This window comes from Mustela nigripes, chromosome 12 (genome assembly GCF_022355385.1).
Source record: "Mustela nigripes isolate SB6536 chromosome 12, MUSNIG.SB6536, whole genome shotgun sequence".
Taxonomy (NCBI): domain Eukaryota; kingdom Metazoa; phylum Chordata; class Mammalia; order Carnivora; family Mustelidae; genus Mustela; species Mustela nigripes.
The window spans coordinates 28,442,058-28,586,236 of record NC_081568.1 but is presented as its reverse complement, the minus strand read 5'-3'; the positions used below and the strand labels follow the sequence as shown (position 1 = coordinate 28,586,236).

At 42.3% G+C, this 144,179-nt stretch overlaps 2 protein-coding genes across 2 annotated transcripts; both read right to left on the bottom strand.

Moving 5' to 3' along the window:
- Positions 1-33,053: 33,053 nt before the first annotated feature.
- LOC132027752 (gametocyte-specific factor 1-like) lies at positions 33,054-33,745 on the bottom strand. Its single transcript, XM_059416492.1, is given in 2 exon segments — positions 33,054-33,310; positions 33,313-33,745. Coding segments are annotated over 2 exon segments (501 nt in total). The 5' UTR covers positions 33,674-33,745; the 3' UTR covers positions 33,054-33,170.
- A 19,445-nt stretch (positions 33,746-53,190) lies between these two features.
- Positions 53,191-130,086, bottom strand: SLC1A3 (solute carrier family 1 member 3). Its single transcript, XM_059417011.1, has 10 exons — positions 129,951-130,086; positions 128,078-128,349; positions 108,689-108,826; positions 71,689-71,893; positions 68,902-68,944; positions 65,097-65,389; positions 61,811-62,044; positions 61,039-61,233; positions 57,672-57,806; positions 53,191-55,404 (listed from the first exon to the last, which is right to left on the bottom strand). Exons 2-10 carry the CDS (start codon positions 128,256-128,258, stop codon positions 55,200-55,202), a joined length of 1,629 nt encoding a protein of 542 aa, XP_059272994.1. The 5' UTR covers positions 128,259-128,349; positions 129,951-130,086; the 3' UTR covers positions 53,191-55,199.
- Positions 130,087-144,179: the final 14,093 nt, after the last annotated feature.

Here is a 144,179-nt window from a genome sequence, read left to right as displayed (position 1 = left end):
GGGACTCAATTTTATCACCTGTAAGATTGGAAAAGTTATATCTGTCTTATAAAGATGAGATACTGTGCATAAAGGACATGATGCACAGTAGAATCCTGATAAATGAATTAGCTATTTTATTATTTCCACAAATTAGCCTTCATGCTGGAGAGCCTTCACTGACCAAAGGCCTTCCGTGACCAACTTCCTGCCTTTCCTTTGCTGCTGAGGTTGAGCGACATTCCCTACAGAACTGACATCTTCCTGGAGCAGATTCTGTTCTGAGTGTCACCAGGCAAGTCAATCCTTGTCCAGGTGGGCCTACGTAATTGCTGTGCCCACAGATGTGGCCCTAAGCGCCCCGAGGGTGGCCTGGCCTGTGAGGCTGCTGTATTTGATTTCTGTAGGTCAACAAATACTCATTTGAAATCAAAGAAGCACGTTAGTCATGGCATGTTCAAGTTGCTGTAATTAGCTTCTGTCTGGCTTGCTGTAGCAGCAGCAGCAGGCCCGTGCTTCTCGCTGCAAGAAAAGTCTGGTCCCAGAGCTCTGAGGGTGCTGTGGCTAAAAGCACTTGACGCTGATGCTTCAGGACGGATGCTGGCAAAAGGTTCTTCCTGTGGTGGTGGTGAGTGTGGGGCCTTTAATTTTTCAGGCTGTAGAGAGTTTCTGAGCGAGCTATTAGGCTTAGCATTGGGAATATAAGATGGGCTAGACATGGTCTTTGTTTGCAAGGAATGGGGCGGGGGCAGGGTGGGGCACACACAGACCAGGAGCAAAACATGAAGCCACTCTGGGTTCACCCTGTTCTTTAGGTCTTGCTGGGGGAGGTGAGCCAGGTGTGGCTACCTGCTGGGCCCGGGACCGGCTCACCTGTGAGTCTCTGAACTACCTGTTCCCAGCCTGGCCTCCCTTTCCTTCTCTTTCCTGGAAATGTAGCATCTTTTAGACTGAATTACAGTCTAACTGAATTACATTTAATCATAAGGATAATGATGGTAATAGTAATGGTCACCATACATTGCTTTGGTAAAGTTCTTTTGATTTTTTTCAGAGCAAATCGTATATTTATCTCATTTTTATTTTTTAAAGATTTTATTTATTTATTTGACAGACAGAGATCACAAGTAGGCAGAGAGGCAGGCAGAGAGAGAGGAGGAAGCAGGCTCCCTGCCGAGCAGAGAACCGGATGCGGGACTCGATTCCAGGACCCTGGATCATGACCTGAGCCGAAGGCAGAGGCTTTAACCCACTGAGCCACCCAGGCGCCCTATCTCATTTTTAAAAGAAGCTGCTACATATGCATATTCATCATCTCCACTAGGCATGTGATACCAACTAGATTTGTCAGCCTTGGAGGTACAAAGAAACCGAATATGCAATACCCACCCACCCATCCTCTACCCTCCAAGGGGAAACAGTGTAGAAAGTAACGGTAAGATGAGCTTTGTCCGTCTGTTTGCTACTTACAAGCTCTGTGACCTTTGTCATGTTATTCAGCCTTAGTTTTCATGCCTATAATATAGGAATAAGAGTAGTATTTATTCGTGTGCGTGAATCTCATATATAATCCTAGTAAAAGAATTAGGCCTCCAGAATGTGCTAGGGACTGAAGTATAGGTATGATGTCCACCTTACCACAGCTCTGCAAGCTAAGTATTACTATTCCTATTTTACAGGGGAGAAAACTGAGGCCTAGAGACATTCTTAATGTCACAAAAGCTATTATGTGGTAAAGCTGGGAGTCAAACACAGATCTTGGATAGATGCTACAATGGAGCTCATTAGGCACTAAGTCCAAGGGAGTGGTATATAAGGTGAGAACTCGAGGAATGCAGAAATGAGCCCAAGAGATGAGTGCCTGGTTATTCTGAACATGTGCTTGCTTCCACCCTATTTTTTTTTTTTTTTTTATTTTAGGCACTTCTACTTTTAACAAGACAATAACGACACTTAAGAATTCCATTCTGGAATCATTTGTGTTTATACCAGTGTTTGCATGTTCTTAGATACTCTGCTCTCAGTATATGCTAGCACGAGATATTTGTATTCAAAGTTTTGCTCAAATAAAAGGGGCATTTTGTTCAAAGGGCAACATTTTGGTGATAAAAGACCAAATACACTGTATGGTACTTTGTGACTCACTTTTGCATCAATGCCCTCTGGTGGTAAATCTTGGAAATCATTTACTTGCAGAACCAGAACTAATGGGGAAAAAAAATTCCTGGCTTTAACTCAATCTTTCTGACTCTCTGGCTAATATATTAGCCAGTTAACCCTAGAATCTTTATTTTTGTATAAAATATCTTTATAGAGGTCCAAAAATGTAAGAGAAGAGGTGACTTTTACACAAACGTTGGTTGTGTTTGCCTTTAGTTATTTTATTTTTATTTTATTTTTTTTAAATATTTTATTTATTTATTTGACAGAGAGAGATCACAAGCAGGCAGAGAGGCAGGCAGAGAGAGAGGAGGAAGCAGGCTCCCTGCTGAGCAGAGAGCCCAGTGCGGGGCTCGATCCCAGGACCCTGAGATCATGACCTGAGCCGAAGGCAGCAGCTTAACCCACTGAGCCACCCAGGCGCCCCTGCCTTTAATTATTTTAGGTAAATAATTGGGAAAATATTTTGAAATCGGCTATTTCATGTTAGGTGAATTAATGTCAAGGAAAGTAAATATTGCCTAAAGATTTTTACTTGCTGCCTTTTCCACAGAGTCATTTTAGAGAATGTTGTACTGGCATAAGCTCTTCATTTATTTATATCTTTTTCTCCATAAAATCCACTAGAACAAACAAGCAAACAAGACACCCGAGTCGGATTTTGCTTGGGTTTGTTTGGAGTTATGGTTCCAAAGCCCTTGGTTAGAGGTTGAATATTCTACTTTTCCTCAGATGGTCAGGATTCGAAGGTTGGAGTTGAAAGTAAGTCATGGAGAGTATCACTGAAATGTCCGTATTTTCTCTGAGGTTCTCAGATGTGGCATCTGATTCTGTGGTCTAAAGGATATCCTGAACAGTGTTCCTCCAAAACAGGTGATGTGAGCAGGTGCTACTGGCCAGCCATGGTGTCAGGTGCTTTACATCCTGTTTAAGCTTTGCGCTCCTTTGAGGTCTGACTATAGCCTCATCTTCTAGAAGAAAGGGACTCAGAGAACTTAGGTAACTTGCCACCCAGCTGTTAAGTGACAGATCTGGGATTCAACCTCAGATCTCCGACCTCTGCCTTGCCCCTACCAATAAGTTAAGATAAAAAAGGTCGAGGACCTGCACTCAGTATGGTGAGACTTGCACAGAGCTCCATCTGTCCAGCCTGGCAAGACTCTGTTAAACACAGCAGCTACTTCTATGGTGCAAGCTGGAATTTCCCATTGCCAAGAAACTAGACCCAGCCCAAACTCGCACCTAACCTGGTATCTCTCTTGGCCTCTGACTTTGCTACTCATTTGCTCATCATGGGCTAATCCTGTCCCTGAGATTTGCTACACTTTGGTGCTTTCCTGCTTAATGACGTTAGCTCCCAACAGCAATTCTGCCTCCCTTTCTTGGAAAAAGTACTTTGTAAAAAATATTTACAATCCTAATCTTCTCACTCACTGATACGCTGTTGGCAGGAGGGTAAATAGACTCTTTGGAAGGCAGTTTGGCAGTAGCTATCCCGTAATTTCACTTCTAGGAATTCATTCTATATAGCGACTCATGCATATGTTCAAAGATACATTTATAAGAATGTGCATGGCAGTATTGTTTGTAAAAGCAAAAAAAAAAAATTAACTAAATAAATGGAAAAACCCTCTAATATCCATCAACAGGATACTAATTAAACAAATAAAGGCCACTCAATTCCATAGTATGTTTATACTATAATCAAGCAGCTGTTAAAAAAATGACATGGATATATGTGTTAATGTTCCCCAGAGATATGGCTAGAAGTGGTTCTACAATGTACTGTTTAATTTAAAAAACAAAGACAAGTTGTTTATATTTCTCTACTAAATACACTAAATACACTGTGGAACAGTGTATTTAGTAGAGAAATTATATGACTTTGCATCTTCATAGGAAAAATATATGGAATGATATACACCAAATACTTCTAATATATTAATTGTAGTAAAAATTGAAGGAAAATTCTACCACAAATGGAGACCACCTGTAACATCTGAGGCCCATTTGATCTAGTACTCCCAGGACCAGGACTCCCTATTCCACTCACACATCTCAGATTTACCTTGGCCAAGGCCCCCGACTTTACCATAGGTGGACCCCAGCACCCAAGTGTGTGACAGCTGGACAGTGGGCAGGGTTGGCAAGCAGCCGCTCTCTGCTGTACTTTGCACCCCTCCTCCTTTGCTGTAGGCCTGTCAGGTTTGTCATCACAAATAGGCATTCACAGTGAGGAAGGGAACTGATGTGGCCTGGATAAATGCAGTAATCAATAAGAAAGTATGATGGACGACCAGTTTGGCCAACTAGAAGAAGCTTCTGAAGGTTCCCCAGACCTCATGTGGGAGCCCCAGTCCCTAGAGAAAGCCTGGTCCTCATAGGTTGACAGATCACTGTGACTTCCTAGCAGGCTGGTTGGACATATTAGGGACATCTTGAAGATGTGCCAGGGTGGGGGCTGTCAATACGAAGGCATGATCTGAGTCCTGGAAGGTGTGGGCTATCAGGTCAATAGCTGAAAATCAGGTACAAGGAAAGAAGTTACCCCAAATGGGCCACAGGGTGGGGAAGTTCTCTAAGAGTCTTCTTGTAGAAGGTCAATGTCAGTAAGACCTTGGTTTGGGGCTGGCCCTGAGTATGAGGGAAAGGAGGGGCTCAGGCTCTGTAGGGAGAGAAGGCATGCAGGAGTGGCAGCTGCAGATGGCCTGAGAGGTGGGGAATTTTGCCTCTTCTGGTTTCCAATTACCCCAGCTTCTTGATAAAGTTCTCTTGAAAAAAAAAAAAAAAAAAACTGAGCTGAGTGTGGGTGTTGGATGGGTAGGTAAGACAGGAATGGCTTAATGAGCAACTGAAAACACCATACATTACCATCAGGCCCAATTTTTCTTTTTATTTGGAATCCTGAAAATGATGAGTATATAAAGACCTTGAGGGCTTAGTGAGTGTTGGAAAAACCATCACATAACTGATACTTCAAGAGTCCAGCACATGAAATAGTGCCCAGAACTTCTGGTCTTTCTGGTGCCTGTTCTTCTCTGTCATCATCTCCAATCACCCTCACTTCCAGCCATTCTGGCCTTGTCATTGTTCCTTGGACATGTCTCAGAGACTTTGCACTGATGCTTCTCTATGCCTAGACCACTCTTCCCCAAGATAGCTACATGCCTCACTTCTGTACCTCCTTCAAGGCTGCTCAAAAGTCACTTTCTCAGGGAGGCCTAACCTGACCATCCTATTTTATTTTATTTTTTATTTTTTTAAAGATTTTATTTATTCATTTGACAGAGAGAAACCACAAGTAGACGGAGAGGCAGGCAGAGAGAGAGAGAGGGAAGCAGGCTCCCTGCTGAGCAGAGAGCCCCATGCGGGACTCGATCCCAGGACCCTGAGATCATGACCTGAGCCGAAGGCAGCGGCTTCACCCACTGAGCCACGCAGGCGCCCCTGACCATCCTATTTTAGATTGCACTCCAAATTTCCTTTAATTTGCTCCCTCCCCTCATAGTGATCATTGCAAAATTTGCAAATATTTATTGTCTACACCCTTTTTAGCCTCCTTCTTACATCCCAGAAGGTAAACTCTGTGAGCAAGTATAGTGTTTTTTTTTTCTTGGTCTGTTTTGTTTATTGACAAACATCTGGTGCCTATAACAGTGCCTAACACAAGGAGTGTTCTGTAAGTATTTGTTGAATGAATGAATACATTGTAGTACAAGTGCTAAAGGACTTGGGATCCTTTGGTCGTGGAATGCTGCCCAGATATGTAGAAACCATTTCTGAAGCATTTCCAAAGACCAACTTTCTTTCTCCTCCTTCCACTTTCAAATCCCTGTGGATTTAGGTCTTGGCATTCAGCTCAGGAGATAGGATTGCTGGCAAAAGTTGACTGAAACAGTTAAAAGCATGGGTTTGGAATCGAAGAGACCCAAATTGGAACCCAAGACTTTCCACATACCAGCTGTGTGACTCCAAGCCTGAGAATGAAATTTGTGTGTGAATGCATAAAGCCTGGACTTAAATGTGCCATTAAATGTGGTAGCTTATGTTATCAGTGATGGAGATGGACAAAAGCAATGGGGCAATGAATTTTAAAAGGGCGGTTTCCCCCATCATAGTCAGTCAAGCTGTCTTAGATGAAAATATTGGGGAAAACCCATCACGTTTCTAGTTAATTTAAAAATACCAAGAGATTTTTATAGTAGGTTCCAGTTTTTTCCTTCAATAAGGTAAATTATTATTATTTTTTAAAAAGTCCAAATAAGCACAGGGTCTGGGAGTTGAGTAATGTCTTTGGGCCTCGGATCTCCCTCCCAGGAGGTACACAGAAAACAGGACACACCTCAGTCATGGCTGGGATGCAGCACGTGGAGCCAAGCAGAGAATTTGCGTGGTTTCAACATCTGGAGCCAGGTTACGAGTGCAGATGGAAAACAGCAAAATGCAAAACCTGTGGGCTCAGCTGAGGGAAGCAAGACACAAAGAGTTGGATAAAGTGGATGAAAGGGGAGCCAGAACCAAACCCTAGGCAGGTGGCTGTGGCAGCTTTTCATCTAGCTTTTCATCAACCCCTGGCTCCAGGTAGAGACAAGGAGATGGGAGCGGAAAACTTAGGGCTACCTGGACCAACCTTCCTGTCACTTCTAACCTCACCTCAACAGCCCAGAAGAGGGCTCCAGGGTAGGCTCATACTCTTTTTCCTGACGCCTGCCCCAATGCTTGGCCTCTTTCCTAACCCGCTTCCCCTTCTCTCTTACTAGTTTCTTCTCCAAGCCTTCTTGGGAGCCTTGCCTCAAAAATACACTAGTAGCTGGGGCGCCTGGGTGGCTCAGTGGGTTAAGCCGCTGCCTTTGGCTCAGATCATGATCTCAGGGTCCTGGGATTGAGTCCCACATTGGGCTCTCTGCTCAGCAGGGAGCCTGCTTCCTCCCTCTCTCTGCCTGCCTCTCTGCCTACTTGTGATCTCTCTCTGTCAAATAAATAAATAAAATCTTAAAAAAAAAAATACACTAGTAGCTGAATCACTAAGTCCAGGCAAGCTTCTGGGAAAACCCAACCCAGCCCAGAATGCCTCTCACAGCTTCTGTTTTTTTTTTTTTCTTAATTCAGGAAAAAACTCTTATTGGCCCGCGAAGGTCACATGCTCAAAGGGCCTTTGATTGGCAGCTTCTCCTCCATTCCCTTTCTCCCCCACACCCACGTGACCTGACCTAGCCCGCCCACCAGCACAGCTCTGGCTGGTGGGGCATTGTGGCAGGCCCTGAGGAGGCGATGGTGGGCGCGTGCCTGCCCTCCCGGGCTTACAATCAAGTGGGAGAGAGTCGTTGGTCAAATAATTTCACCTCCACACCTTTACAAACGGGGGCATTGCCACGATGGGCCAGCACAGGGTGCAGGAAGTGGAGGGGACGCGGTAGACGCAGTGCTCGGCTCGCCGGCCGCCACGTGCAGAGCGGGTAAGCGGAAGGCGCTGCAGGAGAGCCGGTGAGAGCTGGTCCTGGCTTGCTTAGAAGGCGACCCTGGAGTTGGAGAAAGGCGGAAAAGACTCAGAAACCTTCCAAGGACCTCTTGCCTTGGAACAGGACTTCACCTTCCCAAGAACCCGTCACGGCCCTGGAGCAAACGGAAAAGCAAAACGGAGCAAAACAAAGGAAAACAAAAACCACATTGCCATTGGCGAACGTCAGGAAACTCCGGGAGAAGCGAAAGAAAACCAAGTAGTGCCTCTAGTCTAAAGATTCATCAGATTAATGCCCCCACCCCCCTTCCTTCGTTTCAACGCGTCCATCTGCTGTCTGGAACTTGTAATAGAGAAGGGTTTCTCGGCTTCTGAAAAATATTGCCTAAATAAATGTCACACCTTGGCATTTCCCCCATATTCCGTTATTTTATTCCCTTGGGGTATGCTGAAGGATAGACTCGTGTGTGAATCGGATCTCCATAACCTGGTCTGTGAATCTGATTCTGTAAGTGGTGGCCGTGGTTTTTACGTGTATTTTTCATGAACTTATTTACATACGAGACAAAGATAGCTCAGAAGTATTGGCTCTTTCACCATCTCTCCACGATGTGGTGTGAAAAGATAATGACCATGCTGTGGAGACCCCGTAATTTGCGGCGGCTAAGTCATTACCCCAAAGGGTATTTGATGCTGCCCAGGCCTCCTTTCTCTGCAGTTAACTGGGACAGAGGCGGAGGCCCCACCCTGGTGCCGCTAACCCTGGGGCAAACCCCACACTGCTCCCACTTCCTCTCAGCAGCAGTCATGGGGTTGCCTGGGGGTGCGAAGCATAGGGAACCGGACTTGTTTCTAAGCCGTAGAAGGAACTAGAGCAGTGGGGAAACTCCCCAGTCACTCGCCCACGCCACCTGCTAGGGCTGAAGAAGAGAGGTCTGAGGCTTTCAGAATCCAACCGGCTGGTTCGAATTTGCCAGATCCTTCTTCCGTCTAGCACTTCACTAAGCTTACTAAAAAATAATACAGATGACATTGCTTAGGCTGCAAAGGTGTGTCCATGTTTTGTTTTTGCTTGGATTCCTTGTCTTGTGTATTTTAGGTCTTCAGAATCCATCAGGCACTCAAGCCCCCTGGCAGTTTTAGTTCTTTTTCCAGATATGCCCCTGTCTCCCAGCACTCAGTTCCTTTAATCTCTATTTTTGTTTTTTATTTTCTTCTTTTTTTAAAAAAATCACTCCCCCCACCCCTTAACTGCTATTGCTCTTGTATTATTCTTTTTCCCTGTTAGCTGTATCATTGCCTTTCTTCACTCTCCCTTCTCTTTCTTTCTTTTCTTGCCATCCTGTGCTCCCTTGTTACATCTCATGAGCTCAGAAATTACCCTCCCAATTCCATGGTTATCAACATCTAGTCAGTGGTAAGGGCTGCTCCCACTCTGCCTTGGAAGATGACATTTCCCAGAGTGTTCCCCATAGAGGCTGACCGGTCTGACCCAGATAATGCTACCAGTTAAAATAACCCTGGCTCAGGGCCCACGGGACTCACCAGTCATTATGCTGTATTGGAAAGTAAAACTGATTTGGCAGCCTCATTAGATTATAATCAGCTCAAATCTTCCTTCTGGCTTCTCAGAGCGTTCCATGTGTCCCCAGGAGCAGCAGAGGGGAGAAAACCACTTCTCCTTCCCAGCTTTCTGTACTTCTAGGCTCTTGGCTCAAATTAAATATTTGTTCATTGGGCACCATGCCTATCACCTTTAGTGGGTTTCTAATGTGTTTTTGGAAGCTATAGGGAGCTGCAGGAGAGAATCCACTTTCTTAAGAGTGCGGTTCCAGAGTACAGGTTGTATAGAGAAGTATCAGCTATATTAACTACCATAATAATAGTAATAAGAGCTGCTGCTTATTGGATGCTTATTAAATACCACACCCTTTTCTATATTAATTCATTTAATCTTCAGATTAATCCTATGAACTATGTATCATATTATTCCTATTTTAGGTGGAGGATATTGTGGCAGAGAGTGGTTAAGTAACTTGCCCAAAGTGACAATTAGTAAGTGGCAGATTCAGGATTGGAGCCCAGAAAGACTGTCATCAGTATCCATACCTCTCTATATTTTCCTATACCCCAATCTGTAGGTAATAGGGAGCTACAGAAGATTAGTAAGTAGACATGGCATAAAAAAAGTGATGCCCATGGGACGCCTGGGTGGCTCAGTTGGTTAAGCAGCTGCCTTCGGCTCAGGTCATGATCCCAGCGTCCTGGGATCGAGTCCCACGTCGGGCTCCTTGATCAGCAGGGAGCCTGCTTCTCCCTCTGCCTCTGCCTGCCATTCTGTCTGCCTGTGCTCTCTCTCTCCCCCCCCCTCTCTCTGATAAATAAATAAAATCTTAAAAAAAAAAAAAGTGATGCCCAGAAGAGACTTTTGGAACAAGAGAAACAGTGATGGATAGATAAGTCAAGGAATCTGATAAGAGCCTCTTCTAATATATCCTGGTGTGCAAATATTAAAGTCTGAATTAGGTTCAAAGTAGTGAATATGGAAACCCATAGATGTAAGAGATAGTATGAAGGATTTATTTGAACTAATTTGGGACACAAATGGAAGAGCATGGCCTGGAATGTTCTGCCTGGAGAGAATGATGGTGTCATGGTCAGATATAGAGGTGGCAGAAAGGGTCTCTGACTTGTATGGCCCTGAGGTATTAATAAGGTATCCAAGCTGCAGGGATGATGCATCTTCCCACCTCCCCATATTCTGTCACTGAAAGGAGAATGCTGATGTGGATTAGTTAGACTCAAGGGGGCCAGCATGCTAGAAGGTGGGGCTCTTGCTGGGAGGAGAGAAAAGATTATAGACAGAGCCACTCTGAAGCCCTTGTCTTTCTCAGGATGATGAAGATCAGGTTCCAGGCATCTCCAGGCTTGAGATCCTCTAACTCCCTGGTGGGTGAGGCCAAGGGAAAGATGCCTGGAGAGTAGCTCAGAGAAGAGGTGTGCTCCCATTTTCACACACTCCCATACTTCCTTCTCTGGAGGGAAAATGGTGAGACGGGAGACTCAGGAACATGGTGGGGTCTAGGGAGAAAAGAATGATAGCCTATTCAGCCTTACGTCTAGGTCTGGTCCTAAAGGGGGTGGGGAAGGTCCTCAAAACTCAGCTCCCCAAGGTAGGGCTAAGAGTTTGATACTGAAACTCCAGGTTGCATTGAAGACTGTGTATTTGTCCTTGATTAGTGTCCTCCATAATCTAGAGGAGAGGCCATCAGTGGGGTGGGATTGAAGGGTGTGCATCCATCTTTGTCAACAATGTGAATCATACTTCCTTTGTCTAAACAAAAGTCTCTTCTGGGCATTTTGTCTAACCAAATTCCCTCTCTAGTTCTTTAGTGACCTAACCTGCTTATGTTTTCCCATATCAATAAGATACCAGTGGTGATAAATATCCTTGAAATATTTGGTTCAAAGAGCTAAAAAAGAGCTACAAAAATTGGGGCACCTGGGTGGTGGCTCAGTGGGTTAAGTCTCTGCCTTCGGCTCAGGTCATGATCTCAGGGTCCTGGAATCAAGTCCTGCATTGGGCTCTCTGCTCAGCAGGGAGCCTGCTTCCTCCTCTCTCTCTGCCTGCCTCTTTGCCTACTTGTGATCTCTCTGTCAAATAAATAAATAAAATCTTAAAAAAAAAAGGCATCTCCCTCGACCCTCTGAAGTATTACAGGAGCGTGATAAAATGCTATATCTGAAGCCCTGATTTTAAAAAGGCTTTCATTGCCAATAAGCAAATAAAAACCAAGGGCTATATGATTGTTAATAATTTGGAGATGTAGGTGAAGGTATCAATATTCTTGAATAACACATGTCCACACTTCATCTTTTTAATTAACAAAGTCCTTTTTCTTGTAATTTCAGTGGGAGGGATCTCAGGGTAAGAGAACAAAACTCGGATTTATGTGAATAAGATTTTTTTTTATGTCATCACTGAATCCAAATAGTGTTTTCCTAGTGTGAAAACAGATGGCAAAGACTTTATTTGTGGTCAAAGGCATTATGTATGAGAGTGAACCTTTCTTGAACAGGCAGATTTGAATAAATTCAGGAAGTGATTTAAGACATGGTATGTCTCCTGGAATGTGATCTACAGCAGGTACTTTTATTAACAAAATTCATACACTCAAACCCAGTGAATCAGAGAAGCTAATTTTCATTCTGGCAAATCATGATTTTTTTTTTTCTTTGCCATTGAGTACATGCCTGGAGATCAGGACGTCTGGGAAAACTCAGTCTGTGAGTCAGAGTTTGCATGTTTCTCCATCCTTGCTGAAGAGTGTCTTCTGATCTTATTTTCAAGACCCCATTGAGTTTAAAAGAAACTATTTGAGGAGATAACTAAATCCTGGCTTGCTGTTAACCTTATTAGTCTATACATTATATTTTGGTATCTCCAACGATGCAAAGTTTAAATGGGGTATTATCCTTAAAGGATATTGGAAACTGTAAATCACTCTGCAAATTTAAGATGGTGTTATTATAACAAACAGCTTTGATATAAAGCTAAATGTCTCTTACATTCCTAGTAGGAATTAGACAGTTGGAGTTAACTCTTCCCTACTTCATAGTATAAATTGGATAACTATAGTTTTGGAACCAAAATGGGATACCTGCAGGAGGTTATTAAATGCTGTACACAGATGTGGGAAATAGCTGGAAATATGTGTTTGCAGTGACTTAACTGTCATGGGTTATTCTTGGGGCATTTTCCTCCTGGGTTCAGCAGTGAATTTCTTGGATTGTAATTCCTTGATTTTTCTTCTTTTCTCAGTTTCTTTTCACCCCTACCCATACATTGACTCAAGTTCATGTACTGAAGGAAGATAAGGTGCCACAGTGCCAGAACTGGCCTGGGGGGTCTGAACTGGACAAGGCAGAGGTGATGTCCACTAATGAAATCTTTGCTTGGCAACGTAGGACCATAGATCTTGGGGGTCTTAAACTTTAGAGGGATAAGAATCTCCTGTTTAACAATAACCTTGTAAAAAACCAAAACCCAAATTCTATTACAGTAAGTCTGGGATGGAGTCCAGGAATCTATATAGTCATTCCCGGGAATTCTGTTGCAGTTGGTGGAAGGACTGGAGTTTGAGAAACACTGCACAGAGTTCTAACTCCATGGCACCCTAGTGCTCTAGAAAATTGATTAGAATTGTTAAAGTCACTATTTTTCTTTTGTTCTAAACTTTAAAGAAATTAAAAAAAAATGTTTATTTTAAGTAGACTCCATACCCAGTATGGGGCTTGAACTCATGACCATGAGATTAAGAGTCTCACGCTTTACCAACTGTGCCATCCAGGTGTCCCCAACTTTTCTTTGTGTAGAAATGATGTCATTCTGTCTCAATAAGTGAATGAATGAATGTGGCATTGCCTACTCTAGGAGGTTTAATGATTCTGATCTCTTCCTTATCAAGGTTGGGCGATGCAAGGTGAGTGGGTATTCCCAGAGAAGACTTGGTCTCAGTGACCAAAGTAGCAGTGTGAGAATATAGATCCAAGCCTTCAATACCCTACGCTTGAATCACTTTTTCTGAGCTGACTTGTGAATCAATAAGAAACAACCAGAGTTGGCCAATTAGTAAATAAACACAAAAGCAGGAAGAGCACAGAGGATGACATAAAGCAGTGGGGCTCTAGTTCATTCTGTAGGAGCGATATTAAGAGTGACAGCTCAAAGAGCTGTGAATTGTGTTTCAGAAGCAATGTGATCACAAAGGAGGGGGGTGTTCTCAGTCTCAGAATGCTACTGTGTGGCTTCCATAAACATATTTAGATCCCTGTTATTCTGGGGTACAAGTGGGGCTCAGGGCAGAGAGCATAGAAATGTGGTAGGTGGCCCCCACAGTTTACTTTTAGTGGGCACTTGGAGGGAAATGGAGCCTTGGTGCTCTGAGCTTACGGGTAGTTTGGCAAATGTTTCATGGGTACCTACTGTGTGCTCAGCACTGAGCCCAGAGCCATGATAGGCCTGATTCACGTTCTGTGTTCATTACCAGTCAGACAGCTGCTTTGTATTTCTCAGAGCCAGACTGAAGCTGGCTTGAAATCGTTGACTGCTGCATGCAGACAGCAGCAGCTTTCTACGTTCTGAGCTTTCACTCTTGCTTAAAGGACCAACTTCATCCCACAACCTGGAGAGATTAAAATGCTGTCTCATTGCTGCAGATCACTAATTTCTAGTTCCCAAATTAAAAACAACAACAACAACAAAAAAAAAAATATGAAGATCACTGAAACACTTGAGAAAGAGGTGTTAAATAGTATGTGGGAGAAAATACGAGGTAAATGGACGAAAAATGGACTTTGGAGTCTTTAGACTTGAATTTGTATCCTGATTCTGTCACTGCTTGTTCTCTCCAAGAAGTTTCTTCTTCTTAAAAAAGAAAAAATTCTACCTACCTTGTTAGTTTTATGTATCAATAATATTCAAACACATATAGTACAGGAGGGGTTCATAACAGGGATCTGGGAAGTATAAAATACTTCCTTCTGCAACTTGTCCTCATATCCTGAACCTTTGGCAAAACCTCAAATAGAGTACACAGTACATTTTGATTTAGACCTTCCAGATTTTAGTGTGCTTGGGGGAGAAGGCCTGGGTCAGAGTTCTCTGTAAATTGAACATAAAATACCAGAAATCAGAAACCATTATCTCTCTAGGAGATTGTTTAAACCAGGGTTCCTTCCAGAAAGAGGAACTAGGACAAGAGATTATATGCAGGTCCTTTGGGAAGTGAGCTCAGAGAACTGCAGTGGGGAATGGGGAAAAGGGAAAACAGGGCAAGAGGGAAGCCATTTCATACAAAATGTGTTACCAAGTTTGGTCACAGCTGTGGGAAACTGGGGCTTGCTCCTTCTGGGACTGAGAGCCATTAAAAAATGCCTCATCAATCCTCCACTCAAGGGACACAAGTGGGGCAGAACTTTCACCTCCAGCTGGTCAAGGATTGCCCTCACATGTTATCTCCCTTACCTTGCCAGAATCTTGCAAGTCCTAGGTGGTTCCCATAGGTGTCCCAGATGCCTGAGAATCTGAGGCAAACACGTAGCAGAAATGAGGTGTGCTCTGGAAAATCAGAGTAAAATATTATGTTCAGAGGGGGCGCCTGGGTCACTCAGTGGGTTAAGCCTCTGCCTTCAGTTCAGGGCATGATTTCAGGGTCCTGGGATTGAGTCCCCGTTGGGCTCTCTGCTCAGCGAGGAGCCTGCTTCCCTCTCTCTCTCTGCCTGCCTCTCTGCCTACTTGTGACCTCTCTCACTGCCAAAAAAATAAGTAAAATCTTAAAAAAAAAATACCAGGTTCAGAGGATGGGAAATGGACATGACCAAGTCCAGTGCTGGGATCAAAGGAAATGCTGGTCAATAGGAAAATGAGCAAATGTGTTTCTCCTTTCAAAACTCAGATACCTCTATGATTTATAAAAGTAGTCACTAGAATATTCTTCAATTGCCTCCATGTGGTTTTATGTAGCCTCATTGGTCTCTTGGTTTCCTGAACTCTAACTCACGTATAGTCTTGGTACTTTGTACTTGATGACATATTCTCTTGGTTGTCCTCCAGTTTCTTTACATGTTTTAATAATGTCCCTCTTCTTCACAAGAGACACTTCTCTGTTTGAATATCTTGGGTTGAAGTCTTCTAATTTTTTTTTTTTCATTCCATCAGTATGTAACTGTGTTCAACAAAACCTATTGACTTGAGCTCACTTGATAGATGATAAGTCCTTTCTTTAGTGAACAAGGCAGTAACTTCTTTGACATCAGTCATAGCAATTTCTTTCTAGGTATTTCTCCTGAGGCAAGGGAAACAAAATAAAAAAATAAACTTTACATTAAAATAAAAAACTTCTACACAGCAAAGGAAACAATCAATAAAGCTGAAGGACAACCTATGGAATGGGAGAAGTTATTGGCAATTGACATATCTGATAAAGGGTTAATATCCAAAATATATAAAGAATTTATAAAACTCAAGACCCAAAAACCAAGTAATCCAATTAAAAAATGAGCAGAGACATGAACAGATATTTCTCCAAAGAAACCATCCAGATGGCCAACAGACACGTGAAACATCATTTATCATCAGAAAAATGCAAATCAAAACCACAATGAGATATTACATCACACCTGTCAGAATGGCTAAAATCAACAACACAAGAAACAACAAGTGTTGGGGAGGATGTGGAGAAAAAGGATCCCTCACGCACTATTGGTGGAAATGTAAACTGGTTCAGCCACTGTGGAAAACAGTATGGCGGTTCTTCAAAAAGTCACAAACAGAATTACCCTACAGTCCAGTAATCATACTTTTGGGTATTTACCCAAAGAATACAAAAATACTAATTCAAAGGGATACATGCACCCTGATGTTTATTGTAGCATTATTTACAATAGCCAAATTATGGGAAAGCCCGAGTGTCCATAGACCCCAGAATGGATAAAGAAGAGGCAAGCTATATATATAATGGAATATTACTCAGCCATAAAAAGAATGAAATCTTACCATTTACAATGACATGGATGGAGCTAGAGAGTATTGTGCTAGGTGAAATAAGTCAGAGAAAGACAAATACCACATGATTTCACTCATATGTGGAATTTAAGAAACAAAACCAATGAGCAAAGGGGGAAACAGAGAGGCAAACCAAGATAGAGACTCTTAATTATAGAGAACAAAGTGATGGTTACCAGAGGGGTGGTGGGTGGGAGATGGGTTAAATAGGTGAGGGGGATTAAGGAATGTACTTTATGTGATGAGTGCTGGTGATGTCTGGAGGTGCTGAATGACTGTATTGTACACTCAAAACTGATATTACACTATATATTAACTAACTGGAGTTTAAATAAAAACATAAAAAAAATCCTTTCTCCCGAAGCACAATCTTTTTTTTTTTTTTTTTTTTTTTGGGCTTATGGCATCTTCCTACTTTCTAACTACACTGAAACCCTCACCAATGAATGAGGTTTGGAAAACAAGTCTACAAGGGGCAAGGAGCTGGGAACACAATGTCGGTGCCCTCAGGGTGTTGTAAGGTTTTCATCAGCAATTCATTCCGCACTCTTTGTATTTTATTTCATTCCAATTGCTTCACAGCCAGGAGCACTCAGAAGGGACATATATTTAGACTAGATTTCAAGCCTCTTGTTGAAGCTTTCTGTGTATAATGAGACACAAATGTAGTGGTCCTTTCTCTGCCTATCCTTTTCCCTCTCTGCTTCAGTCCTGCCCAGCTGCAGCTACCTTGTAAGTATGAATAGCAACTAGGACCCGGGTAGATCAGCAGGAAACTAGTATTTGTTAGGATTCTTTTAGAAGGCAAAAAAGGAACAGATCCAAGTTACCTTCAGTATATTTTAATGTGAACTTGGAGCGACTTACATGAGGACTAGTGATGGCTGCCACATTTAGCCAGGCAGGTTGTGCACTGCACAACTCTCAGGAGGCATTCACATCATTGTCACGCTGAATGTGTACCTGGAGTAAAGTGGATAACCTGCGTAGCCACAAACAGTGGCTCTCTCTGTCTGAGGCTTCACTCCAGTTCTACTGAATCATAATCTCTAGGGAAGCAGCTCAGGAATCCACATTTTAACAAATTTCACAAGCTTCTATTAACACTGAAGTTTGAAAAGCACAGGTTAGGAATAGGTTTTAAAACAGACAGAGGTACTGGAAGGAAAGTAATGTGGGCAATTATCCCAGCACCTGTGCCATCACTGGATCCTCTGCCTCCCAGTTTTAAGTGTTCAGCTGTCTTCATGAATACTCAGTAAATAATCGTCATTCATAATATGGTTGCCCAGCTAGTGATGTGGTCATCTTTTCAATGTCTTTCCAAGAGGGCTCTATTGCTTCCTTTTGCTGTGTGCTTTTGCATTCCAACTCTCCAAGAGGGAAGTTCTGATTGAGCTGGGTTGTCACCACTCAATATGAATGAAGTACTCCCATTAGATAGTATCTATGATGACCTATCAAGTCGTCTCCTTGGTGATGAGTCTTGCTTATGTTATCTTACATGCATGCAATCGCATCCATCCTGGACACTCATTTTTGGATCCATGATTGCCAACTATAGTATCTTAATAAAGAAAGAACTACCCATGACCACTCTCCTCTGAAGGGAGATGTGGGCATAGCCAATATGTAGTACTTAACTATTTGTTAGGACAGGAAAGGAATGTAAATACTCAATATACTATCTATGTCCCATAATAATAATAAGAGGTAATATATTTTGGGTACCACCTTATGCCAGATATTTTTCTGAGCACTTGAATAGCATTCATAATTTAACCTTTAAAAGCAACTCTTTGTGGTAGATGCTATTATTATCTTCATTTTACAGACTAAGAAGTTGAGGTATTGGACTTTTCCAACACTTTGCTTATGGTGGAGCCATAATTGGAGCCCACACAATTTAACTCTGAAGCCATTGCTTTTTTTTTTTTTTTTTTTTTTTTAAGAGAGTGGTTTAGGGGCTTGGAGAGAGAGAGAGGACAGAGGGAGAGGGAGAGAAAGTCTTAAACAGACTCCGTGCTCAGCGCAGCATCCATGCAGTGCTCAATCTCCTGACCCTGAGCTGAAACCAACAGTTGGATGCTTAACCAACTGGACCAGCTAGGTGCCCCTGAAGTCATTGCTGTTACTTTTTAAGACTATGTTGGGGTCATGATAAAGGATCGTGTGTGTGTGTGTGTGTGTGTGTGTATTGGGAGTAGGACAGTTAAAAGAGGGAGAATGCAATGGACACATTAGGTCAGAAAGGAAGGCATATGCAGAAGCCTCCATTGGTGCATGTTGGGGAGGGAGTTGCTAGCGATGACAGGCTGGTGCCACAAAGGGACAAGACAGAGTTGGGCCTTCCTTGAGGGCCACATAAGGTTCTAGCAAGAGATCCTGAGAGGTTATTCTTACTCCTTCTCTGACTCCTTAAAAAGGAGTATAAATGACATCAAATTAATTAACTAAACCATATCTATCGTTGCTCTTAAAAATAAAGCCATACTAAACACCTCCCTTTGGAACCATTATTCTCCATCCTGTTCTAGTTCTTTCAGGGGACAGGGGAAGGGTGTCTAGCATTCCTTGGTAGAAAAGCCTTGAGAGTCTTTAGAGTTTTAGGGTTAAACAGGAAAAGTTTGGATCTGACTGTGTTTAATGAAAGAAAGTATAGGGGCTTACACCTGCATTGTTGAGGAGTGTGAAGTTTGTAGCAGGGATGTGGAATGGAAGACTCTTCTACTCTGAAAATGCTCTAAAGGTCCATGCCAGAACAGCTACTAAGCTGTAATAAGTCTCCACTATAGGTTGAGGCAATTATTCTAGTACTTCAGGAGGAATTATTACAATAATGAGCTCCATTTCCTATCTTTCCATTTTTGTTTGCAGAGAAATCTGGTCAGCTCATGGCAACATATTGTTCTCTTGCTTGCAACGGACTGCCTCCTAGATCCCTAACTTTGTGACTAAAACACAATAGTCATTGAAAAAATCATTTAGGGGACTTTGTGGGTCTTGTCAAGGTCTCCTTGGTGCTTCCGAAATGAAACCTTTCCACTTTTCATTAGCTGATTTTTTTCTTTCAAATTTTTCTTCCATTCCCAGGTTATGATCAGTTTCTTGTAGGTTGGGATTAATTTTGCATAATCCTGACTGAAGACCGGGGGAAAGGACAGGATGACTTTTGCCCTCCCAAATTCTGAGCAGGGGCGGTACAGGGTTTGGGTTCTGGCCAACACTTGGCACACTGTGTGAATTGGGTATTTATATACCACTAACCAGTAGGTCTTGGTGCTGAGAGCAGAATTTGAAGGAGGGGGCTCTAGTTCTCTGGGTCCGTTGTTCCTTTGAGAAACACAAAGACGTTCTCTGTTTCAGGCAAAACAATTACTCCGGAGACTTTGGGAGTTTCAAGACAACTGAATGCATGATAAGAAAGGGGATATCTTGGAGAAGATAGACTGTTCATCTCTACTGGGATTCTTCTGTAAGGCATATTATTGACTTCAAGGCAAGAGGCCACAAAAGTGTGACTTTCCTTAAGACAGTAAACTCCCTGTTTTCTCAAGTGAATGGGAAAAAAGGGGTGTATTGGTTCCCCATATCAGTTTCCAGAAATGAGTTTATTGTACAATGTACTTCATCTACAATGCTACCAAATATAATTTATTATTATTCAGATGATTCAGAAAACCTTCTGACATCTCATCAAGATAAACAGCAAATATTTTGTGCTTCGCTGTGTGGAGGAGAGGTTATCCAGTGACTTCTAGTAATGACTCAGAAAAATAAAAATAAGCACCTTTCTCTGTTATAATAGATCCTAAACCAATCGTTCAATCAATTGGAAATTTTAGTTTATCTATAACTAAAGGGATTATAACTTGAGGGATTATAGAGGCATGTAGAGAATATAAAGAAATGGAAGCAGAAGACTCACTGGTTGTAAACAGCTACATCTACAAAAGTTCTTTGTTAGAACTTAAGACTAGAGGTTAGTATTTGGGGTTTGTGATGGGTTTGCTACTAGCTCTGCTCTTGCTGTCTACTCCACCTGCCTTCTAATAGGCCTTCTTGCACTGGTAGTGGCTGGAGAGCCAAACACCACACTTCCCAGACTACCCTGCCCTTAGGGCTCCAGCTGTGATTTAAGTCCTGCCATTATGTTGTCCTGGTGCAATGTTTAGAAGGTAGAAATTAGGCAAAGGCCATACTCTTCCTGATTTTATTTTTTTCTTTTAAAATTTGGTCATAGAGGTATTTGAATTTTCTGCAGCAGCATTAGCAGAAGTTTGTGGGTGTCAAGAAACAGTTACAGAAAGCTCATTTTGCAAATAAGGATTAAAGCATGTCTGGTTTTGTGTGGCACCAGCTTCCTGTCCATGAGGGCCAACGAACTGTGGTGACTTCAGGACTTTGGCAGCCATTATCTTTAGGAGATGAGAGTTTCCTAATCTTGGGAGAACCAAGAGCTACAGTCCTACTATGTAGTTTGGGGAGCCATTTCTGAGATGTCAACTTAAATCCTTGACTCTCCTGATGATTCAGTGAGCTTTTTAATGCCCTATAATTTTTTTTTTTTCATTCTTCAACTTGCCTGAATGTTTTATGGAACTGAACCCTGTCCATGACTGTGATTGGTACCAGAGGGTTGTAGGCAACAGACTCTTTAAAAAAATGGAAATTTGGATTTGTTTTTTCTGACTTGATGGGATTTGAAAGTAGTCATTATTTTGATACTGTCAGAATGTGGAATATTGGCAGTATAAGACATGGAGTGGTGAGATAGTGACTTGAAATATTAATCACTTGGAATGAAGTGCCCAGTGAAGGCAACAATTTTTGTAGAGTGCCTGCTGACCATCATGGTGAGATTAGAATGTAAGGTCTGTGGATTTTGGTGGCTGTTTAACCTATATTGGAGAACTTCGAGAAAGAAAATGATATGCTCAGGATCTTAAAGTTATTGGCATGAGGCATGATCAGAGGACTGAGAAGCTTCCCTGACTTTCTAGAAGAATCATTTATTTCATGTAGTTGCAGGGCTGATGCATTCTAACAACAAATACCATTTGATCCTGTGGGTCAATGATTAAAAGATAAACTAAACTCATAGAACCACTAGGTCTTTTATGTAAAACTTTGGGTATTGATTGGGAAAGAGTGGGACCCTGAGAATTGGGACTATTTAGTGGGTTCAGTTGAACCTACCGAGATCCCCTGAATTCCACTGAACCTCCATTTCCAGTAAAAACATCTTGTCCTTCCCTGTCTGATGAGGCTGGTCCAGCCTTGCTTAGAGACTCTGTAATGACCTTACTGAGATAGTTTCCTTGCAAGGGGGTGTCCACTTCCTTCCTGCCCCTATTTCCCACCACTCATTTTTCTAGGTCTATAAGTAGTCAAATACCATGTCCCCAGAAGGACAAGTACAATGTCTAGCTTATGAGGCAATTGTTTACATACCCAAGCAACTGCAAGACTTTGCTCATTTATATCAGCAAAAACCTAGGGAGCAGGTGTGGGAATGGATTATGAGAATCTAGACCGGAGAGGAAGAAACTTAACTTTGAATCTGGTTTAATTTTTTGGTGTGGGTGCATTTCGTAGAGATTCTGGCTTCATTGTTCTAGTTGGTACAACTGATAATGGTTGTAATTCTTGGCCTGGCTGAATGACTGGAAGTGGGACTCAATGGTGACCTATGTGGAAGGAAATTCAGGTGTCAGAAATCCATGGTGTAATGTAGGGGGAGGAATCTAAACACTTAAGAGAAAGGACTATTGAAGTAGGTATTTCATATACAACCCAGTAACTCACTCAGGAATCTCAGAGGATGCTCTTCACCAAGGCACTGATAAACGAAATTGTGAGAAATATATCCTTGAAAAGTATTGCAGTGGAATCTTTTCTAGATCAGGGGTAAAGAGGATGATGCTGAGAGATGCTCGATTGAAATGGGCATTTTGATCGCAGTGGATCTGTTGAGATCCTGGAGTGGTCAAGGACAAGTTGCAAAACTTAAATGGGAGATGCGAGGTCAAAGCAGCTTCTGGTGATAGAGCTGGGCTAACTAATTAGGTAGTTGATTGATCATAAGTAGTTAACTGATCATGAGGCTTCCAGGAATGAATAGATGGCTGATCTATCAGGATCCCACTTGATACATGCAATTAAAAAATGCTCCCTTTGAGAAGACCTGGCTGCTCATGGAATACCAAGTGATCATGTGACCTGAGCTGTCCATGGGCTTGGTGTTAATCAAGCTATAAAAATGGGTCTTCTCATTCTTCCTTCTTCAACACTTCATTATTAAGCGGTCTTGAAGATGCAAGTACATTGCCTCAACAAAGAGCTCATACTCCCAGTGTATCACCTACTGTTGCATTATCCTCTCCCTTAATCAATACCTATAGATTCTTGGGGTGGTCCCAATGAACACATTAATTGAGGGGGGGGATCAAGCCTGGCTTATGGATGTGTTCCACATGATATATTTGTGTTGATTGAAAGTCAACTTCTATACCATGATAGCCCCACTCAGTGGTGAATTTGAAGGACAGTAGGGAAAAAAAAATCTCTCAGTGGGAAGGACCTGTCAATGTGACCTGAAAATAAAGAAGTTCAGAGGTCCAGGCTGACACAGATACATTGGTTACAGTTAATGGCCACTGGAATAGCTGGGATGGTTAGAAATTTGGAAGGAAAAAGATAGGAGGACTGGTGTCAAGGACTGTGAAAGAAGTATGTGAGTTGAGTTACGGGGACGGTCACACCTATCTTCACGTTTGTTTTCGATAGGGCATGTTCTGAGGATTAGTTGTGAAAAAAAGAAGTTGGACTCACTGAGCTGTTTTGTGGATGTCTGTAAGCTCCTCTTTCCACAGCCTGACAGTGCTTCCTCATCATTAGATTCAGGTGATGCATTTTTGGCAGGAATATCACATAACTAACATTGGAACTGCAGTGAAAACACTAGGAGGCCCAGGATATAAATTTGTTTCATTAAACTGAAATTTGAGACTGCCCCTCACCATTTGGGCACCATTGGCAAGTGAACCGACAGGCAAACAAAGGGTCATTATCAGGTCAGCTGGGTGACGGAACCCGGTTATCAAGAGGAAATAGGATTGCCATTATACGATGGGAGCAGAGAGAAGTATTTCTGGAATTGAGAGGATTCTCTGGGACATTTCATAGGAGTTCCATACCTAGTGGTAAAAGTTAAATTATATATTTAATGTGTGTTTTCAATATATACCTTTAATGAAAGACTACAGAAATCAAGTATATTCAGGATCCTCTAGAGTTCAGATTCACCAGGAAGGAAGATTGGGTGATTCCACCAGCTAAATAATTTGACCCAAATATGATGCTGACTGAGGGCAAAAGTAACCTACAACAGGCTCTGGGGAACAAGAGTTATAAGGCTTGCCCCTGAAACTGGGACTGTCCTTAGTACCAACGATCTCTTCCTTTCTCTGACATATATATATATATATATATATATATATATATATATATATATATATTACATAATTAGTCATTTCCCTTCTTCTCCCTCCTACCAATTTTATGTATGGGCTACCGATGGTGGGTAACTTTCCAAGTTAATTTATATACAATGAAGATGGAGTTGAAACTGAACTGGAGAAGGAAGGAATATCTCTCAAAGACAGAAGCAGAGACTCATGGAAGTTTGGGTGTCCTCTTTTGAGGGCAGGGGAGTACATTTTTTTAGTACAGGGACAGAGAGTTACGTTATTTTCATTTGGAGGTTTAACAATGCAGAGAATAGCAGTATGGAAGGGGAGGAGCTGGAGAAAGAGCCTGTGGCATTTCTGCTGGACTGGTGCTCTGTATGCACTCGGGCTTTCTTCTGTGAACTTTCATGATCTGTACAAGTTAGAAAGTAAAACATCCATTTCCCCCAGACTTTCTTGGAACTAAGATTTTGGGGGCCATGTAGGCCGAGCCAATGAAGCACACTTGTCTGAGATCTGGAAGACAGAAGTGCAGTGGAGGCTATGCTCTGAGGGGTTTGTTCTTTTTTTTTTTTTTTCCTATAAAGCACAGTCATGGGGGTGGGGAACAGATTTTTGCTCTTTTCCGGTGGCAGCTTTGCCATAGGCACCAGTGTTAAGTAATTCAGTTGGTTTGAGTACTAAGAGACAGAGCACTTGGGGACCCCTTCTTGCCGGTGTGTGCGCAGGCCCGCTGCAACTTTCTGATGAGGCAGCCTCCTCATGGCCGCTGCTTCTTGATCATGGCAGAGGCAGAAACTCCTTTGGAGGCTCACTCCTGCCTTGTGGCTTTTTGTTCCCTTAAGCTCGACTTGGATGCTATTTATTTGGCTTTCCCAATGATACAGGCCTTCACAGTAGCCTATAATACGTATTTTTCCTGCTTAAACTAGCTACAGTGGATTCTGTTCTTTTCAAGTAAAACCTGATCTCTGTGCATAAGGGTTTAGGAGGCCACTGTCCTGGGCCAACGCTTTACACGAGGAGCAAGCAAAGGTCAGGTGTGGCTTCTTTACTACTGCTGGTTAGGCACCCTATCTATTCTGGAGAGAGTCACATGTCAGTTTATGTCTTCCTCTTTCATCTGCTTTTGATTTTGATAAGAGACAGTACAGTCTGTAAACTAGGAGACCAAAACCTGCAGAGACAGAGGGGTTAATGGAAACGTATGTCCCAGCCTTTGGGACAGCGGTTCCCAATCTCACCTGCACAGAAGGGGAATTCGGGGAATTCTCAAAGTTCCCGATTCCTGGGCGGTACCCAGATCAATGAAATCAGAACTTCTGGGTGTGAGACTCAGGACTCAGGATTTTGGAAGTTTCAAGAGAGAGAGAGAGATGAATTTTCAGGTTATGTAGGAGTTGCAGCTGGGGAGAAATAAAATACTAGCAAAGTAGCAAATTTGCCATCTCACTGTCAGAAATCCAAAATAGGTCTCAAAGGGCTAAAATCAAGGCATCTGCAGGGCCAGTTTCCTTCCCGAAGGTGCCAAGGGAGAATCTGGTTTCTTGCCTTTTCCAGCTTCTAGATACTGTCTGCGTTGGTTGGTTCTGGGCCCCCTTTCATCTTCAAAACCAGCAAAGGCTCCCATGCTGTCCTCTCCCTGGCTTTGACTATCTTCCTCTTCCACTTCGACGGACCCGGACCCGGTGATTCCATCACGCCTGCTGAGATAATCCACATGAGTCTTCCCCTCTCAAGGTCGATTAGCCTCCTAATTCCACCTCCACCCTTAATTCCTCCTTTCTACTTAACCCAACATATTCACAGGTTCCTCATGTTAGGATGTGGATATCTTTGCTTATTCTGCTTATCATAACAAAAGACAAGAACCCTGGAGAAGAGACATCCTAGGGATTCCTTTCTTGCACTTTCTGAATCAGAAGGGGCAAGTGGAGGGTCCAAGTCACTCAAAAACTATCATAACTATTAATTCAGATGTGATGGGACGCCTGGTACCCTGTACATTCATCCTTCTGTAAGAAGCGGGGTTAGCCAGAATGGATTGCTAAGAAATTAGATAGTAATTAGGGATTGTTTGGTTTTGTTACTTTTCACCCAGATGCAAAATCATATTTCAATGATTTGAAACTTCTGTGCAATCACCTGGATGCCTGGCTGTAGATAACAAGAGAATGCAAACATGCAAACCTCCCGTTTACTGATCTGTGGCTCTTGTTAGGAACCAGGAGGGGCCTACCACACACAGGTGGTCCTGCGAACTCATTGTTTTTTTCTTTCTAAGAGCCATTTGACATTAACCATTCTAAAATGAAAATTATTCTTTTGGCAGATGTCCTCCAAAATTTATCGCTCTGTATCTGGTAACTGCTGCTGCGGGCTAATTCACGTAGTTTCCCTAGGGACACCTTGTGCAGCTACTTTATCCGGCCAGGTTCACTGCGAAGCTTTTGCTCATGAGAGTATTTGAGAATTTTTTTTTTCTTTTTGACCTTGCTAAATGATCGGTAACTCCTGCTTTAGGCAGGGTCCATGCCAAGAGCATCAGAGCCATGAGCCTCTGCATAGAATGTTACAACCTTAGCATTTCTTTGTTGCCGTGCTAGAGTAGACCCAGTCTCTTGAGTAAATTCTGGCTTTGCCACAGTTATCCAGAAGATGCTTATGTTTACCACTTACTCATCTGATCTTAAAAGCAGGGAAGCACCCTTAACCAGCGTCTTGGACGGTCTCTACACATAGGGTCTTTGGAAACTAGTCATCTGGCCATACTGAAAGGGGACAGGGTGGGGTTAGGTTGCAGGAATGGAAATCAAGTTGGATATTTCTGGCTCACTGGCTACCCCCAGTCCAGACTTGCAGGATCTTTGGCTTCACGTTTCTGTATGCTCTTAGTCTACCTTGTGATTCCAGGGGCTCCTTCCATTCCCTTCTTTCCAGCCTGCGGTTGGCCTCATGGACTGTGCCTCCTAGGTTGCTGCTCTGGCTGCCTGAGAACTTCTCTCTAGTTAAAATGGAAGCACAATCCTAGGCTTTCTGTGAGTTGTCTCGGGCTTTCCTCGGTCTCAATTTTCTATTTTTGTTTATTTTTGTCTTTGCTGCTGATTTCTTAGTCTAATTTATATTATGTCATAATATTATTGTACTTGTCTTTGTAATTGTACTTGTCTATTGTAATTGAACTTGTCTTGCTGACAAGCTCTTCAAAACCTCCAAGCACTAATACAGGGCACAAATAAGTGTGCAAATATATGGAGCAGTGACACTCGTGTCCCTCTCCCCCTTGAGAGACTGGTGAGGACCCTCAGCTGCGGATTTTACTCCTCCACATCGAAGGGGCGGTGTGGGGATGAGGCCAACATCACTTGCTTCGCTATGTTGATCAGGGGAGGTCTCGGTTGCCTGGGTCAGCAGATGGGAGCTTCATCCAACCAGGCAATTTTCCAGGTATTCCAGAAATAAGCAAATGGTCTGTGAAACTACCACACACCAGGAGTTAATCTCGGGACTGAGTAGGTGGAAAGCATGATCACCTGAGTCTTTTGTTTTTGTTAAAAAAAAAAAAAAAAAGAAGAAAGAATGGAAAAAATAAAAAAAGAAACTAAATATAGCTAACTGAATTTCCAATCTTGAAAAAATGTTTTCTGGCAAAAATTTAAAACATACCATTTTAGCTCAATTGGCAGCGTTTAATAATCAGATTAAAAAAAAAAAAAGTGATTTTGGACCGTGCCTCTAGGGTAGAAGTTATGCTGAGGAAAAAACTTGTAAAAACTTGTAAAACTTGTCTGTCCGATTCTTGGTCTCTCTCTCCTGGTTTTCCCCGCCCCTCCACCTCTGACTGTGCCTTTCTCCTTATGTTTCCTCCTCCCTTTGCCTAATACTGGATGGAGTTTCCCTGCGGGCCCCACGGTTGTGCTAATAATAGTGGTAGCTGCTATTTATCTCGCCTTCGCCACTTGCCAGGCACTTTGCGAAGTACCCTGGATACATGACCTCTGGGAGGGTGGGCAAGCTGTGTCGGGAGCCCGGTCAGACGTGGTGGTTAATTCCTTTGTCAGCACTGCAAATAACAAAGTTATTGGCATTCTTGACTCTTTCATGCTTGGCTCAAAATACATAGGTGAAAAAAAATACATGGGTGACGATGATGCTGGTTACAGAAAGGAGTTAGCAGGTGGGCTGCGAGGAATTGGAATTATGCTTTACATGTACTTTTAATCCTTACCCTGAGCAGTAGTCACTGGTGGTAAATGAAAGTCTTGGGGTCTGCTGTTCCGTATTGAAATGTGACTGCTTCCTTGCCTGCGCTTGTTTTAATTAATACTGGTAGGGATGCCTTAGAGCCGATAATGTAGGAAAGTGTTAAGTTTGAATTAAACTTTCCTAGTAGGCTCAAAATTAACCATCATTTTCAATACTTAGCCATACGAGAAAAACAAAAGTACTAAGTCTCTCTACTGGGTGTTTCATAGGTGAGACATTCCACGCTGTCTGTGGAACATCTGACCTTTTGGGTTGGAGCCAGTGAATCAGGAAAGCAGGGCCGGTCTACTGAGGCTGGGGTTTTTGTTTTCTTTCCTGTTCCTGGTGTGTACATCACCTTCCTACCTTCCTCACAGTCCTAGTGAACCCACCTGTGTGCAGAGTTCTCCAGAGTTCTTCTGCTTCCCATGTAAAGACCTAAGCTTGCTTTCAAAGCCAGAATCTGGAGCTCTGGGGACTGGCACACGTTCCCCAGTCAGGCAGCAGAGTTCTCACAGGGGGACAGAGCTGGCTAGTCGGCGAGAGGACACCGAGGGAGCCGAGACTTGCATCAGATGCTGCAGATCTTTCATCAGGTTGCTGTAACAACGAGGCTGCAACAACCACAGCTGGAAACTGATGCAACAGGCCGGAAGGGGCCGGTAGCCCTGGGAGTTAAGTTACCCTTGCAAGAGGGGAGGTGGGAAAGGAAGTTGAAAACAGTGTCTCCAGGCACTGAATTTAAATTACCTGCTGCATATTACCAGAGATCATCCTACATCTTTTAAGACAAGCTTCAGGGGAATATAGTTAAATCCTTCAGAGGGTAAGTGATAGGGATGTTAGAGATTCATCAGAAGATTAGCCTTTCTTAGTTCTGTTAACCTGAATAAGAGCTGGAAGATAGTTGGATTCTTGTTGTCATTAATTTGTGAATGAAGGCTTTAATATTAAAAAATCCATAACTTACTGTAATGGGCTGAATAAAAGACCCCAAAGATAATTGGTCCTAATTCCTGGAACCTGTGACAGTTTCTTATTCTGAAAGATTTTCTTCCCAGGTGTGGTTGAGTTAGGGATCTTGAAGAAGGAGAGAGAATCCCGGATTATCCAGTGAACCCTACATAATTAGAGCACACTCCTTTTTGGAAGGAAACAGAGGGAGTTGTAACATATACAAAGGAAGAAGAGAAAGCAATGTAACCATGAAGACAGGGATTGGAGGGATGTAGCTACAATCCAAATAATGCTGGCAGCTACCAGAAGCTGGAAGAGGCAAAAAACAGCATCTGCTCTTGAGCCTAAGAAGGAGCATGGCCCTGATGACACATTGATTTTCACCCAGCAATACTGATTTCAGATCTCTTGCCTCTGGAACTGTGGGAGAATACATTTTGTTGTTTAAAGCCACCAAGTTTGTGGCAATTTGTTCCAGCAATCATAGAAACCTAATACCTTACCTAACTTGAACCTAGTGAGTTAGATTCTTAAGTCGTAAATATAGATCTTTCTATCAAAAATATATCAAAACCAATATGTGCTTGTAGAGAGGGAGACACAAGAAGTTGGCAGCCATGCTTGCTTCTGGGAAGGGGAATGAACCAAGAGAATAGAGTCTAAAATAAGAGGCAGATTTACTGTTGCATTTTATATATTCTGGTTCTGTTTGACATTTTTTTTTCAAATGCATGTATTCCTTTTTTTAAAAAAATAAACTTTTTATAGACACATAGATCGATGGAACAGAATAGAAAGCCCAGAAATAAACCCACAATTATATGGTCAATTAATCTTTGACAAAGGAGGCAAGAATATGCAATGCAAAAAAGACAGTCTCTTCAACAAATGGTGTTGGGAAAAATGGACCGCTTTCTTATACCATATGCAAAAACAAACTCAAAATGGATTAAGGACCTAAAAGTGAGACCTGAAACCATAAAAATCCTAGAAGAGAGCACAGGCAGTAATTATTCTGACATTGGTTGTAGCAACATTTTTCTAGATGTGTTTCCTTAGGTAAGGGAAATAAGAGCAAAACTAAACTGTTGGGACTACATTGAAATAAAAAGCTTCTGCACAGCAAAGGAAACAATCAACAAAACTAAAGAGAACCTGCTGAATGGGAGAAGATATTTGCAAATGACATATCCAATAAAGGGTTAGTATCCAAGTTCTGTGAGGACTTAACTCAACACCAAAAAACCAAATAGTCCAACTAAAAATGGGCAGAGGCAGGAACAGACATTTCTCCAGAGAAGCCATCCAGATTGCCAACAGACACATGGAAAGATGCTCAACATCACCCATCATCAGGGAAATGCAAATCAAAACCACAGTGAGGTGTCACCTCACAGCTGTCAGAATGACTAAAATCAAAAACACAAGAAACAACAAGTGTTGGGGAGGACGTGGAGAAAAATCACTCTCATGCATTGTTGGTGAGAATGCAAACTGGTTCAGCCACTGTGGAAAACAATATGGAGGGTCCTCAAAAAGTTAAAAATAGAATTACCGTATGATCTAGCAATGGCACTACTGGGTGTTTACCCAGAGAAAATGAGAACACTAGTTTATAAGGATACATGCATCCCCGTGTTTATTGCAGCATTATTTACAATAGTCAGATTATGGAAGCAGCCCAAGTGTCCATCAATAGACGAGTGGATAAAGAAGATGTGGTACATGTATATACAATGGAATATTACTCAGCCATAAAAAATGAGAAATCTTGCCATTTGCAGCAACCCGGATGGACTTAGAGGGTATTATGGTAAGTGAAATAGGTCACAGAAAGACAACTACCATATGATTTTACTCATAGGTGAAACTTAAGAAACAAAACAACCAACCAAATGGGAGAAAAGAAACAAACAAAAACCAGACTCTATATAGAAACAAACAGATGGTTACCAGAGGGGAGGTGGTGGGAGGTGGGGGGCTGGGTGAAAGAGGTGAAGGGGATGAAGATTACACTTATCATGATGGGCACTGAGCAATGTCCAGAAGTGTTGAATCCCTATATGGTACACCTGAAACTAGTCTAATACTCTGTTAACCATACTGGAATTGTAACTAAATAAGTAAATCAATAAATACGTACATACAGAAAGTATATAGAAAAACTTTTAAATTTAGGAGATTTTAGATTTACAGAAAAATTACAAATACAGTACAGACTGTTTCCATCTATCTCCATCCAGTTTCCCTTATTTTTAGCATTTTATATTATTAGTATGGTACATTTTTCACAATTTATCCCAATGAACAAATACTGATACACTGTTTACATACTTTATTTGAATTTGCTTAGTTTTTACCTAATGTCATTTTTCTGTTCCAAGATCCCATCCAATATCTTACAATACATTTAGTTGTCCTGTCCCCTTGGGTTCCTCTTGGCTGTGGTAGTTTCTCAGACTTTCTGTGTTGCTGATGACCTTGACAGTTTTATAAGTACTAGTCAGGACTGGCTCCTAGTCAGTATAATATCTCCTAATTGGGATTTATCTGATGTTTTTCTCATGATTAGAGTGGGGCATGTTTTCCTTTTGCAGTTACGAACCAGCTAATAAAAAAGGAAATAAATTATTAGTATAATAAAAATACTTCTGGAGGTTATTGTGAGGATTAAAAGAGTATATATGTGTGTGTATATAAATATACGAATATTATTCAGGACATTATTTAAAACTTACTATGTACTGCATGGGTATTATCTACTACTAGCACTGCGATTATGAGGTTAAAAGGTTAAAAGCATGCATGTATATAAATAAAGTGCTTAGAAAAAGATGTTATGTAGGACAATATGCTAAAGCCAGAAAGATCTATGTTACAGTCTCAACCCCATCCCTTGCTTGTTGTGTGATCTGGGGCAAATAACCTCTTTGAGCCTCAGTTTTAAATCTGTAAATGGGGATAGTAACACATGCTTAATAGGGTGGTTGTAAATATTTAAAAGAAAAATGTGTAAAAATTAAAATGCAGCTACAATAAATTTTGTGTTCTTCTTAAGTTTAATATTGGAAGATACCCTAAATACAAAGGATTGTGACTAATTTTTTTTCTTGTGTTTTTTTTTTTAAAAAGATTTGTTTATTTGAGAAAGAAAGTAAGTTGGGGGAAGGGCAGAGGGAGAGCAAGAGGAGTGTGAGAGAGAGACCTCAAGCAGACTCCTTACTGAGCACAGAGCCCTATGCGGGGCTCCATACTCTATACCAGAACCCTGAGGTCATGACCTGGACTGAAATCAAGAGTCAAAGGCTTAACAGACTGAGCCACCCAGGCATCCCCAGCCAACCTGTGACTAATTTGCTTGTAACATAGGTAATGTAAAAATAAAGCAGCCAAATTATTGCCTTTTTTTTTTTTCTTGGAGATACAGTGAGAGACTGAGCACGAGAGCAGAGGGGAAGGGCAGAGGGAGAGAGAAAATCTTAAGGAGGCTCCAAGGTCAGTGCAGAGCCCCACAAGGGGCTCCATCTCACGACCCTGAGATCATGACCTGAGGAGAAATCAAGTCAGGTGCTTAACTGACCGAGCCACCCAGGCGTCCCAACCAAGATATTGCTTTAAGTCAGTTTTATTTATAAACATCTCAGCCTTTCTAATTGTGATTTATCCATCAAATTCTTGTCTGCTGGAGGTGAAATTCTATGCAACACAAAGTTACATAAGACATGGTGCTTGCTGACGATATCACTGGGACAGGAATGAAATGGCCCACGAGCACGGAAGAGAAAGGGGTATTTCTTTTTTGTTTGTTTGTTTTTGTTTTTTTTAAAGAATTTATTTATTTGACACAGAGAGAGAAATCACAAGTAGGCAGAGAGGCAGGCAGAGAAAGAGGGGAAAGCAGGCTCTCTGCTGAGCAGAGAGCCCGATGTGGGACTTGATCCCAGGACCCCGAGATTATGACCTGAGCCGAAGGCAGAGGCTTAACCCACTGAGCCACCCAGGCACCCCGAGAAAGAAGTATTTCTGGTAGTTGGGGCAGCTTTGTCAGAAATACAGGGGGCTAGAATCTTTATCTTTTCTTGATTACCAACATTTGGATGTATGCCGCAGAAAATTTGGAAAAGTATAGACAAGTAGAAGGAAAATATTCAAGCTTAATTCTCTTTTGGCATAGTTTGTTCCAGTGTTTTTAACCCTGAATTTTTTTTTTTTTTGAAAGTCACAGACAGTTTATCTTTCTATAATTAGATTAGGAGGAAAAACCATGAAGAACCCATTGGTGGCAGGAAGAAGCAAGAGTCTTCTAGGGTCTGGCATTTGATGAGATATTCATTTACTGTGCATTTCCATTGTTTTTCCATGGCAGAACATATGGCAGAGACTTAGGAACACGCATGCCTGAAGCCAGGTTACTCTTATGTTCCACAACTATGTTGCTTGCAGGGCTGTTGTTGCCACAGTAGTTGGCTGTGCCCAGACAAATGGGGTGCTGGTCTGTTCCCACAGATCTTTATCCCAATCTTCATCGCAAAGAGGGCACTGCCATGTGCTCTCAGCCAGAGTCTCTTGTCCAAGGTTCCTGGTTTGGTTGACAACATCCTGCTCAATACAACTTTTATCATCACAGCTTGAGATATGATGACTGATTTCGGCCCGAGGAACCTGGTGACGAGCATTGAAGGGACAAGTAGCCAATTTGTTTGCGACATCAGGATGATTCTTTCTGCACTTGATAAGATGATAAGGAAACCTGCAGGCCCTGATCTGGTGGTTTTTATCATAGGGGCATTGTAATAGCTTTTCAGGGTCCAGGGAATCGATGTAAGTTTCTTCCATGTTGGAAATGAAGAAGCTGAATCCAAGCACTCGGTCGAGACACGTTCTCTCCACAGCTGCTTTCTCCCCGCATCCGCCAACCTTGAATTTTTTTAAAGAATGGCTGAGATCGTATTATATATACAATTTAGTATCCAGTTTTTTCTACCTACTGTATCATAAAAATACTTTTGTGACATTCAAACTGCTTCTTAATGCATCATTTAAAATGTTGCATAATATTTCTGTGTGCAAATAGGAAACAGGTTTGACTGTTGTGAAAGAGACACAAAATAAGAATGGTTTAAATAAGATGGGAATTCCTGTCTCTGTGCCCAGAAGCTCAGGTTCCTTTATTGGAGTGTTTTGCCATCCCCAGAGGTGGCCCCCATCTGTAGGATCCAAGATGTCTCACCACCACCTTTATGTGAAAATGAGAAAGAAAGGAAAGAATATAGGCAAGATGTAGCCCTAAGCTTTAATGATGCAATCCAGAAAGTATGCCTCTCACTTGTGCTCACATCCCATTGGCCAGACCGGTCATGTGGCTCTCACATGACTCCTTCCTTCAAAGAAGGAAGGGAAATGTGTTTATTCCAGGTGACCGTCTGTCCACTTAAAACCAGTGTTTCCATTTCTTTCATTTCTCCTTCCTTAGAAAGAGAAGGCAGGTATTGAGGGCCAGCAGGCAGTTTCTGCCACTCTTTGTATGGCTACATACTGCTTTTAGAAGCCACATGCTGTTGTTAGGGACTTTTGATATTTCCATTTTCATTTGCTTTAATAAGTCTTTAACATTTTTTGTGCTTACCGAGTGTCAAGTGTTTTACATATTAATTCATTTAAGCCTCATAATAATCTTATAGACAAACATTATTTTCCTATTTTTTTAATTTAAAAAAATTTTATTTTTTTATTAACATATAATGTATTATTAGCCACAGGGGTACAGGTCTGTGAATTACCAGGTTTATATACTTCACAGCACTCACCATAGCACATACCCTCCTTTTCCTATTTTATTTTATTTAAAAAATTTTATTCTTTTCCTATTTTAAAGTGTGGAACATGAAGTTAAGGAATTTGCTCAAGGTTATTTTATTGGTAAAGTGGAGTGGCCAGCATTTGAACTTAAAGTCCGTATTCTAGAATCACCACTATAGGCTTCTCATCTTTTTCTTTTTTTCTTTTTTTTTTTTAAAGATTTTATTTACTTATTTGTCAGAGAGAGCGAGCGAGAGCAAGCACAGGCAGACAGAGTGGCAGGCAGAGTCAGAGGGAGAAGCAGGCTCCCTGCGGAGCAAGGAGCCCGATGTGGGACTCGATCCCAGGACGCGGGGCTCATGACCTGAGCCGAAGGCAGCTGCTTAACCAACTGAGCCACCCAGGCGTCCCGGCTTCTCATCTTTGAACCTCTACTGATGATTTTCTCTAGAAGATTTCTTGAAGTAGAATTACTGAGTCAATGGTTATGGACATTTTTAAGTCTTTTAAAAAAAAAAAATTATTTATTTATTTGACAGAGAGAGATCACAAGTAGACAGAGAGGCAGGCAGAGAGAGAGGAGGAAGCAGGCCCCTGCTGAGCAGAGATCCTGATACCGGACTCGATCCCCGGACCCTGAGACCACAACCTGAGCCGAAGGCAGCGGCTTAACCCACTGAGCCACCCAGGCGCCCCGATTTTTAAGGCTTTTGATATATTTTCCCCAATTACTTTATAAAAAATTTGTACCAACTGGGCATAACCTCCTAGGAAAAGAAGAGCTGTCTCCCCTCACTGGTCCCAAACAAATCTTCCCAACGGGGCACATAAGCCATTGTACCAGTACCTCCCTGGAACTGGTCCTTTTGATCAACTCTTCTCACTTGATTTCCCCCTCGCTTTTGCCTTTGAACACAGTAGTTGTGCTCATATATGGGCCAAGGTTATTTTACAGACAATTGTACCCTCCATGGTGTCCGACCAAGTGTAAAGGATCTCATTGCACCTTTGTTGAGTGAACATAAGGGACACATGCTCTTGTGGAATGTAAGCCCTGTGCCGGGCCATGATAGGTGTTTGAAATACTTCTTAATTGAGTTTACAGGCTCTTCTCATGTTGAAATGAATCTTTTCTTGCTCTTGCTACTTCCATGAATGATCTTATCACAAGCCTTTTCATAGCCGAATTTCACAACACTACAACAGTATGGTTTTCTGTCTCTCTTCCCATCCTCTCCCCATCTTCCTTCCATCTAGCTCCATCCCAATATTCCCTCCCAAATGCCCTTTCAAAGGAGAGTTTTTGGAATCTCTATGTCAGTAACAAGAGAAGGTAGCACCGTATGATTAATCCACCACTGTATTCCCCTAGTTCAGAAAAGATCCCCAGTAAATATTTATTGGATGAATGACTATGTCTAATGGCTCCTTCTTAATGATAATATTATGAAACTTTTGATCCAGAAGGAGTTCAGCAACCCAAAACATAGTACAAGGATAAAGTAGGAATTGCTTCAAGAAAAAAACACAGGTAATAATGATAAACATCTTTTGAAACATAGTGATGGGTAATACAAAATGGCGTCTGGTGATGTTAGGAATCTACACACCTTCTACTAGCCTGGCTCCATACCAGGCTTGTATTTGTCAGCGATTCCACTTTGACATTTCTCTCCAATTCCTGTTATCTCCTTTTGAGGGTCCTCTCTATGCTGTAGCCTCCTTTTTCTTTCACTCTTCAGTCACTTAAATACTCTCATCTTTAATTTCCATTGATAACACTCTGAGTGCCCCCATAGCTCTTTCATGATATGTTCCTTTTGGGCACCATAACTTGTGTTAAAGTGGTTTCGTAATGCATATTTGTTTCTTTGGTCTGACTTTTAATTTCCTGAGGATAGGAACTACATCTCATTATTAATCTTTGTTTCTCTCATGTTTGGTGCTCATGGAGCAGGCACTCAGCGATAATTTCTTGACTTGAATTCCCCTCTGGTTGCTTATAGGAGTCCATGACAATCCTTCCTCTCCAACTTTTTTCATTTCACACCACCTCTCCCACTCCCCCCCCTTCACTATCAACCTATGGTGTCCCGAGCTCAGAGATAACTTAATGAATAAGACTTTCTGCCCTGATGGCCATGTCCTGTATCTGTGCTGTCCAACATGGTAGCCACTAGCCACATGGGACTACTGAATACTCAAAATGTGGCTAATGTAACAGAAGAATTGAATTTTTGATTTCATTTAATTTTAAGTAAAATCAGCTAATTAATTTAAATAGTTGACTTAAATAACTTACTTAAATCAATTTAAATTAAATTAAGTAACCACTACCATACTGGATAGCCCAGTTTTCTAAACATAGAACAAACTCCTCAATCTGAAGTCTGAGAACAGACTTTTGCAAGAATTCTGAAGAAGTGCATTCTCGAGTCCAGAAATGAGGGCTGATGGAAAGCTGTACAATTCATTTCCAGACAGGTCATTGCTCACAGTTGTTCTTAGGTTGTCTTGAGCAAGTCGTCATGGAACCAATCCATGGGCTACACGTACAGACACCACCTGTTGTATATGGAGGGGGCAGCTTCATTGAAATAGCATTCATGTCTATAGGAGAAAATGGGGGAGACATCTAAGTGGCCTGTTATTGAATTGCCCTAAAATCTCTTCAAAGGCATTGAGACACTAAATGGAAAAAAAATTCTTTTTTCCTCCTCTTCATTTCTGTCAAATTTAATTTTTTTGTTTTCTTTTCCTGGAACTCAAGTGGCTGTCAAGCATGTATTGCTGGGAGCCAAATTTGCCATTTTATCTCCGTCAGTTGAAGAACTTTGATTTTTCTTTCTAGGGGTAATGCATTTCCACTTAGAGGACAGCTAAGTGAAAATGCACTCCTGAAACAAGATTTGTTCTGCCGGCTTCTTTCAATTTGTCAAAAGGACAAAAAACTCACCAGCCTCACTCTGTAATAATGCCCTGAAATTACGTAGCATCATCTTCTACCTACTTTTCTTATCTCCATTATCTCAGATGTGTGGCAGGGAAGAAGAAAACTACCACTTTTCAAATTTAATGTTCTGCATATCCATGTTTTGCCAAAGCTAATGGTTTTAAACAAGGTATCTTATCACTGATTAAAATGATCGGTGCCTAAGAATGTAAAAGAAACAAGAGTAGAGTTTCACAAGTCTTTTTCGTAACAGAATCCCATACTTAACTCTTTCATGTGCTGACACCAATTTCTTAGACGCAAGTCCCGAGTTAAAGACATGATTATCCCTCAAAATATAAAGATGAAAGGCATATTCATTAATGAAATTTTTTGAGGTTCCTCTGTGTTCTATCCAGTTAAAGAGGCATTTTTTCCCCAAATCCTCAATTACAGAGAAGACAACTGAGACCACGAATCAGTTAAGGATTTTTGCTTTTTCAGTCCAATTGGGTATGAGCAATGTTGAATATTCAACCTAACTTCTAAGTTTCCTAAATCCCAGCACCATCTTCAAAGCATGGAAGGCATTCCCCTTGAGGCTAGCAATTTGCTCCCAACACAGACCTGATGGCTAGTGCTTATATATTTGATGTTAACAAGGGTAATGTAAAAGCAGAAAGAGATTTTTATTGTCATTACAAGGTGGATCAAGTAGAAAAAGAAGGATAGGTTGACCTCATTCTTGTCCTGTGACCAACATTTTCTTTTCTCTGGGTTCTTCTTCCTTGCCTCACCCTTTATCCCTACCATGGGCAGACTCATGACAGTGCTATTGCTGGGTAGCTCTGGTGCACTTCCCCCAAGAGGGTCTCCTGGAGGTCCTACCCTGTTCCAGGCCCTTTTCAGAGCTGATCTCCAATCCTCATGTCAAATCTGAGAGCAGGTGGTGTTTCCATTTCACACAAAAGGAAACTGAAGCTTAGTGAGGTGCAATAAGTTGTCTATGATCCAGTGGATAAAAGGTGACAAAGGCCAGCTCAGAAGTCCTGTCCTTTGATCCTAAAACATTATGCCATCCTGCTTGACTATAGAGAATAAAGGTTTGTTTCATAGATATGGAGCCTGGGCTTTATGGAGCTTCCAAGTAACATTCTGTTAGAGAAGAAGAGCCTTAAGCTGGAAAACCTCTCATGGGAGGAAACCTGGTCTTGGCGTCTACGGCAGGCTGAGTCATGGTCACCCAAGGAAGTCCACATCCAATCCCAGGACCCTATGAACGTGTCACCTGATGTGGTAAAAGGAACTTTGTTAATGATCTCGAGATGACGAAATCATGCCGGATTGTCTGGGTAGACCCAGTATAATCACAGGTGTCCTTCCAAGAGGAAGGCAAGATTAGAGTGAGCAGCAGGTGATATGTCAATGGAAGTAAGAGATTGGAGAGATGCCAGGAAGGAGCACCAGCCAGGGAATGCAGATGGCATCTAGAAACTGAAAAAGGCAAAAACATAAATTGCAGAAGGAATGCAGTCCAGTTAACACCTTGATTTTAGACTTCTCATCTCTAGAACTGTAAGAGAATAAATTTGAACTGTTTTAAGCCATTAAGTTTATAGTAAATTTTTGCAGCAGCAAAAAGAAAGTAATACAGTTTATTAACAAAGAGAAAACAACTACCCAAGGACTGGGTTGTCCGATGGCTGTCCCCATGCATTGGGGCCAATGATTCCTCCCAACCCGTCCTTTTTTTCTACATAACACCCTGGTGAGGGGGGCCTCTTATATCAAAAGTATCATGAAGTTCTCAATTTTTAAAAAAGTCATTGAATTGTTTTTGTGTTGTACATGTTTATATAAACATATATATATATATATATATATATATATATAAATAAAATTTGCATACAAATATAGACACACCGAATCAACTGCACTGCTGAAAGACCCAGAAGGCAGTACAAAATTAATGGTCTGGTTTCTGTGATTTCATGAAGGAAAATAGGATCTTCTACAAGATCATGTATCTTACAAGACGGAACACAGTGCCAGGCTGGGAGGAGATTATGATGACAGGTAACTGACAAGCAAGGGTGTTAGAGATGGGATATCAAAATTCCAAAAACATTGGGAATGCCTGATTCAGGGAAATTATATTCCATCTAGAGTAAAACCACCTTTCAGCTACACTGGTTCTTGACCAAGGAAAGGTTCTTCTCAAGGGACATTTAGAAATGTGGGAGGGCATTTTTGATTGCCACAGCAATGGGGATGGGAGGGGGGTGGATGGGGAGGGGTGGTGGAGAAGGTCGAGGGTGGGGGGGAAACCAATAGTTAGTGTCAGGAATCCAGGATGCCCGAAGTCCATAGGTCTCAGGGCAGTCTCTGTGGAATTATCTCACTGAGAATGACTGTAACCCATCGAGGGAGATGCACTGAAAGAGCAAGAGGATAGTTCTCAGACAGGGGCTAACACGGGCCATTTGGAATCCGTCAAGGGGAAGATGATGCCAATGAATTGAGGACTTGTTTAGTCTCAGTTCTGCTGTCACTCTGCCTTCAGACACTGGACTGGACACACACTGACAGTCACCTGGGCTTTCTGTATTTCTCTCTCCTGTGGCTGTGCTACTCTGCAGTCATGAAGGCTGGACCAGACTCCCGTTACCCACTTGGCCATGATCACTAACCCCATCATGACCACCTGGTGAGGGAGTATCTTCCGCAGGCGGAGACTGCTCTGCCTGGGAGCTCACAAGCAGTTTGGGAGGCTGGAAAACATGAAGCCCTAAAGGAGAAGTGTGGTTGAGACCGAAGCCTCTAGAATCACATCATCTTATTGGAATAACCAACTTCACCTTTGGTTAGTTTTGCGACCTCACGCGAGTTATTTGACCTAGTTTTCTCATCTGTAGAATGGGGGGTAATGATAATAATTATCTTACAGAGTTTTAATAAGGATTTGATGAGACCATCTATATGAAGAGCTCAGCGCGTAGTAAGCGCTCACTAATGAGCTATTATTGTAAGGGTGGCGAAGAGCCAAATTTGACTGAAAGGTTAAGAGTATGTTGCTGGACCCACACTGTTGAATTAAAAATTTTAATTCCAGGGGGTGCCTGGGTGGCTGCTGGTTAAGTGTCTGACTTTTGGTTTCTGCTCAGATCATGACCTCAGGGTCTTGAGATAGGGCCCTGTTGGACTCAGCAGGGAGTCTGCTTAGGGCTTCTTTCTTCCTCTCCCTCTACTCCTCCCCCCTTTCAAACAAGCAAGCGAGCAAACAAACAAACAGACAAACATGTTAGTCCCACAGCTTCTGACCTTGGGAAACCTACTTAAATTCACCACACTTCATTTTCCTCATCAGTAAAATGGGGGGATAATAGTTTCCCTTTCAGAGGGCTGACAGGACTCGATTTAACCACCTAAATCTTAGAACAATGCCTGGCACAAGGCAAGCTCTCCATAAAGCTTTGCTATTCTTTTAATGGAGTACGGAGGAAGCAGCAAGCAATGATAGAAAGGAAATAGGAATCTAGATTTTATAGGACAATTGGTGAGTGCCTTATATAAAATGATGAAAGGGGCAAGGGAACCCATTTTTTTTTGAATGTTTAATAAGTACTGGGACTTACCACCAAAAGAGTTGTTTTGAGCATTGAATAAAATAAGACACCCCCATGTCCACTGTGGGGGGTTGTGTTCTTATCCCAGTTTTGCAGATGAGGTTGAGACTTTTACCCAGGATCTTGTGATGGGCGAGAGACCGTTGCTTATGTTTGGCTCTAAGTTCCTGTTGTTTCCTCCTGCCTGCTGTGTCCAGCTACAAGAAGGGAAGTGATGCAGGGGTGTGTGTGGGGGGGAGGTGGGGGAGATGTGGAATATGAGGAATTAATTCTGCTACAGTTATTAATTCTGCTACAGGATTGTTACCTGGTTCCCAGGTTAACACTTTTCAGTTCAAGGTACTGCGGTGCTGGCCCCTGGATGACCACCAGATGTCAGTGCTAACAACGACTTTCGTCCCTTCGTTGTGTGTCCGGAGCTAAGTGCCAGATTGGACTTCATTTATCATTTGGGCAAGAAGCACCATCAAATATGACTCTCCAGGAGAAATTTAACCTGATTGTGGAATCCATCCTCAAATACATCCACATGTTGAGAAACTTTAGAGGGCTAGGTCAGAGGAACGTGTTTTAACAGAGCCCAGAACTGAATTTGGAAACTGGGTAATGGTAGAGCGCTTGGATCTTTAACATAGAAGTCCACATCGTCACTTCCTAAGGAAACATTTCCATATGGAAAATAAAAGTTCCTGAAGGGTGGTCAGTTGTAGAAACCAAAAGGCACTTAAAGCCTTGAGTTCATGAAGTAAAAAGGTATTGATTGGTTATTGATCAGCAAAGTCTTAGAAATGTACCTTTAAACTTTTAAATCATGAACTGTAATTTATGCAGGATGCAAGCCTGTATCTGCACATGAGTCAAATAAAACCTTCCTGAAACAACTCTCTTCTATCCTTCCATTATAAAAAAATGCTTGGAACACTGGAAAAATTAAAAATAAATAAATAAATAAATAAATAAATAAATAAATAAATAAGCTAGCTGGTATCCACCAAACTGATGGCCCACAGTTTGAAAAACAGTGACCTAGGAGATTATCCCCCAGTATGTTTCAGATGAAGCCCCGGGTTTGCAATGCTTGACCAGAGTTAATTTCTAGGGTTAGAGTACTCTAAGGGAGAAAGTCACTGCTTTGGATATGGACCTGGACTCCAGCTGCAACTTTGCTTTAAGTTACATATTTGCTGGGGCACCTGGGTGGCTCAGTCGGTTAAGCACCTGTCTCTTGATTTTAGCTCAGGTCATGATCTCAGGGTTGTGAGCTGAAGTCCCGTGATGGGCTCTGCACTGGGCGTGGAGCCTGCTTAAGATTCTTTCTCTCCCTCTCCTTCTGCCCTTCCCCTCCACCCTTCTCTTTAAAAAAAAAAGTTGTTTATTTTCTGAAAGCTCACCTTTCTCCTATATATAATGGTTGTAATAATTCTGTCTCACAGGACTGTTTGTGAGGTGCCTGGTACATAAGAGATTTTCAAGATGTGCCTTCCCCTTCTATACTTGAAGGGTTTTATATTCCACGTGGGTAGAGAACTTTATGGTTAAACGAAATGAGGGCATTCTGCTGTGGAACGGGGATTCAAGCTAAGAACAGTGATTTACGGATAGAGTAACCCTGAGCTCAGGCATCATTGCATTCAGAGTCAGAGTGAGGGAAACCTCTTGGAGGTTCCAGGAGAGGAAGACGTGTCCACTTTACAGGGATACGTTCCTTGGAATTCCTCTGTCTGAGCCTCTCCTCGTACCGATTACATGGATATTATGACTCGTTTAATGATTTTCCTTGCTAGGAACTGTGCTTGACTGGTAAACAGTAGTTGCCCCAAATATTCCTGAATTACTGCACAATTACGGTGCTAAGGGTCAGACATCCCATCGGGAGAACTCTAGCCATGATCCCCTGGACATACTGAGGGAGGAGCTGGCAAGACGGGATTTTTTTTTTTTTTTTAAGATTTTATTTATTTATTTGACAGAGAGAAATCACAAGTAGATGGAGAGGCAGGCAGAGAGAGAGGGAAGCAGGCTCCCTGCTGAGCAGAGAGCCCAATGTGGGACCTGAGCCGAAGGCAGTGGCTTAACCCACTGAGCCACCCAGGCGCCCAAGACGGGATTTTTGATATTCAAAGGAACAGATACTCATCACTGGGGTATTGTGATTTTTTTTTTAATGGAGTTGCTTAAATAGATTTTTTTTTTTTAAGTCTGTGAGAGCCTCATAGCTATGTTACCTGAGGAAGGGACCCAGAACCCCTGGCTTAAGAATCCATACTACCACTGGCATTGTTTTCTCGTGATGTATTTCTAGCTCTCCTCCCCCATGAGATCATAAATTCCTTGACTCTGTTTTATGATAATGCCTATTGTTTGGCGAGTAGCTGTTGTATGTCTGCATGATCCCCTAGCTTGCAGCCTGCATGGCAAGGTAGATGCTGGTATTTCTCCATTTTACAGATGACAGGAATGACGCCCAGAGAGGGGGCCAAACTTTCCCAAGGTCACACAGTGAGGAAATAACAGAGCCAGGATTTGAACTCTGTACGAGGGAGGTGTGGTCCATCTCCACGGCGCTCATGGCACCTCCCTTCTTCACCACCTGGATATGCTTGTACTCAATACATACGTATGTGCGGTCGGTTAGTCGACAGACCCAGGACTTTGTGGTCTGATTCTCCGCAGACAAGTGGGAGCCTGAATTGCCAAGTCCAGGTTGGAAGAGAACATTCCAGGATCCCGAGCCTGGCCTGTGGGGGGCATTGCTTCCACGCATAGAGAAAGACCGCGATTGCATGCAATCAAGGGGGAGCAGAAGATTAAAGAGAAGGAAAGCAGGGATGTGGACAAATCATCTGAGCCTCAGGAACAGAGACCCAGACTCCTGCGGATTCCTGCCTGGATGGGAATGAGCAGAGAACAATGCTTCTGGCTCCAATAATGGACTTCTGTGACAACCCAATCCTGTTCGGTCCAACTGGATTCCAGCTAGAGAGCGTTTTCTCAGACGAGATATTTTGGAGCTGGAAACAACTTCGGAGGTTATTTGCTGCCATCCTGTGGCAGGATCTTTCTCTCTCTCTCTCTCTCTCTCTCTCCAAATAAAGCCAGCCTACACACATTGTGTGAAACAAATGTAGTAGTAACATCAGTATAACAGTAGCCAAAGGTGATGGTGAAGCTCCTTTACCATCGCTAAAGCACGGATGCCAACTAATCAGAAGGGACACAGCAGTGAAGAGCAGTCGGTTCAGTGGTTGGTCTGTCCTGCTGTGCTGATTTTCAGCCCCAGAAATTGCTACAGTGTATCGAGCACATGTATGTGCTGGGCGTCAGCTAAGTATTATTACCTAATTAAATCTCCATAAAACACCCCGATGTGGCGGGTACTTCACCAGAGGAGGAGACCTTAGGTTTAGAGAAGTGAAATTACTATCCCAAGGATACACAGTACATAAGTGGAGGAGCGTGGTTTGAACTGGCGGTTGCTGGAAGCGCTCCCGGGTGGCTCACTGTCTCCTAAGTGCGTAGCTGTGACAAGGCGACAAGGTTGGAGCAAGGCCATGTCTGCTTGGAATCTTGAGAGTTTGAGACAGGTGCGTAGGGGAGTCTTTTCTGTTCTGCTAGGAGTGACTCCTTGATGTCATCCAGCAAAGGCCTCTGAGGGGTTGTATGGTCTTCCCAGTCTCGGATTTCCCTGAGGCAGGAGACACCTAATAAATGGTGACCTTGTTCCTATGTCAGGGTTTTCCTTGATTTGGGGGGGGGGGTGAGAGGAGTTAATTTGAAAAACATTTCCCTCATTTTTACTTCAAGTCTTCTTTCCACTTCAAGAGGGCTCTTGCCTGGGGGAAATGTCTGACTCCACAGGGGCTAGAAGCCATGAGGTGGGCTCCTGGATGGTGTCCGAGTTCTAGAACTCCTCAGCGTTTTTTCCAAGCACCGTACCTTAGTCTTTCCCCCGTGGGGCTTCATGGGGCCTCTAAAATGCAGTGAAGAGGTCCAGGATGACCCTGAAGTGTGACCTGGGGCAAGTCACAACCTCACGAGAGAGACAAATGGTGGAAAGAGAGGGGAAAATGGGAAAAAACCCTAGGCCAGGCATAAAGGCCTAAAGTAGTTGTAACTTCATGAATGAATAAATCTGAGAGAGAGAAATAAAGATTTCTTAAGTACAAGTTAAAAAAAAAATTAGTCTTTCAAGAGACACAGGAAAAATCCATCAAATGATAAAGAACCCCAGTGAGGATTTCCCTGCCCCTTAATTTTTGTAATAATAATAATAATAATAATTACTATCGAATATTTTGATGGGAAAAATTGATGTGATTTTTCTCACTTGATTTTCTAAATAGATTTCTATATAGATGAGGACTCAGCCAAGGGTCCTCATCTGTCTCAAGCAATTAGGGAAATTACTACAGGAAGAAATAGATAGTATTTGGGTTGTGATTTTCAAAATAGAGTCTTATTTCAAAGCAATAGAGTTGACAACAGGCACTGTGAAGAGAGCTTTTCTAAGTTCCCTCATCTCGTTCCTTAGCTTATTGAGATCCAGACCCGTGAAAAAGACCATAGGGTTTTCCTTTGTGAGGCTCATGCAGGAAGAGAAAAACCCTTCTTCCCTCCATAGGGGGCCTGGAAAAGAAGGGAGACCCAAGAGCAGGTGTTCTATAAGCTGAGGAGCACATGGTGGGAGAAAGCTCTGACCCCTCTCCTTCCCTGCTTTGGGTGGCTCTGCCCCCAAAGAGGGTAGAGTTTGCATGGCTGAGAACCCTCCCGTTTTCTGTGTGGTGTGGATATCAGGTTGGGAGCCAGCAGGTCTGACAGGGACCCTGCCTTCATGGGAATGAGTTCTGGAGTTGGGTGCAGAGTGTGGAGAGGAGGGAAGGGAATGGGAAATCCAGAGGACTGTCCTGAAAGAAGCCAAGCATTTAACTAGAAGGTAGCCGAGTTACCTAAAGGAGACTATTTAGATGGGCAAGCGCCAGGATTGTTAATCCCGAAGGGCAAAGAGATACATTCCAAATAAAATAAAGGATCTCTGGCCTCTCAAACCCCCAGTGGCATCCCATCACACCTAGAATAAAACCCACAGTCCTCATAGGGGGTGAGGGGGCTCTCCGTCAAGCCCTCTCTCACCCTCCCTTTTGTCCTGTCCTCCTGGCCTCCAGGTCGTTCCTTCCACACAGTTTGCTCTACACACTGAGGTCATCGGAGGACCCTGGGCTTGATCTTCCACTCCATTCAGGTCTTTCCTAAAAGAAAGCCTCCTCGGGAAGCCTGCCCTGAGCACCCCATTTAAATAGTGCTCTGAGAGCTCTCTGGGCTCTTTCCAGCTTTTTTGTTCTTTATAACAGTGATTGCAACTTCACCCATTGTCTTAGTCGGCCTGGGCTGCCAGAACAAGATGCCACGGACGGAGTGACTTAAACGACAGACATCTTTTTTTATCACGGTTCTGGAGGTCGGACGTGCGATCTCAGGGTGCCCACGTGCTCGGGTCCTGGTGAGGGTTCTCTTCCTGGCTTACAGATGGCAGCCTTACCCTGGGGCTCCATGGGGCCTTTCCTCGGTGTGTGTGCACGGAGAGAGGACCACTGATCCTGTTGAATTAAGGACCTACTCTCATCACCTCATTTAACCTTAATTACCTCCTAAAAGCCCCCTCTTCAAATACAGTCACATTGGAAGTTAGGGTTTCCACATATGACTTTTGGAGAGTACACGGTCTAATCCGTTACAGTGCGTGTTTATTGGAATTTATTTGTACATCCTTGGGTCTGTATTACCCCTCACTATGTTGGCTCCCTATAAATGTTAAATAAAGGAGAGAACTTCATTTTCTCTGGATAATCTAGTGTAGTGCAAACAAATTTATGACCCCATTATAATAATATCCCAAACCATTTATTGAGCATGTGTATATGTCAGTGACTTTATTTATTTATTAAAGATTTTATTTATTTATTTGAGAGAGAGAGAGAGAGAGAGAGCGCACAAGCAGGGGGAGGGGCAGGTAGGGGGAGAGAGAGAAGCAGGCTCCCTGCTGAGCAGGGAGCCCCAGACATGGCTCAATCCCAGGACTCTGGGATCATGACCTGAGCCTAAGATAGTCCCTTAACGGGCTGAGCCACACAGGCTCCCCAATATCAGTGACTTAACCTTTGTTTCTTACCTAATCTTCAATAATCCTTGAAAATAGGAATGATTATTGAACAAAACGAAGCACGGAGAGGTTAAATGAGTTGGCCAAGGTCACATAGCTCATAAGCAAAGCCAGGATTAAGACAGTCTGTCAATGACAAAGTCCATTTCTTTTTTGGACTCTAGACGAGTGGTTCTCAACCTCTGGTGTACATCAGAGCCACCCCGATGGCTTGTTAAGACAGGCGGCAGGACTCCAGCCTCCGAGTTTCTGATTAGATAGATCTAGGGTGGGAATCTGAGAATTTGCATTTCTAGTAAGCTCTAGTCACTTCTGGTCTGGGGACCACACTTGGAGGATGACTCTGGAGACACAGAATGCTTCAAGTTTTTGCTTCAGACTTCTGAACTATTTACTCTCTCTATGGCCTTTGCTTGAATCAGTCAGGGATGAGTTTCAGGTCCATGCCGTTTCCACACAGTCTGGTCAGGAGCAGCCACGAGGAGCTCAGAGAAAGACCTTTGCCACAGGGTGGCAGCAGCATCCCAGGTACCATGTTTGTCCCGGCCCGGCCGGGGACGGCTCATTCGCAAGCCATCCCCTGGGTTCCCACAGAGTGAGGGCCTGACCGCCTCTCCATTTCCCCTTGGCAGGGAGGCAGTGGATGGAAGGAGGCCTGGCAGAAGGGGAGGTCACTGGCACACAGAGGGGCACTTTTGTTCTCTGGGAGACTCAGGAGGAAGCTGGGTGGTCTCCTCAGAGTGTTGAATTGTGCCCTTCACAAAACCACCATGCAGTGTGGTGCTGCTGGGAGAGCGGGGCCGGACAAAAGCCCATGGAGGAGGCTGGCAGGCCTGCGGGTCCGCCCCGGCGCAGAGGCCCAGACCCTTCTGTGAGGAGGCCTGTGGGTTCCTCCCGGTGCCAGTTTCCAGGGGTGACGGGCCTCCCCACAGCTCCCCTCCCGGACGATGTAGGTCTAGGGCCTCCTGGCCTCTTGGCCTCCCCGGGGGAGTTCCATCCTGCTCCCAGTGGGCCCAGATGGAGCTGGGAAACACTCTCCCCTTCTCCTGCGCCACCCTCCTCCCCCAACCCTCTTCCTCCTTCACTGAGCCAGTTTTGTCCTAACATCTTAAGAATCTAAGTGCCCGAAACCACGCTGGCGGTGTTCTATTATTATCTGTTTAATTCTCATTACATCGTCATGAAGAAGGTATCATTATATTCATTGACAACGAGGAAGCTGAAGTTTAATCTATAATTTGTCAAGCTTAACTGACCACAGAACCCCATTATGACACTTATATTATGCCAATATACAGAAACTTGAGAGCGACATTACTTTGAAGATTGTGGGTTTCATCCAACTCCCCACATGTACAGCCAAGGGCACAAGATTCACAAACACATCCAACTCCCCACATGTACATCCAAGGTCCCACAGTTGGTTGAAAGCAAGTGAGAGACTAAAATTCCTTTCTCTTGTCTAACTCTGCTCTTCTCTCCACCTGCCCGGTGAACCTGTTCTAAAACCACCATTACCACCAAGTTAATAGATGATGTTCCTGGGTTAACGGAGATGACCCAGGCTCCCTGGTGAAAATGCTGGAAGGTTCAGCTGTAGCAAGTGTGGATTCAGCCCAGCACTGTGTACAAGTCTGCAGGGAACCGCCGCTCTGAAGTGGAAGGCCTTCAGGTTTTAGGGCGCATGAAGCTATTTTTAGTCTAGTTGTGTTAGTTTGCTGACTCGCATGTGGACTTTCTCGAGTTTGTTTTCCACTTCTTTGGCTAATAGCTCACCATCAACTTAAATGACACAATGCTTCCCAGAGGTCCCACAGTGCCAAGGCAGTGGAATTTGGTGACACTTTTCAGACTGGCGTTGTTGACAGAGCCTGTGAGTGCTAAGTTCTCCCCAGGGCAGACCCATCATCAGTTCCTTTCATGGCTAAGCTGATCCCTGGATGGTCTTTATTTTCTCCTGCCATGTCTGCAGCTCCTGGCTGGCTGCTTTCAGGCCTTTTACGATCCCCTGAACCTACAGAGTTGAAAAAGAAATTCACAAATTGTCATCTGACCCCATCTTCCTGGAGACTCAGTGCTATCTTTAACATGTGCCTATGCGATGACTGGGAAAGAGTTTATGGTTTTTAGGGGCATGTTTTGTCCTTCTGCGGTATCCATGGGGCCCTGCTTTTTATAAGCCTCAGCCTGTGGTTTAAAGAAGGGGCTTTCGTGGGAATGATGCCTATCCTTGGAAGCTGGAGTGCCCTGAAGAAGCTTTGAAAAATGCCTCATTCCCAAATTTACAATGATTAGAAAGTGATGGTCTTTGAATAGCTGATTGTAAAAAAAAATATGGGCACTTTCCTAAAAGGAGCACTCCAAATGAAAAAAATGTGTCCACCATTGGCAAAAAATTTTCAGCCCTGTAATGGATTACAGAAAATATTCTATGTTGGGGCAGGGCGTGGTGGTCAAGAGGAAGGAGTAAGAAAAAGGAAAAAAAAAAAAAAAAGGAATGAGGAGAAAAAAAAAACAGATGTGAATCTTAAAATATTTTAAGCATAGATATCTGAAATGGTATTTAATATATTTTAATATATTTAAGATGGTTCTGTGAAGTCTTTTTTTTTTTTTTTTTTTTTTTTAAGAAAGATTGTGGAGTGGGAGATGCAGGGACAGAGGAAGAGAATCCCAGGCAGATTCCGTGCTGATCGAGGAGCCCAATAAGGGGCTCCATCTATGACCCTGAGTTCATGACCTGAGCTGAAATCAAGCGTAGGACATTCAACTGACTGAGCCACCCAGGCGTCCCAAGACTGGTCTGTGAATTCTTAAAGGTGATTGATCAGGTTTTTGAAAGGGAGCCACAAGATTCACAAAGTGATAATGTCCTCAGAGCAAATAAACAATGGGAAATGAATGTCCCATTTTAAATTTAAAATACCTTTAAAGCAGTATTTTTGTTTGTAGAGAGAACTTCAAAGTTAGGACGATCGGTTTTACTAAAATCACACAAACTTTCTCTACAGCATCACTTCATGGAGGCAAACATCAATTGTCTTGAATTCTTCATTTCGCTTATATGTAGGGTTGTTAGATTAACAAAAATACTGGTTGCCCCAGGCAATATTTCAGGATGAACTTACACTAAAACATCATTATTTAATACTGACACTGAAACACTGTTACTTATCCGAAATTCAAATCTAACTGGATGTCTTGAATTTTATCTGACCACCCTACTTGTATGTGCAGATTCGGTAAAATGTGACTTTCCAGGCTGAAGGTTGAGATAAGAGTTTTGCGGTTGTGTTGAGGGAAATCCGGTGGGAAAATGTTACCATCCCGCTTCCGAGGCTCTTGTATGTGCCTGGGAAAAATAAGTGTTGAAGAGGCGAATTTAGAACAGGGTAGCAAAAAAAGCGCAGGGAGGGGAGCGCGGCAGGTCACAAGGAGACAAAGGGAGAGCGAGTAACACCCAGCAAGGAAGGGGTTCCTGGGAGAGACTACCGGAGAAGCAGGATGACTAGAGAGAAAAGGGAAATGGGTGCACTGAAAAAATTTTAACAGCTTGATGGCTTTGTCCTATTTATCCTCCTTCTGCTCTGCAGACCTTGGAATTCCTTCTGTCTTATCAAGCGAATTCTTTTCAAGAGGACGTTTAGGCCTTGCCCCCAACCCCCGCCGCCCCTCAAGGAGCTCCGGGCTCCCCCTGCTGGCTGTCCTGGGTATCGCCCCAACCAGCCCCAGCTTCCTTACTCCCAGAGATTCCGCATCTCCCACTTTCCCTCTTAGAAGCTGCCCCTCAGCTTCCTTCGCTCTGGCTGCCTTGCTCTTTTTCCATCGGCTTATTCATTCGGAGCCTGCTTTCGGCGTGACACCTCCCAACTGTTCTGTCCCCCGGGAACAGGCCACACAGAGCAGGTCATTGTTGCCCCAGTTCGGGGACCACCCGGGTGGGAGCGGAGGCTGCGCGCCGCCGCGGAGGCCGGATGATTGACAGCAGCCTCGGTCAAGTGCCCAGCGGCAGCCCGGAAAGAGGGCCCCCTGCCCCCGCCCCGGCCCCTCCCCCGCAGGATGCTCTTCCCTGGGCTCGCATGCAGAGGGAACGGAGCCCTTCCTCTAAGCTCCCTTCAGACCCGCGCAATTAACAGCACTAAAAATCTCTGTTTTCCACATGGTGTGTCTGAATAAAGACGACGAGAAAGGGTTTTATTTGGAGAGTGAAACCATTTAACTTGGGAAAGGGAATCCTGCTGCGGGTGAGACAGTGGTGCTGAAGGGATAAATACGAGAAAGGGAACAACACACAGACTCCCAACTTCTCCAAGTGTAGGATTTAAAAAATTAAAGTTAGCCTGAAAAATGTTCAGTTGTTCCTTCCCCATCATCTTCTGCACCCCACCTACGCGCACCTCAAAACAGGTCCTACATTCACACCTTGACAGAGCTGCTCTCTCCCTGAACTCTAAGGGCATCTCCACAGACCTCCCACAGGCAGATGACCGGCTTCCCAGGCTTGCACTGTGGAGGGGTTAGGCGTGGGGGGCAAAATCCAGCTTTGGCCACAGAAGTGAGAAAAAGGCTGTTGCCTGCTGGAAGAAGCACTTTCCGGCAGCGGGCTGATCTTTTGTGGCACTTTCCTGAATGCTTTTATGTCCAGAATGTCCTACAGGTTACAGATATGAGTCCCCTCAAGGTGGCCAGAGCTGGTTCGGTTCCCTCAGGCTGTGAGCAGTCTCCTTCCACTTCTGCAATCAACTATTTGAAGCTCACAGATGCCTTGAAAAAAGTTAGGATGTGCTGGTCAGACCGTGATTTGTAAATTTTTTGGTCGAATGATCCTTCAGACTACCCTGACATTTGTGTTAACTTGCCTCTTCCTGGTTGTTTTCCCTTTGCGTGTTTCTCTGGACAGTATTTTTGGAGTCTGAAAAGTAAATGAGTCTAAAGATCATTTTGGTGAGCATTAACTTCATTATGATATGAAATCTTTCTATCCAAGACTATTGCATATCTCTCCATTCACTGAGGTTTCTCACAGTCTTGGCAATAAATTTTTATATTATTTTCAGTTAAAAATAAAATCATTCAGAGAAATAGATGGAAATCAAAATGTCTACCCCGGAAAAAAGCAAATACACAAAACCTTCCCTACAATTTCAAGGGCTACGCAAACTCAACTAAGTCTTCGCATGGATGACCCAAGGGTTTACAGACCCTACTTAAGAGCCTCTCCTCTGTTACCTACAGGAAGAGAGGGTCACAACTTCAGACACAACTTCAACGTGGGCATTCCATATTATCGTCTGCCAATTCTTTATTAAAAAGCTTGAGGGGAAAAAGTGGTAGTCCAAAAGTTGTTCTTTATGAACAGAAGGGTTTCACTAGGACAGGGACTGCTTCTAAAACATCCCTTGAGATCTCACTCCGCTCTTTTCACAAATGGCAGCATTAATCACATAGATACATCTACCTAATTTGAAGGCCAGACAGGAAATTACTTTTTTGGAAGAGCCAATGGTGGCATTACACTTTTCCAATCCCCACATGGAAATGATTTAATTTATCTGAGAAATTGATGTGGACAAGTAAGTGCAGGCCTATACAGCAAAGTGCTTCCTTTACCAACTCTCCTTTCTGGCTCTGGTTATAGGAGTTGGGCAGGGAGGGCCCTTGTCCTCTCTTATTTTCTTACGACTGGCTCCCTCAGCTGGTCCTTCCATGATGTTACCTAGTATCATCTAGAAAAACTGCATGGTAGCCTTTCCCAGCACTGCCCTGAGCTCACTACAATACGTCTGTGGAAGGAACATGGATTTTTCTTCAGGCAGAAGAATAACAACAACATACAAAATTATAATGTAAAACTAATTTTTTTCTTTATTGAAAATACATCTACAAAGTAATGCTTCTCAGTCCCCACTGGGAACACCCAGATGCGGAGCCTGTGATGGGCTGGCGAGAGGAACATACTAGAGGGCTTGCTTTCCGTAAGAAATGGTTAGTATGAAAAAAGATCACACTGTGTAACAGAATTAATTTGACATGATTAATGTTTTCCTCTACCGGTGTCACGAGATGACAACCACGGATATTAACTTTTGTAGTGTAGTTCCCAAAAAGAGCCTCGGCATTAAACGTTTTTCTCGACCACCGCCTAATGTTAACTTTTGTACACAGAGAACGCTCACGAGCTATACAAAAAAATCTCTCTAATTGTATGTCGGAGGGTGTCTAGGTTTTCAGTCTGTTAGCATGATTAAGTCCACTCTCTACCATTTTCGGTCAGAAACTCAAACACAGCTGGTATTGTCTGATAGCTCCCACTCCATGTCTTTGAACTCCTTAGGGGCTAAAAAATCAATCTCCTCTAAACCTGGGAGCTGCCTCACCTGCAGCTGATGCCCGTTCTGTTTTTTTCTTAGAACGCTTCGGCAGTGTCTTCATGCTGATTCATCTTCTACCATTTCTCTCAGGGACACAAACAAAATAAAACCAAACCTCACTCCAGCTGAAGGTTTTGAATGATTTGATAAGTGGAATTGCAGCACAAAGACATATCTTGTTTCTCTCATTCTAAGAACTTTTGATTACAGTCAAAAACCTTTTCAAATCAGAGACCACCCAGCCAGCTCACAGACCCTCTATTAGAGAGAGAGCTCATTCATTTGACTTCTTTAAAAAATATATGAGAAGTGACCTTCTCTCTTGATAGGCAGACTTCCTTTGGGGATGATTTTGAACTGAAGAGAAAAAGTATTTCAGGTTAAAAAAAAAATGAACCTTTCTGTTTTAAATTATTCCTTAAAGATGATCTAATATCTCGGTGCTTTAAAATCCTCCCTTTAATGTCAACCATGCTCCATTCTTTCCTACCTGGCTCTTTAGTGTTCTGTAGTAAGACCATGGGCAGCCTTGCTAGTTGCTAGTCTTACATTTTACTTTCTAAAAGTCTACAGTCATTTGAGGAGTGGTAGGAGACGTCCTTCCCAGAGCAGTCCCTTCCGTTTGGGAAGAGTAGGAAAGAAGGGACTACTTCCCCTGTTGGGAAGAACTGTGCAGGGTTTCACGGATTAGTCCACTCTTGGAATGGCCTCCAGCCTGGTGCCTTGCATAGCTGACCTTTTGGACACAGGACCTGGTAAACCGTACAGCCAACCCTCCCCTACTTAGAAAGGTTCGTTTCCAGTAAGTGTCCTTCCTGAAAGTCCCATGTTCCATGGAATGATACTTGCTATAGGATGTTCCAAGGGGGAATAGAGAGTAGGCTCTTCCATGACGTCACAGGATGTTTGGGCTAAAAGAGACCATTAAGGCATCCAGGGAACTCACTCATTTTACAGATGAGAACACTGAGGCCTGGAGAAGAGATGTAACTTGTCCATGGCCACATGGAAATTTCACTTTATGTGACTCCTTACAGCTGTGCTAGCTGTGTATTCATACTGCCCTGATAGTAATAAAATCAGGACACAAATCAGAAGAGAAAGGGGGAAAAAAAACCCCTTTCTATTCTCCTATTGATAACTGATTGTAGTTTATCAAGTTGTTTTGATACTAAAACTGAATTGTATTCTGAATGGTTTTTAACGTTTGAAAGTTGATTTAAAAGCATGTTTTAGTCCACTATTTGTTTTACTCTTTAGCTTATAAAAAAATCACATTTACAGTTTTGTGTGCCACATAAACTTGTAAGACCTGATCTGACTCGCAAGATCCTCCCTTGTTTTCCAATCCTATCAGAGTATGCAGGAAAAGGGAGGTAAGGGGCTTCCTGGAGAGAATGAGTTGTAACAGATGGAAACATTTTACAATGGTTTGCAAACACCTGCTGCTCAAGAAAACATTTTTTTGTGTGTTAGTCTACATCTTGGTTTCACTGTCAGTGGGTTTCTCAGTCTCGCTTTCCTGGGCAATCAGCTGATATGGTTTCTTCATTTCATTCTCCTCGATCACGGAATTACCCATTTCCATGTCTCGGTTCTTCAGTTCGTGTCGCGACAAGTGCTCCACAATGCCGGCTCCAAGGGAGTCTCCCAGCACGTTGGTGGTGGTGCGGAGGCGGTCCCTGGGGTAGAAAAAACAGGGCTCCTGTGAACATCACATGATTTCAGCTCATATTTTGAACTGGCTGCTAAATCTTTAGAGGCATCTTTTAAAATTCTGCTTGGTGTAATCCACCAACCGCGACCTTACATAACAGACACAGAATGTTTAAACAGTAGTTACTGAGTTAAAAGGGCACATAGTTAAACACACAGTAGTTACTGAGTTAAAATGACCAATGTTCATTTTACTTTTTTTAAAATTTATTTTTTCAGTGTTCCAAGATTGATTGTTTATGCACCACACCCAGTGTTCCATGCAATACATGCCCCCTCCATAATCCCCACCACCATGTCCTCCCAACCACCTACCCCCTTCCCCTCCAAAACCCTCAATTTGTTTCTCAGAGTCCACAGTCTCTCATGCTTTGTCTCCCCCTCCACTTTACCCCAATTCATTTTTCCTTTCCTTCTCCTGATGTCCTCCATGTTATTCCTTACGCTCCACCAGTAAGTGAAACCATAGGATAATTGACTCTCTCTGCTTGACTTATTTCACTCAGCATCATCTCCTCCAGTCCCGTCCATGTTGATACAAAAGTTGGGTATTCATCCTTTCTGATGGAGGCGTAATACTCCATTGTATATATGGACCACATCTTCCTTATCCATTCGCTGACCAATGTTCAGTTACTATGTATAAATGTAATGTTAGAGTACCAACAGTACTCTAGGGCAAGAACCCTCCCTTACTCCTTCTATTTAAAATTTCTCTTTGCCTCTCTTTCCTACAATTTGCCTTCCTTTTTACCAGTCATTCTCAGAGTGTGATCCAGAGATCCCCAGGACCCCGGAGGTCAAAACTATTTTCATAATAATGCCAAGATGGTTTTGGCCCTTTTCATTCTGATGAATACCTAGGTGGGGTTTTGCAAAGACCACAACACAGCACAAGAGATACCCCAACAAATTCAATGCAGAAGTAGTCTGCCAACTGTCTTGTATTAAGCCAGACACTAAGAAGATTTCCAAAAATGTAAAATGGTATCACTCTTTTCCCTCAATTTCTGGTTTGTAATGCTATTTTTTTCTCCCTCAAAAATGTTATTCATGTCACGATGTAATGAATTGGTTATTGTAAACTTTAAATGAATTTAACATTTAAAACATTTCTGTTTTCCTAATATGATAAATATTGATAGCTATAACCCACATAGATAAAAGCTTTTTGGGTCCTCGGTAATTTTTAAGTGTAAAGGGGTCCTGAGGATAAAAGCTTTGAGAACCACAGCTTTATCCTCTAACAGTCCTCATGGCAGTTAAGTGCCAACCGTGGGCTCAACCGTGGGCTGAAAGCCAGGCCTCGCGACATGTAATCCTCAGGCATCATGGGGAGGTGGATGGCATTATCCTCTCCATGTTACAGAAGAGGAAACTAGGACGGCTGAGAACCAGCCCAGTGTCGCACAGGGGTGGGACGCAAACACAGATCCAAGTGACTGTGGCACTCATGCTCTCAACTGATTACCCTCCTCCTGCTTATCGTGCCTTGAACACACCCATTAGCTCTTCATAATCCTTCCAGGGAAGGCAACTTACAGTTGACCCCAGCACCTACTGTATCCTTCCAGGCGTTCATTTTGGGCAGACTGTGATAAAATTTTTTTTTGCAAGTGAAAGGGAATTTGCGAGAGAAAAGATGTCAGCTAGAAGGGCACGGGGAACATGGAAGAGGGATAGGCCCCCTGAGATTAGGGTCTGAGGGGATGGAGGGTACCTTCCTTGGGACCTTCCACAGAGCCAAAGGTCTATTCTACTTAATGACTCTAGTGCTTTTCCCACTGCATGACCGCCCCCTGCCTGCTGGGTTCCCACGGGAACATCTGCACTGCATCACGCCATTGCAATGGGAAGCACAAGGAGGAGGGACCGAGCCTGCGTGTGAGGCCTGTCCTTGGGCTCTGGCCACCTCCGGGATGTGTTGTGCAATTCAGAAAATGCCTTTGCAGACAGCCAGTTTCCCAATCGCTGACTGGCTTTATGGAGTGAGAACTGTAGTTGCCACATGGGGTCCGGGGTGGGAGGCTGATAAGGGTGTGAGTGCGCTTGGCGGCTGGGACTGGTCTCTAGATAAGGGCAGGGCCCAGGGGGTGGGGACAAGTTACTCACAGGCCCTGCTGCCCCTCTTGGTGGAGCTCTCTTGGCAGGTGGGCCAAGCTGCCTGGTACCCCAGAATAACGGAGGGGGGGCCCTGTGACAGCCAGCCAGAAGGCAGGCCGAGCATACTCACAGGAACCAGTCCACGGCGATGATGAGCGTGATGTCATCGGTGGGCAGACCCACAGACGTCAGCACAATGACCATGGTGACCAGACCTGCCTGAGGAATCCCAGCTGCCCCGATGCTGGCAGCTGTGGCTGTGATGCTGTTAAAAGAAGTTCCCAAACATAAGACATTTATACGTGTCCCCCCGAAAAGAGAGAATGCCCCGCAAACCACACGCGGTGGCGGTGGCAGCGTCCGAGCTGCTGGGTTAGCAGAAAATATACTTTAGAAAAATTTAAAGGAGATGGTAAAAAAAGATCCACTGAGCTAACAGTAATATTAACTAATATTTATCAAGGGCTTATTAGTGCTATCTGATATGCTAAGTATGGCTTACCTCATCTGATCCTCCCCACAACACTTAGGAAGTTGGTCTTAGTATTATACCCATTTTTAAAGGAAGACATTGGTGCTGAGAGACTTTTTCACATATAAAATATGAAAATATTTTATAAGGTCTAAAATACTGTATAGTTACAATCACAATTTGTTTTCTATAATTCCTCTATGCAACTAGAGGACTGTAAAGATACTGAACATGTATGACTAATGTGGTCATGAAAAAAATCCAATTTATTGGGGTGCCTGGGTAGCTCAGTTGTTAAGTGGCTATCTATGGTTCAGGTCATGGTCTCAGGGTCTTGGCATCAAGCCCCGCATTGGACTCCTTGCTCGTGGGGAAGCCTGCATTTCCCTCTCCCACACCCCCTGCTTGTGTTACCTCTCTCACTGTCTCTTTCTCTCTCTGTCAAATAGATAAATAAAAAAATCATAAAAAATCAAATTTATTAATTCCAAAGCAAAATGATTTATGAATAAAGTTCTGTGCCACTATAAATATTTTTTATGGAGGTAGTATAGACCTGATTTGTAAGGCATACAACCTTGTCTAGAACTCCATTAAATAACTATTTGAGATGGCTGATGTGAGAATGTTTTATAAAGAGTAAAATATTACTTAGATATAAGGTGGAATTAATAAAAGTGAGTCTGTAGAAGAGACTGTTCTGGTTCTCTTATATCTTATATGGTTCCTCTTCTATGGTACTAGAATGTTTGGCTGGTCTATGACTGCCCAGAATAAAGACTACATTTCCCAGCCTCCCTTGGAGCTCAGACTAAGTTTTAAGCCACTGAGATATGGATGAAAGTGATCAAGTTCTTGTGGGCTGTGCCCTCCTCTGTTGCCCACTGGCTAAGATTTGAAGGTGGTGATGAGCCATTTGGACCTTTTGGATGAGGGTAATACCGCAGGGATGATGGAATCAAAGCCTTACACTGCGTCCCTTACACTGTGTAAGACACCTACTAGTCTTGAGGGTTTTGCGGAGTACAGCTCCTCCACAAGAGAAAGTCACTCTTATTGTTACTATAATATTTTACTCTGTCACATGCAACTGAGCCTTTTTTAGGAACTCAGGGCTTTTCAACCAGTATGCCAAGGTATGCCCAAGAACGGGTTATGGGGAGCTGAGATATTGCTCTCCCAGCCCCAGTGTAGCTAGACTGTGCTCAGGGGTCCCAGAACCCTCGGGCCAGTCACATCTGGCTGTGACCAGTCTCTTTCTTTCTTTCTTTCTTTCTTTTTTTAAATATCCTAACATATCCTACAGCTATTATTTTTCAATAGCTCAAATATATATACAGAGTCTAACATAATTAACTTCTAGATGGACATATTATGTACACAAACAAGTTGGGGGAATTGGCAGATTAAAACTAGACTAAAGTGACATGAACACCAAACGCAAGCCATAAATCTGAATTTTACCTTGGTCTAGGGAATAAGTTATAAAAGACATTTTTGGGGCAACTAGGAAAATCTGGATATAGGTTGGATATTCTGGAAGTATTTTAAAGAATCTTACTATTGTGGTTTTGTAAAAAATGATTCTTATTCTCAGGAGATGCATGTTGGACTATGTATATGTAAAATGTAATGAAAGCAGAGAAAGAAAGAAGCAAAATGGTAAAATGCTAACAATTGTTGGATCTAGGTAGATGTTTGTTGTAATATTAATTCAACTTTCCTGTTTGTAAGATAATTTTTATAATACATAAACACACAGACATACATATATGATATGAAAAAAAATCTGACTTACTTTGATATCCAAAATAAATTGCTAATAATTAAAAACACACACACACACACACACACAGAAGAAAAGAGTCTGATCTGGCTTGTGAGGCTTAAAGTCTCCCTTACACTTACTTACTGGTCTGTTGTGTATAACTGACTTTCAGTAAGCAAAAAATGGGATTATGATCACATATACACATGTATATTCATGGGCTATCCTCAGAAGACTATAAAAGAAATTAGCAAGCAACAGTGGCTGCCTCATGAGAAGGAAACTAAAAAATTAGGGGAGGGTATAGAAAGTAAAATTACCTTTCACTAGATACCTCAAATATAGTAGTTAAAAAAATAGTCTATAGAAACAAAATTCTCAACCTGTTGTCAATGGGGTCTCTCATCTATTTTATACTGTCTAAAAATTAACCCAAGAGAAAATGTTAAACTAGTTTTTCAGTGTAATTTTTCAGTACTGGCAATAAAAGCTAACATATTTTAATGCCTTTTAAAACTGAAGTATTGGGACGCCTGGGTGGCTCAGTTGGTTAAGCGGCTGCCTTCGGCTCAGGTCATGATCCCAGCGTCCTGGGATCGAGTCCCACATCGGGTTCCCTGCTTGGCGGGGAGCCTGCTTCTCCCTCTGCCTCTGCCTGCCACTCTGTCTGCCTGTGCTTGCTCTCGCTTCTCTATGACAAATAAATAAATAAAATCTTTAAAAAATAAAACTGAAGTATAATCTGACATTTTTTAGAAGGAATTACCCTTACTATGTATTCTGTAGATTTTAAAGGAAAGTGCTAGCTGTTTTATTGATACATTGATATTGAAATTGATATTGATATATTGATAAATAAATTAATCCAGCGACATGCAGTATGTATGGCATGGTTCCATTAATTACTAAAAAGTGTTTGTGTCTAGGTGTAAGAAAAGGTCTTTATACCCCAAACATTAACAGAAGTGACTTGTAGAAAGATGGGGGTGGTGATGGTGGCAGGGAAGTTACATTTTTTTAACTTCTACATTTCTATATTATTAGAATTTCATTATTAATAAATGTGTACATCTGTAATTTTTTTAAAAAAATGAATAAAATATCTAAATATAAAAAAATAAATCTATTGCCACAAACCCCCAAGCTTTTGTTTAGGTTTGATCCCCTTTCCAACCAGGTTCTTCATCCAATCCTTGATCACCGCCTCAGCATTTAAAGTCATTCTTAAGAAAATGTTGTATAGAATCTTCCTCATACCTGATTGTAATGATCTGTCCAAAGTTCAGCTCAAAGTTGTTAACTTGAGCAATGAAAATGGCAGCCAAAGCCTCATAGAGTGCGGTCCCATCCATGTTAATGGTGGCCCCCACTGGGAGCACGAATCTGGTGACACGTTTGTCCACGCCATTGTTCTCTTCTAAGCACTTAAAGGTGATGGGTAGGGTAGCAGAACTGAGCATGGGGAAAAAATAAAAAAAAGGGTGTGTCAGCTGACCGTCCAGATCTGTTAGATCATGACTATGTGTTTGATATTTTGGACCTAGTTCCTTCCTCTCCTAAGTCCTAATTTAAAGGGTACTTAAGTCAGCACTTGTATAAATAGGGGAACAGGGCCAGGAGAGCATGGGTTGCCTCCCTGGGTTATTTGGCAGCTCTCGCTCCTGGGTTCATCTGGGAAGACGTGTGATTACTCCCCTCTCCCCACCCCTGTGCTGAGTGACTCTGCCATCTTTTCCTCGGGCACAGGCCAACTGGAAGAGAGAGATGACAGTGAGCAGGAAAGGAAGAGCTGATTTCCATCTGTCTCCCCAAAGGGTATACCGACCATCATTCCCTGCATCCCAACTAGGTCTGATTAGCACCTGCATGAAAATGCCAAATCGAATGTCTGGAAGTTTAAAACCCAGAACCACCGCTCAGCTCTCCCTGCCCCCACCAGCCCCTCACGACCACTCCCAGGATTCTGGATCAAAGTTAAGTCTGAGACGCTTTTTCTGACGGAAGTGAGCCACACAATGGACATCCATACCTGGAGGAGGTTCCGAGAGCTGTGATGAGGGCTTGCAGCAACCCTCCGATAAAAACCCAAGGGTTTTTCCGCGTTACCAAGAAGTAGAGGAGGGGCAAGACGATGACGGCGTGAATGAGCAGGCCGACGATGACGGTCACCGTGTACATGGCAAGCTGCCCCCCAATCACTCCCATGTCTTCCATCTCAACAATTTTCCCTGCAATCAGGAAGAGGATGCCCAGAGGGGCGTACCTATGTAGAAGCAACACACGCACGGTTGGAAGTCTGATTTCCAACGAGCTATTCCACAGAAACTACCAAGTGGCAAGAAAATATGACAGAGTTGATGGCCCAAACTTTTGTGCCCAGGATACTATTAGAACTTGCAGAAACTGTGAAGTTCTTTTTTTTTTTTTCTTTTAAAAATGTAAATGGTGCGGCGCCTGGGTGGCTCAGTGGGTTAAAGTCTCTGCCTTCCGCTCAGGTCATGATCCCAGGGTCCTGGGATCAAATCCCACATCAGGCTCTCTGCTCGGCAGGGAGCCTGCTTCCTCCTCTCTCTCTGCCTGCCTCTCTGCCTACTTGTGATCTCTGTCTGTCAAATAAGTAAATAAAATCATATATATATATATATATACACACACACACAAATGGTACATAAAAAGGCTTTCCTCTCACTCAGAATTTCTCTAGGTCACATTTTTTTTCCTCCTGAGGCTGTGAAAAAGGGCCAGTACAGAGGTTTTTAAACTCACCTCTTTTTCTAGATCACTCCCCTTTCACTCCACCTGGATCACTTCTGTGGTCCTCAGATGCCACCCAACTGCCCCTGCCTTTTGTTCTCTTTCTAAGTACTCTGAAGAGCCAGAATCCACTGAACCAATATCCAGACTTTTGGGAGCATTTCCCACAGCAGAGCATGATTTCCAAGTTAAAGCAAGATGCGCACAGTGCCATTTCAGTGTTTTAGATTTGCAGTCATCTCTCTTCATCAAAGTCTGTTATTATTTTCCTCCCACATTATACACCACTTACAATATTACTTAGTATTGGTCTTCAAATTAACTTTTTTTTAAAGATTTTTTTAAAAAAATTATTTATTTGCCAGAGAGAGAGAGCACAAGCAGGCAGAGTGCCAGGCAAAGGCAGAGGGAGAAGCAGGCTTCCCACTGAGCAAGGAGCCCGACGCGGGACCCCATCCCAGGACTCTGGGATCATGACCTGAGCCAAAGGCAGCCGCTTAACCGACTGAGTCACCCAAGTGTCCCTTCAAATCAACTCTTAAATAAATTTATTCTAAGAATAAATTTTATGGTGCCTGGGTGGCTCAGTGGGTTAAGCATCTGCCTTTGGCTCAGGTCACCATCCCTGAGTCCTGGGATCAGATGGAGCCCGCATCTCAGCAGGGAGTCTGCCTCTCCCCCTGCTCCTTCTCTGTCACTCTCCCTTACTCACTTAAGAAATTAAAAAAAAAAAAAAAAAGAATACATCTTACGTTTTAGTGCAAACGGAAGACTAGTACCATTTGCCACAGATCAAAGGCAATTGTATAATAAATTCAAAGCTACTAAAATTAATAATGCGCATGTACGCACTACCATGATCAGGTTATAGGTGTTCTAATTAAGTAATTATCACCCATAGGCTGCCACTGGCTTTTGAGATCTTCCCCCCACACATTTCAAGAAAGAACAAGTGAGACACAAAATAACTTGTACGTCTAACAACCTTTGCTGCATAAATGTCCCTCTGCCCCTCTTTCGCTCCTTTGTCTGATGTGCGTGGTAAGACGCAACCAAACTCACGGTTACCAAACACAGAGGGGCCAATCACCCCTAAGGAGAAGAGTCTGCTGAGAACTGTGGAGGTCTTATTTCAAGTTGAAAATACAATGCTTCTTTTTAAAACTCCTTTCAAAACCCAGGCCAGGAAATTATAAGAGTACCTGTTTTCAGAAAAGTAATAACTCAATGTTGAATGTGCGGGCGAATGTACAGCTTGAAAAGCTACATGTGAGGTTCATTCAGCAGCCTTGAATGGGTTTCTTTCATAAAAGAGGTGAAAGGTGGAGGCATTTTAATAATATGAAGATAAATGTCCACTTTCAGCTCTGCCAGGATTTCAAAGGAGGGGCTCCACGATTTCAACCAAGGGCTCCTGTGGAGATCACATTCTGATCAGCCTTTGTGCCCAAGTTCATATCCACCTCATACAAGCTCCTGAGAAATGGATTTCTCTGGGCTTTCATGGCCATAAAGACAAAGGGTATTTTTAATCATGTTGGTGAGTGTTTTTCTTAGAAATGGATGCCTTCCTCCTTCCAGTGCCAAGAAGGAGTCTGGATTAGAAGTAAAGGATAAAGGCAAAGCAACCCCCACATGAGGCCTAAACCAAAGTGCTCTCTCCCAGCTGGCGAGAATTTACTTTCCAAGGTCAATGTTCCTCCGCGGATTTAGTCGTTTCCTTTGTGTTCTACTCTCAACTTTTTTTGAAGAAGTTTTGTTATGAACAGTGGACTGGCATTCTATAACCCTCCCCATGAGTCCCTTGGGCAGGCAGCTGGACTGCCATGACTTTACATTTCTTTCTTAGGGATAAAAACGGAGGAGAGGAGATCTCACTTTTTCTGATGGTCAAGGGTGTTCTATGTTTGCTTTGCCCTCTACTGTGAATGCTCTTCTCTTGGCACTTTGTGTGGCTACTTTCTCCTAGTTATTCAGATCTCAGCGAAAAAAGTCACCTCCTCAGAGGCTAAAATCCAGGATAAATTTTGTGATTCCTCCCCAGACACTTTTTTTCACATCGCATAAAATAAAATCTGGCGTTTTATTTATTTATTTTTTTTCACAGCATTTGTTACTAAAGCATTTGGTTGATTTGTTTATTTTTCTATATCCCTTAAAAGAATAGAAGTTCTGGGACATCCTTGTCTGTTTTCTTCATTTCTATGGCCAGAGTGTGTGGCATTGTATGCTTGGTATATAGTAGACACTCAATAAATATATATTGAAATATATAACTGAATACCAAATAGATAAAAAATGAAGGAATGAGGAATGGGATCCCACCAGCCAGAAAAGCAGTAGACACCTTTCAAAAACAAGGAAGCAAACTTATTAAGAGGAGTTTGCAGATGGGCTCCAAGGCCACTATAGGCCCCCAAAATTGTTGATTTTCATGTGCTTACCCAAGTGAGATTGTTGCCATCGGCCATCCCGCCTGGTGGCAACTTCCTTGGTACGGAACCCATGCTGATGGCAATAAACATCTGTATATGACATATACAGTAAGTGGAAATACGTACCACATTATCACCGCTACCAATCTCATGATGGCTTCATTAAGAGAATCAAAGAACTCTTTCAGGGCTTGACCCTGCTCTTTCATGTTGCCAATCACAAATCCAAAGCACATGGAGAAGACAACTAGTCCCAGAGCATTGACCCCATTCACAGACCCTGGGACTGGGACCAACTCCTCTCTGATCCTTGTAAGAGTCTCCATGGCCTCTGACACATTGTTTATCACAGCGCCAACGAGCGTTTCATTGGACTGAACAGGCACTTTAAAGCTTCTCTTCTCATAGCTGGTTTTAAACTTAAAAAAGAAAAGGCACAACAGGGATTAGAGGTGGTTTTTGTTTTCTTCTTTTTACTTGTCTATTGTCCCAATTTTCTCTAATGATATACATTAACCTCGCATTCAGAGAATACTGTTATAGAAGGTATCTAGCTAGCATTTGTCTAATCTGTGACAAACCTCTACTACTTCTCCAGCACAGATACACACACACTCAAACACAAGACAAATCATAGCAGGAAAGATGTATCTGGCTGAAGAGTCTGAAATATACATGTGCTTTTGCTTTCTTCTGAAACCCTAGTAAAATCGCTAAAAATGGGAACAAGATGGGATTGGGAGGGAGACAAACCATAAGTGACTCTTAATCTCACAAAACAAACTGAGGGTTGCCGGGGGGAGGGGGTTTGGGAGAAGGGGGTGGGATTATGGACATTGGGGAGGGTATGTGCTTTGGTGAGTGCTGTGAAGTGTGTAAACCTGGTGATTCACAGACCTGTACCCCTGGGGAAAAAAAAATATGTTTATAAAAAAAAAAAAAAAAAAAAAAAAAAAAAAAAAGCGGTAAATCTAAATATTCATATAGTCCCTTTATTATCTGTCATGCTATGGGATCATAGACAAATCAACCAGACATCATTTTGGTCTTTTTGACATCTGTGAAACAGAAATAACCACAGTGGTTCTACCTCACGGTGTTGTTGTGATCAAATTAAGCAGAATATATGAGAATGCATTGTAAATTTTAAAGCCAGCTAATGTTGGCTAATGGTGCTCAGTAACAAAGCCCTTTGGGGATTAGACTTAGTGAGGTAGATTTCAGCTAATATTAAAAATCTAAAAATCCCCTATGCACCCCTATGTTTATAGCAGCATTATCTACAAGAGCCAAATTATGGAAGCAACCCAAGTGTCCATCAATAGATGAATGGTTAAAGAAGATGTGAGATACACACACACAGACACAGACACACAGACACACACATATATGAAGATATACATATACATATCAACAAAGAAGATAAATATATACATAATGGAATAGTATTCAGCCATAAAAAGAATGAAATCTTGCCATTTGCAATGACATGGAAGGATCTAGAGAGTATAACGCTAAGCAAAATGAGTTGGTCAGAGGCAGACAGATACCCTGTGATTTCACTCATATGTGGAATTTAAGAAACAAAACAAAGAAAAAAAAAAGAGAGACAGAGAGACAAACCAAGAAACAGATTCTTAGCTACAGATAACAAATAGATGGTTATCAGAGGAGGGGGTTGGGGGGATAGGAGATGGGGACAATAGGTGATGGGAATTAGAGTACACTTATCATGATGAGCGCTGAATAATGTATAGAACTGTCAAATCAATATATGACATACCCCAAACTAATATAATACTGTATGTTAACTATACTAGAATAAAAGAAGCCTTAGTGAAATTTAAAAAAATTTAAAAATCCCCAAACAATGATCTTCAAGGCATTTCTGATAATATCAATTCTTAAGAATAGATACTTGATTAATAGTTGAGGATGACAACCCAGTTCTCAAGTTTATAAAGGAATTTCTCTTCTTATTCAAATTAGCCTTTTCTCAACAGCTTCTACATAGATGTCCCAGACAGAAGACTCAGTATTTGACTATGACCACATAAAAAAATTAAGCCCACCCATCTATGATTTTAATGAGAGTAGAATGCCTGGTCTTTATGTTGATGGTAGTAAAGAATCAGAGAGTAATTATGAATGGGTGTTGCCTGGATCTACAGTCTAGGGGAAGAACGCTTAGTTGTACATGAAGTGTTGGGCCATTTTGCTACCAAGAGTGAAGGGGAGACTTTTGTGTCCAGTGGGAAACCACTACTCTCAAACAAGGGCATAACCAGCCATTAATACTATGGACACATCTCTGACCAATCATTGATACTGCTGGTAATCCTAAGTGACAAGGAAATTGGCCCACTTAAGTCTCCTCTTCCAATCAATGTTCAAATCTCTACTTCGCTGGGATGCTTCTGCATTTTATGGATTGTCTAGGGTAGATTTCCAATCCTGATTAGCCTTTCATATGGCTCCGACTCTTTCCCCTTAGACACAGTTTGTAGCCTACAGAAATTGCAACCTCATTTGCATTTTGGTCTAAGACAAATAGATCTGGGAAGATACATTTGCTTCCCTTTGAAAATCCTGGAAATGCAATCCAAAACCAAATATAATAAATCTGCTCAAGTCAGCACTTTTCCAGTGCTGCTAGAAATCAGCATTTTTGATGTTGCCCAGTGCCAGCTGACTAACTAGAATAGTCAGCCCCATGGTGCTGGGGTGGGCTGGTTAGATTGAAAGGGGGTTATTATTTATGATTATTGCAGGTTTTGAATAAAGTTTGATTTTGACTTCTTAGACTTTCTTTTAAAAGAAAGGATTGTTTGAATTTTGCAGTGTGTGCATGCATTACCTATTAAAAATAGTCAGTAAGAATTTTTAAAAAAAGGGAGGAGAACCAAAGAATGACTTGAATGTGTACAAGTTAGTCCTCCATTGGGCTGGAGTTTTATTTTGTTTGCTTTAGAGATCCTAAGCAGAAGGGTTAGGGAATTACAACTAGGGTGAAGTGACACCATCTGGAGAAATGTTCAGGAACTATTATTCAACCCAGAATGTCTAATTGTATTCCTTTTAGTATTTTGGGTAACAAATTTTTTTATTCAGGTGAAGTTAGAATAAACTTCACCCCCAAACAGTAAAATGTATTTGTATCCATAACACAGAGAGCCAAGCATTTTGTGTATCCGGGCTAAAAGGAGCTGGACTTCACAGAATGTAGGAGCAGAAAGAGGATAGAATTTGGAGTCAATGCGATGGATCTGAATTCTGGATCTACCATTTATAACTTGTGAGATCTTGTGACTATTAAATAATCCTTCTGCATTATCATAGATGAGTTGTCTCATCACTGAAAATGAAGACAATGATAGCCATCCCATTCATGTGAGGACCAAATACAACACAGCAGGCATTTACGAAATGATGATGCCATTTCTGATATGATTCCTCCTTCAGAATCCATAAGGCCCTTAGTAGACTTTCAAAGGCCAACCCACTGATTTTTTTAATTAAACCAGAAACTTGAATAATCTCCCTAATCTTTAAAGCTGAGTTGTAAATATGTCTTATACTGTTTGTTTGCTTGGTGGGCTTTTGTGTGTGGAATGTTGGGGGGTGGTGGGCAGAGAGAAGAAGGGAGTGTCCTGATTGGCCTTCTTAATAATTAACAGAGACTCAATGAGGTACTTGTATGCAAGACTTAGAGTATCTGGCAACTACTAAGCCTTTAAAACAAAGTAAGACCTCCCCATCCCCTGCAAATTCCTCAGAAAACCCTAGTGCTTTCCAGCTGGTTGGCAAAAAAGTGTTTCTTATTGTAGAGAAGTGGAAAAAGTGAAATAAAATAAACAAGAGGATCCCGCTCTGTGTGGTATGCCAAGAGGAATTTCAAAAGTGAATTAGTGGCTATAGAGTGTTTGTTTACCTGTTTAAAGCAGGCTTCCACCAGATTTGGAGGGAACATATTCCTGCAGAGAAAATAATGGTCATTTGAAAAATTTCTCAAATAATAAGTTTGCTTCTTAAATATTTTTTCATTGTGTCTAAGTTAAAGACTGTATTAAACCAAGCAGCAAATGGATAAGAAGAAAGGTTTTAGTGGATTTTATGACTTGATGTGGGACATATGGTCATCCCTGTGTGGGGCCCACGTAGTTCATATTTTTCAGGGAAGTCTCAAATTCAACTCATCTGTCCTTTTGTCAGACAATGGGATTTTTAAAATTTGGTCATTATATCATCAAATATTTCTCCCGGGAAGAACCAAAGTGAGCATGGAAACACCTTTGGTTACAAACACTCTGGTTAACTGAGTTCTTATTTAATAATACCCATTTTGATACTATGCCATGTGTTCATGGACCAACTGTTCTGAATCAAATGTCATGGTCAGACTGGAATTTTATCTTCCACAAAGTCCACCCAAAGGCCAGCTGGAGGATGGGCTCTTGATTCTGAATTGCTGGAGCTTTTGAGGCTCTTTGGTGACCAATGGGGAGATGGCTCACAAAATTTAAACTTGTGGTCCATGTGGCAAGGTTTGGCACTTTCTCAGAGCAGGTCTGGGTTCATGGTGGAGTTCAAGGGGCCACCATCTAGCTGGGGAGTCCCTAACCAGCTGGATGAACTTGGCCAAGGCACTACACCCATGTAGTTCTCTGCTGATTCATCTGTTGAAGAGGATATTGGAATAAACTATCATTAGGGCCCCAAGGTTTAAGACTGTGGGACAAGGAGGTAGAGGAGGTATTTGGTGTGGGGATAGGGGCATCTGCAACCTTGGAGGCCGGAGAAGTCAGAGCGGGAAAAGTCGGTATCTAAACAGAAACCATTTCTTCCTGTAGTTTCCAGAGGAGGGGGAGTGGGGTAGGCTGGTACTTTTATTTAAAGAATTTTAATTGGAGAACTTGGGACTCTTAAAAGAGGAAGACCGTTCTGCATTACCCCTAGGTGATATTCGCACTCGAAAATTGTTCAAGTCCCTTTCTGCCTCTTTTTCTGCCCGCATTTGGCCATGAGAGCCGTTCATTATTTCCCGTGTATGTAAGGAGTACAATGCTGGGTGTGTGGGGGAGGGTCTGGGCCCGGTGAAGCCTTTACTGGGCCAAAAAAATGTAGACTGGAAAAGAGGAATATGGCAATGAACATAGTGCTGGGTTTCTTGTGGAAATCTGCAAGTGTTTATTGATTGTGTACTCCACTCGAAAGCTTCATTTGCACCAGTTACTTGTGACATTTTTTAACAGGTATTCCATGGAAAAAATGAAAAATGCTTATTTTTAAAGTCAATGAAATTCTGTTTAGCATGGAAATATAAACTGGAATCTTTAACGATCTGGTACTCCTAGTAGTAGAAGATGTATTGTGTGATAGAGAAGATATGATTTACATTGACACATTTTCAGTAATTAAAATTGATAGAGTTCGTTAAAAAAAAAAAGAAAGAGAGAGACTATGGGAGAAGGAGACATGGCCCAGGAAGTTGCAGAGCCTGACATTCCAGCAGTTGTAGGTTATCAAAGTCATGTTTTAAGGTCATCAACTCTTGTCCCTTTCTTCTTACCGCCTAGACCATCCTGTTTCCATCTCCTTCCTATCTATGCTCAGTGGGTCTATCTATATAAATCTTGATAGAAATGTGAGTTCAGGAGATTTCAGGAAAAATGCTGGAGCCAAGTGACTGGTGGGGATGGGCTACTCATACACCTACCGCTGGGGCAAGGAGAGGCAGAAACACACAGTACTCTGATGAATCAACCAGACTTGTAACGACAAGCTCCCAATTCTTCAAACAAGGAGTAGAAATCCTATAGAAAGAGAATATAATACAATACTCCTAACCTAACCTACCCAATGGTAAATGTCATGGAAAAAATGGTGAAAAGCCTTAAAGCTTCCTATTGCTGGTGGTGCCTCACCATGCCTTGTAGGTTCCCTTAACCCTGCCTGTACTTTTCCAAAGCCCTTTCACTGATCCTTTTGAATATGCAATATGCTTCCTGCCAGGATCTGACCGACACAAAGGCTGGTGTGTAGAGACAGCAATGAGGAAGGTGCCAGGATCAAACTCGGGTTTATTTCATAGTTCTGTGTGAGATGACGCTACCATCAAATCTGTTTCAAGTACTAGATAAGACTCATTGCAATCAGTGTGTAGTTTGTACACAAAACAATGCTAAAGAAGCCATCTTTTACTCTTTCGTTGCTGGTCTGCCAAATCCTTTCTTTGGCAATAGTGTAAAAGGAAGATGTTAGAACAGGTATAACCAGATGATCCTGAAAGGCCTTTCTGGACAGAAATTGTTGTGCCTAATGGATGATAACACCGGTGACAAGTTCTACATTAGAAGAGTCCAATCAACAGGCTACCATTGAATAAAAACTAGCCTTAAACAGCAAGACAATAAGGTAAGACTTACTCATATTCCAAGGTAAGCTGCACAGCTAAGAAGAGAAGTGAGTGATCAGATCCTGAATCCTAAAAGCAAGGGACTCAAAATCTTTATCCCCTCTTTGCTCTTCTCATCTCTTTCCCATTAGATCAGAAAACAAAAGCTGTAACTTCTGTTAGAAAGAAATGGAGATGTGACCTTCACTTCAAGCCAGCAAGGCTGGTGCAGTTAGACACCTGACCTGCAGTTTGACTCGCTCCCCCAAAAGAGGGGTTGGGCAGTCAGAATATACCCCAAGGGGTGAGCTTGCAAAGACGTACCTGATCAAGTCCAGGAAGGCGTCTGCAGCTGTCACTTGAACAATTTTGCCTTCTCTGTGCATGTTTTCCTTTGTGCCCTTCCCAGGATGGATGATGATGACAATGACTATGCCAATTACCACGGCAATGATGGTTGTAGTCATGTAATAGACTACCGCTCGCATTCCCATCTTCCCTGATGCCTTACTATCTAGGGCCGCCATTCCTGGTGAAGGCAAACAGAAGGAGATTTTCAGGAAGTAAGTCCAAAGAATTTTCCAGAGGAAGGTAGGGGACAGTCATTCCTTCAACACCCCCCCTTACCCTCATTCCAACCCGGCAATGGGATTTTATACAAGTTATGAGAACTTGGCATCAAATTCCATCAGGGCATCATAAAAGGTGAAAGAAAAAAGCCAAAGAATGGCCCGTCATCAGCTGTGGCAGCAAACACCTGATCACCCATTTCCTGCCTCAAGAGTTGATTTCATGTGGCTCTCTAATGATTTAAAGGGGCAATCAAATTCTTTCCTAGGTTATTACTGGTTGGGGAAGCTATGAGTGTAAATAGTGAGTAGTGTGTATGAAGAGCTACTCAAAAAAAATTTCTGGCAGGATAACCTGAGCCTATCTCAAGTCACTGTGGTGACTCACACCAGTAAACTAGCATTAACAATTTTGAAAAGACTTATTATTTTATATACGCACTTGGGAGTCTTTTTTCCATGTTTTTATGCAAAATAGAAGCCGTTATTCTGATCACCTAACAACTTATCATCAATTTGCATTCAAATTAGACATTGGGTTATAAAGCCAAAGTTCTCAAATAGTTTCTCTGGGGTTTCATTTCATCTCATCTCATCAAAGTTAAAAAAAAAAATTCTCTGTTTGGTGGGGTTCTTCTCCTGTTTCTACCTTCTCCCCTGGGCATGGAGTACCTTATCTCATGTTAAACATCTTCGCCCCATTGTTTTCAGGACATCATCAAAGTCTACCTCAGGCGAGGTGTTATCCTAGGTAAAAAAGGAGGTGTGACTTTCAAGATTTCCCTTCCTGCTCTAGCAAACGGAACATATCTTAATGTCTCTTGGGATAGTAAAAAACTGGACATGACACAAACCCCTCAAAAGATCAGATGATAATAATATGGGCTGTTCTGTTTCATTAGCTATTTCTTCACTTTTCTTCTTTCTTTCCCCTCCTAATCTCATAAAACACTAAAATCCAATTATAGTATAATCTAATCATAACATGGTTTTCTTTACTAATTAAAATTTTATTTTCTTTACTACTTAAGAATTGCCTTTTTATAAATGTATTAAAAGGTTATACTGTACTCCAATGACCAGTATCAGATTCTACCAGTGATTTAATTTTTAGGTAGTAACTTTGTTCATACCAACATATTTAGAGTAAGGTAAAGTATTGAAAAAAAGAGTATCCATGATTGGGCTGGGTTTGCCCCCAAAATGTGATATAATGGTAAGTCCCATGAGAATTGACACCAGGGCTTTCAATTTATAATTTCATTTGTATTTGAATAACATCATTCATAATTTTCAAAATAAGCACTTACTTAGTACCTGATATGTTATTTTTAACAACAACCCATAATGCAGATTAAAAAACACTTAAATGACTAAGGTCTTAGTCAATACCAAGTAAAATGGAGTGGGAACTTGCACTTTGTTCTTATAACACTAATTATCATATACTTTCTGCCACTGAGGAGACCAACTGGAGCTCTCACAAACAAGGCGGCCAACTTTGGCTTTAATGCATGAACTTAGCTTCTCCTACCCTTTCCCTGGGTTTCAAGAAACCCAGGGCTAACTATCCAATACTGGGATGGTGCCATTTATTTGCCAACCTTAAAAATGGGCTGATCTGTTTTCAGTCAAATGTCCCATCCTCAATGTTTCATCCTCAAGTCTGAATCACATCTCAAATATCTTGGCTTTCTGTGCTTGCAGTAATTTCTCTCAGAAGGGGCTCACTCTCTTTCCCATTATTGCCTGAGCTTGTCACCACTGAAGCCTGAAATTCTTCAGCAGCAAGTGGTGTGGGCACAATAGGCCGGATATCTCTGCTAGGGGGTACCAGGCAGCAGTATTTTCTTCCTCCAAGATGCTTTCTTTCCCTCTTGCCTTCTATTCTGTGGTGCAGTTCCATTCTCACGCCAACTCTTCTCTGACGTTCCTACCCACTACTCCCGACCTATAGCTATTCAGAGAGAACGCTAAGTGGTCAAGGCAGAGTACTGGAAACCAAAGTGGCAAACAAAAGAGGAGGCTTAAATCTCCATCCTTCCCACCATAGGGCTAGGGATGGGGGGAGCTCTCCCAGGGTCCACAGCTACAAGGCTATAAACTTGAAGAAAAAAAGAATTCTTATTTATAGGATTTTTAAAATTTAACAAATGAAAACCAGTACGAAAGTATTTTCTCCATACTTTTAAAATTCTGAAATAGCTGAAGACAACCACCAAGGCATGTTTTTAGCAGTGAGTCTAGAAGGAGAACTGATCGTCAAAGGAGAGGCTCACCAAACTCTATATGTTGACCCTTTTCCTTTGCAAGAGAATAAAGCAACAGCTGCTATTATTTCAGCCAAGGAAGGAGGAGTGTGTGGGGGTAGAGCAGAGGATCTTCATGAACCAGTTCCCCATGTAGGTCCTTTTCTGAGAGGGGGCCCGGAGTTCCCCACAGGTTGCTTGCCTACCTCCGCTCCTGGTTCTCCATCCCCCCCCCCCCCAACTCTGAAACTCTGACCACTCCCCTTTTCTCTGACACAGGCTCTTAAAACCAAAGGGACCACCATGAACAAGGTCACACACTATTGTGAGGGCAAGGGCAGGATGGATGAAGACAATCTGCCAGACACAGGGCCTGAAAGAGAATGGTCCTGATACTGGTAATACCAGGAAAAGATTAGGATGAGCTCTAGAAGACAAAATGTTACGTGAGCAGTGTCTCTCTTCCTCTCCCTTACTCAAACTCAGTGATCATCTCTGTTCCTTAGTCTCATGAAATTTGAGACAAAGCTCTATACCAGAGACTACACACAAACATCAGAGTGTCTGGGGGCAAGGGTAAAGTACTGAATCACTTTGTGGAAAAGGGAACTTAGGGCAGGAAGTGCCCTAAATGTTTGGGAAGGGAAAATTTTAATTGAGCCTTGTCACTTCAAAATACGTGGAAGAAAAGGACACTGGGGCAAGGGAGACAGGAGGTCACTTGGGTGTGTAGGTACTAATGGGAGTGTGTTACAACAACTATGTGTTTGTCTAAACATACATTTGAGAAACACATTCCAGAACAAGTAGTAAAGATAATAATCTCGGCTGGTCTCTTTTTCATCATTTGAAATGGGTTTAGCTAAACCAGATTCATTCAAGACATCTTGACATCTTTATTATGAAAACAATCTGCCATCAGAATTAAGACTCTCTTGAAACCCAAGGAATACTATATTGCACAGTTGCCACAAGTACCATGACTGGTTTTCCAATTATAACGATGTGCTTGTTGTGCTTACATATTTTACATATTTGGAGTTAACTTTTGTGCCAGTTCCCTAATTCACTCACAAAATCCCACCCCCAACCAATGTCATATATTCATCTAATTTCATCACAACTGTAGGCTGTAGGTGTCACTGATATCATTTCAAAGGTGAACATACAGAAGATCACAGAAGTTAAGTAATTTGTCCAGTGTTGCACAGCTAGCAAAAGGCAGTGGCAGAGTTTGAACCTGCCCTCTCAAGGAATCACTCTTTCCCCTATACCTCGCTTTTAATGGACAAGCTGGAGGAGAATTCCATTGGCGGTAGCTAACTGAAAAAACTCTAGCACATTATTCAACATTCCCTACCTTCAGAGGCAGTGTATTACGCTGGTCACCAGAAGGACTAGCTAGAGAACTCATCGATTAGTACAAATTTCTCATCATTTCTAGGAAAACAGCCAAGAGCATGTTCTAATGGAGCATGGAGGATCATTGATACTTGCTGGCTGTGAGTACATGAATCATATTCTCCTTTCTAAAAACCAACCCTTCAAGAAGAACCAGTCATCAAGAAAGCAATCCATTTGTCATTTCTGCAAACCTATGAGTTAAGCATCTAAGAGGGATTAAATAGACATTTTTTGAATGTAAAAGATTTAAGACTTAGCTTCAGAAAGCTGGGTATTTTAGGCAGCAGTCACTTTGAAGAGAGAGGAAGGAAGACAAGAGAGTTTCTTAATGCAAATAGGTAAATACACATTTACTTCTTTATTTATAGAAACAGTCTTTTGGTCATCAGTTTGGCATTAACAAATATGGACCACATTCATGTTTATTGCAGGGGTGGAGTAGGGAGGGAGGGTCTCGTCATTATGTATGTGGAACTCTGTAAGTCTGTATTGTCAACTAGATTTCTTTTGGTATAATATTTGATATAAGGATTTGGTAAATCGTTGGATATATGAAATATGCATTCAGCCAAGTATAAAAGGATAACATATAAATAATGTCAAGTTCTCAAGTTTCTACTATTTGCATGGATTTTACTCTCCCCTCTGCTAAAAATCTATGTCTTATCCATTCATGTGGCTTACTCTACTTCCCCCAACAATTCCTGTCTCTGATTTTGAAAATCAAAATTTAAGGAAGAAGCCTTCTGGGATGAATTGTCTTTCTACTCATTCTTGTGGCGTTTCATTGTTCTTCCAGGGACTAGATCAGGCCCAGAAAGAAGAGAAAAGGGGGGATGGTAACTCCTGATTCAAGAATACTGTCTGTTTCAGGTTTTGTTTTATTTTAGAGGCCCTCCTTCTCCTCAACAGGCTACTCAGATACTCATGTAATGAAAGCCACCTGTTCTCCATCCTAGAATTTCAAGATGGCCCAACTGACAACAAGGAAGTCAAGGATGGGCTCCAGCATGCGCCATATTCATTTGACTACAAGGTGATTTTTTTTTTTTTTTAAGGAAAGTTAACTTCTAAAAATACAACATACTTCCTATTTACAGATTGAGAAATGAGCTCTTGTATCCTAAAACAACTGCCCACTGCCGGAGCTCGGGCACACGGGACCCCTCAGAGAGGAGAGTGAGCAAGAGGGTCCAAAAGCTCAGAGGAGAGGGAAGGAGGGGAGAGGCAGAGGGAAAGAGCATAAAATATCATTTTAAATCTGTCTTAACTATATTATGCTCTTCTTCACTAAAACAGTTTCTTTTGGCCCCTTTATAGACTCCATTGCAAAAAAGTCAAAATTCCAAGATTCTCTGGGTTCTGGACCAGAAGAATCTTTAAGAGGTCAGAAATGATAGCTATGGATTGTATCACAGTTCTGAGGCACAATTAATACGCAGGATATAGCCTCAGAACTTAATCTAAAAGACAATATTTCAAACTAAGGCCAACCTCAGGCATTTTTTCTTGCTTTCAGTCTTTTTTTTTTTTTTTTTTTTAAGTTAGAGTTCATTAATAAAGAGCTTAGGCTCTGAGATAAGAATACCTGGATTCCGCTTCTGGCTCTGGGACCTTCTGACCTCTGTCAGCTCTGTCAGCCTCTGTCTCCTCATCTGCAGTATGGGAACACTGACTGCTCTCTCACTGGCTTTTCACGGGCATTAAAGGGACTACTTTCAGTGAGAAAGCACTTAGCATAGTGCTTGGCACATAGTAAGGATTCAACAAATGTTAGCTGTTATTATTAAGTAAGCAGAAAAATAACAAACAAGGTATTTACTAAGTAGTATTTGCCTTCTCTAAGCCTCCTTTCGTCTACACAAGAAGCTAATAATATTTATACTGCAAGCTTAGGGGAAACTTACATAAAGCCTTTAGACAAAGCAGATTCTTTTTTTTTTTTTTTTTTAAGATTTTATTTATTTATTTGACACACAGACAGAGAAATCACAAGCAGTCAGAGAGGCAGGCAGAGAGAGAGGGGGAAGCAGGCTCTCTGATGAGCAGAGAGCCCGATGCGGGGCTTGATCCCAGGACGCCGGGATCATGACCTGAGCTAAAGGCAGAGGCTTTAACCCACTGAGCCACCCAGGCGCCCCGACAAAGTAGATTCTTGATAAATGCTAGTTATGATCATTCTGTCTCTCTCTATGAGAATTTTAGTGCCCAAAGAGCCGAACCATTAGTTTTACTCACTGATGCAGCCTCAGTGGTTAGAACTGCGCTGGCGCAGGAAGGTCCCCCATCAACGTGTGTTGAATAGTCATTCTTATCACCGTTGTTGTTATGCCGGGGAGAGGACACACACACACACTTTTTTTTTTCTTTTTTCTTTTTTTAACATTTAGGTTAGGTTACTGTGAATTACAAGTACTCAAGTTGCTTTTATTCTTTCAAATACTCTGAAACTCAGATTCGTCAGTTTTAGTTGCTCTTCCCCCAGTTTATCCAAAATAGGTTCATTCTATCTTGGAGAATGAGAGACAGCTCTGGTGGGTCAGAGTGACTGGGCATCACCTGGAGCTTCATTTCCAGAGCTGGGGGTTGGGGGAGGGGAGATGAGTACACACTGGGGAGGGGTTAGGGGGAGGAGGTGTCACTCACAGCAAGGTTTCCCCGGGATGGTCAGGAAGGCAGAAGGCTGGCACACCTTTACCCCTCACCACCAGGAGCACCCTCCGTCTTTCCCTTCCTTCTCTCTCTCCCACTTCTGTATCATTTTCCCTCGTTTTCTACCATGACGCACTCTCGAAGAGGAGCCCATAGAAGTAACTGCTGAAGTCCTCTCTGTCCCTACGTTAACAGAACACTGAGTGAAGAAGTGAAAAAATAAACACACAGAAGGCAATGGAAGAGACGGATGGGGTCTAACACGTGCTTACCATGCAAGTCATGAAATCTGTTCAGTGAGTTACGACTAGTATTGTTTTCCATTAATGGAAGAGTGCAGAATAGAAAATACCAATGGGTATCTATCGCCTATGGTAAAGGTAAGTATTAGTTCGTGAAACTTTTTTCAGTTGTATGTATGTATTGTGTGTGGCTGGGTCACAGTGTAAAATATATTTGTGTCCCCTGCCTTTTTTTTTTTTTCTTTTTTTTGGAGGGGACACCCAGCTATGAATACATTTATATTTTATTTGTAGGTTCTGGTAAAAAAAGAAAGTAGTTTGCAAACACCAGTAGATACCCACATTCAGTTAACAGTAGAGGCTTTAAAAAGAAACCATGAGCTGTGGTCTCTTCTTCCCGTGATTCTTGCTTCCTACAACTTGGGCTGCCCACAGCACCCAAGAATTTATTTCACCTGGCTAGTGGAGACCAAGGAAATAAGCATGCTGATGTCTAATATCTGGTCAGTTGAGCTGAACAGAAATTCTGTAGACATTGTAACAAGGGGGAAAGTTTGAGAATAGATTAACCTTATGCAGTTTTGAGCAAAGAGGCATTTACTTTAATCGGTAATTCTTAGTGAAGAAGAGTTAAACCATCTCCATAAGCAGCTGAGAACAATTTTGTGGAATTCACGGTCAATTAAATCACAAGTACCTTCACAGGGGTTTTCCCCCTGGCCAAAATTTCCTAACCATATAGCTGTGTATAATGTCACAAAACTTGATATTTCATTCGCCTATAATATTACCTAGTTTTATGAGGTTATACTGCATGAGAATGACAGGGAAGCTTCTCTGCAAATTTATTGCTTGTGATAGCATATAATTTGTCGGGCAAATTGATTTTTTAATTTGACCCTTAAAACTGTCAACAAAAGTCTTTCTTTGAGTTCCCACTGTTCACTAGTAAAATGAAGTGTGGAAAGGCAAAAGGGAAACACTCTGTTTTGAAAGATTGTTAAATAGAAGAAAATCCCAGGGGAGATGACAATATTATTAGTGGCATAAAAATTCACATAAATCACCCTTTATCCTCAGCAGACAATCCTTTTTCTCTCGCTATTATTGTCCTCTGAAAAATGAACTTTCATACCAGGAAGCAGTGATGGGAAACTGAGGTCCAACTTTAACTGCTGCTACCTTCAATATCAAAGAGCACCAGTGGCTTCCTTGACATTTGGCAAGGAGAATGATTCTCCTGGGTTACCAGCTTGATGAGGTCCTCTGAGTGGTCAAGTTTGCTTTTCTCTACACTAGTCTTAACCATCGAACAGACTCTCATTACTGCCTAGTAGAGCCCTGCCAGGGAACCCACCATGGGGACTCCCTCTCTCTCTCAGCAAGGTCTCAAGAAAACCTCGGAAGAGCCAGCTCTGAGATCTACTTCTCACAGGCACACAGCTGCCGGCACAAGACCCACTGAGAGGTGATTTAGATACCCATTCACCCTTCACATTAGCCCATCCTTCGCTCACGGTATTGGAATGTGCTGCACAATATGCTTTTCTGAAGAGCAACCAGGGAGTAATTCATCTTCTTTATGTGTGCTAAGCAGAGCAAGAGGGAGAGGCGAGCTGGACCCATGATGAGCTGGGGAGTAGTGATTAGTAACAGCTGACAGCCTCAGACCAAGACCCTTTCTTTGGTTACCTCATTGTAACAGTCGAGCACAAAGGAATGACTGTCCTCTGGCCAAGATTTAGAAACCCAGGACTGCAGAAAATAGCGGCTAAAAGAAAAAGCATGGGTTGGGCCATAGAGACAAGGGGCTGATCAGACCAACTCTTGATTAACCTGTGAAGCCTGGCTTTGAGAAGAGACCTCCGTCATGTGCAAAGATGTGGCAACAACCGGCCATCAACCGGCCATCAACCAGCCCCCACCAGGACCACTGATGTGACTGGGGAAAGTAGGTGACTTCACTTACAGCAGAAAGAGTGTGTGGAGAGCAGCAAATTGCTTTCGTTTAATGAGAGGAAGTTCTTTGAGGGCCAGAGCTCCAGCCCCCACCCCCTTTCCCCAAAGAATCATGATTTACAACCAACCACTGTTTGAATGGTTTGCGGTTTCCAAAGCAGCCCTCTTCACTTTGGGTTGAATTACTTGCTGTGGAAAAGGCCTGTACGTTCTGGGTCCCACACGACTTTCTTAGGAAGATGATGGTCAAGACAGCACGTTTCCTGGCTGGCAGAATGCTGAGCAGGACTGAATTCTACAACAGGGCCAGACTTGTCCAAAGTTAATCAAAAGGCACCTCAAGCTGACTGCAGAACATGTCAGACTCAAGGGGTTCCCTTTCTTCCCAAGGAAGGCCTGTCCCTCACAGGAGAAAAGGAACTGAAAGCCTCAGAGAAACTGAAAGCAACACATGGACATTAAAAGCCAATTCGACTTGGCCCTGATTCCCAGAAGAGCGGCTGAGACAGGAGTGTGTCTGCATGCCCTAAAATGAGGCTGGGAAGCAGCAGAGATTCCTGGGGCCAAAGGAGCCATGCCCACCGTTCCAACCCAACATCCACCCCATTCTTTGCCATCAAAAGATTCTGGAACCATAAGTCAATATGAGAACCTGGAAAGGGACTGAGGTTAAGTCTGTGGCTTGAAACTGAAATTAACATATTTTCAAAAGATATATTTCATTAAAAAAAAAAAGAAAGAAAGAAAGAAATGATTGAGAAAAAATGCATTCCCTTCGGCTATTCTCTAAATTAAATCCAGGACATAGGATCTCAGATACAATACACAAGAAGAATTTTTTAAAAAATTTGACTCCATGTTCTGGCCAGTTAAGAGAGCGTGCCAATGAAGTCTCTGGGGACAGAGCTGGGGTTGAGAGAATGACAGAAGGAGGGAGACGAGGGAAAGACAAGGGAGGCAGACTACCCAGCACAGAAGCATGGAACGGAGAAAAAGTTCAGTGGGTGCTTTTATCTCAGTCAGCATATTTCTTGGGCTGTGGCCAACACACCCCTTTTCAGTTCTGATTAATTTTCTCAGCATTTAAAACTTCATCAGTTGTTCTTATCTAATCTATAAAGGAATAGTCGCACCCAGGGAGTGGGAGATTATGGTCCCAGTTACCTGACCCAAACAATAAAGCAGTATCACTCCGCCGAGTGAAAAAGACTGTGGCAAATTCTAGACTTGGTTGGCTTTCCTTACCCCTGCCTGAAGTGTAGTAAGAGAACATTCTCTCCTTGAAACAGGAAAAGCTGCATTTTTGCCCCCTGCGCCAAGGGCGACAATGGAACCAAGTTATTCCCAACACAGTCCATCAGGAGTGATGCAAGACGGTTCCAGTTTTCCCCTCCCCCCGCCCAGCCTAGGGAGCTGCCTCTGCCTATTCTACCTCAGTTTTGTTAACACCTATATATGGAGTTTCTATGCACTTCTCGGTTTCATATTTTGATGCTTTTTTCAAAGCGTATTTAGAAATTCCTGTAAATTCTCCAAAGAAAACAATGGGAAGGCCCTTCTATCCAACTCCACTTCTCCTGAATAGACTTCAGAGATCCAGGAAGGTGGCAGAGACAGGAAGTGGAAATGGTGTTCGGCTGAATGGAGACTGATGTTGCTTGGATTGAATTGTGAAAAAAAAATTCTTAATAAAAATTCTTTCACTTGAAAAATGGGGATAGGGTGGATAACAATGCAATCACCGGGACATGGAAAAAACACTACTGGATGCGTCTTGAGTAAAATCTGGTAACATTAGATGGCAAAAACACAAGACAAAAAATCCCCCAAAGACAAAAGAGAGAGAAAAAGAGAGAGAGGGGAGTGAACTGTGGACATTGTTGTTAAAAAGATATGAGATAAAAGATTTATAAATGAGGAAATGAAAGTGGGGTGCAAAATTGAATTTAAATGCATGATCTTAAAAAAAAAAAAAAAGATTTGTTTGATAGAGAGAGAGCACAAGCAGGGGGACCGAGAAAGGGAGAAGCAGGCTCCTCACTGAGCCGGGAGCACAACGCAGGGCTTGATTCCAGGACTTCGGATCATGACCTGAGCCAAAGGTAGATGTTCAACCGACTGAGTCACCCGGGCGCCCCTCCAATGAATGATTTCAAATGAATGGTTCGAACAGCCACCACAGCCCCTTTGCAAATCACGGGAAGAGGGAGTAAGGTAGCAAAGGTATATTAAGGGTAACTAGCTTCTTTTAAAAGTGGCTATAGTCCAGCTTCTACAATTAAAACGGTTTCACTGATTCATGCATTCACTCAGCTTTTATGAAGGAACTTCTCAACGGTCCCGCCAAAGACATGATTGATGGGGCCGCCCTCATGTATTTAGTATAATAAGTAAGATTTCAAAATATGCTTTTTTGAAACAGCCCTGAACAAATACAATGCATGAAATTATCCAGCAGAGTGATTTGAAATGGAATTGGAGAAAAACAGGGAAATCTGTGGGTCTGTACTGGAAGGAAATAGTTGTAATACTCTAGGGTTTGCTTGGTTTGAGTCCTGGCTCTCTCACTTACTAGCTTGTGACAAGTCAAGATACGTCGCTGCTCAGTGTCTCAGTAAATGGAGGATAATAACAGTTTACTTCGTGGGGTTGTTCTGAGGATTAAATGTGAGGCCTTAGTATAATATTTGGTACAGATAAGTTAGCCCCTCTATGATGATATGTTTGTTTTTGTTTTATAAAAATACTTTTAACTCTGAAGGGGTCCTTGGAACACATTTATAAAATGTGAGAACTCAGTTCCTAAATTCAGACTCCACCCTGCTAGGCACAGGCCAAGGGCTTTATCTCATTAAATCCTCCCAGACAACCTGCGAGGTTGGGATAACAATGGTCAATCCCCATTGACAGATTAGGAAACAGGGAGGTTAAATCACTTGCTCAGGATCACACGGAGCATTGATGATGAGTGGCTGTCAAAGCACTGGGCAGCCTGTGCTAGAATTAGTCTGACATCTTACTGAACTGGGGGGAGGGGTTCTAACATTCAGGCTTTACTCAGAAGTTGATATACTACTGGAGATCTTAAACCAAAGAAAGAAAGAAAGAACACTCAACCATGGATAATTACACACTTCAAAAGCCTTGGGTAATTCCTAGAGCTCCCATGTCTCTTGGTGAAGCTGCAGCATTTCTCTCCACCCCCACCCCCCTTCCTTTAGAGTATCTGTTATTAAACTTTTTCTGAGCCTAACCACAGTGGCGCCCACCATCTCCTTGGCCAGCTCTTCATTGTTGGGTAGCTTTGAATTTTAAAACAGAAAGAAGCTCAGAAAGAAGCAAAATCTGGTTCCTTATAACCTTTTTCTCCCGAGATAAAATTTTCCTTCTGGAAGAACACAAAGTGAGTCTGGTTCACATTGACCAGAGGGACCTTGGACTTCTTTTCTCCAGACTGAAGACTCAACATTTCTCCAATGGATCCTCATGTATCATGACTTCCAGATGTTCACCAGCCTGTAATCCCTCCCACTGCCCACCAGTCAGTGCCCTCATGCTCCGCTACAAACCTTGTTTGCCCAGCTTTCTTGCCTGCTAAGACTTATCCCATTCTTCTAGGCAATGTAGTATACCCAGGATTCCCTAGCCGAGCCTTGAGTTTTCCTGTCTCTACATCTTGGCTTTTAAGGCTTCCTCTGCCCTCATCCTTCTTTCCTGTGGAAATCCTACCCTTGGTCCAGCCCCTGAATTCCCACAGCCCTTTTTTTTGTGCTTCCTGACTTCTTACTCTGCTTTGTTTTATAGTCATGTGTGTACCTGTCTCGCTTTCCTTTACTTTTGCAACTCCTTGAGGCTATAGATTGGCAACGTCTCTTCATATCTTATTTTCCACATCAGTTAGCATGTTGCCTGCCCCAAACAGGAGCCCAATAAATGTGTCTTGGATTGGTTTTGACACCCTCTTAGCAGCTACTTTGTTTTGTCAAAGTCACTCTTGAATGTGCTCAGAATGAACAAATCACTCCCAATGTAGTGTGACCAGTGCAGAGTACGGTGAACTATTAATAATTATAACTGACTAGATTCATTCTTTTTTAGCCACCACATCCCACTGCTGGTTCATATTAAGCTTTCAGTCACATGAACTGGTGCCAAGCTCAGTCTTTCCCCATCCTGTAATTGCACAAATGCCTTCTGAATCTAAAAGCAGAAATATACATTTATTCCCCGCTCAACTTCATTTGGTTGGTTTCCATCCAGCACTGCAGCCAATTGAAGTGATTTTGAATCGCAATCTTAGGCAGAAGCTATTCTTTTGGGGCTTATGTCATCTGAAAACCCAGTGTAGGTGCCTCGCAGGTCTTCAAATTTTTGATAAAAATATGAACAGGACAGAGCTTTTAAAAAAGTGTAACACAAGAGCCTCACTAGGTGTTTTTCCGGCTTGATATGGGGCCTTAAACACTCTAGGTATAATCATTCAGCTAATTTAAAATCAACCCTGCTATTTTATTAGGTCTTATTTTATTGTCAAACCTATCACAGAAGACTCAAAACTTTTGAGAATGACCAAAACCAATAGTAACAGGAATGTGACAGCTAAATGTTATTATAGGAAGGGAGTATTTTCACAATATAAAGATTCCTTGTAGTACCTGAGACAAGCTGTTTTGTGGGAATACAGTAAGCCTCGCTTTGTAACTTTAGCAAACAACTCTCTTTTCCTAAAAGAATCAGTGGTATCAATCTAGAAAGGTATAAACCGATAAGTATCTTTTTCTACTAAGTGGGAATGTAGTATCATTTGAGTAAAGATAGAAACACATCAAGAATTAATATAAATGTAGGTCATTCATATGAGAAAGTAATAACAACAATTATCTTAAGCTTCAGGAAAGTTTATTGGATAGTCACTGGAAAGAAATTCTGAATATGCTCTACTGGTCATCAAAAAGTTCCTTACTGGATGTATGCCTTTAATTCCTCTTTGTTTTTACTCCTTCCATGATAACACATCAACTTGTGATTTTCCAGGTTATAGTCCTTCAGTTATAAATATACACGAAGACCCATATAGATGATTATATGCCCAGTGGCTATCAGAGTACGGATTGAACAGATATTGGTTGAATGAATGATGACTGACATAGCCTGCAAATTCAGCAGGTCAGACTAAGCAAATGTTGTCAGCCCACAGATCAATGAGTTATTTACATAACATCTACTCCAACACAAGCTCATCGCTGCAACCAGTGATGGGATGCAGATGGCCAAACAGTGGTTCCTACTCCCACGGAGATCTCTTGTGGAGCAGACAAGTCATAGCTTCACCAAATAAATGTTCAATCACACATGATGGAAGAAGTTAAGTGCACAGGAATGGGAAAATTGTGGAAAATATTTGGTTCACATGGAGAGAAGACATTACCACAAGCAGTAACATTAAGGCAACAACAGACGCACTTCAGCATTATAAATTGACCCAGTATGATCTAGAAGCCACACTACATTCGGGGCTGCGTGGCACTACAGGGAGGGAGACTGGATAACAAACGGATGTGAGTTTGAACACATCCATGAGTTTCAGCTCCTTGCCAGCAAGGTAACCTTGGGGACGTTTCCTTATGTGTATAATGGAGATGGTAATACCACGATTTTGCAGAAGGGATAACAAGTATGTGTGTTCAATGGCTGGCATGTCTTTTATACTCAATAACTGCTAGCCATTATTATGATGGGCAAAATTAAAAAAAAGTCACTGACCAATCAAAGAATAAACAAATCTGCAATCCAGATGATCATTTTATCACTTCAAGATGAGAGTAAACATGATTTGAATGACAATGCCAATGGCCTCAGAGATTTGCTGCTTCAGATGTAAACCACAAATTATTTAGCTAATTACTGACTAGTTACCACGTGCCAGGCTCTGTCCTAGGCTAAGTAAACCATGTAGCATTGCCTCTAATTTGCACACATCTTAGTGCTCTGGAAACTTGATTGTAGAGAACACAACCTCACAGGGAGTCTGCGAACCACCTTGGAAACCAAGTCTATTATCAAAAAGCCAAAATTAAATGGCCGAAACCGGGGCCAAGTCATGGCTGAGAACCTCCAGGTTTGGAGAGTGAGGCCAAGAAACCAAGATTTGTCCATGTGATGTACAAAATGACACCACGGACTAGTGGTGAGGCTAAAGCGGAACGAAAGCTTCACCAGATCTCCTCTTAATGCAACACAGCTTAAAAGCTTCGCTATAGCACCCCGACATGAAACTAAGTTTCTAACAAGTCACATTTTCCCAATCTTGGAAGGTTGGGAACTTCTTGCCAAGTGGGTTTTTCATTCTAACGTAGAAAATGCACTGACTTCAGTTGCTTACTCAGGTTCATGCACAAGCAGTCTCCTCGTTCAGAAACGCGCAAAAGCCTCAGTGGGCATGATGTAGGAAGCAGCAAGCCCGCGGAAGGGAGGTGAGGTTACATGCGACGGGAGCGCTAAGTGGCTACCACTCGGTGACAAAGGCGAGGCGGGGTCGATGAGGATGCCTCGGATGGCCCGGGCCAACCCCGAGGAAACGATCCTTTCTGGACAGCCGCTACATGCACAAGCAAGGAAGGGCCTTGACCTAGACCCTCACCGGCAAGGAAGCCGGAGGGGCCTCCGGAGCCGACGTTCATGGCGCTGAAGCGGAATCCGAGCGGCGGTATTCGCCAACGTCGGCCGCGCGCCTTCCGTCCCCGCGAAGCACGCTCACAGCCACCGCCTCGGCTGAGCTCTGCTCGCGGTCCCCCGAGGGGCACGGACAGCCAGTACTTCGATTACCGTCGCCACTACTATTTCCGCTCCTTAAATGAGCCCCGAAGGCCAGAGCAGAGCCCCCCGCAGCAGCTCGTCCGTCCCAGCACCGCGCGTAGAAACTAGTCCGGTCGCCCCGAAGCTTGTGCCTCTAAGAACCAAACGGGGATCGGCACAAATAGAGCCCGACGGAGCCTCCTCTTCTTCAGAGGCTCTGCACTCCTCAGTGGGCTCCTCTTCAAGAGGTAAACATTACAACCTCGCGGAGGGGATCCAGGCTCTCGTGGCCGCGTGGGACGGCTCGGTGGCTTCCTTCCTCGGCACCTACCAATCCCTCCATGCCCACGGAGGGAGCTCGGTCCTGAACGAATGATCAGCCTCAACCGCGCAAGAGCTGCTGTGCACGACGCAGACCCCAGACGCCATCAGGACCCGCGAGGGAATGAAGCGTGAGAACAGACGGCAGATGCCGTCAGGACTACTTTGTGTTTGCGCGCCAGGAGGCTTGACCTTGACTGCGGGAATGAAGGACACGGGACAGGGGCAGTCTGTGCCTGTTCCCACCCACCCCGCCCAAGGTATATGGGAGCCCGCCGCACAGGTGCATGCTTCCTGGATACTCCAATGAGTAGAAACGTAAAGTATTTCAAGAAGGGAGATAAACTCTGCAAAGACGTGAGGCACACAGGATAAACCGCCCCCGGGGGAATCAGTCCCCAAGATACAGACACGTGTCCTCTTCCACCCCTGGGGTTTTGAAGCCTGAGGACATTTCCGCGGGCTCCTCCGACCCACTGTGGTTTTCCTGTATGCACAGTTTTCTGCATGCTCCCTAGCGGTCCCTGCAGGGGCATCCGAACCCCCTCAGAAGTGGAGGCTGACCTTGAAGCAGGCTGGTAAGAAAATAACATTTTCCTTTCCTTTGGCTTGTCTGAGATAAATTTATTGAACGCTTATTGTATGCCCGGCCCGGAACTACAAATGGAAATACAACCTCGTGCTTGTTCTCAGGGCTCACAGGGCAGGCGGGGGTTGGGGGGGCGAGGGTCTGGGTGGGGGGAGAAGGTGGAGCCTTCGACAGGGGAGGAGGGTGCTGAAAGAAGGGATGGGTGTGTGGCAGAAGAAGAGAGGGGCCCTGGGGAAGGGGATTTGAGGAGTGGTAAGAACCCATCAGCCAGACTTCTGGCAACACTTAACTTTGCTGTCAGGGAGAACTTGAAAAGCACATTTAGAGAGATGGAGCAACTTAGTGCCAAATCAGATCTGCCCGTGCACGTTTCCCAGATTGGACTCTGAGAGCCAAGGATTGAGTGGTGATGCTGTCAGAACCAATAAACGGGTTAGGAGAACTGGTGAGGGGTAAACGTGGAGTCAGAGGTTAGGTATTTATGTGAACACTGGAACACATCGAAGGCCTCCAGGCTGTTGAAATTCTAATTATGAGACATGAAATAACCCGAATTTTGGACAACTAGTACCCCTCGCAATGCTGCCAAACACCTAGCATCTGTTCAAATCTATTAGGAACCATTTCCTCAGGGAGGGAACGTGAAAGAATTGTAAGCAGCTGCCAAGACGTGTTGCCTGCTGGGGTTGCCACGTTCATGCCTTAAATTTATGTGTGACCTTATTCATTAATACCACTGACCACGGACATGGCGCAAAACGGACAACGCATTTGCCCCAAAGCACATGTGAGGTCAATGCTTCCAAGAGGTCATAAAACAATTTAAGAAGCACCTCTTAGAAAATGCACTAAAAAGCAAACTAGCACACCAGTCTGACTCATCATTTGACTTAGGAAGCTGACCCTATGCTCTGCGGCGGACCCGTTGCAATTTTCAGGACCCTCACCCTGTCCATTTTGAAGCCTGCAATTTACAGTAGCTGCGTCAGTTTCTCTAATTCAACTTTTAGCAGGTTTAAATATTTTGTTGGCAGGTTCCTAAGAATTGTTTTTGGTGACATTTTCTTCTATCGTGCATTTCCTCATGGAGCCACTATGGGAGGTGAATAATCAAGCCATGTGACACAGCAGTGTTAGTAACACTCAGCTATATTGGGTTACTTTCCTTTTACTGATCATTTTAGGCGCAGTTCTGCTCCCTGGGTAACTCTGGGAATTCTCCAGAGGCGTGCAGCAGCCGTGAATCTAGCTCTTTGTGTTTGTAACTGTACACCTGTTATTGAGGCCGAGGACGAAAAGAAAACACCAAACACACATTGTTCTATTTTTAAGCCGTTGTACTCAGTTCCAGGGGCGGGAAAGGTGCCCTTTCTCCCCCTGAAAGTTACCAAGAGCCAGTATTCTGTTGTAGTGAAACTTAATTTCCCAACTTTGAAGACAGATGATCTTAAGTACTGAGGGAGAGAATGTGTGTGTGTGTGTGTGTGTGTGTGTGTATGTGTGTGTGTAAGCATGTGGGTGCATACCAGTAGGAGCTGGTGGTGCCAAAATACATCTTTCCTCACCTCCGGAAATGCCTATCAGGGAAGCGAACGAGCTGGCAACCAGAAAGCTCTCATGTTATGCTCACTGTTTTAACCTGGACACACGCTCATGTCCTGGGGCAGAAATGCTTGCATGTCATGCCTTTAGCAGGATTCCGCTAAATGAGAACTGAAAGACTGAATCAGTGAATCTTTCCAGGAATAGCGTGGCGAAGCACTGTGCCTGTTTCAAAAGCAAACAAGTAAGAAAAAAGCCAACCGCATAAATTGGCAGTAGGGCACAATATTTCTCTGTCAAGAGCCCAAATGTTGGCTCTTCTGTTCCGACACTGCTCAAGAAAGCCGTGTAGTAAGTTTCTGGAACAACGATGTCACCTTGGAATTCTGACCTTTCGTCCCTCCTGTGTGCACATCTCCAAAAAATGTTATGTAGTGTATAACCCTGTTTTACATGAAAACAGAGGCTTCCCTGAGACCTTCCAAAATAACTGAAAACACTCTGGGATCTCACAAAATGATTGTTGCTGTCACGTGGGGTTGGAGTACCAAACAAAATGATGCCTTGCTTTCATCAAACTGACAGTTGGGCGGAGGAAGTGGGGAATGACAATGCGGCCACCTGGTTGACACTGCAAGAGTAGGAAAGGGTTCCTGGAGGAAGTGACATTCCAGGAAGGACCTGAGGGTAAGGGGTGGGGGAAATGTGAAGAGGCTGGAGAAGACTCAAGGCAGGTGCAGGCCTTGCAAAATGGGATGGAGATGGTAAGCAGGAGTCATACAAGACATGCCCACAAGTCTGACCTTTATCCCCAAAGCAATGCAAGGTGTAAGCGCAGAGTTGAGTTTTAGTTAGACTCTATAGTCTTCATGTGAAAAAGGAGACAGGGGAAGTAAGCAGGGAAATTGTTAGAAATTAGGATCAAGACTGTTTGACCAGGTTGGGGCCGGAGGTATTGGTCAGAAGTCAGAGTTAAGGAAGTAGAATCAACAGGATGGGGTTGGGGAGGAGCCAGAGGAGGAGACTCAGCTTCTGGCTTAGCTTCTGGTGTCTACATTTCGTTTTGATAAAACAGCAACACCCCTTTTTAATAGTTTCGCTACTCTTTCTAAATTGAAAATTGCTTAAGTCCCCCTCCATGTTTATATTCTTTCGCCAGGGATACATTTATTCTATAGGAGCTCACTATCTTCGTAATAATGAACCAGCTCTTCAAAATCTTAGTAACTTGGGATGCTTGGGTGGCTCAGTCAGTTGAACATCTGACTCTTGATTTCCGCTTAGGTCATGACTTTGGGGTTGTGGGATCAAGCCCTCAGTTGGGCTCCATGTGGGGCACGGAACCTGCTTGGGAGTCTCTCTCTCCCTCTCCCTTTGCCCCCCACCCCCATGCTCACTCTCTCTTTCTCTCTCACAAAAAAACAAAAACCAAAAAAAAAAAACACTAGTAACTTGGAAGGGACCAGTGGGCCCTTTTATAGCCAGAAGGAGAGCTTAGAATTATGAAGTCTTTCCTGGGCCTTTAAGCTTATTTTGCATACAGTTCTAGTTATGCTTATATCTGGTGACTCATTCTGTAGCTCTTGTCCATTTTGAGAGGAATGAAGAATCGCATCCCCAAAGGCTAGTCCTGGCTAACTTGATACTCTCCAGCCAATTGAGTTTTATCAGCTCCTAAAAGCTGTAGTTACTAAGGCCCTTCAAGGCCTTTTTCTCCTACAGACTTTGAGTGCTGCTATCTGTGAATCTCTGGACCTGAAACCATGGTCAGAGGGAAGGCGAAAGATGTCACACAACACTAGAGAGATATCGGCAAAATTCACATCGTGGAAAGCTAATTTTACATGATAAGCAATCTAGTCTCTTCAACAAACAAACTGCCAAAGAAAAGGTTGGGGGGTGGAGAGAGAGAGAGAGAGAGAGAGAGAGAGAGAGAGAGGACCTATAGATTAAGAGATTAAAAAATACAAAACAAATCCAACCTAAGATGTAGCTTGGTTCAAATGAACAAACTACAAAAAGAGAGGGAGAAAAGAAGTGGGGATATTTGAAAACCAACTGGATGATATTATTAAGAGATTACTGTTAATTTTTAAACAAACAATAATGGGCATTATGGCCATGTTTAGGGAAAAGAATTCTGTTTTTAGACATAAATGGCTTCAACAGAAACCAGACTTGTTCTCACACCACAGAAAGTCCTGATCCTGTATCAAGGAGAGAAGGCTTTCACTCTCAACCCAGAGCTCGAGGTCAAGGTAGAAAGAGCGAACAAGTTCACCTCACATTTAATCATATTTCCCCACCTGCCTCTACCCTAAGCGTTGCGTTGCCCCAGAAAAAACAGAAAGGTACACTGATACTCCCAGACTCAAATTCATGTTTGCCCAGCAGTGTATTCCTGAAAAGAAACTGAAAGCGAAATCAATGATTCTAAATATTTGAGTTAAATTTTAAATGCACTAAAGCAATCCATGGTGAAGCATTTTCCAATTCATTAGTTCCAGAAAATGCCCAGTTATTCTTAATTGGGAAGGCACATCTTTCTCAAGGGTTGGGATAGGGGAGATATGAGTATCAGGGTATCAGAAAAATCTTTATGGTCCTTTTAAACTACACAAGTTTACATGGCTCCTTCCACTCTCCACATACCAAAAAAGGCCAAAAACCAAAAAACACCCCTCTCCCCAAAACCAAACACAGAGACGATATTAGCTACTATTAGTTACTAAAAAGAGTGTTTTTTAATCCCTCAAGCATGTTGGGACTGGAAAAGTTTTGAGAACTTTTGATCTGGGACATTCCTTTAGGCTATCTTCTCAAGGTGAACTATACCTTTAACTATACTGCTGATCTTTCAACAGTCAGAAAATGTTTTAGAACAGATCTGTTGGAATGAAGTTCCTGAAAGAGATAGGAGTATATCTTTCTTTTTAACAAATAACAAGCTACATTAAGGCCAGAGCCTTGCTCTTTATGCCACTTTTCAATCTTGATCTTATGAACTAACAGAAGAGATAGGATTGTTTTTTTTTTTTCTTTGTGTATCCCTCAAATAGGAATTTAAGCCAGTTGTCCATTTTTCCATGATAGAGATAAAATACAGAGTATCCTTTACCCACGAGTGAATCAGATAAACTCATTCAGTCAGGATTGACTTGGTGACTTTTATAATTAAACATACATAAAGACTATAATAACTGAACTGTACAATTAGGGCTGTTCATTATACATGGCATAAAAGTGTATACTTATGGTGTTTCTTTTGAATGGTTTTTTTGTTTTCATATTTTTTTCTTCTACTGAAATCTTAGTAACCTTTGAACCACAGGTCATTTATGCAGTTGGAGTCATGAGAGATCAAATCCTGCACTTCTGACATTGAGTCTTTCGAAGATGTACGGGGTTGAAAGGAGCAAGAGAGAGAATCACCATCTGTAAAGACCAGTAACATTCTGGGCCTGCTCATGCTTCAAGAAGTTCTCTTCAAGCCCCTCTCTGGACGAGGCTGCCATTCTCGAATGTGGATTTCAACTATCTGTACGTGTAGGAGGCTGGTATCCGTAGCTCCGTGTCACAAGAAGGACAAAGGGTTTAGCCTACAAGAACACCGTGATTGTGAACAAAGCCCATAGAAACCATGAATACCTTACAAGGGTAACCAAAGGTTGTAAAAGCCAATCTCTCAGACTGCCCTGGGTGGGGGGGAGAGGAGGGAGAGACAGTATGAAATATGGTTCAGAGTACATTTGGAGAGTGTTCGAAGATCTGATTAATTATGGGGACACAAATGGTAGATTCTGTAGGCTCAAATTAATTTAAGAACTGTGTTCTAAATTATATTAGAAAACATCTTATTGACACAAACCTCAAATCCCTTGAAAAGTTTCTAAGTTAAATATTTGAAACTTACATTTGTTGCTCAGAGTGTCATAGTCTTACATGTAGATAAAAAAATTAAACATGCAGATCTCTTAAATTTTCATCTCCACATGGAGACAGTGCAAAAATTTTTAAGAGCTTAATAATGGGAAGGTATTTAGAAGAATAAAGTACTATTTCTCGTACATCTGTGTTTAGTCCTTGAAATAAAAAGGATAAATACAAACCAAATGGTAAGTCAGAAGTTGAATAATGCCTAATTAAAAGAAAATTCTAGGGGTGCCTGGGTGGCTCAGTGGGTTAAAGCCTCTGCCTTTGGCTCAGGTCACGATCCCAGGGTCCTGGGATGGAGCAGCCCTGCATCAGGCTCTCTGCGTGGCAGGGAACCTGCTTCCCTTCCTCTCTCTCTGCCTGCCTCTCTGCCTGCTTGTGATTTCTGTCTGTCAAATGGATAAATAAAATCTTAAAAAAAAAAAAAGAAAATTCTAAGTGATCACACAGAAATGCAGAATAGTTTACATTAATCCTAATTCTATAATGCTATAGAAAATAATAGTGATTCAGATAACAGTACTCTAAACACTCTCTACAAACCCATAGTTCTCAGAGCCCAGTTTAGCCTCCTCCATGTAGGGGTTGGGATAAATTAAAAACAAGAAAGAAAAAAAGCCATGAAATTACTGATAAATTGTGATAAAAAAGAAATTCCTCTCTTTTAAAACATAGTAGTGGCTGTCACTGCTGCCTTTTCTCAAAAACTGATCTCATTTGTAAAAATAAAATGAAATGGATGATTGGAGTCTGGATATTTGTTAAGAAAATAGCCTCTTAGTCAAAATTTGACCACCATCTGCCTCTTCTGGTGCTGACAAAAATCTCCTTCCGTGAAAGAATCTTTGATTTAATCTTAACTTTTATATGTACTCTTTTGTGCTAAGTAGACCAATGAGTAGATTGGCAGGAATAATGTACCAAGGTAAAATTGATTAATTTTGCTCTAATATATTTGATCTCTGTTCCTCTCTCTCACTCTTTTCTGTGCGAAGTTGGGAGTTGTGAATGCCAAAGAAAATGTTTACTTAACAAAGATACATTTGAATTTGAGTGTATTGTGATTGAATGTCGAAAATGAAAACATTTATTTGGAAGGATCGAGTATGCTTTGCTCCAGAGAAATTCACGGCAGCCAATTTTGCCTTTTGTACATTAAAAATAATTACATTATTTCATTCAAGTCCTCTTAATAAGTTGTATTATGACTGGCATGTGGCTGAAAATAGAAATTGGTTAACAGTGAGTGTTTGTTGAGTACTCACAGGACTCCTAAAATATTTTAAGAGGAAAATGATCAAATTAGATTCTTACTTGAAACGACCAAGGAAGAGCTACCCATTTCCAACAGGGTAACTGAAGACAACGAATGCAAATTAAAGCTTAGCCATGCAGAATCGTGAAGCTTTCTTTGCATCTCCTTTGTGAGTCTGATGTAGGCACAGTCTAATCTATGACAACTATTACAAATATGTATTCTATAACGTGGTGTCATGTGGGATGTATATTTCATTAGAATAGATGCACTTTGGGCTTTGGACAGAGATGATTTCAATGAGAAACATCCCATGGGATCAATTCTATCCCTAACACTTATATCCCAATAGCACAATAAACGTGGGGTCTCTGCTTCCCCCATAGACACTATTTGTACTGCACTGAGGAAGGAATTATTTGTACCTGCAAAGTTTCAAGGAGTCTTTCTTTTCTTCCTCAAAAATTCCTTTTAGAGCATTCTTTGTGAATAATATAATTTTTGATTTCTCGTAATAAGAAATAAGGAAATACGAAGTTTTCAAAGACTTAGGAACCATGCAGTGGTATTTTCTCCTTAAACAGATATGATGCCACCAATTGTTTTCCTTCTAACATCCAACTCCCCTGTCCCAGTAGGGAGGTTAAATGGTCTTTGTCAATGCGGGCAAACTGCTACACAGCCTGACTTGGGGACACCTCCTGAGAAGCCTGGGTGCCCAGCTTAATCAGAGAGGAGACACGCGGTCTGCCTTCAGGCAGCTTGCGTTTGGACAGGACACTCTGGCCCTGAGCCACCAACAGCAAATCACTGGGCTGGAGAATAAAGTCGACACATACCAGAGTGTGGTTCTGTCCGACCACGGGGCAGACATTACTGAACAATGTCTAACATTTGTTTGTTTGTTTATTTATTGAGGATTTTAATCTTATGCCCCTTTTGTGGATTTCAACACAGGAAGGATAATCTGAAACAGCAAAATAAACAGAGGAAACCAACTGCTAGTGAAAAAAAAAAAAATCCAGTCCTTGTTATCAAGGATAGTTCATGTAATACTCTGTGTTCTTTATAATTCCTGAGTTCCTTGGTCAGAACAAAATCCATCCTGTGTCTGGCAGCATCCCTAAGGCTGTCTTCCTTGATAGTAACTTCGAAAGACCTAACCAGCTTTAGTTTTCCCTTAATAATAAAGATTTTTTTTTTAAAGACATGTTCAGTGGTTTCAATTCAGCTTATACCGAAGAGTCTTTGGAGGTTTTCTTTAATGAACACAAAGGAATGACTTATAATTAGTCTGTATGTTACATCTACATATACTGCTGGTGGGGATATAAAATAGCGCAACTACTTTGGGAAATAGTCTGGTAGCTCTTCAAAAGATTAAGCCAAGTTACCATATGATTCAGCAATTCTGCTTCAAGGCATATACCCAAAAGAAATAAAAACACATGCCCATAAATGTTCATGCAAAATTATTCATTATAGCAAAAAAAAAAAAAAGTGAACAACCCAAATGTCCACCAACTGATAAGTGGACACATACCAGTGGTACGTCCACATAATGAAATATCATGTGGCCATAAAACAGAATGAAATACTAAGACGTGTGACAGCATGGATGAACCCTGAAAACATGCCAAGTGAGAGAAGCCCATCACAAAGGACCATATCCTATAAAATTCCAGGCATATGAAATGTCTTGAATAGACAGATCTATAGAGAAAGAAAATATATTGGTGTTTCCTGGGGCTGGGGAAATGGGGTAATTAGGGAGTGTGTGCATTGCGGTGATGGATGCCCAACTCTGAATGTACTAAAAGCCATTGAATTATGCACGTAATTTGGGTAGATTGCATGCATGTGAATTATATCTCAATTAAGTGCCTTTTTAAAGGGTGTCTCAGTTGGTAGAGCCTGCAACTCTTGATCTTGGAGTCATGAGTTCAAGCCCCACATTGGGTATAAAATTTACTTAAAAACAAAAACAAAAACAAACCAGTAAATCCAAACAAACCATATTTATGGGGCACCTGGCTGGCTCAGTCAGTAAAGCACACAATTGTTCATCTTGGCACTATGAGTTTGAGCCTGGGAGTACAAACTACTTAAAAGTAAAATCTTAAAAAAAAAAAAAAAAAGTGCTATCTTGAACTAGGGAAACCTAAATCTATCAATACCAGTGAATAATTTTATAGGCTTCATAGAAATAAAAGAACCTCCCCCTCTATGGTAAAACGGCTCCTATCATTTTATCTATCTATCCATCCGTTCATCCATCCATGAATTGCTACACCCAATGTGGGGCTCAAACTCATGACCCCAAGATCAAGAGTCTTACACTCCTCCAACTGAGCCAGCCAGGTGCCCTGGCTTCTATAATTCTCAGCAATAAGGGGAGATTAGCAGAGGATGGCAAAGTGCTGCAGCAAGAGTTTCTAGCAGTTTAAAGTCTGATACATGCTGTTATGTAACACTCTTTCACATAAGGGAAACATGCTTATGTGATGTATGCAGCACTTTTCAAGCACTTGACCTCACTTGGTAGTTGTTAAGTTACTGTTCAGATGTTTATTTAATAGGAAATTATACAAAGACTTTCAAGCTACGTTCCCATTGAACATCTGTGCTCTGTTAAGCTAAACCCAAATGTTTTCTACTAAAAGCAAGTGACACTGAGTGCTCAATTCAGAGGGAAAAGCAATGAATAAAGTCAATGGATTGAATTCTCTCAATTTAAAAATTTTCCACCGCAAACTTTTCTTTTCCTTCCTTTCTTCCTCTCTCCCTCCCTCCCTTCCTTCCTTTCTTTTCTTTTTTTTTTTTTTTTTTTTTTAAAGAGAGTCATCCAGGGTTGGGTAGGGTCAGAGGGAGAGGGAGAGAGAATCTTAGGCAGGCTCCATGCCCAGCATGGAGTCCCAGGGGTTCTATCTCATGACCCTGAAATCATGACCCAAGACAAAATCAAGAGTTGGACGCATAACTAAGGAACCCAGGTGCCCCCACCATAAATTTTTCTTAAGGCTTTCTTGACTTCTGCTGATCTGAATGGTAGCAGATAAAAGGGTTTGAAAACTATGTAATACTATACCTAAATGGTATTAGAGAACTTAAAATTGCCAATCATGCTTAGGTTAACAGCTTATACATGGAAATATGTTTATAGCTTTGCCCTTATACTGCATGAGAGCCATATTGTCTTATAGCAAATGTGCTCCTATATCATACAGAATTTAATATATAAACATTTTTTAATGGACCCATAAAAGTGTTATGAATTTTCATTTTGTTATTTCTAAATATGATTAAAAACTACTACACTGCCTGGCTCTAAAACTGTGTTTGGGATCCTTGTCAAAAAGGGATGCTTGCAGACATGTCATTAAGCCTACGTCCCAAGATAAGACTCCCAAACTCAATTCTAAAATTAAAGAAGACATGACAAGATTCCAGTAGAGAAGCACTAATGTTTCCATTTTTTCTTAAATACTTAGTGTATAGGTTAGGTGTCCTGACATTAAGGATTTTTTTTTTCTTCTATGTATCCCTATATTATAATTTGGGAAACATTTGTGACCTACTTTTTGGTAGACAGCCTTAAAATAATGAAACGTCACCTCTTAGCACAAACACCCTTGAGAACATTGCATTTCTATTACAGCTTAACTAGAAATAATCTAGTACAGAAACAAATTCTAGAAAAGTTGTACATTAAAAGAGTTATCAACAGATGAGGCACTGACAGACTTTGAGTTAGAAGGACCTTGGGAAACCAGAACAAACATACAAAGCTCTGTGTGCACATTCACACACTCATATTATGCTGTAATGAAAACTGTGCCCCCAAATTTCATAACGCAAACATCTACGAGATCATCCCCTACTAAAGACAGTCATGCTCTGTTTGCAGAAGAGTTTTGGTAGTTAACGTAGAGCACTGGTAGAAAGATTGTACCCAAATGGAAAGAAAGTAAAATGCTTGCTTGGCAAAATCTTCTTCACTGACAGCTCTTAGGGTATGCATGTATGTGTGGGGCAGGTGGCATAGGTCATTAAAGAAACATAAAATATGTTAAAATCATCTTAAAATATTATACCCATCTTATGTGTCCTCTGCTTTTAGAAGTGTAATGAAATACCTGGGATTTGCTTCAAAATAATCCAGTAGTGGGACCGAGTGTAGGTCAGGGAGGCGGCCCAGGGATACTACAGATGAAACAAGACTATGTGTGTATACGTACAGATATTTTTGCTGGAAAGTACTGATAAGTTCTGGTAATGTGGATGTTGTTTAGCAGGCTGGATCTAGGAGACTTATAGTCATCTTGATCTTATGGAATACTTTCTAAAACATTAGCCAACAGCTCCTTCCGACTTGTTGCTTGTCTCCAGAATCAAAGAACTCAGACACCGGCCACCTTTCCTCCAACACCCTGTGAAAGGAAACCCCCTTAGTAATTCAGGGGAATTTTCTTTCCTCTGAAGAAAACTCGGGTAGAAACCCAAGCAATTGTTGAAAATAAATAAATACACAGATGGCAAAACATCTTTCCCCACAGGAGGAAGTTTAGGAAGCGGACATTTGAAAACAGTGTTACACTGGTATTGTAGAAATTGATGGGTTCCTAAAGCAAGTGATCATGGGTCATGCACTGGCTTGCAGCCTGGGGATCTGACATAATGAGGCAAACATCGTCTTCATGAGGACACTAAAAAGAAGTTTAAAACCTAAAAACCTAGATTCTACCCAGATTCAAAACTGGCTTGATTATTCCAGCAGATCAATCCTCCAGCAGAAAGTAATACCACCCCAAAACTTTCTTTCTGCTTATCATGAGATGCTCTCTAAACACAGAACAGAGGGATGATGGGGGTACTTAGCATACCCGCAGTCATATAATCCATGACACTGTCACAGAAAGCCTTGTCTGGCTATAGAAACTCTCTCTCTCTATCTCTGTGTGTGTATATGCACGTATATGTCTTTCTGTTGGTATACACTCTGGCATCTTTTTTCTTGGCTTTCTGGGACACAGGCAAGTCTTCTGTTTGTTTGTTTGTTTTAAAATTTTATTTCTTTATTGGCGGGGGGGGGGGGGGCAGAGGGAGAGGGATAAGCAGACTCCATGCCCAGTGCAGAGCCCCACACAGGGCTTGATTTCCCAACCCCGAAATCATGACCTGAGCCAAAATCAAGAGTCTGACGCTTAACCAGCAGAGTCACTCAGGCATCCCCAGACAAGTGTTTTTTTAACAGACACAGGTTCCCAAACATTTTTAGGATAACTGGTTCTCCTAGGAGAAGTCCATTCAAATCAAAATCAATAGACTGGGTGTCTCTGTGTGTTTGGGAGTACTTTCATGTTTTGCTCTATGTATTTCTATATTATTTTGCTCATGCAAATGATAAACATTCATTTTACATAAATGATTTTTAACTAAAATCATGTGGGGAAAATCATGCTGTCTTTGGGAGCATGCATTAGTAGGGGCAAGGGAAAAGCCAGAGAATGCTTCCTGGAAGAGGGAGTATCTGAACTCATAAGGACCTGACCTAAGTGATCATAGCCCCAAAGAATGATTCTAGAAAAACTGTGAAGTGGTGGTTCTTAACCCTGGTGCACCATAAAATCACCTGGAGAGCTATAGAGACACATCAACTCCCATGCCCTATTTCAGATCAATTAACTAAAGAATATGGGGGTTGGGGGTTGGGGGAGGGGAGGCGATGTCTGGGCCCCATATGGTGTAATTATCCTGAATGGGACAGTACAGACTCTCAGAACATGGCCTCCAGAAGTGAGTGGTGCATAAGGTTGTAGAAGCTCACTGTAGAAGCAGCCCCAGCCCCCAAGCCCCACTCAGGGACCTTCCAGTCCTTGAGCATAATCTCCAGTAAGAATTCATCAGGTAACTTATTCTCCCGGAAGCCATGATGGCACCAACAGAACAAAACCATCTATTCCCAGCACCCTCCACAGACCTATAGTTCCACAGTGCTTTGAAGGAAATTATCAAATTGGTAATATGAGGGGGGAAACATTTAATTTTCTTAAAAAGTGATTTAATTTTACAGGAAGCTTTTAAAATTTCTTTTTAATTTTTTTGAGGAAGCTTTCAAGAAATTTCCTACAAAGCAGAACTGATGGAAAGCACAGGCTAATTTGAAGCTTCTGCAATTTACAGATAAGAGTTCCCGACTCATGCCCAAGCCTTCTGGAAAGTTGCATCTGACAGAGAGTCTTGAGCCTGTGGCCTCTGGTCTTTCAACTCAAGAACTGTTCCATTTTAACCATAAACATGTTTCCAGAAACATTCAGTTCTGAGGGGTTAGGAGTGGGCTGAACTCCTTTGGGCCAGTGGTTTATTGCTGCTGCTACACCAGCTTGCCCAAACCCAGCCAGTGTGAGCAGAGGGTTGGGTCCAGGAAGGTGTCCTACCCCATCATGTGACATCTGGAGCCCTGGGTTCAGTTTTGGGAATGGGGGGTACAAGGGGTGGCAATTAGGGTCGTGAAGGGCCTGGAAGACCAGGGACACTTAGCTTATGTTTAGGTGTCCTTTGGATCATTGGAAAAACTGTCATTCTCCACTGCTCCATATGGCACAAATAGGAACACTGGGAGGAACTTATAGGAGACAGACTTCTCGACAGTTCCGACCGTCTGAGAGTGTTGAATGTTCAGGGGGCAGCTGACAGCCACCTTCCAGGGGTGTGTGTGTAGAGAGTTCCCGCTGTGAGTGCCAGGCTGCACCCCATCACCTCTGTGTGACTTCCAGCTAGGAGAGCCTCAAGTCTCCTGGCTCCCCATCCTGAAAGCGACAGTTTCTATGATTGAAACCCTGTCAGGAGGCTCTTCTCTCAGAATTCACATCCAAAAGGCCACATTTCCAAGGCGGGGGAGGGGAGGTGATTTTTGCTGGGAAACTCTCAGGGCCCATCCCTGGCTCTTACTGCATTGAATGGGGAGAGTCCCGTGTGAGGAAAATGAGGAGGAACACCACAGCACATGCTCCATCTCCTGCTGACAGAGCTGTTTCCTGCTAGGGAGCAGGAATTTCCTGAACGCTGGAGAATCGGGAAGAGGATGGTCACATTGCTCCTTGTGTCCTTTGTTTCCCACTGGGCTCACCCTACCTGGGTCACCACTACCCTGTCATAGCGCAGTCCCAGGCCTATCTCCCAACCAGACTTGGAACTCCTTGAGGTGGGGCCTTGTCTTCCTCACTGTGGTATCCTCAGGTCCTAGAAAAGTAGCTGGTATGTGAAACGTCTCTACAAATGTTTACCGAATGAAGTTGTCTGTAATAGAAAGGTAGACTTTTTCTGCGATAGCTAGACTTACATGATTCTGTCTACATCTCGACAAAACCCCAAATCCACTAAAAATTTTTAAAATAAAATTTAAAAAATAATTATCCAAATTTCTTTCAACATGATGCAAAAAAGTAAAAAAAAAGAAAGCCAGGTGATCTCTACCCCGCAGATAGTCTTCCCATTTTATCCCAGCCCCTCCTTCTCTAGATGGACAATTCCTTGCCTCCCTTCCCATGTTTTTGAGCAGCTCTAGAGAGAAAATAAGGCAGGGCTTGTTTCCAGGCCACCACCAAGTTTGGATGCACGTTGAGACAGAGACTCAGTTTGTCTCGAGTTTTGGTTTGCGGGGAAGGCTCTGCTCACAGTGTGTGGAACCCGGGGTCCTATGGATTCCGGGGTGACACACACTGGGCCTGAGTTTCTCAGGAAAGACTGTGGAGTTGTATAACCAATGAAAATATTTAGAATTCTGCAGCTGGGATAAGTCAATCACATCCCACGCTGGAGGGCAGAAACCAATCCCCTCCAGTGGCGAGGAAGGAATTCTCTCTGGCTCCCATGTTATTACTTGATTAACTTCACGGTTTCTTAAGTTTACCTTTAATGGGAAAGTGATTGCGGCGAGGAGACATGTACAGTCTGGAGGCTTTGTGCCATGCTTCTGAATGGAAACTGTGTCCTCTTGCTCTACTAGAACTTGCATTTACACAAAGCGGACCACCAGGACAGCTCTTACTGATGTTACTGTGACGGCCAAAAGCTCCCGCTAACTGAGCACATGCTATGTGCCAGTCATAAATCCTCACACCATAGGATGTACCCATGACAAAGGTGCTGTTATCCCTCCATTTTACAGAGAATGAAAGGGAGGCCCAAAGCATCTCCTCCCCACCTAAGACAGACACTTTTGTTCCTTCTATAAAATGTATGCATGGGGAGAAGTGGAGAAATCTACAGTCTCTTTTCTCATAAGTAAACACCTGGAGTATTTCAAATAGGCCTTAGCTATACCCCAGGGCCATGACAATCAATAGTTTAAAATATTACATTTTTCTTACGTGATTTTGGCTTTCATTTTTGAAGCCCTTCACAAACCCTTCACATGTCCAAGTAATCGGTTAGGAATTGTCTAGCTCATTTTTTGCCCCCTCATGTTCAAAGAAATGATAAACCTTTAGATTATTCTTATTGTAACTGCTATTCTTCCGAAGCCAGAGGGATATACTTTGAGGTACAACACTTACTATTCTTTTATTTTAAAGGCAAAAGGGCCCTTGTCGGTGATGGCAGCTTGTTGGCCTTAACGATCATTAAGTTTGTTCTATGTTTCACCAACTACATTGGTCAATAGGTTGGGGAGGACGCTGCCTAAGGAATAAGTGACATGCCACAGAGCCTGTCACACGGAGGAGGAAGTACAGGCAGGCAGGTAATATTCTGTTTTTCTGGACTTAAAAAAACTTGTTTGATTTTGGATATAAATAGAGTTATTAGTTTTCCAAGGACAAAAGGGCTCCAAAGTTCTTTTGCCCTTGGGAATGTTTAGGCAGAAGCTGGACAATGACTTGGAGGAGATACTACAAGGCTGGTTGGATCGCATAGTGTTTCCAAAGTGGAGTAAATACAGTGGTATTCATTTATTCTGGTGGGACAGAAACCCCTCTTTAATGAACAGTAAATCCATAGTAAGAAAGTCATTCTTTTCAATTCTCTTTCAGTTCCTGTGTTATAGGAGTGACTAGTCTTATTGTGGTACTAAATGCATTTCACACCTCATCAACACCATCCCCTCTCCCCACCAGGCACCTTTTTAAACAATGAGAGCACAGGTGTCAGGTTCTCAAAACCTTTGGCAGGCAATAGTAGCAATCCAGAATTTTATTACATTGTAATTTATAATCTCCCTCACAAGACAAGTAACAGGAAATTTCTGTAATGATTTAAAGCACTGGAAGAAAAGTATGTTGATTTCAAGAACATTATAAGGAAATGAGAATAGGGGCATTAGCCATATAACTTTGGGATGGAGATGCCATGACTCAGAGTGTCAGATCTGGGATCATGTTCCTAAAATCAAATGTCTTTCTTGTTGCTCTGGTTGCCCTCCCTTGTACCCCACTCCCAGAATTGAACCCAGTACTCCAGATGTCACATGACGGGGTAGGGACACCACCTGGACCCAATACTCTGCTCACACTGGCTGGGTCTGGGCCAACTGTTGTATCAACTGCAACAAACCAGTAGCTCAGAGGAGTTCAGCCTGTGGTCACCTAACAGATGTCCCCTAACAGAGGGCCAGCCTTACTCCCTCATGGCTGGAATTCAGATTTGCTTAAAATATCGTGTGATTTCTGGGCAGCTCTCCCCATCAAACCAACACACTTCCTCTTGGGGATTGTATCTTTGTGTTCATGTCTCTCTTGTGCCTAGCTTAGTGTCTGACATTGTAAGAGCTCAGAAAATAGCTGTTAATGAATGAATGAATGAATGTTGAAAGATAACCTCTGTCCATCTTATAACCTCAAGTCCAGAGCGCCCTGCCATGGGCCACAGACACTGGTCGCACTCTACTGCTGTTGGCCTTCCCCCACCCGTCCCCTTTTACTTTCATTATACCCAACTCCACAGAGATCATTGGCCAGGTGATGCTGCCCACTTCCCGAAGGCCAGAGACACAGGCTGAGGTAAGAAATTGAGGAGGAATGCACATTTAGATGAGGCAAGAAGACAGTACTAGGTTTTCTAAAAAGATGAAGGAGGAGGTGGTAGTTATGTCTACACGGCACAACCTGAAATGGAGTTTAATTATTATCTAGTAAATTCAATCAGGATAAGCCAGCCAAACCAACTCATATTTCTGGCATGAAATACCTAGTTTGGCTGCCTGTGCTGACCAAATCAATAGAAATCGGCGCCAAACCTCTATTTTATTGAGTGGTGTGTTGGCACCGACTTACTCTTCTTGTTTAAAAACACAGGTACTAGGTGCCTCGTTAGCGCAGTAGGTAGCGCGTCAGTCTCATAAAAACACAGGTACTTGAGTACAAATCCAGCCATCGGCTTGCTCCCAGCTTCTCTGGCAGCTCTGGAATGTTAACACACACTGGGGATATTTGGAAAGACTGGAATTTCAAATTTGGAAGGAGGAGAACATGGCTTATTGGAGCTTTAGAGCTCCAATTCACAAATGTGGATGTTTCAAGTACGAAAATCTAACTGAGATTTCTGAGTTTAAATAGGACTTTAATATGATTAAATATGCAGAATCTTTCAAAACAAAATACCTAATCCAACCAATGCAATAAGGGCTTTGTGCATTTCAACTTCTGTCTGCAGAAACTCTGGGACTTTTGACTTGAAAGCATTGAGTCTGTCAAATATTTTCCTCCTGGGCAATATTTCTAGGGGAGCATGAGCCCTGAGTTCTGATTCTGCTGTTCCTGCCAAGTGTGGGAAAGATCGGCACAGTTCTGACACAACATGGTTATACCCAGAAGATAGGGAGGAGACATTTCCTAATCACTATTTGCTTAGGTGGCAATAAAAACCTAATTCAGAACCCCTCAAGTGTTTAGTAACATGTCGAGTGGAGCTTTGCATGGAACCGTCAACAGTTGAAGAGGGCCATAAGGGAAACCCAGTGATCTATGGGTGCATCCAGTTAGCAGGCACCCGTTACAATGAATGGCACTGACATTCAAGCCCGAGTGCCTATACTGGTAGCCCAAGAGTTGGTTTGGGCCAACTCTTTGTTAATGAGCTTTGTTTGGCTTGCAATGTTTTGTTCTGTTAATTGTATCAAGGTTGGAAAATCTGGAGGTTCTTAACAATTTTTAGGCTTCTGGACTCTCTTGAAAAGTCAGCAGATTTGGGCCGCGTTGACACGTGGCAAAAATGTTGTCTCTTGTCTATACTATTCTGTTGCTGGACCACTTTCCACTTATCATCATGCTTGTGCCTGTTACTTCTCCTGTCAAAGCAAACTATTTCTCTGTATCAATGCCTCTATCACAGTAAGAACACAAAAAGTAGCCTTAAAGGGCAGCTTCATAGTTAATCATCCCCTGCTTGGCCATGGGAAGCATTTGAGTTTGCTTTTCCATTCTAAAATAACAGTTCTAACTTGGTTCCCTCCCTAGGCAACACATTCTCCGACACTTTCTCCACATTCTCTAGCATCTCCTAGCATACATGGGGGTCCTCCAGGGGTGCAGGCAATTTTCAGAAGTTCTCCCCCCTCGTTCCCATTGGGTCATATCCTTCAACCTCTTTTTGGTTTGGAATCACTGTATTTAAAACCCTGAAGGGAAGTCTTATTGATTCAATTGTTCATTGTAATTGATCACAAGTATTCAAAATACTATGCAGCTTGGAAATTACTGCTTTGAGGTTAACATGTTAAAAAGATCTTTGGCAAACTAAATTATGTCCCTTGCCTTAACACAGTCCCAGAAAAGGGCTGAGAATCTTTTCATGGTCCCAAGTGGCAGCTTCCCCAACTTGCAATTAGGTCACATTTTAAAAGTTCATTTAATATTGGTTGCTTGCAGTTTATAATTTCTTTCAGTATTATAAATGTTGTTAGTTTTTCCATGGTTTACCCAGAAATTTCTTTTTCACCATGCAAAGGGATTGCATCATAGTGGGGTTTTTTCCTGACAAATTATTCAATGAAAGCTTATATTCCTTCAATAAAGTTGGTATACTAAGTATTAGGAAACATCAGGAAAATCCACTTTGAGGTAACTGTCAAGTAAGATTGCTACTAAGGGGAAGTAGTATTTTCTCTAATTGTACCAAATGAGGGCTTTCCTCTTAGAGTGACACAGTGGGTTTTTAGCACAATTACCAGAAAGCAGAAACCTCTGAACCCTGCCCCACCCTCGAAGAGACAGTAAAAAAGAATTCAGAACCCCTCAAGTTTGTGTCCAGGAAGATCACAGTGACTCAAGTCAGATGCCAGCCAGGAGGGATGGGGAAGAGGGACAGACAGCCTGATCCACTAAATAAAATGGTGCATGTGATTACATTCTGTCCTCTCAGTGCTGTTGCAAGAACTTGCTTCCCAGAAAAATGTCACTATGTGGATAATGAAATGAGAATGTGAGCTCACATTAACATCAATCTAGCCTCTGTGATAAAAGCTGGGGCTGCTATGGTTATCCCTGGTCAGCAATGGGCCAGGGCACTTTGGTAACAGCACCCCCCATCATCTTGCCTCCATGATTGTTTTATGGGCACTTCCTCCATGGGAGACTCGTGGACAGGCAATCACTTGTTTAAAGACCTGAACAAGTGGAAGCCAGTAGAGATCCACAAGGCATTGGGGGAAAGGTTGACATAGCTCCTGTCCAAGGAAGGCCAGCCCTCCCAGGCATGTAGTAGTCAGAATCTTGCCCCATGACTTTTTAGTTGTGCTATGAAGTTCTTACTACACAGAGATCTTAAAAAGAGATTATAAATATCCTTGAGAACTCCCTGGGAGGGGAAGGGAAAAGATGCTCAGAGCCAGCTCATATAGAGGGGGAGTAACATGGCCAAGGAGGGACAGTGAGCCAAGGGTAGAAAATAGACCAGGGTCAGTAGTACCTGAGTTTTGGGCTTTAGCTACAAACCCAGAAACCATCCTGCTGGGACAGTGTCTATAGACATTCTTTCTTCATGTCAGAGATGTGCTGTGGGGAAAGAGAAGAGTGGGCAGGAAGGAATGTATAGTAACTTTTTTTTTGCAACTTCTTGGCTCTGTTGGCATTCACCAGTCACAAGACACAAATGACTCTTGAAGCATTTCCCATGCAGGAGTCAATTGCTAACTTCCTGCCACAGAAAATAGCTCCTACCCCACAGATCTTCCACTCGTTGAAAATCCAAGTGTCAATGGACAAAATATCTAGATGGAGAAATCTCCCTCCCCCTCCCTGTTCTCCCACCAGCGTAAAAGGTAACGGGGGTGGGGGACAACCAGAGAAGGAAATGATATCATGCGGGTTCACCAGGAAAAGATAAAAGTGTTGGTGGCAGCAGAGTTGGTGAGTGTGGTGTGGGCATTACCTCTTGATGAGGCTTCCAAGAAGGCTCCCGCTCAAGTCCTGGTGGCTCTGAGAACAAGCATTCTTGCATCAATAGCTAATAGGCTGTCCAACCAGATGTTATCTGGGTGGGATAAGAGGGTGAGAAAACAGACCTGTTGTACGCTGTTGTCAACTAGATCGCTGTGGTCAGAGAAGGCTGGCTGTGTCGTGTTTAGCAGGGTGCCTCTTTTGTAGCGAGGCAGACCAGATTACGTGGTTGTTTAAATCTGTTTCCTCTTGTGATTGGTAAAATACGAGAGTTATAATCATTCATGCATTACTAAGGCCTCTTTTCCATCATTCTGAAGGGACTTTTTTTTTTTTTTTCTAGAACAGAGCATGCATCCAGCAGAAACCTAAAGCATTTGCTTTTCTAAGCGATCTTTTGCAATAAGCACACTTAAAAAAGAACCACACTGCACATGGTACCTGTGACAAGACTGGAGATGATAAGCGGTAACACCAGCATCTGTAACATTCGCATCAGAAGTTCCCCAGGAAAAGAGAAGTACTTGACTTCCCGGTAGCTCATTTTGTAGGGTCGGAGGGTAAATCCAAGGATGGTACCTGAAGTAGGGGGAAAACGGAGAAAAATTGAGTTTTTTTAAAAACTGAAGTTTAGTCATATTCCTAGGGAGATGAGGAACAATCTGGGGAAAAGACGGACGATTTGGCTGGTGGTCACTCCTGTCTGACGGGAGTACATGTATTTAAGCAACAAATATTTGTGCTGCTTTAAGAGCAAGGGGTATGCTTGTCTCTTGGGTTGTAGTCTAGAAGGGTCTGGCTGAAACCAGGGCTGTCAGCAGGACTTGGAGAAAAAATGTTACTGGCTTCAGCAAATGAAAAATTTCTTTCTCTAACTTGAATGCAGCAGAATCCACTTTGACATGGCTCAGGACAGAGTTACAAAGATAGGGCATAACTAGGAGACAAATCATGTATCCACGAACTAAGCAATATAGAAAAAAACCCCTCATAATGAATTTCCTTTGTAACAACAGATGTTAGGACTGCTAGTATAATCACTTATAAAGGGTGGTGTAATTTAATTTCTTTTCCAAGTAAAGAAATTCCTCTTGTTCACATTGTTAATCCATTTTCATCATCTCCCTGTCTGCACACCATGCTTTCTGTCTACATGGTCTTGGTATTACCTTGGCAACTGTATTGTACAGACTCGTTAGTTGCTGGCAAAAGAAGACTCCAAAATGAGCAGAGGCATTTTTTTTCCAAAAAATTTCCCTGAAAACTTTAGGGGGAGTAAGAGAAGGAGAATGCAACTTTCCCCTTAATTTTCCTTCTGCTCCTGGAACTTTAAAATATATTTAAAAAATAACTTTATCTGTAAATTAAATGATGTGCCATAACTTTTGAACTGTTCGGAAATCAACAAATACATTGAGGAAATTTACTCTCTTCCCCACCTTTCCCTATTGCCAAAGAAAATGTATTTATTCCAATACTGTAAATATTTTAAAAACTCCTGTCCTGTCATTACTAAAACATGTGAGTTATAGAGAAATACTGATTTATCTAGAAGTTAGAGTCTGGGGAAGGGGGAGAGAATACTGAGCAGACATGTTTTTCCCAGGGAAGCAAGCAGTTCTTTAAAGGAAACTGAATCACCCTAATTTCTTATGAAATGGGCTTCTTCTTTAAGGAAATGCACAAAGTTCATTTCAGTTGTCACAGCAATTCCAGTTTCATTTCTTGGGCGTCAGCAACCATGAAGTATCTATCCATTCTTTGATTATGTGCTGTGATGATATTCCAAGTAAGAGTCTGAATCTATGTGATTAGGAAATCTGGCTGATCCGGTTTTCAGGGCATTTAGGAAAAATATTTATCGTGTTTTCCTAATGCAACAATAATATGTTCAAGAGAGAAAAGGTGATCTGGGAAACACAGAAAAGAGAGGCAAAAGCCTGCCCCTATTGGTTCTACCACTTAAACAGCAAATAGTTAATGCTCACTGAGCTCTTGCCATACGCCAAGTATTGTCAATGCGCTACTTGTGTTGGTATAATTAACCATCACAAAACTCCCCAGGGGTGGGAACTATCTTACCACCATTGCACTGATGGAGAAACTGAATCACTGTGAACTTCAAACTTGCCAGATTCCAATAGCTATTCGATACCAAAGTCAAAAAGTGACTCAAGTGACAGAGCTTGGATTTAAACCCAGGCATTTGGACTCAAAGCTCACATTCTTGACCACCTCACAGACTTCCAACCTCTCCAGTAGAGCCAAACAACCACTGTTAGTGCTTCTGTGAGTTTCTTCCTAGAATGTTCTCAGACAGAGCTAAATGTATGGAAATCACACAGAATATACTTTTCCATATACAGTCACCATAAGCATTGCTTTTAGCCTCCTGGTATCAGATCCAATGATTGTACCAAATTTATTCAATACTTCCTTTGCTGTTGAATAGTTAGGTTGGTTAGCATTTTTTCATTTTTATGAAGAACACCATGATGAATGTATGAAGGCTGTTTTATAACTAGGAACATTTCTTTAGTGCAGTTTAGAGAAAGGAAATCAGCATATTAAAGGCTATGATGACCTTGATCAATGTTATCAAATTGTTTTCCCAGTGGGTTGGCCCCTCAGTTTAATGCTTTGTTAGTGAATGAAAAGGCTTTAGTATTATCTACCTCTAGGAGCTTAGAGATTTATCATAAAAAACTGTTAGACAAAATTTGCAAATTTGATGAGTAAATAGTATGCATCTTTTATTTCTTTTCAATTTACTTAACATCTAATGAAGTCAACAATTTCTCATAATTGTATATTCTCCAAGCATTTACTAAATCTTAATAGTTGAAGACTTTACGTGTGTGTGTGTGTGCACGTGCCTGTGTATTTGGTTATAAATTTTTTGCATAATAAAGATAATTACTCTTTGTTTATATGTAAGATATTTGCTCTACTTTTCTAATTTGCTGGCCATATATTACTCTAAAATATCCAGGTGTTTTGCATTTTTATTAAATAGGATTTGCACACCTTTTATATTAGGTGATTTCTTCAAGAGTTATAAACTTTAATTTCCTCCTCCTCCCAATTTAGATGAATCTTTTAATTCATTTTTCCTTCTTTGATTGTTTGCTAGCTTTGTTTTAAAATACTGAAACTTTAGTCTTCCTTGAACTTGGTTTGGGGTAAGACATTTAATTCTAATCTTCAGTGTGCATTATTCCACACAGTACTATCAACAGCACATAGGTATTACAAAAGGTGCTGGTAGTATCTAGTTCTTTCCCGCCTGTTCAAACAAAGACCAAGTCACACTGAAATAGCTGCTTCATGTTATAATAAGTAGTTAAACAAATATTTACGAACCTTATTTTATTTCCAATTAAATGTAATTTCATTGGAATTGACTGTTTTCTGATCTTTATTTAAATGCACTTAAACACTTGTCATTCAATGATAATGATGTAAAATGTGCACAATAAATACAAAAAACTCATTTTGGTCATCTGGAATTTGACCATATCAAGATACTAGGAATTTTAGATATCTTCCAAATAACAATTTAAGACCAGGCCTGGATTTACAAGTTCATTTCTAAGTTGGCTATTTGTTATTAGAAATGTACTTACTCAAATACAACGCTGTTTCCAAGGATGGGTAGGATCCTGACTAGTCCAGAAGTTGTTTATTAATTAAATTATTTAAGTTATCATTTAGAAAACGAAAATGGTAGAATAGCTGCTCACCGAATGATACAGGTTTTAGGAGCAAGGGACAAGCCAATGTTGATGAAGGAAGGGGATTAAATTTCTAAATACTAGGTGCATTAGATCCCATTTCCCAAAGTCAAACCTTGTATTCTGCTCTCTACACCCATATCCAGACTCCCTCCCTGGGAGCTCTGTGTACGATCTCTCCTCTCCCCCCCATTCAATCCCACATTCATCCAGTGCCGCCAATTTTCATCTAGGTGCTAGGAGGGAAAGCAGGCCCACTCAGTGAATGGGTCCTGGGCAGTGGTGAATGATGTCTCTCAACTCCAGTCCACCAGGTAGATGTCTAACCGAGCAGCAGGAAAACAGCCAGGGTGGGGGGCAAAGTCTCAAGAGGCGATGATATTTTTCTTCTGTTTTTCCAGTCAACAATCTTCTTGTTTGGAAGTGTAGTCCTGGCATCACCTACTCTAGAATGTCTCAGTTTCTTTACATTCTCCAGTATGGAACCCCTGTTTTCTTAAAGCTCTTCTTTATAGTAGGGACAGCAGATAGGAGTCCCCATTTCTTTCTTCATAAGGGATAGTTTTAGGTCAAAAGCTTTGAAGAGAAGAGTTATTTAGAGTGACAACACATTGCAAATACTCCTTGAATCAGTTTTGCCCTTGACTGAGCTTTGCTCTGTTTACTATCTCTGGGTTTACTGAGTGAGCCATTTCTACTCCTAAGAAAGAGGAGATTATATTGGGAAGGGGAATATTTATTGAGCCCTTAATGGGCTCCATGGTGGCCTGATTCTCATATGACTTTATGAGGTAGCTATTATCATGTCTATTCTTAAAAAATGAATATACCGATTGATGCTCAGAAGCCCGTTAACCTGCTCAAGGCTAACAGAATTAGTAAGGGCTTGACTTGGGAATTTTAAAGAAAAGCCAGAGCACTTTCTACTATACTCTAATGCCTCTTGAACACAGACATATCCTTGGAGCCTGGGCCTGAGGACAATCTGCTCCTGGGTCAGCATTTCCAACCCCTGAACTCTGGAAGCCCTTTAGTAATGATTTTAGATCTGCTAGAGATGTCCCAGAGACACCCAGCACATGCTGAAACCCATCACAGGTCCTTTTACTTGTTGAGGATCTCACAATTCGGCTATCATAGCACTAAGTCACTGTTGAAAATGGTTCCACTGAATCCCTTTTGATGGAATGATTGAACTCAATTTGCATAAAGTTTATTAATTAAAATAGCTTGCCACTTCAGCCCACTTCGCACATCGTAATCCTTGGAAACCATCAGTAACAAAGCCAGAAAGGACATTAAGTGAAAACATGCTTCAGGTTCCCATGTTTAAGGACAATCGCTAGCTGTCATCAACTACACACAGGATACCCAGCCCTCACAAAAACACTACCTCACAGAATCACTGAGGCTAGGACGAGTATTACCCATGCCTCACAGACAAAGAACTGGAGTCACTGAGAGGGTCAACTGCCAACCTCACCCACTAGAACAGGGTGGGGCCTCGATCCATGCAGAGAGCGGTCCAGCTGCCTCCCCATTGCCAGGTGAATGGCTGAGGTGGGCTTCACGCCCAGGCTGTCCAGCTCCAGAGCCCAGACTCTCACCCGCTATGCTGTACTCCTCACCTCTCAACAGCCATGGTACTAACTTAAAGCGCCTAAGTTTAGGACACACTATCGTGCCTCCCTTTTTGTTCCATTTCGAATTAGTTTAACTAATAACAGGGCCTGAGGTGAGCAAAGGTTTTGTTGGTGTTACTTAATGAAGTCAACATCCAGCTTTTTTCACTTCATTTGTTGAGTGAATAAACAAAAGACATTTTTGTTTTCTGGCTTTTGCTCTACCAGACATGAGAGGTGAAGCCCTGGTGGTAAGGTCAGCCGGCCGTCAGCGTCCTATCAAGAGGAGCAACCGCTTTGAAGGCGAAGACTGGTTTTGCGGGGGGTGGGGGGGGGGTGGGGTGTAAGCAGTTCAGGTTCCTGATGACACAGCCCAGCGATGAAACAAGTCTTCCAGAAACATCCTCACATCCTGGTGCTCAGACTTCTCAAAGCCCTCTACTCTCTGCCCTTCCCACAAACTAGAGGTCCCAGGGTGGGGGTGGCCTTCCTCACTGTGGTGAAGCTGCTCTCACAGCCTCTGCAGAGCAGAGGCCTCTGCACGTCCTTGAAGTGCATTGATTGAGGTTCCCAGAGCTAATAAAAACCTTGATGGCCCGATCTTTAATGCAAAAGAACAGATCCTTTAGTATTGATTACTCTGCAAAAGTGACGAGAAAAATCAGAATAGCCTCCCCACGGGCTTAGTTAGAGCTGAAGTCAACTTTGCAGTTTGCATCTTGTGGCATTATGTAACACACAGATGTCACGATTCCACGCGGACTGCTCATTCTCAGTCAACAGTCTTCTCTCATTCCTGTTTTGGTATTTTATCATATTTTTGGAATCTAGGAAATATCATAACTGCAACATTGAGGGTGATCAAAATGAACCGTGCTGGTTGACTGCGATAAACAAAGATGCATTTTTGTTTAAAGATGTTCTCCTAATACAAAAAAAAAACCTCAAGAAGGGAGTCCTTCAGGGGTTCGATGTTTTCCCTAGAGAGTCTGCACAACAAACACTTCTTTGGAAGATTAAATATCACTTCGCTTTTCTAAACTAAGACACCAAGTATACACTAGAGCCTCAGAAAGAACATACCACTGCAGGCTTCCTTTTGAAAGCCAGACACACAACAGCAAGTCAAAAGCTAAAGACGTCTTTAAAGAATTTGGCCCATATTTAATCTGATAAAATGAATGAAAATATGAAGAAGCCAGAAAATATGTAAGAGCAGAAAAAATGAGACATAATTTGAAATAAAATTTGGACCAATTCAACTTTTAACTTTTGATAAATGTTGGAGTTCAAAATAGTGAAATTTTACTCAAGTTCCCCTACCGTATTTCCAAACTGTCACGAACAGATTGGCAAGAAATCGAAACAATTCCTTCTAGAATTACTGCTCACCATACAAAATTCTCCAGAAGAAGACTAGTTGCCCCCAAAAAACTCAGATCCAAAGGGAATCTAAAAGTAACAGTGGCACTGATCTTGAGAGGAAGACTTCGCATTTTGGGGCCGCCCTATGAAAACTACGAAATGTCCACCTGGGGTGAGCCAACTCTCGCTTCTAACATTGATCTGCAAACCAGTCAGCGGGCATTCAGGCTCCTACCCAGAATAAGCTCGGCCTGCTGATCTTTAGCCACAAAGGGTACCATGCTGTCTACTCGTATGCAAGATGGCTCAAGAAAAACAATGATTTCAACATTTCTGTTGGTAGTGCACACTGGTTTCATGCGACAAAATATTACTATTTCCCGGGTAGGATCTTTTCATTATGTAGCAACAATAACAACAACAACAAAAGCACAGGACTGAATCCTCCACCTTGCCAGGTTCTATTGGTTAGAAGCAAGTCACAGGTCCCACCCACGCGCAACAGGTGGGCTGCCCTGGGCGGTTGGGGGCTGTCCAACAGGTAGAGGTCTTTCAGTCTCTTTGTCAAGCTGCTTCTGGTGTGGTGTAGACACATGTATAGAGAAGATGCTCTGTGGTTGTCTGGCGAATGAATGATCTTGGGATTGTAGTCCTAACACTGCCTTTAACTCTTCATGTGATCTTTCCTAGGCTTCATTTCTGCACCCCCCCGCCCCAATTTATAAAGGAAGATGCTCCAAGATTCAAACATCATACTCCTTCTTGTCCCGGCCTATTACATAGCCTTCCAACTCGTCTCCCTGCTTCCACTGCCGTCCTAGAGCAAATACCCCCACCCCCACCCCCATACAAAACCCAAGTATTTCAAAACCCAAGTCAGAGCATTGTTACTCTCTGTCCGCTCATGGCTCCCTACATCACATGGGGTAAAAGCCCAAAGCCATGTGATGGCTGCACCCAGCCTGCTTCCCCAGCTTTACCATATTCAGAACTCTCTCCCTCCCCGCCCTGTTTCAACCTTTGCCTCCTCATGGTTGCTCCCCATCAGACACGATCCTGCTTTATGAGCCTGGTACTGGCTCTGCTAGCTGCTGGGGACACTCTGAAGAAGTTCCCAGGTTTACTTCCAGACGTCGTTCCAGTGTCCTCTTACTGCCACTCACCCTGAACTTTCTTCTCGCTCTGGTGACTTTGTTTGAGGAGGTCTTATCACCTTCCAAAACACAATATAATTTTCTAATTTTGTGTGCTTGCTTTCTCTTGTCTCAGCCTCCTCAAAGGTAAGTTCCAAGAGATCCAGGTTTTTCTTTCCTGAGGTATTTGTTTTTGTTCACCGACATATTTTAAGCCCCTGAAAAAGTGTCTGACACATAGTAGGTGCTCAGTATACTGCTGATGAGCAGACAGCGTGGCTCCGTTCTCTTTCAGATGCCGGAGCCTACAGTGCTGGCCCCATCCAACACCAGCCCCCCCACCCCGCTCCTGCCTCGCAGCTGCGCGCATTTACCTTTACGGAATGGAGGAGTTTGGAGGAATCCTGTAGCTCCTGCTTCACAGTAAATCCCGTTCCCCACCGTGTTCTGTGAGCCCAGTAGCCCACCCGCAGGAACCCCCCTTTCTCCAATCCGTGATTTCTTTCTCATGATTTGTGAAACTGGGTCTCAATCCAGTTTTTATGAGAACCACGATTTCTCTATTGCATAGGTTTTTAGATTGACAAAGGAGGACTGAAAGCTCCTGATTCCTGCTTCTCCCACAAGTCTTGTTTTTGTTTTTGTTTTTGTTTTAAATATGAAGGAGAGCAGCTGTGAGGCTATAGAAAGATCATGGACTGAGATTTCAGAGATGAGGCTCGGGGTCTGACGCCGCCAGCAAATGATGCTGGTAGGTACCTGCCTTTAAGGACTGAATCGTCATATCAAACCTGCAGGATTTAATACCACCCTCTCACAGAGGAGGAGGCTGAACTCTTGAAAGAGGAAGCCGCTTGGTCTAGACGACAGGGCCAGTGCCTGATGTTGGCAGAATGGGGTTGCAAACCGAGGTCTGTCCATTTCCACAGCCCACCTCTTCAAATCACGTCATCTCCTTGGAGCTCTTTTGTGGTTTTTTGGGGGTCCACAAAATGGGAAGCATAGATCAGAATAGGCAGTATCTAAAATCCTCTTGAACTTTAATATTCTTGGTGAAATGTTTTGAGTTTAAAAGAACCATATATATACATCTATCTATCTATATACAATATAAAATAAATCTTAGCTGTTTTATTATGAATCTTGTTTCTTCTCATGAATTCTAAGGTCCTTGATAAGGCATAGAAAGGCATTGTTTAATACGTCAAAAAGTGCTTTGTCAACTTGGCCGTCACAGTTAGCATGGCAGGTAGGCAATAATGATTCGAGGAATCAAATAGAAGTTTCTATTTTAGATCTTGGCTAGCTTGTAGTCCAAGCTGGAGCAGTCATGAGTCTGTCTCATGCAAGCTCTTTGAAGCCGGTGACATAAAATTCCTTTACTTTATTTTTACAAGAAGCGCAAGGGCGTAATGGTGAATTTACCTGCCCAAGGGGTCTGCTGCTCCCGGTCTTTGATTTCACCCCAAACTTCCAGGCATTTCCTGGAGAGAAGCTACTCTGTGGGAGGCAACCTTTCAACCCTCCCCCACTCCCCTGTTCCCACATCCTTCAGCGATTTGGGCCGGGCTTGGCTCATTCTTTTGTGCTTTGGTATTTCCTCTTGGTGGAGGTGGGAAATACCTGCTCCAGCCTTGTTCTACCAGTGGTGCCCAGAGGAACCAGCCCTGGGTCACTGATGCAGACGCGTCCACATGGCAAGCAACTCGGAGAAGACAACGCTGTCAGAAGAGCCCCAGGAGTTCTGAAAGCCTGCGGCTTTCTCCCTAAAATGGCACTAACACAGGCTATGTGAAATGGCATTTAAATTTGCAGATAATCTTGCAGTTCTTTTTAATGTCCAATCCATTGTCATTTAAAAATTATTCTACTAAGATCATTAGCATCTGTTGCATTCCTTTCTGGTAAAAAATAAAATGGTGTTATGAGTGAGTAGAAACTGTAAGGGTGGTTACAATTCTGGGGATGTATCCCACAGATATACTTTACCTGGGGAAAATAACTTTTTTACAGGATTACTCATTGTACCATTTAACAAATATATCTACGGTTGGAAACAATCTAAGTGCTTGTCAATTGGGAATTGCTTAAAGAGATGATGGTACACCCATCTAACACACCCCCAAGAGAGAGAGATGAGGCTCTTTATGTGCAAATAAGGCACCATGTCCAAGGTGTATTGTATAGTTAAAAAAGGAAGGTGTAGGGGCGCCTGGGTGGCTCAGCGGGTTAAGCCTCTGCCTTTGGCTCAGGTCATGATCTCAGGGTCCTGACACTGAGCCCTGCATCTGGGCTCTCTGCTCAGCAGGGAGCCTGCTTCCCCCTCTCTCTCTGCCTGGTTTTCTGCCTGCTTGTGAACTCTCCGTCCAAAAAAAAAAAGATCTTTAAAAAAGCAAGATGTAAAGCAGGCTATATACATTATGCCAGCATTTGTATACAAAAGGCCAAAAAGGGACAGATACGTACTCATTTTTATACTCATAAAATAATTCTAAAGGCACACGAGAAACTGATAACAAGGTTTTTTATATCCTTTTGAACTTTTTATTTTGGGCAATGTAAATATATTTCATAAATAAAATGACAAAATAAATAAGCAAAAAAATTGGCTTGCTTAAAAAAAAAAATCTGACTGAATTCAGGCTGTTTGCTTGGCTCCATCTGAGGACCATGTGACTCTTGATCTCCGGGTCATGAGTTTGAGCCCCACGTTGGGTGTAGAGATTAGTTAAATAAATGAAAAGGAAACTTGACCAAAAAAAAATTTGACTGAATTCCAATCTACATTATTTCAGCTAGATGGTTGGATCTTTCTAAAAAAGTCCCTTTGGGTCTGGGTCAGTTTCTCCTCAACCTCGCTTTGATTTGCTTTAACAATGAGTTTACTTAATTTGGGCCATGGAGAGGAAAGTCACTAGCTGTGCTCGGATTTCTAGTGAGTGGATCACTTTCTGACCAAACAGTTCTCCTTTTTCTGGAGACAAGGAAGCAAATCTGAAAAAACTTTGCACTCAATCATCATAGGATTACGTCGGCTTCCACGCATTAGCCCTTGCAGTAACAATGCACCAAAGCTGCAAATGCACCTTGTAAACCACTAGGCAAAGGTAACATGCTCTTTCATCATCCATCCTACTGTGCAAAGCACTGCAATGGCAAAACTGACAAAAGCCCTGGGAAGTCTATGGAATCTCAGCTTTTTTTTTTTTTAAAAGATTTTATTTACTTATTTGTCAGAAAGAGAGAAAGTGAGAGAAAGAGGCTGTACAAGAAGCAGGGGGAGTGGCAGGCAGAAGCAGACCCCCGCGGAGCAGGAAACCGGATGTGGGACTCCATCCCAGGACCCTAGGATCATGACCTGAGTTGAAGGCGGATCCTTAACTGACTGAGCCACCCAAGTGGCCCCGGAATCTCAGCTTTTTTTATATGGCTATTTCATTTGCCTTAAAAAAAAGCAAATCCAAGAGGACAAAAAGAAAGAAAGAAAGAAGACAGCTGTGGTTATAGGCAGTCTGTTAAAAGACTCACAAGTTCCTTCTCCATCCGTCTTTCACCAATCACATTCAACAACAAGTTGAAGGCAGCGGCAAGCACATGGATCCCTGGGGTTTGGCCTTACTTGTTTTAAAGATGAAATTTCCAGGGATGCATTTGTCTCAAAGGACGAGAAGGGCAGCGATTGTCCGTCTCTCATTAGGGACAAATGAGCTTCATCTTACAAGATCCTGAATGGAAAGTCTCTCACTAATAGCCCATTGTTTTCTCTCTGGGAAGCAGAAGCGGGCTGTGGCCTGGAATCATTGTTGGAGAACTGGAGAAGTCTCTTTGGGGTACAAGAAGAATGGAGGTGCCCTTTCTGGAGACAGGGGACTCAGTCTTGAAATTCAAAACTTAAGGGTGCCTGTTAACTTGCTGCTCCTCCATTTACTTTTGAATCTTTGATAGGATAGAATCTTTGATAGTGAAAAAGGAGTACTTTCCCACTCTTGTCTTAATTCATCCAGGGAATATCTTCCTTTATCTGGTTTTGGGGGTTTTATTCTCCTCTTTTTGGCTTCAAAACCACTTGAGGACCTCTCTCGACTGGGCATAGTGATGGGTATATTCTTGGGTTAGGGAGTAAGCGCTGGGCAACTTTGTTAGCACGGAAGCTGGACCCAAACTCTTCATTTTTATACTGGGCGAACACAATGTCTAAACTTCTGTGCCCTCGGTGTTGTGTTTCCTCATCTCACAGCAATGAGCCATCTCTCACCTGCCAGACCAAACAGCTGAAGAATGGTAGCACCCAGTGTTCCATAAATAGCAAGTGTTCCAATGCCTGGAATGCACGGCTAGGAGAGGATGGGGCTTCAATTTCAGTTGCCTTTTCCAGGAAGCATAGGCTCTTTCCTGCCTTGTTGGCTCTATAGCAAAAACAGAGGCTCACAGCTTTTCTCCTCTGATTTATGAGGGATGGGCAGAAGACTGCCGGGGAGAGGTGCCTTCGGCAGGGGCATGCCTCATCTGTGGGCTCCCAAGCTGGTTACCCCACCCAGAGTGCAGGAACACGACGGTCCTCAAGAATTTAACGGGAGAGAAGATGGCTGCTTGTGCATGGGACAGACTGACTAGACGAGTCAGAAGATCAAGGTTTAGGATAAAGTTCCCTGCAATCGTACAGCGTCAAGGAGTGGAAAGAAAACATGGGTGTGTTGGACTCCATCCGTTCTGCTTTAGAGGAAGGCAAATCAGACTTTAAATGATAGAATTTTGGAGTTGGAAGCAGACATTAGTTGAAACGCGAGTTGCTGACGAGGAAGTCTGTGGCCCGCAGGTTTGTCCGGAATCATAAAGTGAGTGAGTTGATGGCAGAGATGGGTCGATAATCAGGACCTTCAGACTCTCGGTGCTTTCTCGCGGGCATTCCGGACAACAGCGGCCACTGCTCAGGAGGACTGACTGGCCCTGGACTTGCTCTGCTAGACAGTGCACGGGGCAAACTCTTTGTAAACTGGAGCACCTCAATGATGCAAGGTTTTATTACTGCAGGTAAGTGTTCCAAACACACCTACTTATTGGATAAACTACTTAAAAGAGAAACAAACTTGAAGTTCCCTGTTTGGTTTGCTCCTCATCTGAACGAACAGGAAGAAAACAGCAAAGTAAAATCCAGAGATAATCTTTGAGTGACATCAAGTCCTCTACCCCTGTACCAATTCTCTTAGGAACGAGCAGCACTCCTCCCAGATTTCCAGAACCTCTCGACTAGCCTGTCCGGACTCTGACAGGGGTGGCAGGTAATGGGCCGTAGACCCCAAAACACTGGAGAAAAGGGAGAAACCAGGGAGGTGGGGAACTATCAGATTGGTCCCAAGTGGTAGGAACAAAAATTGTGTACTTTAAAAAAAAAAAAAATTTATTGAAAACATTTTCTCAGCAGCTCTCCTAGCCAGAGGGAAGGGTCTACTGTCCCACACGCCCTCCATTGAGCAGCCAGTATTGTGATGAGCGCTGTCCCTGGGGGATTACTTTCTGCTTGGCTCAGGAGGCCAGGTGGGTGAGGGACAGATAATGACAGTATCACTTACTACAGCCTTTCATCTCAGCCTTTCAAAGCCCTTTACAACCACTAAATCTCTTCCTACAAGTCTTCTTGGCCCTCTTCTCTAGCCAAGGAAATAGAAGCCACTTCTTCTAGACCTCAACCAGGGGGCCATCTTCTCCCCTTGCTGGCCTGTCTTCCCCACCCTGTTGGCTCTCAGGTCTCTAGCAGACTGCAACGTCAAATCAGTGTGTATGTTCACCTGGTGTCCCAGCGAAGATGCAAGCAAAAAATGAGGGGTCTATAGTTTCTATGGATATTCCACCTGCCCAGCCCTCAAGGAAATTATTAAAGGTTACATGGTTGTAAGTGGTGGGACTGGAATATAAATCTTGGCAGAGAGGTGTTACAGTTATTCTATTTTACATGGAAGGAGGCTCAGTTCCACAACTGAGGACATAAACCTAAACTGTCAGACTCCAGATCCCACAGCTCTGATCCACTCCCTGACACCGTCCTGGACGACACCCCCACGACAGGAGGCAGCTCCCTGAAACGCTATTCGAGAATGAAATTGAGGGCCAGGATCCACGTGGGCCGTGAGCACATGTCAGGTATTTATTATTGCTGTCCCTGACCATTTTTTTTCCTGTATTTCTCCTCCCTGGAGGAGAAAACAACGCAGAAGAAAATCACTAGTCCCTACACTCTACCTTGGTGTCCCTTCTCCAGAGCAGGGCATGGTGGATCCATGGCTTCTCAGTTCATGAGGCCTAACCCCTTCCCTCCCAGCCCTCTGGCCCCAGGAGCTGAGCTCTACAGCACCAGCGGACGGCCTACCCCAGAAGCACCCGCTCTCTCTTCTCATTTCCGGGGAGTGTTGAAGAAACCACAAATCCCAGCCTGGAAATCTTTCACCATTCTTTGGATTGTTCAACTGTGTGGAGATGCCTGTCTCTTGGTAAGCAGAGAGGCTACCCACATGGGGGCCACATGGGGCCCGCACCCTTAACTCTGGCCATCGGCCCCTTTGGTCCCATTTCGCATCATTTCAGGGTGGCCTGGCCGCTGATGGCTAACCACATCACTAAAGCTGTCTGACTGAACTAACTGACTCGGCTAGATAATGTGTATGTGCGCAAGGCACACAGTACCATTATGGCATTTCTGGGAGATTCACAGAGAAGCGCCCTGGAGTTAACAGGGTTCTGAGAAGAGTCTCACTTACAGAGTAGCTTAAGCAGGAGCACAACCTGCTTCACGATCATCATTCGTTTAAAGCTCAAAGACAGAACCTACTAGAAGACAGACCCTGGTTCAGTCTCCATATCAAAATACCTCCAAAATTTCCCTGCAGAGCGAGCCTGTTGAACTCTACCTCTGCTGGGGCATTCGCATCTTAAAATCAACACGTCACCCTTCCCATTCTTGCCACGGTCTTCTTCCTGTATTCTACCCCCACTGGTAGCACTGGCACCCGCAGTCACCAAGTCAGAAACGGGAGCAGCGGCCTGCTGTCCCGCTCTTTCGCTAATGCTCAGGAGCAGGCCGCCACTGAACGCAGGGCTGCCTCGGGCACTGCGGTCCCAATGTCACCCCTCCTTTCCCTCACTCTTGTCCTTGGGTCAGAACACACCCTTAGCTAACTGATGTCATAGGAAGGGACATGACCCGAGGGCAGGGACCAGCTCTGGGAAGAGTGGATAAGAGTCTAAACGGAGGACCACAATTGGTCGATTTGAGTCCCAGTCAATATGCATCAGTAGCAGGAGAAGTTTCTGAGCCGCTTCCTTATCTGGGACAGGAGAATAAGAATACCTCCCTCCCGGGCTTGTTCTGAGAATTAAACCGAGCTCCTGTGTGAACAATACTTACAACAGTGCTTGGCACACGGTGTAAGGGTCTGCGATGCCTATAATAGGTGTAATGGTAGATGAGGAGACCGAGGCTCAGAGCAGCTCAACACCTGCTCTAGGATCATACAGCTATTAAATCGTACAGCTGGCATATCTTTCATCAAAAGCCACACCCACACTCTTTCCCACCACAGGATACATCTAGGACCCACGTGTTTCTTTCTTTCTTTCTTTCTTTTTTTTTTTTTTTAAGATTTTATTCATTTATTTGAAATAGAGAGTGAGAGAGAGTGCATGAGTTGGGGGGCAGGTGGAGAGGAGAGAGAGAAGCAGGCACCCTGCTGAGCAACAATCTCAGGACCCTGGGACCAGGACCCGAGCCAAAGGCATACGCTTAACTGGTTGAGCCACCCAGGTGCCCACCCCCCGACATGGGTGTTAATAAGAAAGCAGAACCTCTAAAGCATCAACACAAAAACCATATATTACATGGAACAATATGGATAATATGATCTCACTTAAAAAATGTTTAGAGATTTAAAAATTTAAATTTTTAAATTTAAATTTTAAAACTCCCTGTTACTACCTCTGAACCTTGTCCATTCCTTTGTCATCTCATTTTATCCATCTCTCCTACTAAAAGACCTAAGGGCAGAGACTCCCCAAGGCATAGCATAGGCCAGATACCCAATATTCAGTATTTGTTAAATTGCTGAATAGCCCTGAAACTTTAAACAAAACCACACATTTATTTAGCAGACAAAAGATAAGAGTATACAATACACAAATGTGGCAAAAGCATTCAAATCATACAAGCACTTATTTAGAGGAAAGTAATATTCCTTCTATTCCATTACCAAACACCCAGCTCCCACATCTCAGAGGCAGCCACATGGCCGGTTTCTTGTATATCCTTCAGCGATATCACTGACGTCACTGAATTCTAGTGCAACTGACATTCATTGCTGAAGAGTATTAGGGAATGGTGGGAAATGCTTTATACACATTGAGTCAGTATGTTTTCTTTTCTGAAAAATCACCAATTTTTCTCCAACCCATATAAAGGACAACCCAAACGAAAAAGGTGTGTGTGTGTGTGTGTGTGTGTGTGTGTGAGAGAGAGAGAGAGAGAGAGAGAGAGAGAGACAAACCACAGAGAAAGGTGCTAGTTTCTGTGTTCGGGAATTCCCTCAAGTAAAACCACCCTCCAAGTCTATGCGATGCTGTTTAATTTCCTTCCCCTTGCAGCTGGTCTTATGACCCATTTCTGCAAAAATTTTTAGCCTGAGATTTCATTTTTTACTGTGCTATTCGTTCCCTGGACATGGAAAGATGGGCATTCTGTGTGACTTGAGCACAACAAAGGACTTTCCCTTTTTTTTAGTGAGGTGTCTGAAGCCACTCTCATCCCACTTACCACAGTATGAAATGAGAAAGTGCTTCCTGGAGAGAGAAAGATAGTAACCACTCTCGTCAGTGTGGTTTTTGTCAGACAGATGTCTGCAACAGCCCTAGGAGACACTTTATCTAATGCTTTAATAATGAACCCTCTTAAAGGGACTTAGCACTTGGCAATGCCTTCTCTTAGGTTGCTAATTTGTGCCCTGTTACGTTGCTCTGTAAGAGCATGGCACATTCAGACTTTGACATCACTTAGAAATGACATTAGACAGTAGGTCTTTTTTTTTTTTTTTTTTTTTTTTTAAATTAAAAATGATTCAAACCTAAGAATTTGGTTCTTCTCATCTCCTCTTTGGGGAAAATAACTTTTCTTCTTCCTTGCTAGCATCTACCCAGTTTTTTTCCTATTGCTGCAGCAAACAGATTACAGAGTTGAAGTCCAGACATGTTCTTTTTATTCTTTTAGGGCTGATGTAGACATGGTACCCAGGGACAAGCTAAATGGTGCCTTTGTTTCCACTGGGCCCTCAATGGAAGACACACCAAGAGATAACCCAAGGAGTCTTCCTTCTTTCCTTAGTCTGTTTGCTACTAAGTTGTCTATTTGCCTTTCCAAGTCTTTGGTGTAGACTCAGTGGTCTCTCTGACTGTCAATGAGCTCTTTTTATGTGCTTCTTTGTGCCTTCTTGTTACTTCTACCTCTTCAGTTTCCATTAGTAAAGCCAACCATGAGGACATCCTGCCAAGTTATCTACCCTGGCCCAGCCAACTCATTGCGGTTCTCACAAATGTTAGGTCCTCACTGGGCTAGGAAAGGATCCCAGAACTAGTAGAGAAAATGGACTATTAAATCCTGGCATTATCTTCCTACTATTAGAGATTTGTCTTTGTAATCGCTTAGGAAATTGCTTCTCCACCAGTCTGCCTCCCATGTGCGGGTTTTATTACTTTCCCTTCCTCTATTCTTTAACTGAAACATTCCTGTTCTAGAAATCGAACTCTTGTGTTTAGAACGCCGTTTTGAACAAGTGTTTCTGCATCTTTTCCGAACATACTTCAGTATTGCTGAGCTCTGTTATTAAGGGTGTAGGATTGCAGGATAAATGAGTATTTGTTCAATGAACGAGAGGGATGCGGCTTAATCATGTATAGGAGAATTATAAGTTTTCTGCGGATTTAACTGGGTAAATCATATAATATAGTAAATGACAATGGTATGGGAATGCATCTAGCATTGTTTGCTAATTGGCCTCTACGAAGACTTCGCAATGTTTCTCTTCCGGCATCTCTCACAAAACACCAACTAGTTCACAGAACAGGAAGGCAGGATGGCTGGCCTGGATAGCCTGAGCCTGACTTTCAGCTCTAGCATTTACTATCTGCATGACTATGGGCAAGTTGCTTGATCTCTCCAGGCTCATTATTCTCATCTATAAAACAAAGACCATACTAATCATACCCACCTGCTCACTCACAGACTTGTTTGAGGATTAAGTAAGCTAATACAGGCAAAACACCTAGAAAGTGGTTGGAATAATATATAAACATTTGCTATTATTATTTGGCAGCTACTGTTTGGCTTGATGACTATCATTCAACCATTTAACATTTATCATTCAACCATTAACCATTTAACTTCCAAGACAATGACACTGGGCTGAAATACTTTCCCCAGGAATGTGCTTAAATCTGGGAATCTGGGGCACCTGGATGGCTCAGTCGGTTAAACATCTGCCTTTGGCTTAGATCATGATCCCAGGGTCCTGGGATAGGGCCTTGAGTCTGCGCTTTCTGCTCAGTGGGGAGCCTGCTTCTCCCTCTGCTCCTCTCCCCGCTTGTGCTCTCTCTCTCTCAAATAAATATATAAAATCTTAAAATAAAACAATACAAAACAAAACCCACAACAAACCTGGGAACCTACTAAAGCAAGCCATTGCTTCCCTGAGTCAATCAGGACCTTTTCTCTTTGAACATCTCCAAAATTAGTTGAACGGTCATTAATCCCCAACAATTACTAAAAGGAGCCAAAGAAGCTGAAATGGAATATATCTAAAGTCTTGTGACAAACTATTCCTCTGTTGTCTTCCTGTTTGTCCAATTTAAGAATCCTAATTTTGGGGATAAAGTTCTACTTATTTTTACATGCTACAAAACTTTCTTAGTTTTTATTGTCATTACCTCTTTATATTTGATGGAGATCTTGGCAAACTCCAAGGTAGAGATTAAAACTGTACACAATCCCCCTTTCTCCTTTTGGGCCACATAGTAGAAATTTATGTTAGATAGTTTTTACAAAAATGGCATTGGTTTATGTATTTACCAGCCTAGGGATTTCTATATTGGTTCAGTCAAAGAGTCCAAGTAAGTTGTTTCTTTAGTTCTATCTTAGGATCGATGCCACCATAAGCAATAAGTGATAATTTCAGATATCAATAAGTCAAACAGAACAATGTTTTATTAGTACAGACTGCTGTCAACAATGCTACATTTGTGAGAGGCTGAAAAGTTTCAGAAAAGGGATGGCTATTTATGGCAAGATACGAATGAAAACGATCTGAGTCAAGATTTTTCTCAATTTACTCTTTCCAGTCACTGGATGGGGGAGTGCAAACACGGAAGGGACTCAGCCTCTACCTCTAGGCACAATACTCAGCTTCAAGTTAGCACCAGTTAGAAGAGAATTACTCTTAGGAACCCGTACCTCATTTTGGGTGTACTAATTGTATAAATTAGTTTGAAACTAATTTTAAACTAATGAAACTAATGTGAAACTAAACTAAACTAAACTAATGTGAAAGTGACATCATAGAATGATTACATTGTGGCCAAATCTAGCATGCCTGCTTGTTTTGTTATTTAACTGCTCAGGCCTAATGATTAAATTATCACTCTTTCATCCTTACAGGAAATGGGAAAACATTTGTTTCCCTTCTCCACACAATCGATTGATTTGCATAATGCCTAATGATGCTTCTTTCAGATTCCCATGTGTTTACCATACATTGCTCCAAACATGCCAACAGACTGTCATTTAATGGGAGGAAAAAAAAAAGTCTTCCAGTTCAGACGCAAGCCTAGACTATTATTTTGAATACCTACAATCAGTCCATCTGATAATATGCTCAGGTAGCCAGATGCCCCAGAGAAACGAGATCCTTTTCTTTTTTTTTTTTTCTTGGTTATCAAATAACTTACCCACAATGACTGCAGTGACAGTGAGCAGCACAAAAGCATTCCGAAATAGGTAACTTTTAACATCCTCCTTTGTGATGTTCTGCACTTTCCTTTTGGCCAAGAGTGTGCGCTTACGAACCCCTCGCTGGAAGCTCTCCATTCTGCCTCCCAGCCTGGGCTCTTCTCCATTGCTTTTAGTCATATTTTACTTCTCTAGGAGAGACTCTTCTTTACACTTCAGTGTTTCGGAATCACGCCCGGAAAGTCAGACCTCTTTGGTGTTAAGAACACAACTAGAACCAGAAGAGAAGAGACAAGAGTTACAGCCTGCAGGGTGAGAAATCAGTGCGGCCCCACACAGGGCAAGCTGATGGTACACTGCATCATCTAAGAGGAATCAAAGGCTAGAGAGAGCCACAATGCCAGGTTGCAGGGCTGGGATATGCATATTTCACTGGACCACGTGTGAGAAATATGTGTAAGTTCAGAATATACAAGCAATTAAACAAACAAACAAAAAGAAGATAGGAGAATTGTGTGTTCTATTAAAAAAAAAAAAAATCAGCCCTTCCCATTCCAAGGAGGCTATAAAAGGGTTCATCAGATCCCTGAGTGTGACTGAGCGGTCCCCATTCCTCTTCTCCCCCCAAACTAGTCAAGTGCTTTTTGCACAATGTTCACCCTCAATAAATGTCTAATTGAATTGAATGCACAGGAAGCACTCAATAATTACTTGATGGCTTGTGTCCTGTACATGGTGAAGGCATAACCAGGTCAATAAAATGAATGAAAATATTGATATTTCACCGTCAGAGCTTTCTGTTATATATAATAAAGTAATGCTTTTCCTCATTAAGGAAAAAACAGAATATATGCACAGGCCTTCAGAAATATATTTGACAATTTTACAGGGTCATTTTTAAATTGTTTTTCCCTGAAATAAGCAAAGATCACGGAGCCCGTCTATGCATGATCTGAAATCGTCATTCATTTTCTTTTTTATTACAAGCAGAAAGTAGTATCTGTCTTTGTGGCAATCATATCTGCAGTTTCCTGAGGAAACCATCAGCGACTTCTGGGTATTTCAAAATTTAGGATTTCTACAACAGAGGAGATGAATCCAATTTTCATGCCAAACATTACAGCATGTGGTTTCTAGTTTCTTTAAAGTGCTCCTAGGTTATTCAAATATATCTAAGTCCATCTCTCCTGGGTGGAAATCAGTTGTTTTGAAGAAATCAAAGGGTTCCTCCTGTTTCCTAAGATTTGTGATCCATAATCTTTCCCGTGATCAATCCGAGTAAAAATCAGTGGTGCCTGTGGACGTGTGTCTAAGTCAACGCCAGCAGCCAGCGTGTGGGGCTGTGGGGGAGGTCACTGGGAAGCTCTAGCAGACTCCTCCGAAGCCTTTGGCAAACCCAAGTGTGGAAAAAAAGACTCGCCTGAACAGTTCTGACATTTTAACAAAATTGCAGGTTGGGGGTCACTGATCATACGACCCGCAGCTTGCTTGAGATTTCACAGCAGATTAGAAGTTTAGGGAGAAGGGAAGGAGGGGTGGCCAGATTTTTTTTTTTTTTCCTCTTTTCACTCATCTCTGGTTCCCTTTCCAGTCATTTTTGAAGCAGACCAGCTCAGCCTTGATTTTTTTTTTTTTTTTCCCTAGCTCTGGAACCACACTCTACCCCCAATCCGGCCCGAATGACTCAACCTCAAATTGGAGGGGACACGGCACAGACATCACGCGCTCCTTACATTAAAGGACCAACGTGGACTTTATCTACCAAAATGGCTAGTTGCTGACTCTCGCTACTCCGCCTGCGAAAGGAAATGCACCGGCGGGGAAGGGCAGCGAGGAGCGAAGCCCGGCAGGAACGCGGGGCGTCAGACTTACCTTTCCTGGTTTTGTAGCGCGGAAGGGACCGCGGGCGGCAGTGACCCGGAGGATCCCGCAGCGGGTCCGGCGGAGCAGCGAGCGCCGGGAGCAGGGCAGACACGCGCTCTGGGGCTGCGAGTTACTATCAGCGCAACTTAAGAAAAGGGGAGGAGTCTGCGCCCGAGAGAGGGGGAGTGGGGAGAAATGAAAACACCGCCGCGAAGGAGGGGAGCAAAGCCGAGGCTTCTGGAATATTGATTAATTTTGGCTCACCAGAGGCATGCTTGCTGGCTTTGTTTTGCTTCTTAGACCACTTCACGCTTTGTCAGTTCACTTTCATTAGGAATGCAAAACCGGGAAGCATGGCAAAATAAAGCTCACACACGCTCAGAAAGCTGGAAGTCTTGATTAGAACGTTCCAAAGGAGACTTTGCTAAGACCACATGTAATTATCCCACATTAGTGCAGGTTTCCTCCCCTGAAGGAAGCATGGGAGTGTGTGCTCTTTTGCCTGGTTGTACAGCTAGTATAAAGAGCCCTTCTTTTTAGAATTGGGAGAAATAAATGACGTTTCTTGGGAAGACCCAGAGCTTGACAAGCATGGAGAGAGAGAAATGCTTACTACAACTCTGCAAACTTGCCTAAAGTTACTCAAAACACAAGATGAGGCATGTCCCTATGTTAGCAGTTTAAACTCTTCTTATAACAAATCTAATTTAGCTCCAGCTGCCTGAATTACAAAGTCTAGAAAGGTAAGAAACGCACAGAGACCAGGATCTTTGCTGAGCTATAAAGTAAAAAGCATTTTAAGACCAGGAGCCTAAATGCACACTGGAAGTTTTGTGATTTCAAAAGATAAGTTGCTTTACAGATAGATGCTTCAGTATTAAAGGATGCTCAGTGTCTCCTCCCCAAAAAGCACCCCTCCCCATTGGTTCTAGGAATTGAAAATTCTCATTGCACTTTTAGCCCACTTCTTAGAAAGGAAAATAGGTAGTGGAAATAGATTTTTAAAAATGAAAAAAAAAAAAAAAAAGTTTTTAAAACCCTGACTCAGCTCCAAAACTTAGAACTTGTTTAGCATGAAGCACAAAGTTTGAAACAAAAACCCATACCAAAAATTACAGCCAGAGTTCTGTATTCCTCATCATTAAATCTCGTATTCTCCATGCAAAATCTGCTTAGTTCTTGTGTCTGTCATCCGACAGGAAGGTGTGTTTTTTCCCCTCATTAGCAAACCCAGGGAGAGTCTAATGATAATGTCTCCTGTCAGCTTCATCCCTTTTGTGTATGCCCTTCCGAACTGGTTGGGAAGCACTGGCCAATCGCGTAAATGATTTAAAATTACAAATGAGCATCATTTGTTTACCAAATCATAATGACTTTTAAACTTGGCATAATTTTAAGGGTTTATTGAAAATATATAGTCTGGACAGTCCCAGCCCTCAGGGATCTTCCACTTCCTGTGATCTCCTAGGTCACTTAGCATCTGGACCACATTGTTTAACACTTAATGACACCCTGTCTTCTGCTAATCCTGTCTTTTTAAAACCATTTTAAGCTTTGGCTTCTCAACTGAATTATAAGTTCTTTGAGGGCGAGAACCAGTCCTATGCCTCATATGTAGGAAACATTAAATAGCTCTTATAAATGGATGGCATAGTGTAACAGTATGAAACAAAATGCTTTTCAGCCCTCTGTGTTAAAACAAAATTATTGGTTTTTATGGTGTGCTTCTGGCCTAGGTGCATGGAGCAGATGTCGTTTCTTAACACCATGAATACATTCAAAAGCACTTATTTACTGCCCTAAGTCCTATCTGAGCTATGGGTTTAAGACTAATTTGTCCATATTTCTTGTGGAAGTGACACGTATTTTAAGAGAGCTTAAGAGAGAAATCTTTAAATGATTTTAAATGGAGCTCCAAGCCAAGTGGCATTTCCGTTTTTAAATTCTGTTTTTTTTTTTTTTTTTTTTTCATAGACAAGAAAAAGGACTAGAAAAAACACACTTTGGTTTGCGTAGAGATGAGAAGGCCCTACTGCCCTTTCTTTTTTCCTTTTTTCTAATCCCTAAGGCTTGGTTAAAAACCATTTCATTATTTTAGTTTGCGCAGACATTATTGGAGTCTGGTGTCCCCTTGAGAAGGGAAGTAATACACCACTGAAAGTTTTGTTGGCTGTACTAAAAATCGAATGACTAAATGAGATGCAAAGAGTTCATCTGAATTACAAGGTTTTAGTCTGGGGGGAACTATTGGGAATTACTTCTTTTAAGCACCACTTTCTCTTTAGGAAAGCTGTTAACTGTAATGCCCTTGGGGCAGCCTAGGTTTACTCAACACACATTTCTACTTACCTTTTCCCTTACTTCATAAATAAGACCCTTAAGTGTCAAAACATTTTTTCCTTCATAGAAATATGAAATAAGTGAAAGATCAAGAAATTATGAACAAGTCTCTATAGGCCAGATTTCATTTAAAGCTACTCTGGGTAGGAGTCACCGAGCCAGGGAATCATATTAATTCTGGTGTTCCAGAGTGGAAAAAAAAAATCTCATGGGACAAAACACTGCTTCTTTTGAAAAATCTTCCAAGAATCTTCTGTGAACATTCTATGCCATACGTACATTCTTTTTTATTTTTTTGAGGAAAAAAATGTCACTGTAACAACCACCAAGTCTAACGTATTTTAAATATACTGTTTCCATTCATTGGTCTGAAGTATGAAGGTTCATGATTAACGAGTAAGTGCTGTTAACATAGTACAGAACAATCAAATTTCAGCACTCAAGATAAGGGCATTCTGGAATGAGAAGAAGAAAATGGATTAGAAAATATTTCTAACCTTTACCAAATGTTTTCTACTTTTATTTTTAATTACATGTTTCACGAGAGAGTTTGTCATTCTTGATTCAAATAGCTTATGTTTTAGGATCTCCTATAATTGGGAATTATAGAATGTGAAGACATGAGCGGGAACTGATTTAACCTGGGCAGAAATGCTAGAGCTGTAGTTAGAGTAGAAGTAGAACTTGTGATAGGTGGTCTTTCATTTTATCTTGAATTTTTTCTTTCTAAGACTTGAAGGTAAAAAGCAAAACAACAACAACAAAAAAATCCGTGGTGAATTCTGGTTAGTGGGAATTTTTAACTCGATTGGACTTAATTTAAACCTAGATGAAGCCTGAAAAATCCAGCTCTAGGAATGGATTATAATTAACCTTTTCCATAATCATTCATTCACTCATTCATTCAACAAACCTTGAGAAATTGTTGTGCTGCAAATGCAGTCCCTTTCCTCAAGGAGCCCACGAACACACAACTGTAACTATTATGCAGTGGGCAAGGGGAGAACCCCAAGGGAGTTATGGGAACTGTGTGTAAGGGCCTGTTTACCAGGACTCTGATGGAGCTGTGCCTGGCTTCACATTGACAGAGGATCCGAAACACCAAATTAAAGAACTTGAACTCTACTCCCAGGTAAGACAGAGGCACAAGATTTAAGTGCAGGAGTGATTTTAAATTTGGGGTTGATGCAAATCCTTGAAGTGAAGAAGACTTGAGTTAGGAAGTAGAGGGGAAGAGAAGCATTTACCAATTTGGGAGAGTTCACACCCATGTTAAAAATATAGACCATCTCACAATATTGAGGCTCTTCAAGGGATAGACTGGCATTGAGTGAGACCTCTTGCATTAGACGAGGTGTGTACTCCCCACACTCCTGGCCTGCCCACTTTAGTTTTAGTTTCCTTTTATATACTCTCGTGTTTTGACCTTTGGAAGTGGTTTGAGCAATGGCAGAAGGCTAGAGAATCCCAACGTAAGGGGGAAGAAGAAAAAGGGGAGTCCTCTAAGAGATTCATTCCTCGTGAGAAATCATACCAACCATTTGATCACAGGTTAGCTAAGAATTGGATATAATGGTGGTTTAAAGAAATGGAATACATTTTCTTCATACTAAAACTAAAGATGATCCACTTTTTAGTGATGATTTCACAATTGCTGTTGCTATTAATGGTGACATATTGTGAAATGGCTTTTTTCCCAGTTTCTCCCAGTTGCCAAACTTCTGAAGGACCAGAATCTCGTTTTAGTTGAGAAAAATCATGTAAGTTAATTGGAATTACAGCTTTCGGCTGAGGGCTAGCAATAATAGCGAACGTTTATATAGTGCTTCTTAGTTATATATAAGGACTTCTACGTGTGTTATCTAATTAAATCTTTGTGACAGTGCTTTAAGGTACATTCTATTATTACTAGTCCTGTATATCCAGATGTTGATATGGAGTTTCCTAGGGATTAAGCAGTATGCCCAGGATTACAGTCAGTGAGTGACAAGAGTTCACAACAATTCCGAGAACTTCAGTCTCTTGGGGTGCCCAGCTAGCTTAGTTGGTAGAACATGCAACTCTTGACCTTGCGGTTGTGAGTTTGAACCCATGTTGGGTGTGAAGCCTACTTTAAAAAAAAAAAAAATAATAAAATATTTTTAAAAAGAAAAAAAAAGAACTTTAGTTTCTCACTTTTTTTTTTTTTTTTTTTCCCAAAAGAAGTCCCTGGTAGCTTGTATGAGAGATAGATAGAAAAGAAAGTAAAAGACATTAAAAGGAAGGCCTACCACCTGTTATTTCTTCTGGAAAGTTAATCTAAAAACCTCCTCCTCCTCCACGTCCTCTTCATGTTCCTTCTCATCCTCCAATCCCTGACAGGGATTGATTGTACCTCTGATCTGCTCCCAGGGCTCCCTGGGCTTACCTCTCTAGAGTGATTACCATTCTGTTCTGCAACTTTCCCTTTCTAGACTGTGGGCTCTTTGAGAGCAGAGTCTATGTATACCGCATACTCAGTAATCAGCACAGAAGGTCTTCAGTGAAGAGTTGCTGCATGAAGGAATGGACAACATGGCCACACATTTAAGAGATTACATTGATCCTTCTATAATCCTAAGACTTGGAGAAAAGACATTAATAAACATCAAACTTTAAAAATGGGAGGGGGGAGCCAATCAATTTCTTTTTCAGTCCTGACAATATGAAATAGACCCAAGCGGGGCTGCTCTAACTAGATGGGTGGGAGGTGGATGTCATGGTCTATTTCAGTGTTTCCCTTTTTCTTCCTCAGGTAGGCCCTGAGGCACCTCATCGATCCAAGGATTCCATCCATCGTCCTTGAAAACAAGGATGAATGATGAAGTCAGGTTGGCCTCTGCTGTCGCTCCTTGGGGCTAGGTCCAGGTTTAGATCTTGGGTCCCCCGCTCTTGCTCCCATGTGTTTTCAGTCAATAAACCACATGTTTTTCCCTTCCCAGTTTTGAATGTCATCTGCAGGATGAGGTTGGCCTACATTATTTTTCTCAAGTTGCTTCCCCTATTAACATTCTATGATTCTAGATCGTGTCATGCCAATAATGGGCTTGGCTTATCCACTTCTGCCTATTCAGTTAAAGACACAAATTTTTATATGCTTTCAATGATTAATGGCTTCTCATTAGATTTCTCTGCCACAAATTAAACACAAACACATAAACAGTCCCCCAAGGAAACTCATTGAAGGGCATGGATTTTATGAAGTGCAGCGATGACATGAATCTTTTATAACTGTTTGCTGGTATAGAATCATAATTACAGCAATCAAGAGAGATACACATCTTTTGTAGGGAAAAAAAAGTAATTATAATTTAAAAGCACACAGCTTAAAGTTGCCATCACAAAAACGACTATTATAGCAACTATTTCGCATTTGGACATTTTTTTGGCAGGAGGTCTGGGCATTGTTTATTGTGAGTCAGAAACAGGCACTGAGAAAATATGCAAATTTTTTAAGCAAGAGAAAATGCAGCTTTGAGTTGAGAAAACAGGGTGAATGGTGGAAACTGTCTGGGCCTTGAACACAAATCAACCTTAGCTGCTGAAATCATTTTTGGTCATTGGATGCTGTTATAGCAATCTGGGGTAAGGTCAGAGTAAAGTTGTTTTATGCTTTAAAACATACATTCAAGATTAGTGCTGTGTGCCTGGGTCAACGTCTATCTTCTGCTAATGTCGTGTCAATGAATTGATTCTGAGTAGAAAGACCAGGGAAGAAAGCCACCAGAATGCTCATGGATCCTGTGTTCCACGGCCGGGCAGGGGAACTGTTGTCACCTGGTGAGGGGTCCACCTGTGGGTCGCAGAAGAGGCAAAGGCAAGTCTCCTTCTTCCCCCAGCTGCTTCCCCACACAAGATCACACATGCTGAAGTGAAATGAACTGAGGGTGTTCATGTCAAACTGAGTTTGTTCTTGTCATCAGGTCTCAGTTGTGGAAAGGTGTTTCTATTAGAACTGCATTAGGTCTGGTCAATTCTTTAAAAAAAACCCTGAAAAACAAAAAACCAAACCAAAACAAAAAACCCTTAATATCAATAGGTGAAATGAAGGGAGATAATATGACATTGGAGAAAAATACACTAAAACTGGGGTGGGAGTGTGTGAACCTTGGCAAATATCTGAAAGGTCAGATAAGGGCTGGGTTTCAATTTTTTTAACCCTTTTTTTTGGAATAAAATCTCAGTGACGAAACCAACAGCAGTGGGGCACATCAAGGATAAGCCACTAGGTTTGTCCTTTCTCTGGCTTCCCCTTTGCCTTTCCCTTTCATTGTCTCCACTGCCAGTATCTGGACCCCGAGTGGGTTCCCAGGGTCAGATAGGAAAACAACCGAATCAGGTAACTCAAAGTACTCAAATTCTAAGAAAAACACTCTCATAAGCTGGCATAACCTCTGAGGAAAAGACAAAATGCATAAAGTAAACTCTAAGAACCCAAGTTTTAGTGATGCCTCAATTAATAAATCTTACAGAGGCTGACTCATTCTAGTAAATTCCATGATAGGTAAGATGTGTGGGCATACGTGTTTCAGGTCTCAGGCTTAGGTCTAGGGAGTTGGGTGGTGATGAGACAGACTGCACTGAGGGACTGGTCATATTTTTTATGGCCTTGTGACCTAGCTAAGCCCTGAGACAGATGTGAGAAATGAAGCACAGCAAAACCAATGGTTTGCCCCATATCAACCAAATGAATATCAGCGCCAAGACCAGAACCCAGTGTTCACTGGGTTCTAATTATTTTCAGAGAAACATGTTGTCCTATAATCCCAATTACATTCAGTGAAAGCTTTGTGTGATTTGATTCATTCATGAGGCCACTGTTTTAAAATCGAATATTGTAAGTCTGTGTTTTCCAATATGGTAGCCACCAGCGACATATAGCTGTTGAGGACTTGAATGCAGCTGGAGCAAATTGAGATGTGCTATGAGGATAAACGATACACTGAGTTTTGAAAACTTGATCCAAAAAATAGTAAAGTATCTCATTAATAATTATATTGATTATACACTGTAATGATAATATTTTAGGTATTCAGCTAAATAAATTATATTAAACATTAAAATCAATTTATCTGTTTTTTTCTTCTTAATGTGACTACTACGAAATTTTAAATTACATATGTGACTCACATTCTATGTCTATTAGGCAGCATTGTTGTAAAATGGTTATTCTTTTTTTTTTTTTAAGATTTTATTTATTTATTTGGCAGACATAGATCACAAGTAGGCAGAGAGGCAGGTAGAGAGAGATTGAGAGAGAGAGGGAAGCAGGCTCCCTGCCGAGCAGAGAGCCTGATGCGGGGCTCAATCCTAGGACCTCAGGATAACCTGGTTATTCTTTATAGAGGAGTTCTTGTTCTTTGTAGAGGAGTCCTTGGAATTGGCAGAGCCGGCAGAATCTCTTTGCTAGCCCATTCTCTCCCAGTTTATTTAAATAGATTGGTGTAAGGTGAGAATATTTGGTCTCTGCTAGTGGTAATACTACTACTAATAAAAACAGCTACCATTAGTTGAGTCTTTTCTATGTGCCATGCACTGTGCCAGATGCTTTACATTTGCTTTATTTACTTGTCACAACAACCCTAGTGTTGCTGTTTTATTATTCCCACATTACCAATGAAGAAATTGAGGTTCAGAGAGAATTAGCAACCAACCAAGGTCACAAGCTAGTTAAGTGGTTGGACTGGGATTCCACCCCAGGCCACTCACGTTCAAAGCTCAGGCACTTGAAGGCCACACAACTCCTTTTTGCAGGAACTAACACTCCCAATGAAAATAATGCCCTCAGAATTCTACAAATTCCCACCAGGTTTAAAGGCACTAGAGGGAAGGTGAAACACACAGAGAGGGCCAAAATGGTTGCAGTCCTCAAGGATATTACAATACAGGAGGGGAAAACAAATGCGTGATGAAATACATGACAAAATAAAACCTGATGAGAGATTTAAAATGAAATGAAACAAGATGGGATTGGGAGGGAGACAAACCATAAGTGACTCTTAATCTCACAAAACAAACTGAGGGTTGCCGGGGGGAGGGGGTTTGGGAGAAGGGGGTGGTATTATGGACATTGGGGAGGGTATGTGATTTGGTGAGTGCTGTGAAGTGTGTAAACCTGGTGATTCACAGACCTGTACCCCTGGGGATAAAAATATATGTTTATAAAAAATAAAAAATTTAAAAACTCAAAAAAAAAATAAAATAAAATACAGACAAATAATTAAAAAAAAACAATAAAAATAATTTTTTATAAAAAAAAATAAAATAAAAAATAAAAATAAAATGAAATTCTTTAGACAGAAGGGGGATTAATTCCAGTTGTGGGGAAAAAGGGTTTCATGGAAGAGACAGCATTTCAGAAGAGACTGTGAAGACGAGGAAGTTTCTCCCACAGGTAGGAATAGTTCGGGAGAGTCATTCCAGGTGGAGGAATGGGCAGGAACAAAGACGCACAGTGGTGTGAGGGGACCAACAACGACTCCAGATGGGCTCTTAATACATGGTTAAAGGACAAAGAAAAGACCAAAAGATAGGGATTACCATGTTTTGGAGAAGCAGAAAGGTGGGTTGAAAGTAGAGACAACTTGCATACTGGGTGTTCTTGACGGATGCAGTCGGAGCATTTCTTGGGTTGAAAAGGAGACTTAGGTGTGACTTTTGCAAAATCAAAGATAGTTCTGTACTAATACACTTTATAGAATGCTAAGTCCTTTTTTTCTAGAATCTGGCATAACAAGCAATACCAATACGACCAATAAAATCGGTCCCTAAGACCTTCCAAGAACTACCCAATCTTCATGGGCCAAAAAGAATATAACCATATGTAACGAAGACACCATGTGAGTGATCCCCTGGTGGCCAACATTCTTCCGTATTCCAGGATCTCCATCAGCAGAAACAGAATGCCTTCTAATCCCCCGCTCTCTCCACAGTCCGCATCTGGTCAAAATCTTGGTTTTCTATTCCATTAGAGGAAGATGTGTCTTGGTGGCAGTGGATTCACCAGGGAATAACCATTGCTACCATTTACGTGGCAGACAGAAAAGATTAGAAAAAAGCAGCTTTCACCAGATGTAGAAGAGAATGAATAATTTTATCAGGTAATCCTTTGGAGTCCCTTTTTAGATGTCTGCTATGTTTTTCAAATGTAATATTTAAGAGAGCATTCACTCCTCATGCCCTTGACAGGGTGGCTGGGTTTTCCCCTTCCTCTAGGGCTGCGTATACTTGCATCTTTCCTCCATTAAATCCACCAGGACTCAGAATTTTTACTGTTGGTTCTGTGTTCAAATTATTCTAGAACATTGGAGCTACCAGGTGAAGCCTGTTGTTCTGGAGTAGTTTAGTGACTAAAATGTGGTCCTAATCTAATTCCAGCCTCATGATTAAAATATGTGGGGATGGGATTAGGGTAAGGAGGCATGTAGAGGGGTAAATTTACCCCGGGATAACAACTGTTTGCACTTTTTACTTCAGGTTCCTCACCCTAGCCCAGCACTAGCAAATCCCACTCCTGGGACTAGCCCTACTCCATGAGGCATTTATTGTCAATCCTGGCGCTACCCTTCTGGCATTCCTTTTTACCCACCAGGAGCGTCTGGTTTTCCCAACTTCTTATCATAGAGAATTCATTGCTTCCTTGCCTGCCTTTTAGAACTGTTTTATTGGGTCTTCCTGATGAGAACGCAATCTTTGAGATATTGGGCTTTATGGAAGAAGGTCCTTCCTATAGGCTTGTCTTGAGCTGCTGAGAGCTGTCTAGAGATTTAAAAATGCACATTGACTGCATGATGTGATTTGTGTGATTAGGGTGAGAAAGAGGAAAAGAACAAAAAGAGTGGACAAGGGCACAGATAATTTTCAAGAGGATAGAGACAGGCTACGCCAAAGCTGAGATTTTGTTTCTCATTATAAAGGCAGCGTGGACCAGAGGAAGGCTCCTTTGCGATCTTTCTCTTGAGGTTGACTTAACATTTTCAGATTTCTCAGCTCCACCAGCATGGGCCCTACAGATTTTCCTCTTATTCTAGTGTCGCGCTCTCCCGGTCCGCAGAGATGACGCAATACACACATAGGTCGATGCACAAGCTCTTGTTTATTCCCTGGTGGATCTTTCTCCTCCCCCTGCGGGGAAGTTCCCTTGCCTTATATAGGGCATAACAGCCTATCACAGAGGTGTTCACATGAACAGGAGGTATCTGGGGCTCCTAGGCAGGGGTGGCATGCGGTGTTCATGTGATGAGCACGAGGTCACGTGTGGCCAGGGCGGATGTTTTTTAGGCTGTCTGTACTGCTCCGGCGCCATCTTGGGGTCGTGACCGGCGCCATCTTGGGGGCGTGACTCCGACATTCTAGTGCCCCTTCAGTCTTCTATTTAGCTTGATCTTTTTGACACATTTAAATAAATTTTTTTCTCCTTGAAATGTTTAAAGACTTGGGTCTTCAAAATAGCTTCTCTTCACAAAAGAGTAAAATATATAGAGTTCTTAGGGTTGCTTCTCTATACTGCCTCACGCTCTCATCCTTCACTCCCATTCAGAAGCGTGTTCACTCTCCATGCAACAGACATTAATTGAGTCCCTACTTGGTGCCCAGCAATATAAAGTTGTAAAAAAGAGGAGAGGAGTTTTGACCTCATGAGCTTACGTTCTGGTTGGGAGGAGACAGACCCTGTGCAAATAAATGCTCATTGCTTATGGAAAGGGCTTTGGACCTCACGCTCAGTGGGACAGGAAGCCATTGTATGGCGTAGCTCCATGAAGCGTAGTCTAATGGCCTTTAAAAAGGCTGAATCTGGCTGCTGCATGAAGAGTGGTAGCAGTGTGGAGACTAGTTAAAAAGCTATTGGAATAGCCCAATGAGAGATGATTGTGGCTTAGATTAAGGTCACTGACCAGAGAGGTGGTAAGATGCATTTTTGACAGAAGAACTGTCAGGATTTAATGACAAATTGGACAAAGGGTATGAAAGAAAGAGAGTAGTGAAGGATGGAACTAAGGTTTTAGGCTTGAGGAAGCAGGTAATTAGAGTTTAACTAAAATGGGGTGGAGAGCCCAAGATTCAGGGCAGGTGTAAGTGACTGAAGAGTCCTGTTTTGGATCCTCTCAGATCTCCAAATGGAGCTGTCCAGGTGGCAGTGGCATCTAAGAGAGAGAGAAAGTTGGAACTCCACATTTCAAACTTGTCACACACATGGAATTAAGAGCTTCAGCTCTGTATAAATATGCCAAGGGAGTGCGTGAGAGCACATGAAGACAGAGAAGTTTCATAACTGAAATGGAATGGAATAACTAGAAATTGAATAGTTGAGGTTATTTTGTTTAGCATTTTATGTGCTAGTACACCAAACACTATTACAAAGGCTAGAATTATATCTAATGGAATCTCTATTATTCTGCCTCATATTTTTAGCCAAAATTTTATAAGCATTTATTGCTTCAAAAAGGATGACACCGAGGTTTTTGTCCTGAGAAGCTGGAAGACTGTAGTTGTAATTTACTGATTTGGGGAAGTTCTGAAATAGATTTGTGTGGGGTGTGGTCAGGGCAAGTAATCAAAACTTGAGATAATCAAATGGAGATGTTGAATAGGCTGTTAGATATAAAAGAAGGAATTCAGGGGAAAGATCTGGTTTGAGATTAAATTTGGTATTATCAACATCTAGCTATGCTATAAAGCTATTGTACATTTCAACAGTAAAGGAATGGATGTCAGCTCCAAGGGTATGACTGTAACTAGAGAAAAAATAATCAAGGACTGGCCATGAGGGCTCTCCAATGTCTAGAGATAGAAAATAAATGGAGGAATTGGAAGAGAGACAGCAAGGTAAGAGAGGAAAAAACAGAAGTGTTGTCAAATATACTAAATATTACATATATATTAAATATACTAAACATCACACATACTTACAGGATCACATAGTCACAAATTCTTTTAAAATTTAACACAAGTAGGGATGCCTAGGTGGCTCAGTCATTAGCATCAGCCTTTGGCTCAGGTCATGATCCCAGCATCCTGGAATTGAGTCCTGAATGGGGCTCCCTGCTCAGCAGGGAGCCTGCTTCTCTCTCTGCCTGCTCTGCCTGCCGCTCCCCCCTGGGTTGTGCTCTCTCTCTGACAAATAGATAAAACCTTAAAAAAAAAAAAAAAACCCAACAACTTAACACGGGTGTATCAGGGCACTTAAATGGCTCGGTCTGTAAGTGTGTGACTCTTGATTTTAGCCCAGGTCATGATCTCAGGGTGGCGAGATAGAGCCCTGTGTCCAGCCTCTGTGCTGGGCATAGAGTCTGCTTGAGATTATGTCCTCTTCTCCCCCCTGCCCCTGCCCCCAAAACAACAACAACAACAACAACAACAACAACAAACCAACTTAACACAAGTATAGAATCCAAATAATTTGTCCTCCAAATAATTTCAAGGTTGCTTTCCCAAAGGAATATTTTGGAATTATGTTTGCCGCTATACATTTCCAGCTAATCACTGTTGCACGTTGACCAGAAATTTTGGACAGGTAGGATATGGAAACGGCAGACATCACAGCGTGGCTTCTCAACCCTTGACTGCCATTCCAAGGTACTCTTTAGAGTCTCTCCCTCATGAATTTATAAGGTAGAGTGTAGGGTGATCACATAACTCAATTCCCAGGGGCTGAGTTTCTTTATCTAATATTCAAGTCAAGCTGGAGTCTTTCAGTGACCACAGGGGAGCTAGACCACTTGACCAAGACTTTGCATTTCTTTATCTTTTGCAGTTATGTCAAGGTCTTTCGCTGGAATTCTGAACCTAGGGTTTGAAGAGCCTTCTAAAGGGTCTTCTGGGGATAGAACAAGGGATTAAGAACTTGGATGGGGAAAAAAAAATTACATCTTTATTTTCATTAACTTTGAATTGAAATTCAGCAGTTTCTTCAATTATGAATGTGGGCCAAAAAATCCAATTGTACCCTGTACCCTATTTGATACCAATAGTAATCACAGATAATATCACATTGCCCTACAATATCAATGATTTCAGATATCTTAAAATGTTATCTCTGCTTCTCACGATTTCAAAATTGTAAGACACTATGTCTTTTTTATTGTTGATAAAGAAGCACAAATACATATAATTGTATTTCAATGTAATTGGTTCCCTTTGTAATCTTTTGCATTTTATTTAGGTTCTTATACTCTTTAGGTTCTTATACTCTTTTTTTTTTTTTTTTTTTTTTTTTTTTTTTTTTTTTTTTTTTTTTTAAGATTTTATTTATTTATTTGACAGAGAGAAATCACAAGTAGATGGAGAGGCAGGCAGAGAGAGAGAGAGAAGCAGGCTCTCCGCTGAGCAGAGAGCCCGATGCGGGACTCGATCCCAGGACTCTGAGATCATGACCTGAGCCGAAGGCAGCGGCTTAACCCACTGAGCCACCCAGGCGCCCTAGGTTCTTATACTCTTTACTTTATTTTGAGGAGGGACATTATTAGACTCCAAAGGGGACAATGGCACAGAAAGGTGGAGGACCTCTGATGTCTCTGAACCTGTGTCTTAGCATTCTTTCCATACACCTCTCACTTCTTAGCACCACATGACTTAAGAGAAAGAGTAATCATCTTCTACTGGATGCCTTGGGGATTTTGTCAGTGACATTATTTTTGTTCATAACATCTTGTCTCCTCTGAGGTTTTAAATTTTAGATAGTACAGTCTGCTATTGTTACTTTTTTTTGTCATGCCTTCCAGTTTCTGAGTATTTCTTGGAAAGACCTCCCCCACTCCAAAGTTTTATAAAAGTACTATACTTCACTCTCCAATGTTTTCTAACATTTTTATATGGTTTTTGTTTTGCTTTTTTTATCTAGCACTTTAATCAATTGGAATTTGTTTTTATGTCTGGTATGAT

What these genes read in the sequence shown, in the direction of transcription:
- SLC1A3 (XM_059417011.1), bottom strand. Translation starts at nt 128,258, where the DNA reads ATGACTAAAAGCAATGGAGAAGAGCCCAGGCTGGGAGGCAGAATGGAG. An exon ending in TTGGTAGCGGTGATAATGTG is followed by an intron (nt 62,045 to 65,096) that starts GTACGTATTTCC and finishes GCTTCTACATAG; the next exon opens with GTACGCCCCTCTGGGCATCC. An exon ending in GCTCTCGGAACCTCCTCCAG is followed by an intron (nt 61,234 to 61,810) that starts GTATGGATGTCC and finishes CCCCATGCTCAG; the next exon opens with TTCTGCTACCCTACCCATCA.